General features: G+C 41.4%; 2 protein-coding genes across 3 annotated transcripts; both read left to right on the top strand.

The window, feature by feature from the left end:
• The first annotated feature begins 35,656 nt into the window (after positions 1–35,656).
• Positions 35,657–86,553, top strand: LOC137340741 (SUN domain-containing protein 1-like). 2 transcript variants are annotated; one of them, XM_068003474.1, is made up of 23 exons: positions 35,657–35,899; positions 41,429–41,520; positions 50,573–50,773; positions 51,718–51,923; positions 54,530–54,559; positions 54,677–54,871; positions 56,206–56,328; positions 56,944–57,027; positions 57,159–57,275; positions 57,487–57,585; positions 57,953–58,046; positions 58,191–58,249; positions 60,193–60,341; positions 60,427–60,687; positions 64,643–64,729; positions 68,531–68,574; positions 68,661–68,802; positions 68,987–69,241; positions 71,201–71,285; positions 76,545–76,660; positions 80,910–81,077; positions 81,452–81,544; positions 82,413–86,553. In XM_068003474.1, exons 2-23 carry the CDS (start codon positions 41,444–41,446, stop codon positions 82,527–82,529), a joined length of 2,802 nt encoding a protein of 933 aa, XP_067859575.1. In that variant the 5' UTR covers positions 35,657–35,899; positions 41,429–41,443; the 3' UTR covers positions 82,530–86,553. The 2 variants fall into 2 exon arrangements, with proteins under 2 accessions (XP_067859575.1, XP_067859574.1); XM_068003473.1 differs by having other exon boundaries at positions 56,890–57,027.
• Positions 86,554–91,450: 4,897 nt separating this feature from the next.
• get4 (guided entry of tail-anchored proteins factor 4) lies at positions 91,451–123,595 on the top strand. Its single transcript, XM_068003472.1, has 9 exons — positions 91,451–91,610; positions 100,419–100,497; positions 100,891–100,972; positions 105,442–105,591; positions 106,711–106,849; positions 109,047–109,187; positions 109,284–109,359; positions 114,264–114,336; positions 122,869–123,595. Exons 1-9 carry the CDS (start codon positions 91,477–91,479, stop codon positions 122,958–122,960), a joined length of 966 nt encoding a protein of 321 aa, XP_067859573.1. The 5' UTR covers positions 91,451–91,476; the 3' UTR covers positions 122,961–123,595.
• The last annotated feature ends 357 nt before the right edge of the window (positions 123,596–123,952 follow it).

The following is a 123,952-nucleotide window of genomic DNA, read 5'->3' as shown; positions in this document are numbered from 1 at the left end:
CTTAATACCTGAAGCGATGCCAGCAGAATGCCTTGGGTAGAGCTGAATGCTGATGTTACCCCACTGTGTCTGTCCCATCAACATGATACCAACAGTGCATCATAAGAGGAGGATAATTCTGTCCAATGTGAGCTCAAAGGGCTAAATAATCATTTCTTGTTCTGACCTGCATGTTGTCTTTCAAATATTTTAATATCTGGAGCATTGAATGTTCACAATATGGGTTATCGAGGTTGTTTTTCACCTTGTCTCAATACTTCACAAAGTTATCTCTGTGAAAATCTAAAATCAGAATAAGGAATGGATTCGAAAGAAAATGAAATTGTTTCACAATAGTTTCAGCTCAATCCTCATAATATCGCCCACTTCAGCCCCTACCTCATAATATCGCCCACTTCAGCCCCTACCTCATAATATCGCCCACTTCAGCCCCTACCTCATAATATCGCCCACCTCTGCCCCTACCTCAGTCCATCATGGCGCCTACGTCCCTGCCTTTCTCAGTTCCAAACTTGACATTTTCAATGGTCTCTTGGCTGACCCCCCCCCCCCCATATCCTCCACCCTCTGTAAACTTCAGCTCATCCAAAACTCTGGCTCATATCCTGTCCAGGCCAGGTTCCCCAATGCCTCAAATTTAAATTCCTCCATGGCCTTGCTCCTCCCTATCTCTGTCGTATTCTCCAGCCCTTGCAGCCCCTCTCCATTCTTGTGCATCCTCCCACCCCTATCTGCTCCTTTTAAATGTAAGGAATCTTACAACACCAGGTTATAGTCCAAAAGTTTTATTTGAAAATCACAAGCTTTCGGAGGCTTTCTCCTTCGTCAGGTGAGTGTGTGATTCCTTGAAGCTTTTAACACCCTCCTTAAAACCCACCTCTTTAACCATCCCTCCTAATAGCTCATTTGCCTTAGTCTTAGTTTTTCCTTAAGCCTCTCTGAAGTACCTTGGAACGTTTGTCTATGTTAGAGTGAACAAGATTCTTGTGCCTTTAATATGTCACTAATTGTGGCAGTGGTCACCCAAATCTTTCACTTGTAATACTGATTTTTGTCACTTGGTGTCAGTGGAGAGTTGAAATTAGCTCTTTGTGCAAATTAACAAGAAAGTTGTTTTTATTTTACTCCATCCTTCACCCCCTACCCAACCACCTTACTTTGAACGTTAGGATATTTCTTCTGTATTTTTGTTTCCCCTAAACTTTTCTCTTTCTTTTATCAAGTTTCTGTAGTCAGTTTTAGTTTTACTCTCTTAGATTAATGTGTCTGTACTAAATTTCACTGATGTCGATATCTCTGGTACATCCTTCTTGATCCCTGCCCCTCCAGTATCGCCCAATATATTTCTTAAGACTGTGCCTCATCATAAATGATCACAAAATATAGACCCATCCAACGAGCGCACTGCATCAGTCTCCCCTGAATGTTCGCATTACTTCTTTATGGTGTTGGCTGTGGTTCAGTGATGGCCCTTTTTCCTGTGAGGCAGAAGGTCATGGGTTCGAATCTCACTGTGGAGACTCGAGCACATAATCTAGGCTGACGTTCCAAAGCAGTACTTGAGGGAGTGCTGCACAGTCAGAGGTGCCGTCCTTTGGAAGAGAAGTTAAACTGAGGCCCCGTCTATCCTCTCGGGTGGATGTAAAAGATCCCAAGGTACTATTTAGAAGAAGAGCAGGGACGTGTACTGGCCAATATTTTTCTTTCAACCAACATCACCATGAACAGGTTATCTGGTCATTATCACATTGCTGTTTGTGGGAGCGTGCTGTGCGTAGATTGGCTGCCGTGTTTCCTATATTACAACAGTGACTAAACTTCAAAAGTGCTGTAAAGCACTTTGCAACGGCCTGAGCTCGAGAAAGGTGCTATATAAATGAAAGTTGTTCTTTTCTGTAGACGTTTGAACAGGATACAAACTCAGGATAGCAAATCTCCCAGTCTTTGTGCAAGGGGAGTCAAGAATTATGCTGTTTGCAAGGGGGAGGGTGACACATTATCATGAAAGAATTTAGGACAAAGTTTGTAAGACAGAAACCGTGAAGCAAGTGTCTTTGATTTGGTTACTGGAGCATAAAGTTTCTTTGCTCGCTGTAGGTAGATAATAAATAACCAAACAAGAAGAAAATATACATAACACTTCTATAGTGTTCCTTGCATGCAGGATAGTGGGTAATGAGTGGCACAGAAGAGAGCAGGTGAAAAAAGTATGATTGCAGAGAAGGAGTATTGGGAGGCTATTGAAGGCAGGGAGGGAGCTGCAGAGGAATAGGCATTGTGGTATTGTTGGTGGAACTGAGGACGTGAAGTAAGCCAGTGCCAGATGAGTGGAGAAGATTGTGAAGATAAGGAGGGGCAATGGCCACATAGGGATTTAAAGATGAGAACTAGGATCTCGAACTCAATTCTCAGGAACATGAGGAATAATTGGGTGTATGGGAAATAAAGTAGGAGAAAGAGGAGGAGGATGGATGCTCGGGGGACACGGGAGATGACTGAAGCCTTTGCTAGAGATGCCCTGGCTACAATCAAATAGGTAAATGCCCTAACCAAAGTCACAAAGGCATTCTCTGTGATTGTGACCATGGTGCATTATACCTGCTCGTCCTCGGTCTCTCTGCAGCCTTCAATACGGTTGATCATAGATCCATCTCCATCACCTCTCCTCCTCTGTCTAGCTCGATGACTCTGCCCTCACTTGCTTCCACTCTTCCCTATCCAATCGTAGCCAGAGCATCTCCAGTAGTGGCTTCTCTTTCAGTCCCCGAACTATTCCTCAGCACCACCCAAACACGCGAACTCTTACCACTGAGAGGGTCAAGGCAGCAGGCACATTCCCCTCCAAGTCATACACCATTCTGACTTGGAAATATATCGCTGTTCCTTCATCGTCACTGGCTCAAAATCCTGGAACTCCCTTCCTAACAGCACTGTGGGTGAACCTTCACCACACGGACTGCAGCGGTTCAAGAAGGCGGCTCACCACCACCTTCTCAAGGACAATTAGGGATGGGCAATAAATGCTGGCCTTGCCAGCGATGCCCACATCCCATGCATGAATAATTAAAAAATTACCTCTGGAGTGCCCCACGGATCTATCCTTGGCCCCCTCCTCTTCCTCACGTACATGCTACTTCTTGGCAATGTTATCTGGAGATGTGGAGTCAGCTTTCACAAGCACGCTGACGACACCCAGCTCGACCTCTCCTTTGCCCCTTCCACAACCTGTGCGCTGTCAGACTGTTTTGTTTGACATCCAGTCTTAGATGAGGCACAGTTTCCTCCAGTTAAACATTGGGAGGACAGAAGCCATCATCTTCGGGCCCTGCCACAAACTCTGCACCCTCGCCACCGATTCCATCCCCCTCCCCGGCCACAATCTAGGGTTGAAACAGACTGTTCACAACCTCAGCATCCTAGGTGACCCTGAGCTGAGTGTCCGACCTCATATCCTCTCCATCACAAAGACTGCCTACTTCCACCTCCCTAACATCACCCGTCTCCACCTCTGCTTTGGCACATCTGCTGCTGAAGCACTCACCCGTGCCTTTGTCACCTCCTGACGAGACGATTGCTCTCCTGGCCGGCCTCTCATCCTCCACCTTCAGCAAATCCAAAACTCTGCTGCCCATATCCTATCTTGCACTGAGTCCCACCCACTCACCCATCACTCCTGTCCTCACTGACTTTAAACACTTCTGTCATTAAAGATCTACGTGCCATGTGAGAATGATCACAAGGTGCTGCTGATGTGGATTCTCACTGAAAATACCAGCTGCTGCTGTAGTTCATCTACAGAGGCTAAGATCCCCAAGTGACCTTTTGACTCTGTGACATTTATTACATAGAATTTGCAGCACAGAAACGGGCCATTCAGACCAACTGGTCCAGGCCGGAGTTTATGCTCCGCACGAGTCTCCTCCCACCCCTCTTCATCCAACTCTATCTGCATACCTTTCTCCCTCATGTGTTTATCTAGCTTCCCCTTAAATGCATCTATGCTATTCGCCTCAGCTACTCCTTGTGGTAGCGAGTTCCACATTCTCACCACTCTCTGGGTAAAAAAGTTTCTCCTGAATTCCCTATTTGGATTTATTGGTGACTATCTTATATTTATTGCCCTTATATTATGACACTTATTTATCAGAACAAATCAGCTACAACTTTCCAGAGACCAGGTATTCGTGTACTATTTTAGTGCATTTCCTTATATACCCTCGTTTTTTTTTCTCTATACTGCGGAATCGTGTTACCCATACCAGCTAACGGGCACTCTGTTGATGGGAATATTGAGCGGTTGTTTAAACGGCCATTAATTCTCCTTGTATTCCAATGGGAAAAGCGCTGGGTTAGAAGAACATGCAGGACTGGATTATGTTTTATGGCCACACACCCTCGTTAGTCAGTGTTGCTGCTGATCCGTTATTGGATTAGTGGCTGTGTGTACCTATAAGAAAATCAGAGGCTAAATTTGCATATGTCGTTAGCCAGGTGTCGTGACCTAGTTCGATGAGAGCTGGTTAGATTGATCATGAGATATGCCGACTGTGATAGTTTGAGTAGGTTTTTAAAAATGTTTGGAGGCCATTTTTCTTAAAGTTGGAGGGGGGGGGGGGAATTGCCACCAGAATTGGGTCAGTTTTGCCTGCCGTTCTGACTTGGGCTATTTAGTTGAGTCGGGTTCAATTTAGTTTACAGGGTGGACTCCCTGTGGCCTTGAGTGGGAGTCCGCCAGAGTGGGGAAGGGAAATGATACGGTGCCTTAGCACCTGAATGGGGCACATTCCATGGCCAGTCTGAAAAGGGGGGGCAGGGGCAGGGGAAGAAGCCCCCCTCAATTTCTGAATTGGCTCCAGCAGCCAAGGAACAGGCATGTCCAAGGATTGGTAGAGGGCGAAGTGCTTAGCTCTCCCACCCAGCAGCCAACAAAAACTCTTCCCCCTTGCGGCCTGATACCACCTCCCTTCTGCTCTTCCCTTCAATTGATGGTTGCCCCACAGACTTGCTGTCATTTTCAGGCGATGTGGTAGGCAATGGATGGGTAGCCAACATCTGAAACAGTCGGCGGGGGGGGGGGCCAAAGGAAGCCCTTGGCGAACAATTTCATGGGCAGAATTTCGGTGGGAGACACCTCCAGGCCCCATTTCTCCGCCTCCCAGGACCACCTGTTTTCTCAATCACCCTTTGGTTGTCGTTGGTACTTTGCATTCATTGGCGTTATCCTTTGCCACATAATGCCATTTCCTCCAATCACTTACCAATTAGGTGTGACATACTTTCTTAATGTTTGCTGAACGTAGATTAGGAACATAGGAGCAGAAGGAAGCCATTCAGCCCCTCGAGCCTGTTCCGCCATTCAATTGGATCATGGCTGATCTGTTCCTCAAAATCTTTCAGTGTGCAATCTTGTTTTTTTACACTCACAGAATCATAGAAAGTTACAGCACAGAAGGAGGCCATTCAGCCCATCGTGTCCGTGCCGGCCGAAGAAGAGCTATCCAGCTTAATCCCACTTTCCAGAACTTGATCCGTAGCCCTGTAGGTTACAGCACTTCAAGTGTACATCCGAGTACTTCATAAATGAGTTGCCTCTACCACCCTTTCAGGCAGTGAGTTCTAGACTCCCCACCACCCTCCTGGTGAAAAAATTTCCCCTCAGCTCCCCTCTAATCCTTCTACCAATTGCTTTAAATCTCTGCCCCCTGGTCACTGACCCCTCTGCTAAGGGAAATAGGTCCTCCCTATCCACTCTATCTAGTCCCGTCATAATTTTATATCTCGTCATGTTCTGGGTCTCCAGATAATCCCTGCAATGTTTTGCTAAATTCTGGAGCCATAAAGTGCTTGGAATACCTGTATTATAATAAACCCTGACCGTGCAATCAGGTAGTAGTACATTATTCGAGCTCTCATCCTCAGAACAAAGAGACAGTTGCTAGGCAGCAGCGACAGTAACAGTCTGGGAGAACATGAAGTTGACAAATTATTCCCAACTTGAAGGACATTAACAAAACGCAATTACTCTTCCCTTTACTGACTGTATCAGTAACGCGTTTACAAGTTTAACAGTGGGAGCCCTTTCCACTGAATAATTGGCAGGACCGTTAAACTTTCACCAAGTGTGTCTTGTGTAGATTGGTTGCTAAGTGTCAAACAAAAAATCTCTACCTTTATGCAATTTTGAAGCTCTGGCACTCACTCCAAAATTGCAGAGGATTCACATGGTAAAAAGATCACCTGATCGCCATATTAAATAATCAGGATAGTAATGAACCTCGACCTTTCCTGGCGGTATAGTTGGGTCACCGTTTTTACTATTGGAAACACAATGAGTAAGATAAGATCACTGTTCTGCTTTAATCATGTGGCGTAATTGGGTTAACCCCAGCAGACTCGTATCTGGTGGCTCACATCTAATCAGTGCTGTTTCATTTCTTTTATCATAATTACTTATTTTTGTCCTGCAAAACTCTGCTGCCGGTATCCTAACTCACACCAAGTCCCGTTCACCCATCCCCCCTGTGCTCGCTGACCTACATCGGCTCCTGGTTCACCAACGCCTGGATTTTAAAATTCTCATCCTTGTTTTCAAATCCCTCCATGGCCTCGCCCCCTCCCTATCTCTGTAACCTCCTCCAGCCCTACAACCCTCGGAGATCTCTGCGCTCCTCCAATTCTGGCCTCTTATGCAACCTCCAATTTTTGTTGTCCCACCATTGGTGGCCGTGCCTTCAGCTGTCTAGGCTCTAATCTCTGTGATTCCCTCCCTAAACCTCTCCACTTCTCTCTCCTCCTTTAAGACGCTCCTTAAAACCTATCTCTTTGTCCAAGCTTTGTCCAAGATATTCTGTCCTAATATCTCTTTATGTGGCTCGGTGTCAAATTTTGTTCGATAATCGCTCCTGTGAAACGCCTTGGGATGTTTTACTACATTAAAGAACATAAGAGCATAAGAAATAAGAGCAGGAGTAGGCCAATCGGCCCCTCGAGCCTGCTCCGCCATTCAATAAGATCATGGCTGATCTGATCCTAACCTCAAATCTAAATTCATGTCCAATTTCCTGCCCGCTCCCCGTAACCCCTAATTCCCTTTACTTCTAGGAAACTGTCTATTTCTGTTTTAAATTTATTTAATGATGTAGCTCCCACAGCTTCCTGGGGCAGCAAATTCCACAGACCCACCACCCTCTGAGTGAAGAAGTTTCTCCTCATCTCAGTTTTGAAGGAGCAGCCCCTTATTCTAAGATTATGCCCCCTAGTTCTAGTTTCACCCATCCTTGGGAACATCCTTACCGCATCCACCCGATCAAGCCCCTTCACAATCTTATATGTTTCAATAAGATCGCCTCTCATTCTTCTGAACTCCAATGAGTAGAGTCCCAATCTACTCAACCTCTCATCATATGTCCGCCCCCTCAGCCCCGGGATTAACCGAGTGAACCTTCTTAGGCGCTATATAAATGCAAGTTATTGTTGTTGCATTGTGTTATGTTTGGAATCTCTCACATTTATTACTGTAGAGAAATCTAACAATAAAAAAAAGAAATGTGATTCAAACTGCAAGGGAAATTCAGCGAAGAATTATTCTCTCTGATCTGATCCATGACACATAAATATTTCAAGTGGTTCAGGTTTTCATTCTTATCAGCAAATGGGTCAGTCTGACAAAGACTGCCACCTGCAACACCACTGAATACCAGCGAGGGTGGCGACACCTCGAAGGAGTGCAGTCCTGGGCATGGCACCGTGGGGCAAAGGACTGCACAGGGGGGGCACAGTGAAGTGTAGAAACGCAGTAGTCAAAGGGGATTCGATAGTCAGGGGGACAGACAGGTGTTTCTGTGACCGCCAACGTGAGTCCGACATGGTGTGTTGCCACCCTGGTGCCGGGGTAAAGGACATCACGGAGAGGGTGCAGGGCATTCTGGAGGGGGAGGGTGAACAGCCAGTAGACGTGGTCCATATTGGTACCAACGACATAGGTAAAAAAAAGGGATGAGGTCCTGCAAGGTGAATTTAAGGAGTTAGGAGATAAATTAAAAAGCAGGACTTCAAAGGTAGTGATCTCAGGATTACTACCGGTGCCACGTGCTAGTGAGTATAGGAACAGGAGAATAGACAGGATGAATGCGTGGCTGCAGGGATGGTGTAGGAGGGAGGGATTTAGATTCCTGGGACATTGGGACCGGTTCTGGGGAAGGTGGGACCTGTACAAGCGTGACGGGTTACACCCGAGCAGGACCGGGACCAATGTCCTCGCGGGGGGTGTTTGCTAGTGCTGTTGGGGAAGGTTTAAACTAGAGTGGCAGGGGGATGGGAACCTGAGCGGGGAGTCAGAAGGGAGTAAAGTTGAGAGCAGCAAGAGAGGGGAAGACCCAGGGGAAATCTATAATACAAATAGTACAAACAGTTGTTCAAGAACAAGTGAAAGGGAAAAGCGTAGAGCAGCGGAAAGAAAGTGTACTTTAGGCACGACAGAAAAAATAAAAACTAGAAGGCGTAAGGCGATTAACCCAGCATCAAAGCTGTGGCAGGGGGTTGGGAACCTGAGCAGGGAGACAGAGGAAAGCGAGTCAGGAAGGGACAGAAGGTATGGAGTAAAAGGTAAAGTATTAAAAAAGGAAAAAGCAGGAACTAAGTGTCACAAAGCATATTTGAAAGTTCTTTATCTGAATGCACGTAGCATTCGTAACAAAATGGATGAGTTAACGGCACAAATAACTACGTATGGGTATGATCTTGTGGCCATTACAGAAACATGGCTGCAGGGTGACAACAACTGGGAATTAAATATGCCAGTGTATTTAACAATCAGGAAGGACAGGCAGGAAGGAAGGGGAGGTGGGGTGGCTATGTTAATAAGGGAAGGAATCACTGAAATACAGAGAAATTATATTGGGACAAAGGATCAGGATAATGAAACAGTTTGGGTAGAGATAAGGAATAATAAGGGGAAAAAAACAGTAGTGGGCATAGTATATAGGCCTCCTAATAGTTGCAACTCTGCTGAAAGAAGTATTAATCAGGAAATAGTCGGGGCATGTAATAAGGGAACAGCTATAATTATGGGGGATTTTAACTATCATATTAACTGGACAAATCAAATTGGGCAGGGCAGCCTTGAGGAAGAGTTTATTGAGTGTATTAGGGATGGAATTCGTGAGCAGTATGTAACTGATCCTACAAGGGGGCAAGCAACCTTGGACCTGGTCCTGTGTAATGAGCCAGGATTAATTAATAATGTCCTAGTTAAGGATCCCCTTGGAATGAGTGACCATAACATGGTTACATTCCATATCCAATTAGAGGGTGAGAAGGTTGGTTCTCAAACAAGCGTACTGAGCTTGAATAAAGGAGACTATAATGGTATGAGAGCGGAATTGATTAAAGTGGACTGGGAAAATAGATTAAAGGGTAAGACGGTACATGAACAGCGGTGTTCATTTAAGGAGTTATTTTACATCTTTCAAAAAATATATATTCCACTGAGGAAAAAAGGGTGTAAAAGAAATGACAGCCATCCGTGGCTAAGTAAAGAAATTAAGGACAGTATCCGACTAAAAACAAGGACATATAAGGTAGCCAAACTTAGTGGGAGGGTAGAAGATTGGGAAGTCTTCAAAAGACAGCAAAAAGTAACTAAAGGATTGAAAATAAATTAGCAAAAAATATAAAAAAGGGTGTAAAAGAAATGACAGCCATCCGTGGCAAGAGTTTCTATAGTTATACAAAAAGAAAAAGGGTGGCTAAGGCAAACGTAGGTCCCTTAGAGGATGAGACCGGGAAATTAATGGTGGGAAACATGGAGATGGCAAAAATGCTGAACAAATATTTTGTTTCAGTCTTTACGGTAGAGGACACGAAGAATATCCCAACACTGGACAAACAGGGGGCTCGAGGGGGGGAGGAGCTAAATACGATTAAAATCACTAAGGAATTGGTACTCAGTAAAATAATGGGACTCAAGGCGGATAAATCCCCTGGACCTGATGGCTTACATCCTAGGGTCTTGAGGGAAGTGGCAGTAGGGATTGTGGATGCTTTGGTAATAATTTTCCAAAATTCTCTGGACTCGGCAAAGGTCCCAGCAGATTGGAAAACTGCTAATGTAACACCCTTATTTAAAAAGGGTAGTAGGCAGAAGGCTGGAAATTATAGACCAGTTAGCCTAACATCTGTGGTGGGTAAAATTTTGGAATCTATTATCAAGGAGACAGTAGCAGAACATTTGGATAAACATAATTTAATAGGACAAAGTCAGCATGGCTTTACGAAGGGGAAGTCATGTCTGACAAATTTGCTTGAGTTCTTTGAGGACATAACGTGCAGGGTGGATAAAGGGGAACCAGTGGACGTAGTGTATTTAGACTTCCAGAAGGCATTCGACAAGGTGCCACATAAAAGATTATTGCTCAAGATAAAGAATCACTGGATTGGGGGTAATATTCTGGCATGGGTGGAGGATTGGTTATCTAACAGGAAGCAGAGAGTTGGGATAAACGGTTCATTCTCGGACTGGCAACCTGTAGCCAGTGGTGTTCCACAGGGGTCGTTGCTGGGTCCCCAACTCTTTACAATCTATATTAACGATTTGGAGGAGGGGACCAAGTGTAACATATCAAAGTTTGCAGATGATACAAAGATGGGAGGGAAAGTGGAGAGTGAGGAGGACATAAAAAACCTACAGGGGGATATAGACAGGCTGGGTGAGTGGGCGGAGATTTGGCAGATGCAATACAATATTGGAAAATGTGAGGTTATGCACTTTGGCAGGAAAAATCAGAGAGCAAGTTATTATCTTAATGGCGAGAAACTGGAAAGTACTGCAGTACAAAGGGATCTGGGGGTCCTAGTGCAAGAAAATCAAAAAGTTAGTATGCAGGTGCAGCAGGTGATCAAGAAGGCCAACGGAATGTTGGCTTTTATTGCTCGGGGGATAGAATATAAAAACAGGGAGGTATTGCTGCAGTTATATAAGGTATTGGTGAGACCGCACCTGGAATACTGCATACAGTTTTGGTGTCCATACTTAAGAAAAGACATACTTGCTCTCGAGGCAGTACAAAGAAGGTTCACTCGGTTAATCCCGGGGATGAGGGGGCGGACATATGAGGAGAGGTTGAGTTGATTGGGACTCTACTCATTGGAGTTCAGAAGAATGAGAGGCGATCTTATTGAAACATATAAGATTGTGAAGGGGCTTGATCGGGTGGATGCGGTAAGGATGTTCCCAAGGATGGGTGAAACTAGAACTAGGGGGCATAATCTTAGAATAAGGGCTGCTCTTTCAAAACTGAGATGAGGAGAAACTTCTTCACTCAGAGGGTGGTGGGTCTGTGGAATTTGCTGCCCCAGGAAGCTGTGGAAGCTACATCATTAAATAAATTTAAAACAGAAATAGACAGTTTCCCAGAAGTAAAGGGAATTAGGGGTTACGGGGAGCGGGCAGGAAATTGGACATGAATTTAGATTTGAGGTTAGGATCAGATCAGCCATGATCTTATTGAATGGCGGAGCAGGCTCGAGGGGCCGATTGGCCTACTCCTGCTCCTATTTCTTATGTTCTTATGTTCTTATCACGGAGAGGGTGCAGAACATTCTGCGGGTGGAAGGGGAACAGCCAGAAGTCGTGGCCCATGTGGGAACCAACGACACAGGAAAGGGATGAGGTCCTGCAGTCAGAGTTTCAGGAACTAGGGAGGAAGTTAAAAAGCAGGACCTCAAAGGTAGTAATCTCCGGATTACTCCCAGCGTACAGAAATAGAAAGATAAGGCAGGTTAATGCGTGGCTAGAGACATGGTGCAAGAGGGTGGGCTTCAGATTCTTGGGGCATTGGGACTAGTTCTGGGACAGGAGGGACCTGTTCAAGACGGCTGGGTTTTACCTCAACAGAGCTGGGACCAATGTGCTCGCGGGGAGGTTCACTAGTGCTGTAGGGACACGTTTAAACTAATTTGGCAGGGGGATGAGCACCAGGATGTGGCATTAGAAAGGAGAAACAAGGTGCACAAAGGATTGGGAGAAGCAGATAGCACTGGAATAAGTATGGTATTAGGTGGGATCAGACTAAGAGAATACAAGAAGGACTAAGATAGATTTACAGCGCATGTGCGTAAACACATGAAGGGTGGGAAATGATGTTGGTGAGCTGCAGATGCAAATAACCACATTGGAATATGATGTTGTGGCGATAACAGAGACCTGGCTCAAAAAAGGACAGGATTGGATACTAAATATTCCTGGATAAAAGGTGTTCAGGAAAGATAGGGAAGGAAAAAATGGTGGGGGGGTGTGGCAGTATTGATTAAGGAGAATATTGCCGTGCTGGAGAGAGAGGATGTCCTGGAGGGGTCAAAGACAGAATCTATTTGGTTGGAGTCAAGAAACAATAGAGGTGCCATGACACTACTGGGTGTATTCTATAGGCCACCAACTAGTGAGAAGGATATAGAGGAGCAAATTTGCAGGGAAATTACAGAGAGGTGCAAGAACTATAGAGTAGTGATAATGGAGGACTTCAATTAGCCTAATATAGACTGGGATAATAATATTGTAAAGGCCAGAGAGGGGGAGGAATTTCTGAAGTGTGTCCAGGAGAACTTTCTTGATCAGTACATTTCTGGCCCAATGAGGAAGGAGGCATTGCTGGATCTGGTTCTGGGGAATGAAGTGGGTCAAGTGGAGCAAGTGTCAGTGGGGAAACATTCAGGGAACAGTGATCATAGTATCATAAGGTTTAGATTAATTATGGAAAAGGACAAGGAGCAATCTAGAGTAAAAATACTTAACTGGAGGAGGGCCAATTTCAGTGGGTTGAGAACGGATCTGGCCCGGGTAAATTGGAATCAAAGATTGGCAGGCAAAACTGTAATCTAAGAATGGACGGCCTTTGAAGAGGAGATGGTTCGGGTACAGTCTGGGTACATTCCCACTAAGGGGAAAAGTAGGGCAACCAAAGCCAGAGCTCCCTGGATGACGAAAGAGATAGACAATAAGATGAAGCAGAAAAGGGGGGGCGTATGACATGACAGGTTGATAACACCAGTGAGAACCAGGCTGAATATAGAAAGTTCAGAGGAAATGTGAAAAAGAAAAAAGAGGGGCAAAGAGAGAGCCTGAGAATAGACTGGCGGCCAACATAAAAGGGAATCCAAAAGTCTTCTATAGGCATATAAATAGTAAACGGGTAGTAAGAGGAGGGGTGGAGCCGATTAGGGACCAAAATGGAGACCTACGCATGGAGGCAGAGGGCATGGCTGAGGTACTAAATGAGTACTTTGTATCTGTCTTTACCAAGGAAGAAGATGCTGCCAAAGTCACAATAAAAGAGGAGGCAATTGAGATATTGGATGGGCTAAAAATTGATAAAGAGGAGGTACTAGAAAGGCTGGCTGTACTTAAAGTAGATAAGTCACCAGGTCCAGATGGGATGCATCCTAGGTTGCTGAGGGAAGTAAGGGTGGAAATTGCAGAGGTACTGGCCATAATCTTTCAATCCTCCTTAGATACGGGGGGTGGTGCCAGGGGACTGGAGAATTGCAAATGTTACACCCTTGTTCAAAAAAGGGTGTAAGGATAAACCCAGCAATTACAGGCCAGTCAGTTTAACCTCGGTGGTGAGGAGGCTTTTAGAAACGATAATCCGGGACAAAATTAACAGTCACTTGGACAAGTGTGGATTAATTAAGGAAAGCCAGCACGGATTTGTTAAAGGCAAATCGTGTTTAACTAACCTGATTGAGTTTTTGATGAGGTAACAGAGAGGGTTGATGAGGGTAATGCAGTTGATGTGGTGTATATAGACTTCCAAAAGGCGTTTGATAAAGTGCCACATAACAGGCTTGTCAGGAAAATTGAAGCCCATGGAATAAAAGGGGCAGTGGCAGCATGGATACAAAAGTGACTAAGTGACAGGAAACGGAGAGTAGTGGTGAACAGTTGTTTTTCGGACTGGAGAGAGGTATACAGTGGTGTTCCCCAGGGGTCGGTACTAGGACCACTGCTTTTCTTGATATATATTAATGACTTGGACTTGGGTGTACAGGGCACAATTTCAAAATCTGCAGATGGCACAAAACTTGGAAGGGTAGTGAACAGTGAGGAGGATAGTGTTAGACTTCAAAAGGACGTAGACAGGCTGGTGGAATGGACGGACACGTGGCAGATGAAATTTAATGCAGAGAAGTGCGAAGTGATACATTTTGGCAGGAAGAATGAGGAGAGGCAATATAAACTAAATGATACAATTCTAAAAGGGGTGCAGGAACAGAGAGACCTAGGGCTATATATGCACAAACCTTTGAAAGTTGCATGACAGATTGAGAAAGCAGTTAAAAAAGCATACGGGATCCTGGGCTTTATAAATTGAGGCATAGAGTATAAAAGCAAGGACGTTATGTTGAACCTTTATAAAACACTGGTTCGGCTAAAGCTGGAGTATTGTGTCCAATTCTGGGCACCGCACTTTAGGAAGGATGTGAAGCCTTAGAGAGGATGCAGAAAAGATTTACTGGAATGGTTCCAGGGATGAGGGACTTCAGTTACGGGGATAGATTGGGATTGTTCTCCTTAGAGCAGAAAAGGTTAAGAGGAGATTTGATACAAGTGTTCAAAATCTTGAAGGGTTTGGACAAAGTAAATAAAGAGAAACTGTTCCCATTGGCGGAAGGGTCGAGAACCAGAAGACACAGATTTAAGGTGATTGGCAAAAGAACCAAAGGCGACATGAGGAAAAGCTTTTTTACACAGCAAGTAGTTATGATCTGGAATGCACTGCCCGAGGGGGTGGTGGAGGCAGATTCAATCGTGGCTTTCAAAAAGGAATTGGATAAATATTTGAAGGTAAAAAATTTGCAGGACTACGGGGAATGAGCGGGGGAATGGGACTAACTGGATTGCTCTTACAAAGAACCGGCATGGGCTGGAAGGGCTGAATGGCCTCCTTCTGTGCAGTAACCATTCTATGATTCTATGATTCTATAAAACATGCACCCATGTATTTTATGTATCAGTATATGAGGGTACAAGACATAGATATAAAATACATGCACTCTTATCTTTTAAATATCCATGTATACATACAGGAAAGCATCAGCTGTGGCTCAGTCGTAACACTCTGCCCTCTGAATCATAAGGTCGTGGGCTCAAGCCCTCTCTCCATTGACTTGAATACCTAAGCCAGGCTGACACTTCAGTGCAGGATTGAGAGAATGCTGCACTGTCGGAGGTGCTGCTTTTTGGAGCAGATGTTAAACTAAATGCGCCCTCCCAGGTGGATATTTGAAGAAGGGCAGGGGGTTTCTCTCAATGTCCTGTCCAACATTTATCCCTCAACCAACATCACTAAAACTGATTACCTGGTCATTTGCTGTTTGTGGGATCTTGCTGTGCGTAAATTGGATGCTGTGTTTTCCTACATTACAACAGTGCCAGCACTTCAAAATTAATTCATTGGCTGTGAAGCCCTTTGCGATGTCCTGAGGTTGTGAAAGGCGATATAAAAACGCAAGTTCTTTCTTCTAAAATACATGCATCTGTGCACTTTATGTAGCAGCATATTAGGGTACATGTAAAATTTCTTTACCCAGAGAGTGGTTACAATGCGGAACTTGTTACCAAATGGAATAGTTGAGGCGAATAGCATAGATATAAAGAAGAAAGGAATAGAAGGATATGCTGATAGGATTAGATGAAGAGGGGAGGGAGGAGGCTCGTGTGGAGCATAAACACCGGCATAGTCCAGTTGGGCCGAATGGCCTGTTTCTGTGCTGTAGATTCTATGCAATTCTATGTAAAATAGAACCATAGAAACATAGAAAAGACACAGCACAGAATGGGGCCATTCAGCCCATCGTGTCTGCGCCGGCTTGAAGAACAACCATGTGCCCATTCTGATCCCACCTTCCCGCACCCAGTCACTAGCCCTGCAGCTTACAGCACTTTAGGTGCGGGTCCAGGTACTTTTTAAAAAGAGTTGAGGGTCCCTGCCTCTACCACCAATTCGGGCTGCAAATTCCATATACCCACCACCCTCTGGGTAAAAAAGTTTTTCCTCATGTCCCCTCTAATCCTTCCGCCAATCAGCTTAAATCTGTGTCCTCCAGTTCTTGAACTCTCCGCTAGGGGAAACAGGTACTTTCTGTCTACTCTATCTGGGCCCCTCATAATTTTGTACACCTCAATCAAGTCTACCCTCAGCCTCCTCTGCTCCAAGGAAAACAACCCCAGCCTATCCAATCTCTCCTCGTACCTGCAATTTTCAAGCCCTGGCAACATTCTTGTAAATCTTCTCTGCACTCTCTCCAGAGCAATTACGTCCTTCCTGTAATGTGGTCACCAGAATTGCGCACAATACTCCAGCTGTGGCCTTACCAGCGTTTTATACAGTTCCATCATTACATCTCTGCTTTTGTATTCTATACCTCGGCTAATAACGGAGAGGATTCCATATGCCTTCTTCAAAACTTTATCTACCTGTACTGCCACCTTCAGGGACCTGTGCACGTGCACTCCAAGGTCTCTCACTTCCTCTATCCCTCGCAATGTATTCCTGTTTACTGCGTATTCCCTTTTACTGTTTGCCCTTCCTAAGTGCATTACCTCACACTTCTCCGGATTAAACTCCATTTGCCACTTTTCTGCCCACTCCACCAACCCATTGATATCTTCTTGGAGTCTACAGCTATCCTCTTCACTATCAACTACATGGCCAATTTTTGTGTCATCTGCAAATTTGCCAATCATGCCCCCTACATTCAAGTCCAAATCATTAATATATACCACAAACAGCAAGGGACCCAACATTGAGCCCTGTGGCACACCACTGGAAACGGATTTCCATTCGCAAAGACATCCATCGACTTTTACCCTTTGTTTCCTGTTACTGAGCCAATTTTGGATCCAATTCACCACATTTCCCGGTATCCCATGGGCTTTTACCTTTCTGACGAGTCTGCCATGTGGGACCTTGTCAAATGCCTTACTAAAATCCAGGTGGACAACATCCACTGCATTACCCTCATCAATCCTCCTTGTCACTTCCTTAAAGAATTCAATCAGATTTGTAAGGCATGACCTTCCCGAACAAATCCATGCTGCCTATCCCTGATTAAACCATTCCTTTCCAAGTGACAGTTTATCCTATCTCTCAGTATTGATTCTAATAGTTTGCCCACCACCGAGGTAAGACTGACCGACCTATAATTGTTAGGCCTTTCCCTCGTACCCTTTTTAAACAATGGTACTACGTTTGCAGTCTTCCAGTCGTCCGGTGCCTCCCCTGCGTGCGCCTATGTATTTTACATATCAGCTTATGAGGGCACATTGAAGACATGAAGCTAAAATGTTCATGACAATGTCAAAGAACTTAAATAGTCCTTTAGCTGTATACGAAGGTTTAGTATGTTTAAGGGACGTAAAGTTACTTGATAGTCCAACAATAGCTTCTTTTTGGGTAAAGAAAATTTGTGCTTTCTCTTTCCAGTTTTCTCCCTTCCCTTCTACAGGTGCTGACTGAAGGTGGAGTCAATGTCACGGCCACTGGCTGCTCCCCAATACCTCCCCTCCAGTGGTCTTTCTCCTGTTACGTGGAGAGACTGGAGAAGCTGGGATTGTTCTCCTTAGAGCAGAGAAGGTTAAGGGGAGATTTAATAGAGGGGTTCAAAATTATGAAGGGTTTTGATAGAAACTGTTTCCACTGGCAGGAGGGTCGGTAACCAGAGGACACAGATTTAAAATAATTGGCAAAAAAGCCAGGGGGGAGATGAGGAGAATTTTTCTTTACTCAGCGAGTTGTTATGATCTGGAGTGTGCTGCCTGAAAGGGCAGTGGAAGCAGATTCAATCGTAACTTTCAAAAGGGAATCGGATAAATACTTAAAAAGGAAACATCTGCGGGGCTATGGGGAGTGGGACTAATTGGATAGCTCTTTCAGAGAGCCGGCACAGGCATGATGGGCCGAATGGCCTCCTTCTGTTCTGTACGATTCTATGTTTGAATCTCTACGGTGACAAACTGGTTCAGCCATGGGGACACCTTAGCTGAGCTCAATCCTGTTCTCGCCCATCCAATTCTCAGTCAATAGATAGCCATCAGCGGCGGGAACTCTGCCCATTTTTTCCCCCCCTCCCAGCCCAGGCCGATTTTGGCTTCCCTATTGCCGCCCTAACTGAGATCAGACCAGTAATCAAAAACTGCAGCTTTCCTGCTGCTTATGGCTCAGTTCCACTCTAAGCAGTGGATTCAACAACTGAGCCAGTGGGGATGTGAAAACGTTTAACTTGACTGGGCTTCGAAACTGCGAGGGATGTAATGGGATTACTAATATAGATTGGAATATCCAACAGGTTGCTCTTAAAATGATCTTGTTTAATCAGAAATAGGTGCCATTTATCAAGTAATTGGAATTTTTTTTTTTACATATGCAATTTCCACTGCATACCCAATGATATAAAAGGTTCATTGCTCATATGTAAGGTTAAGTTTTGACTTGCAATGGCAGCTGAATTGTACTTTGACCATGAGTAAAGACTACTGGAAGATAGCCCAGATCACAGCAGCCTTGTCTGAAGGACAATGGAACAATTTATTCAATTTTTGGCAAGTTTCTCTCTTTTTTTTTTGCCAGTGGCAGGTTCCGAGTGGATCTGGGTTTTTTGTGTGGTAGAATAGTTTAACTCGAAATAAAGTGCTATTTTACCATGTAATTTGAACAGTGGCACCTTTTGTTTCACTGCACGTTGCAGGGATACTGTATCACGTGTATAAAGCAGTAAAGCATCAAGGAGTTCAGTAACATCAAGAACTGTTACCGATATGTAATTAAGTTGCTTTAGCCTGTGTGCTGCCACACCCCATTCTCTGACAAGCTGCTTCCGACTCGGTATGAAATATCTGACAGCAGCCCAGGATGACTCAACATCTAACTGACTCTGCCATTCAATGAGAAAGTGCCTTCTATATTTTTGGCAGCTTCTCCTGGTGGCACTGTGGGATCAGGGACTCACAGTGTGAGTAATCACAAGCCCAGTACCGCAGCGTATCAGCAGTCGCCTGTTTTGAAAGACACATTGCCTGGGCCTTGTCTCATTGTCCCTCCCAGATGGTGGTGGGGGTCTGGAACTCACTGCCTGAAAGGGTGGTAGAGGCAGGAGCCCTCATCGCATTTAAAAGGTGCTTGGATATGCACCTGAAGTGCCGTGGCCTACAGGGCTACGGACCAAGAGCTGGAAAGTGGGATTAGGCTGGGTGGCTCTTTTCTCGGCCGGCACAGACACGATGGGCCGAATGGCCTCCTTCTGTGCCGTAAATTTCTAAGATTCTATCATTTTAACCCTTCAGTCTAATTTCTTGCTGCATGTAACTTTCTTCTGACTGCTGAAGATTCATTTCCCCAGACTGAAATTGATTGTTTCTGTGCTTTTGGCCCAGATAGAAAACTACAGCTTTTAATTTCAAAGCTAGCGATAGTTTTGATGAAGGATCCACAGCTGCTGCCTGACCTGCTGAGGGTTTCCAGAATGTTCTCTTTCTGCTACCGATCCAATCGCGTAATCAAAAAAAAGGTGTTCACCACCCCCACCCAATCTTTGGCTACCCAGATAATTATCCAATGAGTTTTTTTCCTGTTTATCTTTATCTACTTGTATTTTCATCTCTCTAGGATAATCCAGGCCGACACTCCCAGTGCTGTACTGAGGGAGTGCTGCACTGTCGGAGGTGCCGTCTTTCGGATGAGACGTTAAACTGAGGCCCCGTCTGCCCTCTCAGGTGGACGGAAAAGATCCCACGGCCACTATTTTGAAGAGCAGGGGAGTTCTCCCCGGTGTCCTGGGCCAATATTTAACCCTCAACCAACATCACTAAAACAGATCATCTGGTCATTATCACATTGCTGTTTGTGGGATCCTGCTGTGCGCAAAGTAGCTGCCATGTTTCCCTACATTACAACGGTGACTACACTTCAAATGCACTTCATTGGCTGTAAAACGCTTTGGGAGGTCCTGAGGTTGTGAAAGGCGCTATATAAATGCAAGTCTTTCTTTCTCCAAAACTGCCTCCTCTCCTGAAGGTGTTGACTCCAATGGTGAGATGTGGTCCCACAGGCAGCCTCACTCAAGTTCCACATAACACTTAGCACTGGCAAAGAAAAATATCAAAACTTTTTGTGTAAGAGGCGCAGTCCTTCAGAGGAAACATGAAACTGAGGTCCAGTCTCCCTGTCCCAGTGGTTCATGTTTACGATCCCATGGTACTCCTCGGGAAGAGCAAGCAGGCATCCCTCATATTCATTGTGGAAACTTTGAGGTTAGGTATTGGCCTGCTATTTGACTGTGGAGGACTTCACAGTTGTGCTGAAACCTACCTTTGCTTAATGTCCACACACACCTGCTTCCGTTCACTGAACAGCGATCCGGAGCAAGTCCCCCCCTCTCCGATCTTCCCTTCTTTATTCAGGCTCTACCCTGCCTCAGGACCACCTAATTATTATTTTATCTCTTTTTTTTTACATTTTTCATTTCTTTAAATCATCAATTTTTTGTCACAAATTAAAAAGATTTATGGCCATCCTCCACCCCACCTCAGTCAGCGCCTGCACTGGCCCATCTGACTCGTACGGAATATGTGCCCTAACCGCAGACCAAAGAAACCTCCAACACTTGACCTGAACTCAGCAGCCTGACGGTTCTATTTTAGGGGAGAGAATCTCAGGACCGCAGAGTCACAAAGAAAACAAAGTTCCTCAGTAAATGTTACGATGTTTTCTTTTTTTAGAAATCTCCACTTTTAGAAAAAGGGAACTCTCTTAACGTCCAGCACAGTGACTTAAAACATTTGCAAATGAACCATTTTGAAACAGTGGCCACCGAACTGGTGTCTGCAGGTTGCTGGGCAACAGAATGTTTAGCCAATGAGTCTGAGGCTGTGTTTGGGTTTTGCTGACTGATTTGATTCAGTTGGAAGTGATTTAAGATGTGATTCTCCTGCTGTTGGTGCTTCTGATTGATAACCTATAACTAGGGCACGTGGTTTGCTCTCAGTCAGAAACCAGTACCTTCACTGCTTCCCCAACTTTTTAATGCAACATTGCATCAAATTGCGCTACATACAGTAAGTATAGAAATTTGCAGCTTATTGTGCTGTGTCAAATCAGCTCCCTAAGTATTATGATTAGCTTTTTCCTATTTCCGAATGTTCTATTTTATTTAAAGACATCGATGAACTGCAGGAAATGTAGCAATTAAAAACTACCCCCTAAAAGGAATAAATATTGCTGAATTCTGTCTTTATTTGTCTCTGAAGCTGACAGCCCTATTCCAGTATGTAGCTAAATGTCATGCTAGAAGTGTTACCGCAAATCGCTTTTAACTTCTTGTACACTGACGATGAAAAGATGGCAGCAAACATTCCTTTTTAAATGTGACCTTTTTGTCTAATCTTTAATATCGAAGGTTTTGTACAGATTGATCCCTGCCCCCAACCCACCCGTTTTACAGAGTTAAAATGATGCCCTTAATATTTGTGCAAATTCACCCCGTGTTACCTTTTTATTAGCACAGCAAAAGTCAATCTCTAGTCTACCCTGCATCATGATTATATATTTTTAATAAATGTGTTACCTGTTATGTCTGCGAGTGGCCCTTTTCTCTTTCAATGCTTTTTTTTATTCACAAGATGTGGGCAAGGCTGGCAGCTCCTTATGTTTGCCCACCCCTAGTTTCCCTGTGAAGGTGGCGGGGGGGGGCCTTTTTCTTGAGAGTCATAGCAGTCCCTGTGATGATGGTGCCCCCCTCCCCATATTAGGTAGGGAATGTCGGCCTAGCAATGAGGGAACAGGGTTATGTGACTAAATCAGGATGGTGTGTGACTTGGAGGTGATGGCGTGCCCATGATATTGCTGCTCTTGTCCTTTTTGGTAGTAGAGATCATGGGGGGGTGGCGGTACTCGGTGTCGAAGTAGCTTTGGTGGTGGCACATGCTGAGTCCAATAGTTGGGGCGCTGATCAGGCTTCTGTTCCCCTATTCGCAAACGTTGCTGTAGGGAGTTGCAGCACCTGATTTTCCACTGGTGTCTGCAGATGTTGCCGTGGGGCGCTGCACCTCCCGGTTTGCCCCTGGTGTTTGCAGATGTTGCTGTGGGGAATTGCAGCTCCTTCTGTTTGCAGGTGTTGCTGTGGGAAGTTGCAGCTCCTTATGTTTGCAGATGTTGCTGCAGGGAGTTGCAGCTCCTTATGTTTGCAGATGTTACTGTGGGGAGTTGCAGCTCCTTATGTTTGCAGATGTTGCTGTGGGGAGTTGCACCTCCTTATGTTTGCAGATGTTGCTGTGGGGGAGTTGCAGCTCCTTATGTTTGCAGATGTTGCTGTGGGGAGTTGCAACTCCCGGTTTGCCCCTGGTGTTTGCAGATGTTACCGTGGGGAGTTGCAGCTCCTTATGTTTTCAGATGTTGCTGTGGGGAGTTGCAACTCCCGGTTTGCCCCTGGTGTTTGCAGATGTTACCGTGGGGAGTTGCAGCTCCTTATGTTTGCAGATGTTGCTGTGGGGAGTTGCAACTCCCGGTTTGCCCCTGGTGTTTGCAGATGTTACCGTGGGGAGTTGCAGCTCCTTATGTTTGCAGATGTTGCTGTGGGGGAGTTGCAGCTCCTTATGTTTGCAGATGTTGCTGTGGGGGAGTTGCAGCTCCTTATGTTTGCAGATGTTGCTGTGGGGGAGTTGCAGCTCCTTATGTTTGCAGATGTTGCTGTGGGGGAGTTGCAAGTCCCGGTTTGCCCCTGGTGTTTGCAGATGTTGCTGTGGGGGAGTTGCAAGTCCCGGTTTGCCCCTGGTGTTTGCAGATGTTGCTGTGGGGGAGTTGCAAGTCCCGGTTTGCCCCTGGCGTTTGCAGATGTTGCTGTGGGGGAGTTGCAAGTCCCGGTTTGCCCCTGGCATTTGCAGATGTTGCTGTGGGGGAGTTGCAAGTCCCGGTTTGCCCCTGGTGTTTGCAGATGTTGCTGTGGGGGAGTTGCAAGTCCCGGTTTGCCCCTGGTGTTTGCAGATGTTGCTGTGGGGGAGTTGCAAGTCCCGGTTTGCCCCTGGCGTTTGCAGATGTTGCTGTGGGGGAGTTGCAAGTCCCGGTTTGCCCCTGGTGTTTGCAGATGTTGCTGTGGGGGAGTTGCAAGTCCCGGTTTGCCCCTGGTGTTTGCAGATGTTGCTGTGGGGGAGTTGCAAGTCCCGGTTTGCCCCTGGTGTTTGCAGATGTTGCTGTGGGGGAGTTGCAAGTCCCGGTTTGCCCCTGGTGTTTGCAGATGTTGCTGTGGGGGAGTTGCAAGTCCCGGTTTGCCCCTGGTGTTTGCAGATGTTGCTGTGGGGGAGTTGCAAGTCCCGGTTTGCAGATGCTGCTACTCCAAGCGCCTGGGCTGTTCGTTATTGCCGCACATTCCCACCCACCCACTCCCCCGCGCGCCATTCCCAGGGACCGATGACTGACAGGTCCCCTCCCCTTGGCACGAGCCGCTCGCGCAACCACGTGAGTGAACGTCAGGGGCGCGCGGGAACTTTTCAAACGGGGCGACCGGTCTGGCGGGGCAGGGGCCGGACCGACCGACCGACGGACAGAGACCGCCGCCGCCGCCTGAGGCAGGTACTGCGGGGCAGGAGGGGCAGCGTTAACGGTCACTCGCAGCCGGGACCGATCTCCGCCGTGATGGGCCTTAACGGTCGCCGGTGTGAGGCGGGAGGCCCCTTCCCGGTCTGGGAGGGGTGGGAGTCGTCGAGGCGGAGCGGCAGCCCGGGTCAGTGGGTCCCGCTCCGCCCGGGTCCCTCTCTGTCCTGCCGGTCTCGGGGCCGGCCGGTCTGTCTCCCACCGCCCGCCCGCGGTCACCAGATCCTGGGAGCGTCGTAGCCGCAGCCGCAGCCGCAGCCGCAACCGCCCAGAGCGGGGCCGCGGCTTCCAACGGGCTCGGGGTGTGAGGGCTGGAAGCGCGGCGCTCGCTCCCGGTAACTGACCCCCGTCCCCATCGCCCTTTCAACGGGAAGCCGGCCTGGGGGAAGCCGCTGAGTTTAGCCTGAATCCCCGGCAGCTTCCCCCTCTTTCCGCGCCCTGTTGCTGCGGCTATTTGAAATGTTGCTGTCAGTGAAGTATTTGACAGTCCGTGTTATAATGTGTGAAACCTTTTCACAATTCAGAGATTAGCAGCCCATGCCTTGTTTTAAAATGTTATTCAAAGTGTTGTTTCATTTAAGTCGTGCTCATTTCTAAATATTTACTTTTGCTCCGTTAATGGTTTTTAGTTGTATCTTTCTTTTTCCAACCGTGGTTGTATGTATCACTGTCAGTGAGAGAATCCTTCGTAGATGGGTACTGCCAGGTACTGTGTATACAAACTAAATCAGCAAGAAGTAGTTGCCAAAAGAGCTATTTTGCAAGACAAGTAAAGAAAGACTTGCATTTATATAAAATAAAAAGTGTGCTGGCAAAACTTAGCATCTGTTTATTTCAGATTTCCAACATCTACAGTATTTTGCTCTTGCATTTATGGAACACCGTTCATAACCTCAGGACATCCCACAGAGCTTCACAGCCAATGAAGTACTTTTTGAAGTGTTGTAATGTAGAACTTTGAAATACTTGGCTTCAAGTATTGCTTGTAGATTCTTGGAATAGAGCTCAAACTTGCCACTTGTTCCATGTTTCTCCATTGCTCTTAACTATTTTCCTGCACACTCTGCTGTTTAAGCATGCAGATTAAATTGTGGCTTAGCGGAAAGTATGGGCTTTTTGTCTTTCCTGCCACTGCGTTTTGCAGCATCTGCCATGAGGGCCAATGAATAGCTAGTCCTTCATTTCCAAAGATGACTAGGAATGCAAGTGTTGGCAAATATATTTCTTCCCCCAGGAAGCTGTGGAAGCTACATCATTAAATAAATTTAAAACAGAAATAGACAGTTTCCTAGAAGTAAAGGGAATTAGGGGTTACGGGGAGCGGGCAGGAAATTGGACATGAATTTAGATTTGAGGTTAGGATCAGATCAGCCATGATCTTATTGAATGGCGGAGCAGGCTCGAGGGGCCGATTGGCCTACTCCTGCTCCTATTTCTTATGTTCTTATGCATATGGTTGCAAAGACCAGTATAAGACAGGCAGTGTCTTCTGATGAATAATTAAATCTACATTTAAAAGGAGTGGATAGAAATGACAGATTAGCATCTTTGTGTATAATTTTTGATCAATACCTAAGATCAATACTGGGAACTGCACTGAGGAGACCACCGCTATTGTAGTTCCTTCTTGAGGGATGATATCGCTAGCTGTGGACTGGAAGTTCTGTTTTATGTACCTACTATTAAGGAGCAAGGTTGTAACTACTGTTTAAAAGTGTTTCAAATTTGTGAATATTCTTTGGAATGACCTATGTAAAGCTACTCAAAAACTACAGGGAAAATGTTGGTATGGTATTTTGCCAGTGCTCTGTTACGCAGCCCCCAGAACAAACGCACACTATGGGAAGCTAGTAGAATTTAGGATTGTAATCTTGCGTGCTCTGTTATCATTTTTAAAATTAATTCACGGGATGTGGGTGTCGCTGGCAAGGCCAGCATTTATTGCCCATCCCTAATTGTCCTTGGAAGGTGGTGTTGAGCTGCCGCCTTGAATCGCTGCAGTCCTTGGGGTGAAGGTATTCCCACAGTGCTTTTAGGTAGGGAGTTCCAGGATTTTGACCCAGCAAGGAAGGAAAGGTGATATATTTCCAAGTCAGGATGGTGTGTGACTTGGAGGTGAACATGCAGGTTGTGGTGGTCCCATGGACCTGCTGCCTTTGCCCTTTAAGGTGGTAGAGTTCACAGGTTTGGGAGGTGCTGTCGAAGAAACCTTGGTGAGTTGCTGCAGTACATCTTGTAGATGGTACACACTGCAGCCACGGTGGAGGGAGTGAATGTTTAAGGTGGCCAATCAAGCGGGCTGTTTTTTCCTGGATGGTGTCGAGCTTCTTGAGTGTTGTAGCTGCTCTCATCCAGGCAAGTGGAGAGTATTCCATCACACTCCTGACTTGCGCCTTGTAGATGGCGGAAAGGCTTTGGGGAGTCGGGGTGAGTCACTCGCCGCAGGATACCCAGCCTCTGACCTGCTCTTGTAGCCACAGTATTTCTATGGCTGGTCCAGTTAAGTTTCTGGTCAATGGTGGCCCCCCCCCCCCCCCCCCCCGGATGTTGATGGTGGGGGATTCAGCGATGGTAATGCCATTGAATGCCAAGGGGCGGTGGTTAGACTCTCTTGTTGAAGATGGTCATTGCCTGACACTTGTGAGGTGCGAATGTTACTTGCCACTTATCAGGCCAAGCCTAGATGTTGTCCAGGTCTTGCTGCATGCGGGCATGGACTGCTTCATTATTGCTTTGCGATAAACTAGTGGAATAATACCCATTGTTTTGGTGTACTGCAAGGATGGTTATGAGATAAATAAAGTGAAAAGAAATTTGTTTTAGTGAAATATACAGTATATAGTGAAGGGAGGGTAGTATAATGGATGAGGATAGCATATTGATATCGACAGATTGATTTCCCCATGGTTATTGTGTAGTGAAAACATGATGTGTTGTAGCCAGTGGAGAGTTATCAAAACCAAACAAAGCCATTCCTAGTGCTCGGAAGTACAGTATTGTAAGTAATCTATTTAGCTTAAGCCTTCCATATATTGTACATCCAATAAGGCTCAAGATTATTTTTTATTAAACTTGCAATCTATAAGGGGATTGGATATCACAATGGTGTAGCATGCTTTTCTTATGATTCCCAAAGGCTGTAGTTTGATTCCAGTCGAGACTGATAAGATGAACATCTCTCTGTACCCTCTGCCAGCGGTTACTGTCTTGAAAAAAATAATTTTAGAGCAGCCTGACCCAGTCCTCAGATCACAAGCTAGAAAGTCACTGAGATAATAAAGATATTTAATGTGGGAAATGAGATTCTAGCATTGGCAAGGTTGGGTTTAGCGCATATCGCAGCAACAAAAACTTGCATTTACATAGCACCCTTTTAAGGCAGAAAAAAAAGTCACAAAATGCTTTTTCAAAGATGTCATCCAAAAAATTAACACAGCCAAAGGAGGAGATATTCGGAGGGATAACCAAATACTTGGGCAAAGATGTTGGCTTTAAGGAGGAGAGGGAGGCGAAGAGGTTCAGAGAGGGAATTCTAGAGCCTGGGGCCTAGGCAGCTGAAGGCATGGCTGCCAATGGTGGGGCAAAGGGAGGGATTCACAAGAGGCCAAAGGAACATCTCAACATCAGTATCCTTTTTAATTATTTATTGATTTGTAAATAGAACCCAGAGTACATCACTGTCAGTTGTATGTTAATGTTGTTCCCTCACAATGTTTGAGTTAGTAAGGAAGTGGTCTGAGATGGTTAACTGCAGGGAGTACAATTAAAAAGGATTGTGGGGGGGTGGTGGGGTCTGGAAATGTTAGGAATCTGAAACAAAAACAATGCTAGAAATACATCTGGAAAGAGAAAAGACTGGTTAATAAGACCATAAGAGATAGGAGCAGGAGTAGACCATTCGGCCCCTCGAGCCTGCTCTGCCATTTAATGAGATCATGGCTGATCTGAATTTTACCTCAACTCCACTTTCCTGCCCTTTCCCCACATCCTTTCACTCCCTTGCTGATCAAAAATTTGTCTAACTCAGCCTTGAATGTATTCAATGACTCAGCCTCCACAGCTTTTTGGGGTAAAGAATTCCAAAGATTCATGACCCTCTGGGAGAAGAAATTTCTCCTAATTTCCATCTTAAACGGGCGACCCCTTAGTTTGATTCCCCCATGAGGGGTAACATCCTCTCAGCATCTACCCTATCGAGTCCCCTCAGAATCTTGTATGTTTCAATACGATCTCCTCTCATTCTTCTAAACTCCAATGAGTATAGACCCAACCTGTTCAATCTTTCCTCATAAGACAACCCTTCCATATCCAGAATCAACCTAGTGAACCTTCTCTGAACTGCCTCCAATGCAAATATGTCGTTCCTTAAATAAGGGCACCAGAACTGTACGCAGTACTCCAGGTGTGGTCTCACCAGCACCTTGTACAGTTGTAGCATGACTTCCCTGCTTTTATACTCCATCCCCCTAGAAATAAAGGCCAATATTCCATTTGCCTTCCGGATTACCTGCTGTACCTGTATGTTGACTTTTTGTGTTTCATGTACGAGGACACCCAGATCCCTCTGTACCACAGCAGTTTGTAGTATTTCTCCATTCAAATAATAATATTTTGCTTTTTTTTATTTTTCCTCCCAAAGTGGATGACTTCACATTTTCCCACATTATATTCCATCTGCCAAATTTTTGCCCATTCGCTTAACCTGTCGATATCCCTTTGCAGACACTTTGTGTTCTCATCGCAACTTGCTTTTCCACCTATCTTTGTATCATCAGCAAATTTGGCCACAAGACACTCTGTTTCTTCATCCAAGTCATTAATGATTTGAGTCCATGCCCTTCCTGAACACCTCAGAATGGGTCACGGTTGGCAAGGCTGCGGTTAAGCTGTGGGTTGCATGACTGTGAATCATGCTTTTGCAGTCCTGACAGCTCTGCTTGTGTGGTAATTTTTTTATGTTTTGAGAGCTCCTCCTCTGATTTTTTTTATATATGTTTCGAGAGTGCGGGCAGGAGTGTTCACGTGCTCAAAACGTTAAAAGAAAAGTTCTGCTTACATTTTATACAGACCCCCTGAGCAGTTTATAAACTCTGTGTAGTTCGATCTTTTTAAAAAGGAGTTCTGATGGTGAGACTCCAGCTTTAACCAGTCCTGATGGTGTTATCGGGGCACTAGTTTGGATGATTTCCCAATTGAAACGGTGTAGTGAGGTGAATAAACATCAGTTGATAACATCTGTAACCCAAGTTGCTTCACCTACACTTGCAACGTACACAAACAATCTTCCAGGCAGTGTAGTTTAGATGGTGGGTCAAATGATAATTGATTAGAAATAGCAGACATGAATCGAAGCATTTGGCTTGTTTGCAACAGAAGTATTTGGCTTGTCTGCAACAAAACCCTGGTCCCTGAATGCCAGCAACATTTGTGATAAATGTTATTTTTAATTTCTACTTGCATTAATGCTTTTTCTAAATATTTGAATAAATTCCTAAGATTGTTTTTGGGATAATAGCAACAAAAGTCAAGCCCTTCAGAAGCCAGAACAGTTTTACATGGGCGTTGCCACTCTCTGGGGTTGTTAACAATGGGGAGGAGAGCTACTCTATGAATCATTCTTGCTGTAGAATAAAAAAATAGTTTTAACCGCTCCATTGCTGGAGGAGGCATACAGTCCCCACCTAGGAATTCAAACATCAAATTGAGAGCCGTACAAATTTTAGTAGCTGAAGGACCTGTGAAATGCAGTCACACCTCTATCCGTAGAAATAAGGATCAGTCCTCTGATTTCTATGACTTTAAACTATGAACCCTTATGTGGGTCGGTGTGAGAGGAGTTACTGTATTGCTTTCTTTTTTGCTTGTCATGTGGAGGCTGCTGTTGTGAATATGATATATTGACTGTCAGCTGGTTTGCTCAATGGATTCTTTAACTTTCTGATTAAATTCCTTTTAAAACTCGCCGACCAAAGGAAAGCTTTTTTTTGGGGGGGGGAGGAACATTCATTACCGGCAATATTTTTCGTAAAAATAGTATGCTTGGCAATAGTGAACATTTCTGAAAAAGTGTTCCTTTTGGTAAATTTGAGTATGACACAAATTCACAAATTTTGCAGTTTATTTCACATTTTCACTTTGCTTCCTCCACCCCTCCACACCCCCCCCCCCCCCCCCACCCCCGCCAAACTAGAAGGGAACTGAAGCTGGAATGTGCAGTTTTGCGTGTACTTAAGAAGGATAAGGACTCATTAAAATACCATCAACCGTTTAGTGTTGGTGAATAGAGTAATAGTGTCAACCAGACGTTTGTTTGAAAGCAAGAGAAGATCTAAGAGCTGTCTTGGAGTAGACACTGGCATCTGTTGCAATTGGAAGTTTTCAGTTGTGCCTGGCACGTCGTCTTTAGTTTTGGCTACTGCTCACTCATGGATATAGTTTTACAGTACTACAGTGAAAAACAGTATGCTTGCCAAAAGGTGAACCTAGATTGTGGCTGAGGCATTCATTTTAGTACACACATTCTATTTGACTAGAGTGAAAATTAAATTACCCACCACCTCAGTCAGTATTTGGTTTACAACGTGTGCAGTTGTCAGCATCTTACTTAACATACTATGCATGTATTGAGGGATTCAGTAGCCACTGAAGATTCATTTTGGCAGAAAAGCTTGAAACAATCCCCTTGGAGGGTCTGATGCATAATTATTTTAACTTTCCATAAGCAGCAAACTTGTAAAGTACTGATCTGGGTGTAGGATGAAAAATCAAACTAAATTGAGCAGCATCGGCTGGCTGAAAGACCAGTTACATTTCTGAATGCGGAATTATTAAAATAAAGTTCTATGGAACCACAAAATGCTCAGATCTCTGTGACAGATTCAGTATATTGGTGGAATCACAGAAACCTGATTGTTTACCTGAGACAGATAGGCCATTGATCTCTATGTGCTGAGAACAATGTCAGAAGTTCAGTTCTGTAATTTCTGAAAAACAAAGTTTCTGGTTTGAAAATCTGATTGAATTGGAGAGTTTTGTGTGGCACACAGCTGGTTGGCTGCAAGGGATCTGGAACGAAGTCTCGTCACTGCCAGGAGGCATCTGCTCTCCAGTTCCATAATGAGTCCAGCGCCAGAGAGAGGGCACCAGTTGTCTGTTCCGTTCTAGGCTCCAGAGCACTGATTTTTTTTAAATGATGTAACTTCTGGGGCTCTGCTGATGCTATGCATAAAATAAAGTGTTAAAAATAGACAAAAGCATTGCGATGTCGTACCTCAGGATGGTGATTCCCTGCAAAGGGAGTTACTATTACTAGTCCCATGAAGCGGAGGTGAGCTATTTCTTCAAGGTTAGAGCAGCATTAGTCGGCTCTTGTGCAACTCCTTGTCGTTTGCTGAAGAAGCACTGATAGGGGCCCTTGGTAAAATTACTTCCACATGCTTTCAGTTAGGGAATGGTATGTGGGGCGCGAGAAAAATCCAGCACAAATCAAAACACGGATAATTTTCAATGATCACCGAAGGAGAGTTAACAAAATTCAGTCTACATTGCAAGGACTCCATTAAAGTAGGAGTTTTGAGAAACTGGAGCGATAGTCTGAAATTTGTTACCGATGCAAAATGGTGAATCATCTTTGAAACCTGGGAGGACTTTGACTATGATACTGATCAACTCTCTGTTGATTTGAGTTGATCACTGCTGCACTCTTGTTTTCTCATGTCCAGTTGAGTAAAAAAAATTACAATGAGGCACATTTCTTCACTGCTTCAAGCAATACTTTTTGCAGGCCTATATTCTCAAAGTGCAGATTTCAACTAAGAATTTGACATTGCATATTATGAATTGCTTATAAATTAAATGAGAGCATGTTGACTTATCAGCTTGCCACGCTCTAATGAAAATACACGAGGCCCAAGTTAAATTCCTAATTTACAATTTCAAATACAGGAGATTGTTCTGTTTTTTTTCAGCTACTGACTAACGCTGACCTGAAGTAAGCTTTTAAAAGTTGTGAAGTGTGTTTATCAATCAATAGCAAAGTATTCAAAAAGAGGCCTTGTCTCCAAAACCAGGAGTCCCTAATTTGATCTGTTACACCCACTACATACTATTTGTGTCGGCAGGGAAAACCTCTAAATCTGTTGGCTGCCATTCAAATCTGACTGACTAGAAATCACTTAACTCTTACTGTCCACTGAAGTTCAAAGTGCTTTCTGTTGCAGGAAGATTTCTAATTTTTGCTGTTTATATGTCTTTATATCCTCATAAGAGGGCTAGTGGCTGGTAACTAGTATGCAATTTTCATTTCACAAATGAGCATGAGTTAATAAGCAATGGCAAAGTCACAAATGAGTTTGAGGTCATCTGTATAAATAGTGTTGACCTGCTTTAGAAGATAGTGTTTTTTTTGCAGCAACCTTTCTCTTAACAAGCTAAAGCAATTTGCAACTACCTCCTTGTTATGGTTAGAGTTAAAGCAGTCTGAGAAGTCAAGGCAGATCTTAGTGCTCTGGATAGAAGATAAGACAAGATTCATTACATGAACAAGCATGACCAGTGTAACTCGCCTTACTTGAGTTCTTGGATCATTTTTGTTCTTTTTAGTTCAAATTACATCAGTGATCTTACCAACATCCCCTGTGTCTCTGTTAAAATAGTAGTTCAGTAGAAGTAACAGAAAAAGAAATCCTTACTAGGTACTGCTACCCCTATGTCCCATTCAGAAATGCATGACAAACTAAAGATCAATGAATGCAATTTTTAGCCACTGACTATGTAATCTAAACACTTTTTATAATTATGTTTGGTAAGTATTCAATGTGTGAATCTCGTTGAATGGGATAAACATGCTTGGTGAATGATGTGATTTTAAAAAATCATGTCTCTCAATGGCTCCAGCTGGTTAAGACTGTGAGCAGCTAAGCCAGGGAGGTGCTGTGGAATTGTATTCCAAAAAGGAGCTGATACCTCTTAAGTACTTTTAGAGAAGTGTTGGGTGGTAAGTTTTAGACCCTTGTCATTTAGAGTGGATGTACCTTTATAATATGCAAACTCTAATGTGGTTTGAGGGAATTTAATATAATGTTAAGGTCAGTGGAGCTCGTAATAAGATCACAAATTTTAAATTATAAAGAGTTGAGTAAACAGTGCTGTGTACAAGTATAGATAATCATTCCACCCTTTTTTCAAGACTTATGTTTACAACAGCAATTTAGAGAAGGCCTTGATAAAATGAAGTAATTTAATGTAATTTATTGTATGTGAATCTATTCAGCATTATTACATTTTGTTTTCCAGTGTTGTGAATTGCTTGGGGACATATCATTTGTGGCTGCTGTCTTGTTTGAAAGGAATAATTGTTCATGTTTCTCTTCTCTTTGTCTTTCTCTGTGCTGTACAGCATTCCTAGGCCAAGAGGGCAAGCAGGTAACCTACTCCCTGGCTGCTGCCACTCTTGGCACTGGGAGGTATGCAGGTTTGTTTTTTTTTCCTCTCTTTGCTGTTCTCCACTGCTTGCCTCCCCATAGCAGAGCTAATAAGCATTATCGTGCTGGGTACCAGTACAGTGCCTAGGTTTGGAAATTGTTGGTGGAATTGAAATTATTATGAAACTGCAAGCTACAAAAGCGAGTGTTTATATAGCAGGGGTAAAAAAAAGTTTTGATCCAGGATCAGTATGTGTAGAAAATAAACAGCCTTGACTCACTGTTGTGAACGTTGTAATCTCAAGGAAAACATTGATTTTCTTTCTTGCAGCTCTATGAATCACTTACTTTTGCATAAATGTGCATTTCACTTTGAAAATGGGTCAAACCTGATGCTATTATAAGTGAATGCACCCAAGTGAAAACTTGTACTGTTTTTTTAATTTTACCCTCTCGGGGCATTATATAACATTCTGTTAATTGAGGTGGCAGATGGCCTGCACTTGGGCTCTGCCAGTCAGTTACCTTGAGGTGCACAGAATGGCCAACAGCGACCTCCCCAGAGTAGCGTTTATCAGGTACATGGAACTTTGTCGTCATGGCACTTCCTGTAATCTGCATCATGAGAGCAACAGCTCCAGGTGCAGTTGAAAATTGAAATGGCAAGTCGTCTCGACACAGCAGCAGAACTTCCTGATTCTGCACTGACTTCGTATTGGGAGGTTTCTACTATTTATTTCTCAGCACTTTTTCTCCCCTCTTCTGGAAAGTGTTGACTCCTTGCTAGGGCTGCTGAGCACTGGCTGGTAATTTGGTCAGGTGGTCATTCTTCAGTGATCATTCGTTTCTTGACAGTGTTGGTAGGCTAGCTGACTGGGGGATGTGGTGGGGCCATCACAGCTGAACCCGATCATGTCCTCACTCAGTGTATGTGCTCCTTTCTAGCAGGGATTTGCAGTGAGCAACAGGGAACCTTGGCTGGCTTTTTTTTCCCCTCCTGGGCACTAAGGCCAATTGCAGCTGCCCCCACCACTGCCTGAATGAGCTCAGCTAAGTTCGGGAATTGAACCAGGAACCTTCCTGGTTGGTATGGCTCAGCTACTCATTGGATAAGCTCACTCGAGCCATCAATGGTTGGGGGAACCCTTTAATTTCTTGCGAGATGTGAGTGGCACCAAGTAGCAGACAGCAGACATTTTAAGAATTTAAAGCAACATCAACATACAATCGAGGAATGCAAACAATTTACACAGAGTAACTCCTACACAAAGTCATGGCTTTGTATGTAATGTGGAGAGATTGGTTGGATGGTAATCTTGAATCCCTTTCTTAACATGATCCACAATCTCCTTTTGAAAATAAGTTAATTAACATACAATAATGAACTGCCTTTAACAGGGTTATTTCACATAAATGCTACTTGGTAGAAAGGGGGAACTTCTTATCTCCGTTTTCAGCCGAGGATTGTTAGTTTTGCTCTTGTGACCTCAAGTTACACGATCAGAGTTAATTAGCTTGTTTACATTTACATTACTTATACTGTTCAGCATTATAAATACCTGGATCATGGCTTACTGAATTGTTGGTGGGAAAAGTGGGGAATAGGTTTAGAAGAAAGAAACTATGTTTTTCAACCTCCAGAATTTTTAGATAAGTTGAAGATCCCAGGAAATTTAAATTGCACGTGGTCCGTTACAAGGATCTGGTCTGGTGGTCTAGCCTTTCCTGATGCCGTTATTGGTGGCAAAACCTTTGAATGTCTCAACCCTACTTAAATTCCCTGTCTAAAGCTCGTCACTTTTAAAATAAACTTCTCAAACCCCACATTTTAGACCAACCTTTGTCAGCTCTTCCAATTCTCACACCATGGCTTATTGTCAATTGCTTTATTCTGTTTATCCTTGCTCCCCATAAAGCTGTTTAGGATATTTTCTATGTTAAAGCTGCTATATAAATGCAAGTTAATTTTGCTGTAATTTTATTTGAATTGTGAAACCTTCGTACTTTTTTTGCATTCATCCTAAATGGTTACGGACATCTCAATGAACTGAATGTACCTTTTTTAAAATTGTAAATTTAAAAAAAAAATGTAGTGGAAATGAAAATAATTATACTGTTATGAGAAGATTCCAGCATGTAGGTGAGAATACCTTAATACCATCTCAAAATTGGAAGAAAGAAGGCTATAGCATTGCCAATGCTATTAAATAGTAGTAAACAATTTTACAACACCAAGTTATAGTCCAGCAATTTTATTTTAAATTCACAAGCTTTCGGAGGTTTCCTCCTTCCTCAGGTGAACGTTTGTTGGAAGTATTGGGTCTCTAATACAAAGCTTTCGCTACTAATCCATGCAATAAAACAGTTAAGTGGTTAACATTCTCAACGCAGTAGGTAGTTCGTTCTTTTCCTCCCTCCCTTTCTCTTATTCGGATCAGTCTCTTGCAATAGGTTGGGATCCTAAAGAGTTAATTGCCTTCTCAGTTGGCTGAAATGGAGCTGCAGTGGCCAATAGTTTTAAAGGTTGTTCCTGACTGACAGCATTAATTGGTAGTGGGTGGACCAGATTCATAATCCTTCATGCTTTGTGGAAACAGGGAGGCCATTTTGGAATACTGTGTTGTTGACTAAGAAATACGTCGGCAAGTTGTGAAAGTTTGCCTTCTGTCAGCATTAAACACTGTTTAAAACAGTGGAGTACCAGGATGTGTTCAATGGGAAGACTCCCCTATGTCTAAAGATGTAAATCAGATCAGTGAACGTAGGATACTTGGATTTGCTGCCTTGGTGGATTTGCATCAGGAGGTTTTTCAGACAGATTCTGTGACTGCTGCATGGGCAAGTCGTTCGGATAAAAGCTGACTTACTATAATTTACATAGTGCTTAAATGTTCTTAGCATGTCCAGTATTCAATAAGTTAATGACAAATATAATGTGATTTGTAATTTGCCTGTGTGTTGTAGGCCTAAACTGACTGATACTTGCTATGTGGTGCTTGATGTGGACAAATGTGCCTAACTGTATAAAGTTCTTGCTCTGCATGAGCAAATAATTTTAATTTGTCTTGTCACTGTTAATGTTTAGCTTCAATCTAGATGATTTGTTGTGCATGTTTTGTTTTCTCACTGCATGCTGATGTACTGTGTTCAGCCTGTTAACTTGCTTTTAAATGTCTTAACATTCGACCTCACTAGATTATTCGGATGAAAACGGGGTTAAAATTTGTTTTTAATTTGTATAACTGGTTAGAGAAGCCTTGAAACGATTGAGGGATATAAGGAAATGGTGTACAACCTGTATTAAATAGCATCTGGAATTTTCAGACATTTTACAGACCTTGGGAATATGGTGAAGGATGCTGCTGAGGGTCATTGTCAGTATAGATCATTTAAAGCATTCGATGTTAGGCTTGCGATGGTTTTCCCCTTTGACTCGGTTAATTGGGTACAAATTTTTCCATTCTAATATTTTCAAAATGGATGTTAATGTCAGAAGATTATTTTTAAGGACAGTAATATTACATTTTTCAGAACTTCCAGCAAGTTTAATTTCTGAAAGTATCTGCAAGTGGCCCATTTTATTTCTGTTGTAAGCTTGCTCAAGATACTTTTTTTGACATTTTATTTAACACTAAACAGGGGAAGTGTAGAGAGAGCTAACATATAACGCGACTATCGCATTTTATAAATGTTTATCGGCTGCCCCAGCTTTCCTGTCCAGTGCTCATAAATCAACATTGGGTTTTGATCGAGTACTAACATGTGCTGGTGATAGTTTATCAGAACTATTTTCTGCCATCAATACCACTGAAATTTAGTCGGAAGGAGAAATTTGATTAGGTTAACAATGGAAAAATAGTGAAATTGTCCTCTAAGATGTATCAAACGTTGGATACTCGAAGTGCTGATAACCGTTTTATAAATAGGGTTCTAATGTTGTAAATAGATGTTTTTCAAAAGAGAATGTCTTGAAGTACAGCTATGCTGAGCTCGGACTGTTGCCAAATGCAAGCAATTAATAGTATACACAGTATTATAAGCAGTAAAAGATGCATTTATAGCTATGCGCAATTAGAATAATTGGACTGGAATGACATCAGTGGGATAGAACACCAAATTAGGATAAGAGTCCCAACTGTTTGTGGCACTGGCAGCATACTTAATATTGATAATCGCTCTCACTCTAGTTTGCTCTCTTGTTCTGTCCAGAGACAGACAGACAGTCTCTCTACTTCCTGCTTGTGCTCTTGCTCCAGTTCTCAAGACATTGCGAAAGTGGGTTAAAATGACACTTCCGTCTGACATCTCCCTCTTTGGGGAAACCATGCTAGTAAATGGAGCATCATAGATGGAATGTACCTCTATCCCACTATGGCACTGTGTGGTGCTTCACTCTGTTGCTCTGCTCTAGGTTTGCCAAACTTCCCAGATTAATTCCTTGAGATTCCAGGTAAAAGATTAATCTCCAGGACACTGATGCAAGCAACCTGGGAGAAATAACATAGGGGCAATACATTTTTTTTTGATTTTCTTTGAACATTTTTGTTTATTAGTTATATTTTTAAAAAAATTGGAATTGGGGAGAGAAAGGCTGTTTGACTGACAGTCACGAATCATCCAATCTGGTAATAAATCTGTTTGCTTTCCAATTGACATGGGAAGGCGAGAATAGATGTGTCAGACAACCAATGGCAGCAGCATAGGGGTAGGTTGGTTAGAGGTGGGAGGTCATGCGATGAAACCTCTTGAAATACGTTTAACCAGAGTTGACAACCCTCCTCTGCTGAGCACTGCCCACTTTTTAAAATTTCCTTCCTTCTGTTTGAGTAGGACATTACTAACTGAAGTAAGTGCCTGCTTTTTTTTTAAACTTAAAAAAACATGAACAATCGGTTGTAAACTACACTGTTGCATGGGACGCGGCTTCATGCCTGTGATTTGGCCAAATGATAAGTTCCTGGATCATCTGGGCTGCTGTGGAAGGGCCTTTTCCCCAGATCTGAAGTAAATCGCAGTAAGAGCACCGGTCGGTGCCCCATTGGTATGAACCTGAAATCTGGCTGCATGTTTAACTTCTTGGCTGAGGAATAGTATGAGCTAGGGGCAGGGAAAGAATCTTAAAACAAAAGAAAGAATAGTTTAGGGTTCCCTTCACCACGTTTTGAAATTCTTAAACTATATTTAAAAAAAAGTACTTGCATTCACAGGTATTTGGTACATAGAGTACGCCCATGTCATTGACATAGTAAATTAAACTTTGTGATGTGATATATATTTCCAGTGACCGGTTTCTATTACTCATGATCCATACCTAGGCATACTATATGCAAGCTATGGTTTATATTTTTGACTTTACAAATATTTGTTTGCTCATTGAAGAGATTTTTGATTCTTCTGAAATTGGGGGAAAAATTGTTAATTCTAACTAATCCTTGATGAGAATCTGAAACCAAAATTATAAAAACCTGCAGTGGAACTGATGTATGACTTTTCTTAACTTGTAATGAAAATTGGGTGTTCTAAGGTAGAAGTTTGGTAGGTTTTGTTTTAATCCCAAGTGCAACGTAACAAGATAGTGAGTGTTAAACCTTTTTCGCTTTAGACTCTTAAACCCAAATGTAAATTACCCTTGTGATTAGTGCTTTCAGTCAAGATTCTAATTCAGCTCAATAAATTTGGCGTAAATATACGATTTCTAGTAGGAGTGGAAGTTTGTACATTTTCTGCCTTTTTAGAAACCAGATTCTAAAAGAAGATTGAAAAGAAGCTGCATCTGACAGTTTGGTTTCGCTTTAAATGTGATGGGGATTCCTGATAAATTTAATTTGAACATAAACAAGCGCAGCTGGCCAATGAAACCATGCGATGCAGCTAGAGTATAGTGTTACAGCAATGTGTTGTTTGGGTGTGTTTGATTTGAAAACACATCCTCAGTGGAGGCCATACTGGCTCAATTGTCTTGTATAGTGGGTTCATATTATTCAGTTTAATAAAAGTAGCTGGAGAGGACGACAAATATCACAATGGGTGCTGTTTATTGAAATCTGGGGCCATTCTTCTGAAGGCTAAATTCCTGATTCTGTCAACTATTTGAGTGAGACTGGAAATTCTTGATCCTGGTCCTAATACGATTTCTGTCAACATTACATCAAAATGAAGATTATTTTCTAGTACTTAAAGCAATGTTGTGCTTATTAGTGGGGAAATATTGATCTATGGTATTTTCAGACTGAATGCAGTAAAATTCCAAATTAAAGTTGGTAACTTAGCACCCTTGGGGATAGGTAGAATGTTGCAAGTCCTAATCTAGGACATAATTCTCTGCCTCCTTTGCTATTTTTTTTGAGTCTTTACCAAGTTTAATGTTCAATAAGACATGACTTTAGAAAGTGCAACATCCAAAGCCAGATGCACAAGAGAACACGAGCACAGGACGCTACTCTGCAGCAACACAAGGTCAGCTCAACCACTCACTGTACTTCCCCACAGCCAGCCCCTGTACATACTAGTCCCTGACCTCAACACATGTATCCATCTCTGCTCTGATGGATATATTTCCTGCTACTTCTATTCAGAATTATTGGTTGTAGCCTTTTCTAACCTATTGCAGGTTTATGGTAGCTGATTCAATTACAACTTTAATTGCAGTAAACCGAAAGTCAGAAACACTGATCATTTTGGGGCTTTTATAATAGAATGGGAAGCTTTTTAGGAAAAAAAAATTGAGTTATGCCAGTGCTCACAAACTAAATATTTTCAGTACTGGTGTTCCATTTAAGTCCACTTCTCACTTCAGAAATATTTGGTAATTTGCATTGTGGAAGATCGAGATTTTATCTTTAGATGGGCAGGTAACTCCTTCAATGTTGGGTCATGCGGCTACATGCAGGATTCAGGATTACAACAACTTGTGTTTAGACAACGCTTTAATATAGAAATACGCCGCAAGGTGCTTCACGGGGGTGTAATCAGACATAAAAATGGACACCGAGCTAAATACGAACATATTAGGAGGAAGTAACGGTGCGGAGAGTTTTTTTTAAATGGTGAAAAGCTAAGAACAGTGTTGACCAAAGAGATTTAGGGGTCCATGTACATAGATCACTAAAATGTAGTGGTCAGGTATAAAAAATAATCAAAAAGGATAATGGAATGTTAGCCTTTATATCTAGAGGGCTAGATTATTAAGGGGAGGAAGTTTTGCCACAGATATACAAAGCCCTGGTTAGATCAAATCTGTCTGGAGTGCTGTGTACAGTTCTGGGCACTGCACCTCAGAAAGGATATATTGGCCTTGGAAGGAGTGCAGCGCAGATTCACCAGAATGTTACCAAGTATCCATGGGTTAAATTATGAGGAGAGATTAGGCTTGTAGTCTCTAGAATATAGGAGGTTAAGGGGTGATTTGATAGATTTTTAGAATTTTGAAAGGAATTGATAGGGCAGTTAGAAACAAACTTTTTCCGCTGGTGCAAGAGTCTAGGACGAGGGGACAAAACCTTAAAATCAGAGTCAGGCCATTCAGGAGAAGTTAGGAAACTCTTCACACACAGGATGATAGAAGTGTGGAACTCTCAAAAAGCATTAGATGCTAGCTCAATTAATCATTTTAAATCTGAGATCGATAGAATTTTGCTAGCCAAGGGTGTTAAGGGATATGGAGTTAGGATACTGATCAGCCATGATCTCATTGAATGGCGGAACAGGCTCGCGGGGCTGAGTCTCCTACTCTTGTTCCTTTGTCCACTTCCCTCAACATGACCTGTTTTTCTACCTCCAAATTAAACATTTCCTCCAGGATGTGGAAATAGCATCATCTACATAAAGGAACGATAACTATGCTATCATTGCAGAGTTGCTTTTATTCGCGTGTATATAGTATCAGAAATATATTGCTCATAAGTTAAATACAGATGGACAGAAATCTTAGGAGCTTGGTAACTCCCTGGGCTCCTTCTCAGGTAGTTCCTAGGGTCCTTGGACAACCGTTTTTCAAACTGTGATGCAGGGTGATATACGAAATGTATGCTTTGTTGAGGTGCAATATCCTTTACATTGTATAAGAAGTGAACTCTTCAATTGTCAAGATTCCCCTGTATCTTTAACTTTTTGGGGGGTTACCTGAGACAAAAGATGTATAACACTCTTAAATCTTTCAACTATCCAGACCCCAACTTATCCACACAGATATTCCCAATGTATACATGTAATAATTCAACTTTATTTTGTGAATTGTTACTATTTTTGTATCTTGCATCAGGCAAACAGGTTGAACACAAAAGTGGATTGTTATGTTTTGATAAACTGAAATATTCATGGTCTTGTATTGCGTGGAAGTATTGCATCATGTTATTTTTCACCTTGCAGTAAAACAGTTTGAGCATGGATTTTTCCCGACTACACACATATACTCCTCCTCAATATGTGCCAGAGAACACTGGCTATACCTATGCACTCAGGTGAGATTCTCCCAGCTAAGGTGCATGGTGTTTATTGTAAAAAGTCAGGAGCAATGATTCATTTGACTTTAATGTTTAATGGTTATTTACAACTACCACGTGTTCCAGAGAATGAGTGTGAAACACTGACTTGTGTTTGGAGCATCCTATCAGCAAACTGGAATGTCCTAAATTGTTGACTGTTATGAATATTTTCCTTACTAGACAACAGATTTATACTTATTCTGCAATCTAAACTTGTTTTCTGTGTAAAGAGCTTGTTTTAATCTTGGTGGAATTACTGCCTTGCTGCAGAAGGAAAATTTCCTGAAATAGATTGAAAATTGGGATTGTAATAGAGCTGTGCAATGAAGCTGATGTGTCCAAATTCAACTTAATTTGGTAAATGTAGGACCATGCATTGAATGCCTTTATAATAGAAAGAGGAATATCCTAATGCTAGTCTAAATGCATATGTTTTGGAGTGTACTTGCTGCTTATATTACACCGTTAACATCTTGTCGTCTTATGCTGTTTCTGCTCTTACTAGCCTGCAAGATCTGTTTCTGGTAACCATTTTTCTGAAAAAAGTGTGCCTGAACCAGTGCATGCATGATTTTCCAGTGTTCCTCAAATGAACTGACCTTGAGTTCATTCTTGAGATCTTCATTAATCTTATTTATCATTGTTCTTACAAAGGGATTTGCAAAAAAAAAGTCAGGTAACATTTGCCTGTTTCTGAAAGAATTGGACTCATAAGTTTGTAATTTATGTTTGTGCAACAAAAGTTGGCATGTCATTGATGTGCTGCGTGGCCAGGTTTCCCTTGATTTTTGTGTTAACCTATTTCACGTGAGCAGGCTTCTGAGAATTATGTCTGTAAAAATATAAGTTAACTTGTCTTCCGCACAATGAGAAAGCTATTTTATCTGCTTTTTTGAGATTCAGATTTCATATTGTTCATATTCATTTCCATACCATACTGACCTACTTTAATCCTTTTTCAAGATCACTCGGCCGACAAGAGTTTCAGTAACTGACATTATATCTGTGTAAGGGTTCTCTACCCTGATTACAGTATCTTAAACTTCACCAGTTATTTGTTCAGTCTCCTATTTCTGCATTTGTTGACTTGAGTAATGCAAGTTATAGAATTTGGGATGGGTAAGCACACTCAGAAACAAATGCTAAAGTTTGTTAAAACAAACACTGCTTTATGTTTCTGGTTATTGAATTTGGTCAAGAATGAAGAGACCTGGCAAGAGTGTCCCAGTTGTCTTCAGAGCGCTTGTGGTGTGCATGTTTAGAAGAAGATTACAGCTGTCATTTCTTCTTTGGATTTGTGCTTCTAATGTTGCAACTAACACTGCCAATATTTGATTAGTATCTGGAGAATGAAGACAGACAGATGCACATCACAAGTATGTGGAGAGTTAATGTAGAAAGCAGGCTGTCATGTGTTCCGAAAAGCCTTAGAGCTGATAATTGGCTTTTGAAATACAGTAATCCTACCGGGTGAAACTAGGGTTTACGGCACCTCAAAGGTTTACACAAGGGCCACTGTCAGCCAGGGTTCAAAATTTGAAGAGTGAATTGCCTTGTGTCTGATTGCATCATCATGGTAAAACTCTAAAACATGATAACATCCATAGAAAGCAGATTCTAATACGATCTCTACTCTTTGTTTTTACTAAAATGATTGAAGTGGCATTTTAGTTTGACACAGAAAAAGTAAAAGGCAAGATTAGATTATCATTGTGTGTGGGAAGGGGGTGCAGAGAAAGAAGTAGTTTGATGATTCTAGTAGTATGCAACAGTTACTTGAAAATATTTCATCTGGTTTCTTTTGAAAACATGCATTTTTAATCACTTTCTTAAGCTACTTTAGGATTCTTTGAACACAGCAAAATTTCCCAGTACATGTGGTATGTAGGAACACCAATACCAATACTGTGTTCTCTAATGGTAGGGAATTAATTATTTCCCTTTTACTTCAAGGTTTGGAAAATGTCCTCTCCCTTGCATAGAAATCTGGCACCATAAGGACAAAATCTTCTTCAATGAGCAAGTAAACCTAAGCTCATTTAGTTGTTCATTGAGGAGGAGGAGGATTTTGTGCTTAATCTCCTGGGTTAGCAGTGAAGGAGCTGTTCTGTTAGCAACGGTATATTCTGTAGCAAAAATGAAAATGGTTTATTCATTGGATTCCTTGTTAGTGATAGTGATAGTACACGCAGGGTTAAAACTAGGGTTCATTTGAAGAAAGATCAGCCAAGGTTTATTGATAGCCAGACTCTTGTTTCCATGACATCTATATCAGACGTACTTTGGTAAATTGGATTTCTGAACTTAATTGCCAGGCCCATCATGGTCAGTGCAAGGTGCTAATTGGATTCATCCTGCTAGCATTCAGGTGGGATAGGGTACTTTGTTTACAGGTAGGTGGGGAAGCCATTCAATTCAAACATCCCATGTGATTAACATCCTGAGGATCCTTTTACAGTAATAGGTTTGTTTGACAGCACTGAGAGGGACAAGGCTAGCTCTATAACTGAGCTTCTGATTTGTGGGCTTTTATTTGTCTGGCTACCCACCAGTCTGAAGCCAGCAAAGATGCAGGACTAATCAGAAGACTCCTTGGTAACTGAGGTCCCTGGTCTTATCCTGAATTTTAAAAGTCTCATCTTGTTTAGATCCACCCAATCTCTGTGACTTCCTCCAGTGCCACAACACCCTCTCTTTCTCCCCCCCACCCCCCGGCAAAAAACCTTGTTCCTCTGACCCCTTGCGCGCACCCCCCACCACACCACCACCACCACCACCATTGGCGGCTCTGCCTTCAGCTGTGTTCTGGAATTCCCTCCATAAAGCCCTTTGCCTCACCACCTGATTTCTCCTTTAAGATCCTCAAAATCCACGTCACTGGTGTTCTCCCAATCCCCCTAGCCAATTATCATCCTCCATTATGGAAGACTGCAAACATAGTACCATTATTTAAAAAGGGTACGTGGGAAAGGCCGAACAATTATAGGGCGATCAGTCTTACCTTGGTGGTGGGCAAACTATTAGTTTATCCTATCTCAGTATTGATTCTGTCACTTGGCAAGGCATTGTTTAATCAGGGATAGTCAGCATGTTCAGGGAAGGTCATGCCTTACAAATCTGATTGAATTCTTTGAGGAAGTGACTAGGAGGATTGATGAGGGTAATGCAGTGGATGTTGTCTACATGGATTTTAGTAAGGCATTTGACAAGGTCCCACATGGCAGACTCGTCAGAAAGGTAAAAGCCCATGGGATACAGGGAAATGTGGCGAATTGGATCCAAAATTGGCTCAGTAACAGGAAACCAAAGGTAAAAGTCGATGGCTGTCTTTGCGAATGGAAATCTGTTTCCATTGGTGTGCCACAGGGCTCAATGTTGGGTCCCTTGCTGTTTGTGGTATATATTAATGATTTGGACTTGAATGTAGGGGGCATGATTGGCAAATTTGCAGATGACACAAAAATTGGCCATGTAGTTGATAGTGAAGAGGATAGCTGTAGACTCCAAGAAGATATCAATGGGTTGGTGGAGTGGGCAGAAAAGTGGCAAATGGAGTTTAATCCGGAGAAGTGTGAGGTAATGCACTTAGGAAGGGCAAACAGTAAAAGGGAATACGCAGTAAACAGGAATATATTGAGAGGGATAGAGGAAGTGAGAGACCTTGGAGTGCACATGCACAGGTCCCTGAAGGTGGCAGTACAGGTAGATAAAGTTTTGAAGAAGGCATATGGAATGCTGTCCGTTATTAGATAAGGTATAGAATACAAAAGCAGAGATGTAATGATGGAACTGTATAAAACGCTGGTAAGGCCACAGCTGGAGTATTGTGCGCAGTTCTGGTGACCACATTACAGGAAGGACGTAATTGCTCTGGAGAGAGTGCAGAGAAGATTTACAAGAATGTTGCCAGGGCTTAAAAATTGCAGGTATGAGGAGAGATTGGATAGGCTGGGGTTGTTTTCCTTGGAGCAGAGGAGGCTGAGGGGTTGGGGGGGGGCTTGATTGAGGTGTACAAAATTATGAGGGGCCCAGATAGAGTAGACAGGAAGTACCTGTTTCCCCTAGCGGAGAGTTCAAGAACTAGAGGACGTAGATTTAAGCTGATTGGCGGAAGGATTAGAGGGGACATGAGGGAAAACGTTTTTACCCAGAGGGTGGTGGGTGTATGGAATTCGCTGCCCGAATTGGTGGTAGAGGCAGGGACCCTCAACTCTTTTTAAAAAGTACCTGGACCCGCACCTAAAGTGTTGTAAGCTGCAGGGCTAGTGACTGGGTGCTGGAAGGTAGGATTAGAATGTGCACCTGGTTGTTCTTCGAGCCAGCGGGGACACGATGGGCTGAATGGCCTCCTTCTGTGCTGTATCTTTTCTATGGTTCTAACCAACACAATTTAAAAAAAAAAATCAAGGTTATTTATCTCATTGCTGCAAGCCCCACTTCTACGCTTGAACACATCATTCAGGCTGACATATCAGTGTAATACTGAGGTGGCCATACATGATCCCATGGCCCTATTCAAAGATGAGTGGGAAGTCCTTCCAGCGTCCTGGCTAACATTTATCCTGTAACCAACACCACCAAATCAGATTAAGTGAAATAAATTAATCATTTATTCTATTATCGTTGGTGGAACCTTGCTGTGTGCAAATTAGCTTCTGCGTTTGGGTACAAAACAACCTTGACTACACTTCAAAAAATAATTCAGTGGCTTTCAAGTGCTTTGGGGTATCCTGAGGACATGAAAGGTGCTCTATATTTGCAAGTCTTTTGCGTCATAAATTGTTACTGCAGGCTGCCATGAAGTGGTTAGTGACAACCAGTTTGAGAACCTGTATGAATGACTAGATAAGTTACACTTTTCTAGTTTCCACAGTTAAATTATAATATGCATTTTGTTAGTACACAGGCCACTTCCTGTTGCTATTTTGATTCTCACTTTCTTAATCCATTGTAAAGGAGTGAGAAATTGGAGTATGCCATATGGAGAACTGTATTAAGTGCAGGAACAGTGCAACACAGTCGTTGAAATTCTAGCAAAGTGTACATGATAAAGAATTCTTCCAGGAATGTTTTTGTGTTGGCTCTGGGATGCTGAGTAGTCTTCAGTATTGAAGCAAAATTCGATTCAACACTCCAGGATTATGCAGAGAAATTGTGCGATTTGCAGGATTTAGGTTCATGTAGAATTCAGGTTAATACAGGATCACATCAGGCATTTTTTCGATTGGTAACTGCCTGTTGGCTGAGATTCCTTCTTATTCAGAGTACTGCATATTCATTAATACAATGAATGGATACACAACTTGTTCATTAAATAGTATTTTAATTTGCTGGCATTACTTGCTACTTTGTCTTCCTCCTTCCCAGCTCTGAGGTTGGTTGGCCGAGCCTTCCATTGAGATGCTGTCGGCGGAAATCTGTAGATTTTCTTGTGAAAGACTTGGCTGGTAGATGGACCAGCAGTTGGCTTCTCTGGTATGGTTCATGTTGCTGTGAAAAAGGTGATGAGTCTCATGCCTTTATAGTTGTAAGGATTCTTAGAGCATGTATTGGATATCACCACTAAGCTGTAGGAAAATGGCATTTGTACAGCCTGCTTGTTCCTTTGAATACTGCAACTGTATGATCTAAATCTTCCCTCCCAGCTCTGCACAGCCCTGGTTTTGTTGGGCTTTATTTCTTTATTTGGTTTCTGCCTTTCTGATTCTGCAGACAGTTTTCTTGCATCCCTCAACTTATTCACCAGTGACACGTCTTCCAAACTTTTTGTTCCTGTACTTTCTGTGCTTTGATTTGCTGTCTTGTAGAAAAGAGCATGGCCCAGAAACTACAGGAAGTGAGAGATTCAGAGAAAGATTACAAAAGTAAATAAAAATAATGAAAATTGGGAATTAAAGAATAGAACAAGATTGTTAGGTAGTAAGGAAAGAAAGGAGGGAGGCAGAAGACTGAAGGAAAATATTGAATGAAACTTTACCATCTTGGACTGTAAAGGGAAAAGCAATAGGACACAGACTGTATCTGGAATTTATGCCGCTTACTTACAAAAGCAACATATAATGTATCTTTTTGCTTTAGTCTGATCTGAGTGAATTGGTGTTGCAGTATCTGCTTATTCTGTTTTTAGTTCAAGATCTTCAATGGAATACTCCACACATCTTAGTTCCCCTGAGGATAGTAGAATCCCTTATGTGAAGTGACATTTAAATAACTTGTGGACCTGACAGAACAAAACAAGGCTACAGCAACTTGTATGTTATATGTCTGAATGGGCTTGAGCTTTTATTGGTTCACAACAAAACCCATGTGGTCTGTTAGTTTGTATAATGGTGAAGTAACATTAAAAAGGGGTGGTGGGGGGGAAATAGACAACCTACTTGATATTTGTGTGGTTTTTCAGGTTTTTGTGGATATTGCAGAAGTTGTGTAGTAGAATGAGCTCTTGGGTTTTGGGTTGAGTTTTGATGTTTCAGATGGTCTGTTGGCAGTCAGTTATGCTGTTGAAATATGGTGGACAGTGCAAACAGTTTAATTGTAACACCACGAACAATTCAGTTTTTTTCTGCCAAAAGAGAAGAGATTCTTTAATTATTTGCTGGAGGAATGTCAAATCATATCCCTTGAATAATCTGACTTCTGCATGACTAAATTTATTCAAATTTTGCTGTGCTTATGTTTTGTAACTTAACAAACTTAAAAAAAAATGAAATTCCAACTAGTGCCACAGCAGTGTGGAAGCTTTTCACATACTGCAGTTTGTGATGGTGAAAAATAGTTGTGCGCAGAATTGTTGCTGTGTTTATATTATTAGTCTCGAGGCCATAGCCATATGTAAAGCCAAAAGGCGGTTCTCCACTAACGATTTGATTACACGCATGCACAGAACCAATTTTCCCAGCTAGTACATTTTGAATGTTTTCAGCATGCAGCTGAGAGCTTTCTCAAAATACTTCAAAAAGGCTCTACTTCAGTTTTTAAAAATCCAGGGGAACCAACATTGCACGGAGTAAATCTAGTAGAGTGTCAAGCTGGTTTTTTTTAAAAAAAAGGCATTCTAAGACTGTGTCTAGTGAAGTAAGGGGATCTCCCAGCACCTGGGGAATTCTGGAACATTTTTTTTCCCCCACCCACCCCCAAAAAGCTGTTGGGGTAATTTGAAAATTTCAAAACTGAGATTGATAGATTTTTGTTAGGTAAGGATATTAAAGGTTATGGAACCAAGGCGGGTAGATGGAGTTAAGATACAGATCAGCCATGATCTATTGAATGAAGGAACAAGCATGCTGGGCTGAAGGGCCTACTCCTGTTCCTATATTCTACCTGTGTTCAGGTCAGTTCAGGACCTGACTTTCATGGAATCCTGTCATGTTTGCATTCCTGCGAAGTGGAAACAGATGACTGTATAACTGCAAAAGATTAAATTCTTAAACACTTACTTTATCAAATTTCATAAGCGAGCTCTTAAACACTATTGTTCCTCAGCTGTTCTAACCAGTTGGTGTTCAGTTCAGTAAATGCTGATGGCTCAATTCAGTACATTGTACTCTTGTTTATACTGTTTGACACAAGCGCAAATCTGCCCTTCCCCTCCCCACCAACAGTATGAATACAATTAATACCGCCTTCCGTAGTCTCCAAGCATGAAGGGACATCTTGTTATGGTTAAGTTTCATTTATGGGATGAATTTGGAGGCAGGGCTAATAAAACCTGCTGTTAATTTTCCTCAAGGCTGCCTCCTTGTTTCCATAAGTGTTGTTGGCTATTTATAATCTGTCCGGCATTATTTATATATGCACAAAACAATCGTAAACAACAGAGCTCTTAAATCTCCCTACAGGTGTACGCTGCTGAATTTGGAATGTTGGACACGGACACTAGAAGATCCAATACTTTTTTTAAAAAGTGCACTGTTTTTCCATAGAATATGTTTTGTGTAATTCTCTTGCTGCTTTCAATATTAACTGTCAACTAGAACCTGCTGCTTTATATAAATTTGCCTTGCAGTGAAATGGTACAGCCTTTGGTATTTTGAATGTTACTTTTTAATGTAAAACACATCGTTTGCTTACCGATCCTCCATTTTCCTCTTTCTCTTACTACTCCCCCTCAAAAGTGACTTGAAACCAGACACATTCATTGACATTTACAATGATTTTGAATGTTTTTACCTCTTGCTTCTGGGCACGGAAAGGTTATAAGTTATGTGCTTTATCCCCTATACTGTTCTATATGTCTCTTGGGCTGCCCCTGAGTGAAATCAAGATGCTTCCCCAGAAAGAGGAACCAAAAATTAGTCAACCTGCATGACTCTCGAGCCCTGCACAACAGTGTTGGGAAAGGCTTGGGAATAGATTACCTGCTTGCCCGTCAGTTGACGAGTGGTGGCAGGAATGTGGTGGAGGTAGAAAAAATTAATTGAAGTAACTCTGTTCTGTGCTAAATTATTTGAAATTGTTTGTATTTTTAATGCAAAAGGCATTTGTTGCAATAACATGCAAGTTCATAACTTCTCTGGATTTAAGAATTTTAAAAGACGAACATTACTTCTCTGTTGAAGTTTGTTTTAAGATGTCGAAATCCATGACTTTATAAAAGTTGAGTTTTCGTGACTGTTAATCTTTGCTAATCTAACCACTATCTTAATAATTGTATAATTTTGGTGATAGTGATATAACACTGAATCTTTGCATAATCTTGGAATTGGAATTTTTCCATCAATAATTTTGATCATCTATAAAATGTGAGAATTAAAAATCTAGAATAGCAGCCACTGGGTTACGTTTAAAACTCCTTTTGGTAGTTGAATTTATGATAAAAGATAATGTCTAAATTGCATTATCTTGCATGTTTTTAATGGAAAATGCATTAATTATTGTTTTGACAACAGTTGACCAATGTGCAGATTCTTTAAAGCTGAAACCAGTGAGTGGCCAATTCAGTGCATTAATATTCTTGTACCGTATTAACGTTTAATCGGTTTCTGAAGTGCATGAGTGAAATGTTCATGTACAGTATGTTTTATTACAGTTCCAGCTATTCTACAGAAGCAGTGGATTTTGAAAGAACGCATCAGTTGTGTCCAGTATACGATTCACCAAGAATGTCTCGACGCAGGTTACGCCCTGTCAGCAATGAATATTATTCAGCAGAAAGTGTGCACAATGAGAGCATTGGCAGCAACCACTCTTTCACTGGAAGCGTCTTGTCCTATAAAGAATCTTCATCCAGGTGAGCCTGTTCATTTATTGGGAGAAGGGGCTAAAACTATTCATAGTGTTTTCTTTAATGTACTTTTGCACCCATAAGACTGTGGATGACTTTTTTTTACAGAAAATGTTATCCAATCGTTTTTGTCTTCACGTTGACTTTTCACAGTGGCATGTTCAAGTCTTTATCCTATACATATTATGCTCATGGAACAGCAGAATCGCCAACTCCACTAAGGAGCGCGTAGCTAGTAACTGATGAGTAATGATATTTTGAGTAAGTTATGAAAGTTTTGCTTGCGAGCAGGGTCTGTAGACAATGGATGTAGAATTTCCTTGAAATTTGGCTTCTTTATGAATTGGGCATTCGTATCCCATTTTCCTCAGCTGTCAGAAAAATACAGATTTATCGACTTCAAACTTATTGGAGTTTGGCCTGATTACATCTGATTGCAGCCATTAGCCAATTAGTTCAAAATTTTAAAGAATGGTCATTGTTGCTGACAGCACGGCAATAGCTGCTTTTAATTTTTTTTTTGCCCACAGTCTGTGCAAGTTTGTGGCAAGATTAAATGAAGCATTTTGGGGCTATGCAGACACTTTGTCAATGCATTATATGTACTATTTAATCATACAGCTGAAATGTATTTAGAATTATACTAAGATCATTACCTACAGCAGTATGTTTGCATAACACCAAATCATGAAGTTTCATGTGGACCACCGAGATAGACAGTAAATCTGCTTCCAGACCTCTGCTCTTTCTACTGTTCAGTTGGCTGCCAGATGTGTGAAGGCAGCCTGGGTTGACCATTCTCCTTTGCTTGGTGTTTCCCTCAGTGTCATAATTGGGATCTTGCATGTGCTGCTGTGTGCCTGAGCTCTAATGTACTACATGACACCATGCTATTATGGAAAACATATTAACATTTCTTGAAGATCTTTTAACCTAGCTTTCTTTTCCAGAAGTACAAAACAACAGCAACAGCAGAAACACAGAAGTGCAAGCAAACAGACTGCTTCTGTGTCACACACTCCAAGGAAAGCCATAATTGATTCCTCAGTTACCAGTCAGAGCAGTATCCTCAGCTATGGGAGTGACACATCAATGATGTCCACAGTACTGGATGAGTCTTCAATTCGAGAAAAAACAGAAGTAGGCCACTTCTGGGGTAAGCAAGATGAAGTGCAAGCTTTCAAACTAGTTGTAAATATTAGCTTGTTCTGATTATTACTTTAACTTTTTACGATTTAGAAGTTTAAAGAACTGAATAACCTCAATTTAATTTGGACAACTTAATTTTTTTTCTGGAGACTATCTAGGGTTGAGTTAGAGACTGTAAGAAAAGAACGTTTGGAAACTATTCTGATCCACTTGCGACACTGCTTAATATTTTTTAGATTTATCTAACTTCATTTGAATTTTTCTGTCAGAAGATCCTGGGTTCCTTCCACAAATAGGCATTCTTCCTTTGAAAGATCATTAAAAGAAGACTTCACATATGGCTCACAAACTTTTCTTGAGGCCAACTGTAGTATCTCCTATTCCTTTAGCCAGAAGTTATTTTTCATGTTTCAGAAGCTACCTCTATACTATCTCAACCCCCATTAGTTGCTTTCTGCGCTTGTTTTTGCAACGCTGTAGTACTCTTAAAATAATGAATGCTTAACGCAACATTCAACACTTCACATGCTTTATTACTGCCTTGAAATAGAATTTCATGATATTGATGCACTTTGCCCTTTGTCCCTTGTGGGCAGTGCTTTTATACTTCATCTTATGGAATCTCTGCATCCAGCATTCCTGCAACATTTTTGAGTATTGTAGTGCTCCAGCAATCGGCTTGGGAATTGTCTAATGGTTGTAGTATGGGTATGCCAGGTGACAGACTGTTTTGAGAACTGATTTCCGTGAGCCTTGCTTATTTTTAAGCTTTTTTTGAATTGGAACTTGGTGTGTTGAAAATCCATTTCAGGACTGTAAGGAAGTTGTATTTTTGGCTTTATTGGCTGTAAATGATCACTGGCTTAGCAGATAGAATGTGTTTAAATTTTTTCTCTAAATACATTTATTCATTTTTACATTCTAGGTGAGCAAAGCTTCTTTCTAATCTGGGGAAAGTACTCCCTTTAGGTTTCATTTTAAGTATGAATTTGGTGTTTACCAAGGTCAGGGAGTGAGTTGGGATACTGGTCCAGGTGCATCAGAAATTAGCTAATGCATATGTAAAACAATGGAAATTTCTCAATCTTAACTGAAACACACACACACAAATGTGTGCGCCATAAAAGAATGAAAACAAAAAGCTCATATACTTTTACTACCAGGGAGTATCTCAGACATTAATATCAAACGAAACTCTTGATCCTGAGTGGTGATTGATGATGTTATCTTAAAACCACCAGCACGTTTTTGTTTTAGGAAACCACTTTAACCGCACAAAGGGAAGTGAGGGCAAAAGAATATAGCCTGAACACTGCTGAATAGTGCTTGGTGTGCTGTACAAATAAATGATTTCAGCAGACATGTGCTTCTAACACTAGTATATCGGAGTCTGCACGAAGAGACCTACATTTGAATCCATTCCAGAAAATTCTCACATTTTGAGGTGCAGGAGCTGCATAGACAACCGCAGAGGTGTATAGTGCTGCCTTTCCAAAGAGGAATACAAGTGGAGGGAGGGGGGGTTTGGAGGAAGAGATGGGGAAGTAATTTGAAACCCAACTCTGTTCTAGAGTGTGGGGACAATCCTTTTTTTTTATTGTCTGCTCCAAAATGTGGTCTAATGCACTTGAGGTCAAAATACTTTTGAGCATTATCAGAAAATTGAACTTGTATCATTGTGAATCAGTCAACAGCACTTCATTCAGTACTTACAAAAAAAGAGCATTTTAAGATTTGCATTTTATGTAGGTAAATGCATGTCCAGTGTAAAATTGAGTTATACAGACTAAGAAAGTCCCACGTTAGGTCCTTTGTCTATACTGAGTTAACAATGGGGTGCTACAACTGATTTCAACACATTTTGGGTGAAGGGTGTAAAATGAGCTATGATTTTGCCTGCTGGTAGCTATGTGCTTTGAGCTCTGCTGGAAGGTGTGTATGTGGATGGTGGGTGAGAACTGGTTAGGACTCAGCTATGATGCGCTATGGGTGAATAGCCTGCTGACACTCGCTGTCTGAGCTCACATTAAGGCAACTTGGGAAGAAGTATTGAAAGGTTGATGGTGCCCAGTGTAAACTCAGGAAATGATGGGAGAAAATGGTGGTGTGGGGTATAATTTGTCAGTCTACATGGCAATATCTACCCAAAGAACAGCTGACATCCGGATTTCCATTATTAACATGTTACTTGCGGAGGAGATTTATTCAGTGATTTGTTAGTTACTTGCTTAATGATGCAGTAAAAGAAAGAACGTGCATTTATATAGCGCCTTTCATGACCTCAGGAAGTCCCAAAGTGCTTCACAGCCATTGAAGTTCCATTTGAAGTGTAGTCACTGCTGTAATGTAGGTAGTTGCTTTTTAGTATTGATGGTTTTTATAGCTATTTGAATTGAATATTTTGTTCAGCATAAACCGACACCAAAACTTTCTAGTTGCGGTTAATACTAGTGAGACCTACTTTTGTTTCTAGTATTTGACCGTAAAAGTATCTGCGCTGAGGGGCATTTGTTTTGCTCGATTGCACTGAAGCTGAAGTTGCTCGAGATAATTTAGCTAATTACTGTTGAGCGATTTTAAAAAAATATATATTTGTTTTGCATGTTTTGGCAGGGCTAGATGACGAGGATGGCGATAGTAAAGGTAAAGAAATCTTCAGCTGTTAGTCTTATTTGACACGTTTTTTGAAGTACTGCATCTAATTTGTTTGGATAGTGATGGTGTCAAAAGTCTAATTTTCCTCTGTTCTTTGTCATTTAGGAGGAAATGCAACTTTAATCCAACTAAATGGGGACATAGTAACAGGTGAAATGCAGACAGCCATGTTTAATGGTTACACCTGTACTGACTGCAGCATTCTTTCTGAACGAAAAGATGTTCTGACTGCATATTGCGCCTCTCATGCAGCTGCCTCAACTGTGTACTCCAGGAGCAGAAACAAAAAAGACAAGTCAAGTAAGTGACTGGCAAATAGAAGGCTCCCTTTGTATCATGACTGGATAAATGAATGGCCTGGGTGACACTAAGCCACAAGGACCAGTGGCTGCAGAACCCCATGGTTATTGAGAGAATGGGGTGGGGGTGACAATCAGTTGGGGATCTCACTTCTACTCGCTATGTAGTGACTACTGTTCACACTTACTTATGGACGTCTGACGTGGATAGGTCTGGCTTGCCTGTGATTATCACTACCTCACACGTGGTAAAATAGACTGTTGACACTTAGTCAAGACTCGTACATGAATGCTTACGTGAGTGAGGTGCTAACCACAGACTCAGTGGTCATTCTTCATCTGTATCATGAGCATGAGTCGGTGCTTTCATTGGTGATAAAAAGGGGGACAATATGTGAAAGTGAAATCTCAGTGGGGGAGTTAATATTTTTTGCACAAGGTGATTTTTACAGATGTGCCATCCAGGGGAGATGACAATCTGAAGCATGTGTCTACCTGGAGGGAGGGGGAAATCGTAAGTTCAATTACCCTAAGCTGTGCGCACTTGTCTTTTGTTGGACACATGGCACTGTCAAAGGCCTAGGAACAGGTTTCCTTGGTCAAAGAATTGTGCTTTGCATGAGCAGGGAGAAGGTGAAATTGAAGGAAGGGAATAAACTCATTCCTGGTTTTATTTAGGTTCAGCAATAAAACATGTACAATTTATTTCTTTGTGGACCTAGTGAGCCAGACGTAGCGGTTTATATAAAAGTCTAGATGCTGCATCTCATCACTTACACTGAATCATTGCTTTGAAAATGCAATGTAACCTAAAATACCTGAATTTTAAATGTTTAGAATCCTGGACTTGTGCTGATTAAATTTAGTTTACAAGCTTGTTGGCTGTTACTGTAATGCAGGAGGCAATCCTTAATTTTGTTTTTTTACCACTTGGGAGGAGCGAGCTTGATTGAACAGTAATCAATCTGCAGTTCAATAAAACCAAAGTAAGCAAATTCATGAAAAGCATTGATTTGTAGACTGTTGGATTAGTTGACATGAGAAACTATACCTGAGCATAGACTATACTGTAAAACTCTTGATTTTGTGAGATTAAAATTTTGTTACTGAAATAATTAGATTTTTTTTGGTTAATGCTAATAAGTTTTAATGGCTTGTATTCATTTTTATTGCAATTTAATTTTCATGGATTAAATCCCTCCAAAAACACCTGATTTTTACAATAGGATCAGTTCCTGGATGTAATGTACCACCAGTCCCACATAAGTGTCATGAATGTAATGATGCCCAGGGACTTTTAAAATCGGTTGCATCTGATTTTTTTTTTATGTTTAGGAGGAGTTCAGTTATTCATGAGCCATACACTTCAATTGGCAAAGTATTCTGTATCAACTGCAGCCGCATGGTTTTTACAACTTTATCAAACAATTTTGTTGAAGACTGGCTTTTGCTCCAAAGGTACCTAACTGTGGGGTGGGGTGGGGGGTGAAACATATGCTTTTGCATGTTCTTAAGTCTGCTTGTTGCTACCTAGATGACCCGATTACTTTTTTTTGTATTCCCCTGTTGTAGAAAGTTTTGCCACTTTATTCTTAATTCTCATTGTAAGCTGCTGGTTGTGGTCTCTTCAGGTGCTTCTCCTAAAATGCATGCATGAAACATTTAGAATTTTTCAAATCATTGTGTTGGAATGTGAACAGCATGGAATTTCTTTTTTCACAACAATAGGGGTGTCTGTCTTGTGCTGTTGCCTGTAGTTCACTCTCGCTTGTTTGAATTTAAGCAGCATATCACTATTTACACTTTGTTTTGGAGAGCTGACCAAAACCAGCTTGTAGTTGAGCTGCAAATGGGTTTCTAAAATTTTAAATAGCCTGTATCTTTAGCTTTGTGCTCGTTTATTTAGGTGAACTCATAATAGCTAGCTCATTTGCATGCATGAGCAGCGTAGTCCTGGCTACATGCAAATGCAGTGACTTCACTACTCATTGGTTTGACGGTCAAGATTTTTCTCTACAGAATATTTTTCCCATCTCAGAGACAGACAGCTAAGGATCAGTTTCTGTGTTGCAGCCCATTCAAGTTACTGTGGAAGAATGAATGTAAAAGAGTTGATTACTGGGGATGGACACCTGAATATAAATGGGGAATCTTTGTGTAAGTATTTTGGTTTGCTACCTGCTGTCGCTGCATCGTTCCACAGTTTCTTGTGGGGCAAAATACACTTGGCCACAAATTGGGTTCACTTTGTTCACTGCACTAATGTATTGTACTGCCACAACCAACAGGTGATGACTGTAAGGGGATGAAACACGATACATATAAATCCACTGAGGTGGGGTCCACAAAGTACACGAAGTTTACACAAGTCACACGGACTACCTGGCTGGTTTTTGCTTATGCAGGTTGATTTTTAGACTTCTATTTTGTCCTTACATTTTGTCAATGTAACTTTTTGAAAAATGGTAATACTTGTTGATATTACATCATGTTTGGGATATTTGATGCATTAACTTTTGTGCAGTATATTTAGTAAAATTGAAATTTACACCAAAAAAAGATTGCCTGAACATGCGATGTTGATATCTTGCAGATTGATCTGTTTTGTATTTGTAGGCTCTTTGTTGCTGCAAGTGATGCAGGCTGCTGGTGCTGTTGCCTGGTTTGTATCCAGGAAGGTCTTGTCTATTCTGTGGTTGGCCATTGTATCTCCAGGTTATTTAATTTTTATTTTTCATTTTTGTTCTGCATCTGTTCCACCTATTCATTTTTGCACGCCTGGTCCTCTAGAGATGGTGTTTATTGTGCATATATATTAAGTGGTAGAGCATTGCAAGCTTTGATTTCACCCAAATCTTCTGCATATATTGATGGCTTCAGTAGTACTGACCCCTGGCTTAATTTTCTGCAATCTAGTGTACTTGCACTCTTGATTCATGCATTTGTTCCTATTTTCTCAGATTATAGCTGGGCTGGTTCACACAGCATCTTTGTTGCAGGATTTGCACATACATAGGAATGCTTCCCAGGGTGCGCACCTGATTACTTAATCATATATCATTGTTTCGCATTTTTTTTTTAGGAAAAGCAGCTTCTGGAGCTTTCTGGTGGCTTGGGACTGGATGGTACCAGTTGATTACTTTAATATCCCTTCTTGATGTGTTTTTGCTCACCAGGTATGTTGAGCTGATGTGCATCAGCACATGATTTCAATTTGTTTGGCAATGGAAGGAGAGTGTTAATGCTTATAATTTATTATAGATTTTAGAACTCTTTGGATGTAATCCAGTTTGGGGATTATTGCTTGTCTTTACATCCAGGTGTCTTCCCAGATTGCTCAGATGGTTGTTCTTGTTGATCCCATTTCTTCTTTTATTTGGTAAGCGAACACCTACAAGTTTGATGAGCTGTAGTACTGATAGTAAGTGTAATGTGATGCCAAAAGTTTGAACATGCTGGAGCACGGTGAAGAAACCATATACCTGTTTGCTGGATTAACAAACTGTCAAAGCAACATTGTACATGAAAGCTGATTTGTGATTTGGAGAGACTTGAAAGCATTCCTCTCGTGTGTAATATTTTCGGGTCACCGTTGCCTGCTGAGAGACGAACTGCAGATACCCAAGTACGCCACTCTCATTCCCTCTGTCCAAGCTAAAGTATACACCAACCTAAATGAGCTATCTGCTGAAATCATTATTGAGGCAGCCATATACATCAATGAATATGCTGCCCCAACTCTCTCTTCCAAATGCCAGCTATCTGTGTGAAGGCCCCAGAACTGCTTGCTGTCAGCAGATTTAGAATGTGGCATAAGGAAGACATGGCCAGGCCTCCAAGTGGGGTAAACCTTGGACCTGTCCTGGTACCTCCCAAATTAAGATCCAGTGGCACTCCGAAAACTCCCAACGTGAGCCAACCCCTTAACAGCAGCACCCACCTCCTCCATCCCAAAGAGACCCATAAGCAGATATATGCCCTGGTATGCCATGCTCGTGTTTGACTCGATAGAGTCCACAGAAGGCCTGAAAGTGGACATGAGGTAAAACAGGAATATGTTGTTTGTTCATGTACCACTGGAACAGCATCTCAAACTGATTGCATCCCATGACCAGAAAGGAGCTGTCTAGAGTGTCCCTGCCCGGTTAGCCCCTCCTCTTCCAGGTTACCAAAACATCCTGATTGTGAAGTATATAACACTGCTAGTGTATGCAACTATACCAACAGACTCACTTTATCAATATTTGTTCATGCAAATATCATGCAAGCAAACTGTACGATGGCATCGGTATGTATTTAGTATAAAGTTCTCAATTTTTGTTTTAAAAAGAAGCAAATTTAGGCAAATAAAATACATGATATAAATGGATAGAGACCAAGCACAAAATTCAAACCAAAACAGAACTGAGTACATGGAGGGGGGGCGCGGGAGGGAGGGGTAGGTAGGTAATGTGGTCTTTGTGGGTCAACTAAGTCAGAAGTAAAGTCTGCTTACGGGTTGAAAAACTAGAACTTTGATCTTCGCACTTCTATTTAAATAATAACCTCTAACCCTACATGTACATTCCTTTCCATTGCCTTTATTTAATTTGCAAAGCAATGTTTAAATATATTGAATTATAATTGACAAATGAACCATTTGGATACCAATGTCCTGAAAGGAAAATACCTTTTTATTACGGGGTCTTGAAGCATCTGAAAACTGTTAGCCAGACTCCCAAATGGTTTTTTTTAATCGATTCTCTTATGTCCTCCCATATCACAACTTGCATTTATATAGTGCCTTTAACATAGGTAAGCATAGATGTCATTATCAGTGTGAAGAAAGGTATGACTGCATATATCCCATTAAATATACCAGTTGAAGCGGCTACTTTTATAGGTAGAACTGTCATTTAGTGGGTTGTATAAAAATGTGTTCTGTAGATAACCTGGTAATTCACTGAAGAAAGATAGGAAAAATATTTCCGTTAAACTCCTGTTAAGTACTTAATGACTAAACTGTATTTTTAAACATCTCTTAAAAGTATAAGATTTAAAATATGCAGCCTAGATGTGTCAGAATTTGTCCTGATTTGTTGCAGTGTATTTTTTTTTTAAATTAGTGATTTATAAAAGGGCCAGCAGAACATGTGAAATCAGCAAGCAGAAAAACTTGACTGTTTAATGCATTTAGCAGTCCTAAAGATCTAGACAGAAACTACAGCTTTCCCAATTTCTATGTGTAGCAAATCCTCACTTATCAAATTTATTGCGAATAAGCTGATCGTAGTATTAAATGTCATGATTTTTCCATAAAAGTAACCCTTTTTCTTTTTTCAGTTGGTCTATGGTACTTTGGTCTGGCAGGCTTGTGGTCATTGTTGCCAGTCTTTAATGGGACAGCAGTACCGACAACGCAGCGCTCAAAAGAAATTGTACCAACTATCCAGACAAATGAGGCGATTCCTGGTTCTCTGCCACTTCCACTGGTAATGCTTCCAGCATAAATATCTTTGCACAGTATTCATTGAGGCCTAAAGTGCAGCTTTGTCACTGTACAACTATTTGTTTCAGAATACTGGGCACTCGTTTGATTGGAGTCGTGTGGTGGAGTTAGAAAAGCAGATTGCTGTACTAAATGACCGATGTGTTCAGAGTTCCCACACTTCAGATGATCGTTACAGTCAGCTTGCTAGTTTGTTACAGAAACTACAAGAGCAGATCGGGGAGATGAGCGATAAAGAACAAATCTTGGTCCTTATCAGAAACTCGATCAGCCAGCACTCAAATGTGCTGCGGGAAGAAATGAAGCAGGAAAGAACTGATCTTTCACAGGTAAGATGCTAGAGTCAAAAATTCTGATGAGGGAAAGCAAAAGCTGAGGTGACAAAATACATCTTCAGCTGCGCAGACGTTGGGCACGTCGCCAGTGTGCAGTAGTTTTGGAATACTGGCTTTTCATTTCTGTGGTAGATTTTAATGTGCTAAACATTTTAGTTTTTTTTATTTGTTCATGGGATGTGGGCGTCGCTGGCGAGGCCGGCATTTATTTGCCAATCCCTAATTGCCCTTGAGAAGGTGGTGGTGAGCCACCTTCTTGAACCGCTGCAGTCCTTGTAGTGAAGGTTCTCCCACAGTGCTGTTAGGAAGGGAGTTCCAGGATTTTGACCCAGCGACGATGAAGGAACGGCGATATATTTCCAAGTCGAGATAGTTTGTGACTTGGAGGGGAACGTGCAGGTGGTGTTGTTCCCATGTGCCTGTTGCTCTTGACCTTCTAGGTGGTAGAGGTCGCGGGTTTGGGAGGGGCTGTCGAAGAAGCCTTGGCGAGTTGCTGCAGTGCATCCTGTGGATGGTACATACTGCAGCCACTGGCGCTGGTGGTGAAGGGAGTGAATGTTTAGGGTGGTGGATGGGGTGCCAATCAAACGGGCTGCTTTGTCCTGGATGGTGTTGAGCTTGTGTTGTAGGAGCTGCACTCATCCAGGCAAGTGGAGAGTATTCCATCACACTCCTGACTTGTGCCTTGCAGATGGTGGAAAGGCTTTGGGGAGTCGAGGTGAGTCACTTGCCGCAGAATACCCAGCCTCTGACCTGCTCTTGAAGCCACAGTATTTATAAGGCTAGTCGAGTTAAGTTTCTGGTCAATGGTGACCCCCAGGGTATTGATGGTGGGGGATTCGGCGATGGTAATGCCGTTGAATGTCATGGGGAGGTGGTTAGACTCTGTCTTGCTGGAGATGGTCATTGCCTGGCACTTATCTGGTGCGAATGTTACTTGCCACTTATGAGCGCAAGCCTGGATGTTGTCCAGGTCTTGCTGCATGCGGGCTCGGACTGCTTCATTATCTGAAGGGTTGCGAATGGAACTGAACACTGTGCAATCATCAGCGAACATCCCCATTTTTGACCCGATGATGGAAGGAAGATCATTGATGAAGCAGCTGAAGATGGTTGGGCCTAGGACACTGCCTTGAGGAACTACTGCAGCAATGTCCTGGGGCTGAGATGATTGGCCACCAACAACCACTACCATCTTCCTTTGTGCTAGGTATGACTCCAGCCACTGGAGAGTTTTCCCCCTGATTCCCATTGACTTCAATTTTACTAGGGCTCCTTGGTGCCACACTCGGTCAAATGCTGCCTTGATGTCAAGGGCAGTCACTCTCACCTCACCTCTGGAATTCAGCTCTTTTATCCATGTTTGGACCAAGGCTGTAATGAGGTCTGGAGCCGAGTGGTCCTGGCGGAATCCAAACTGAGCATCAGTGAGCAGGTTATTGGTGAGTAAGTGCCGCTTGATAGCACTGTCGACGACCCCTTCCATCACTTTGCTGATGATTGAGAGTAGACTGATGGGGTGGTAATTGGCCGGATTGGATTTGTCCTGCTTTTTGTGGACAGGACATACCTGGGCAATTTTCCACATTGTCGGGTAGATGCCGGTGTTGTAGCTGTACTGGAACAGCTTCGCTAGAGGCGCGGCTAGTTCTAGGGCACAAGCCTTCAGCACTACAGCCGGGATGTTGTCGGGGCCTGTAGCCTTTGTTGTACTCAGCCATTTCTTGATGTCACGTGGAGTGAATCGAATTGGCTGAAGACTGGCTTCCGTGATGGTGGGGATATCGGGAGGAGGCCGAGATGGATTATCCACTCAGCACTTCTGGCTGAAGATGGTTGCAAACGCTTCAGCCTTGTCTTTTGCACTCGTGTGCTGGACTCCGCCATCATTGAGAATTGGGGATGTTTACAGAGCCTCCTCCTCCCGTTAGTTGTTTAATTGTCCACCACCATTCACGACTGGATGTGGCAGGACTGCAGAGCTTTGATCTGATCCGTTGATTGTGGAATCGCTTAGCTCTGTCTATAGCATGTTGCTTCCGCTGTTTAGCATGCATGTAGTCCTGAGTTGTAGCTTCACCAGGTTGGCACCACATTTTTAGGTACGCCTGGTGCTGCTCCTGGCATGCTGTTCTACACTTCTCATAGTTATTGTTTGAGTTGGCAACATGCCTGCAACAAGCTTTAGTGCTGTATGTTCTAATTGTAACTCTTCCTACAGGACCTCAACTATGGATTTATGGATCTGTCTCTGGTAGCAGTTTTCTCCTACTGCCATGTTTCAACATGTAAAACTTGAATTGAACCAATTACCGTATGGGTTATTTTTAGCTGCAGCTTTGATTTTAACTGCTTTGCATGCTTCAGTGTGCACCTGGACTTGAGGTTCAGTGATTGAGCTAATTTGTTATTTTACGGGGCGGTCTTTTATTTTTGCATTGTTGAACAGTCATATACGTCACTATTCACGCTTAGTGTCACCTTGCAGGTTTGAGTACTAAGTGCAGCTACCTCACTTGCTCTTATAACTCTTGGGAGGGCAGCTCTGCATTTGAGGTGTTTATACATGCATGCACGTTTTGTATCTCTTTAGAAACCTTTCAGTGGTGGTGAGTTGTGGGTTTTGAGTGGTGGAGAAAACATTATTAACAGGTGGCAGTCTGGCAGTCCAGTGATTAATATTATATTCAGATGACCCTGTTAAATAAGAACAAAAACAGAGCATTTTGGAAATACACTCAATTGTTTGTCACGGCTATGGGTAGAGACAACAAGGGGATTCTTTAGTTAGCAACGGTGGAGGTGCATTCAAAGTAATTCCAACATTGAAGCCCGGCAGCTCTGGAAATGTCAAAACTAATTTCCATAAATGTTGCTACTACCCCCAGGGACCACACCAAAGCTTTGACATATTGAAATACTCAAAACTTTGCAATCGGGACTGTACTCGCTGCCAGAGCCAAAACACACATGATTTGTTGAGGCCTATTTTAGCTACCAAGGCACCAAAAACTTCAAAAGATGCATTTGTCACTGTAGTGTTTAATGAAGGTCACTCAATATGGTCACAGTGCAAATGGACTCCATAGCAGCTGTTTTGGCATTTGCCCATGACTTGACTATAGCTCAGTTCAAATTGCCTTTTACTATCTGCTAGCTCAGAACCTGAAGATAGATGTTTAACAACCCAACATGGGCTACTTAAACATTTTCACCAATGAAACAAACTACCACCTAGATTTATGCAGATATTAAATCCAAGTGCAATGATACTTAAACAGTGATGATCTCTGTTTGATCGCAGAGGGATGTGGTGATGCAGAGAAGCTTGCCTGCCTTTTGTAGTTTCTCCGACCATTTTCTCCCCCGCCCCACAACTAAAGCAGTGCCCTCTTGCCATATACGGGTAAACAAATCAAGCTTGGCCAGCTGGTAATTTGCTTAAGTTTGGCAATGGAAGAATAAAACCTTCCATTCTGGTTCATTTTGCATTAATAAGTAATACCCAAATATCTTAGCTGTGTGTATGTGCTGCCCATTTATCAAACAAACAGATATATGTGTGACTGACCACAAGATCACAAGATTGGCTTGGGTGAAGAGCGACTTGGACCTGCTTGATGTCATTCCTTCAGGTTACCCAACCCTACCATCTTTCCTCTACAGCTGTGATAACTTATTGTGCTGTTTGCATTTGTAGTCATGAGATTAACAGTTGAGTTTTTCTCTCCCAGAGAATTTTTGCGGAACTTCTGGCAAAGCTGCTTCAGCCATTAAAATTGTTGTTTTACAGTGTATGATGCCAATTCCTTATGTTGCCACACCTTCCACAGAGGTTGAAAAGTTTTGGGAATACTTTGTTTACGTATGTTTATCTACACCTACAGCTGACATTTAAGTGCTTTAGAAAGACAAATTTTGAAAATATTTCTTTTCCTTCCCTCACTAGAACCAGTTTATGGCATTACATCAGAAGCACGAGTTACAAATTGCTGAACTGGAGTTTCTGCTTCAAAGTTTGTCAAACAGATCAGAGGTACCGTAATACTTTAATTATGCATCTGTCGTATTAATATTAGATGCAACTGACAATTGTAGAATATTTTGTTACTTAATATTGGAAAGACTCTAGTAGATGTTGGTGCATAGAATTATTACAATAATGTGAAAATGCAGAAAAAGAACAGAAGCTGTGATATTACTGTGTCTGAGCCAGCCAACAAAAAAAAAACCTGAAAATGTGTGGCAAGATAAGTAGAAAATCTCAAATTGAAGATGTTATTAAATCACTTAAGCTGCACTCTGGTGGTTCATGTCAACCCCTTTGTTAATGCAGTGCAGGTTCTGCAAAATAGTTGATGCAAAGATATATGCCAGTTTTATTAACTTTGCTAATTTTCAGCTCTCCTGTTGACTAGATGTGTATTTACCCACTGAGCTAACTGTTATTGACCGGGCAGGTATTGGGTTCAATCCAGAGTTTGATCTCAGTACAAGGGTGACTGTAAAACGTAAAAAAATCAGCCGGATTTCCCATTTGTGATGGCTGGAAAGTCCTGTGGACATCTGTTCACGAGTGGGTCAGGCTTAGCTCTGATGCATCTATGGTCAATTCGCCTATGCTTACGTCTGAATGACCACTTGGGCAAGGTGCAGTTGGTATGGAGCAGTACCCCATCGTGAGTTACTGTCTTGAGGAAAGGATCAAAATTGGAGAAATCTCATTTTCTTTGGACTCGTATCTATCTGATTTATGTGATTAATCTTGTAATTAGCTATAGTTTTGGTACTGCAGTGGGTGATCCTTACTCATTTAGGTGAATGAAGGTTTCACTGTTGAGCGAGAAATTAAGTTGATTGTAGTGAATGAAATACAAATTAATGGCACTGCATCACACTATCTTCGAATAGCAGGGCACACATTTGCAGTAAGGGCACATTTCCCTGCAAGAGTTGGGAAAACTCATGCATTAGATACCTATATCTGCTTTTAGGCACTGCCTAGAGGCCAGCACAGGAGTCACGTAATAAAAAGGGGCTGTGCATGCCCATTAATGACATTACTTGGTGCACTGCTTGTTGTATACAGTGACGGTTGTTATGACAGAAGAGATTGACTTGTTTAATTATGCAGCAGCACTGAAGAAAGATTCTGACTATTGAAATGAAGCGTTTACAATGATTTTCAAAAACAGCATTCATTGAGAAATTGGGAGCAGCATAGGTTCGTTTTGAAACTGGAGGATGGATGTTTGACTGAGAAGTTAGCTGACATTGAAAATCCAAATGCTTTGTTAAAGTCAACTTTATTTTCACCATTTACAGTGCAGAAATGGGGTGCATGTTCTATTGGATGCAGTTTGGAGAAAACTATTCTGTACTTGTATTACTGAGAGTCAACCCAGTCTGGGCAACTTCATCCTGTCAAAACACTCTGTCCTGAGGTTTGGGAAAAAGAAAAGAGACTCAAAAAAAAAAAAAAAGAAATCCCCATTTTTCAAATGGTGCCCACTGACATGATCTTGGCTGGGCCTGTTGATGAATATAGAGAAGATGCAAATGTGTAAAGTTCATATCTAAAAGGCATGCTATTTGCAAAAACCAATGCTGATACCAGTGCGAAAATTGTGGTTAATTGTACTTTTGATCAAGGCACTACACTAGAGCTGAGAGAAATCGCTGGCGTTCTGTTACCAGTAACAAAGCCACATGTAGGGTATAATTATCTTGTATAATTTCCTGCAGTGTGATGCTTTAACTATTTGAGCATTGAGACTTTATATCTTTCAAAATACACACCTGTTCACACTCAATCTCTGAGCAACAACTGTAAAATTGTTTTCCTGTTCTGGAAATGTTTCATGAAATCAACTATATATGATGCTTTGGTGCAGAGATACCAATGCAATTGTGACCGTTAAACGCCAAATTCTTAAGTTATCAAACAAACAAAGGAACGCCGAGTGCAGATACATTATGTATTGATTTACTCTTCGGTTTTCTTTCCATGTATTTAAAAGTCATTGCTGGAAATACTTTTTACTCATTTAAAGGAATTTTCTTCATAAAAATAATTTTATTGCAAAAGTAGTAAAGTTGTGTTGTGCACAATGCATCGTACTGTATACTCTTGGAAACGAATATGTGATTAATATTACAAAGATGTTTTTGACAGTGTCTCTGTAAACTTTATGACCCCAACATATTTACAGTGTGGAATGGTTTCACCCAATAAGAGGGAGAAAGTAATGACTTTGAAAAAGGCCATTAACCCCATGCCTTCCCATTGCCTCCTCGCACTAATGTGATTTTTAAACACCATTTGCTGGAACTGTGGCTCCTCCACTAAACCTGGGGTGTGGGGCAGGGAGGGACATTTAAATGAAGTGCATGGTTTAGTTGCTGTGCCTGCTGCTGGCTCATCTTTAAACATGTCAAAGGTGGTTCTTGTTCTCTTTTCTCCCTCTCTTCTCTCTTTTTCTCTCCCTTCCCCCTCCCCAAACAAATTTGAGTAATTATTCTACCAAATCCTTCGTATTCCAATGACTCCGTTTTGACATAATCTGATGTGTCTGGTGACACCTTATTTGCTCAGTAATTGCTGGCTTCCAATGTTGCTGAAGCATTGCCGACCTGGAGTTTTATTGTTATGCATGATGGAAAAGCTTGTGTGTCTGGCTCGCCATCTGCTGTGACCATAATTTAAATAACTTGCATCAGATTTCAGTGGATAATAAAGGGACGGTGAAAAAGAAAATTGTAATTATTCAGACCATTGCAGCAGGTTAGTGGTAAGGTGCTGGTTTGTAACCATGATTCCCTGAACATCAGGCAGTTTCCCCAACCATTTCATGGGCATAGTGAACTGCAGCTAGAATCGGCAGCTGTGCTTCTGTAATTCTCCAGGTGGAAAAGTGAACTTGGCAGAGTGTCATTGAGAAGCTTGTATCTCACAGCCACATAAAAGTGCCTAAAGAATTTGTAAATGAAGCCATCCTGGTGCATTCATGGAAGGGCTGATTGGATATGTGCCTAGCCTGACTACCAAACAGCAGTGTGCAGCTTTGTGGAGTTCTTGGGAAGGGATTTCTTTTTTGTTTTTTGAACATTATCATGCATGTGCAATGTTGGCCATCGTTTGGTGTGGATAGAACATGTTTTTATATAGAACCATAGAATCGTACAGCACAGAAGGAGGCCATTTGGCGCATCGTGTCTGTGCCAGCTCTTAGAGCTATCCAATTAGTCCCACTCCCCTCCTGTTTTCCCCATAGCCCTGCAATTTTCTCCCCTTTAAGTATTTATCCAATTCCCTGTGGAAAGGGTTACTATTGAATCTGTTACTGCGATCACCATTTCACACAGTGCATTCCAGATCATCATAACTCACCATGTTTATATAAAAAAAATTCTCATCTCTGGTTCTTTTGCCAATTATCTTAAATCTGTGTTCCCTGGTTACCAACCTTTCTGCCAGTGGAAACAGTTTCTCATTTTCTCTCATCAAAACCCTTCATGATTTTGAACGCCACTATTAAATCTCCCTTTAACCTTCTCTGCTCTAAGGGGAACAAACCCAGCTTCTCTCGTCTCTCCACGTAACTGAAGTCCCTCATCCCTGTAGCATTCTAGTAAATCTCCTCTGTAAAAGCCTCAAATCCTAGTCCTCTGAATTTTATTATGTCCCAGTACAATGGACAAATTGGACTTTACTCAGAAGGTAAACTGGAATTGGCTATATTTTTGACACTTGATGGTCCATTAAGAACATTCTTTATGATTGAAAGCAGTTTCTTTACACGGAATTAATCTTTATTTTCCTTTTTAAAACCTACAGGAAGTTTACAAAGAGGTGGAAACTGCAAAATCCAGCACTGTGAGGTATGATGCACCACATTGCTCTTATCAAGTGTGCTGTGATTTCTCATTAGATACTACTTCCAGTTTTCTTATTTTTCTTTTTCAAGCAATGAGAATGGGGAACAGTACCAACACCTTGTGTCTGAACTTAAGAGACTGGATGTAGAATTATCCACAGTCAAGTCAGAACTGTCAAATATGCAAGAGTTAAAGGCATCCTGTGCAAAGATAAATGGAATACAAGGAAGTGTAAGCATGAAATTTTCTGTCTTATTGCAAAAATGTTTGAATATTTTTGTATTGCACTCCAAAGCTGCTGCTCACTATTGGATAAGCACTTTTTTTATTGATAGTGACCGTAAGCGCAATCACCCCAGCAAAATCTACACAGTTTCTGTACATACAATTATCATGTGTTGTCCTGGTTTTCCAGGTAGATAGTCAGGTCAGGGAATTGGTCAACTTGCTGGTTTTTGGAAACAAACAAGAAACTTCACCCGAGTCATTCAGGGAATGGCTGTCCTCGCAGTTTGCAAGCCAAACCGAACTCCAGGTCCTCTTGAAAAATTTGGAAATGAAAATCCTGAAAAATCTCACGCAACATTGGATTGAAACAAAAAAACTGCCAGATGCACAGGTAGCTGCATGTGCGGTTACTAATGCCGGGATAAGTGGCATTTCGGAGGAGGTGAGTACAGTTATGTGTGTGTGTGTGTGTGTGAGATATTTTTATTTATATTATATTTCTCATTATGTACAGAGACTAGGCACTCCCCAGTCCATGTTGAAAGATGTTTTCTTCCACACTCTGTCTCTCCTCCTCCCCGCCCCCAAGTATTGAGACGCTATCAAAGTCTGGAGAAATTAATGATTTCTTGGGAAGCATTAAAAGGTCGTGTGTAATGCCTGACCCTTCAACTCCCCCCCCCCCCCCACCACCACACACACATCTGTTGCCAAAACTGCTTTCTTTCACTTCCAAGACACTAGCTGTGTTTCTCCTGCCAAAACTCCACTCCTTTGTTACTCGGGGGCTTGATTTTTCTCCAACGCTCTTCTTGCTGGCCTCCCCTGCGCAAACTCAATGATCCAAAACACTGTGGCCTATATCTTCACTCGTGTCCCCATCACCTCTGTCCCTTCCAAGTAGCAATGGCTCTCAATGTCCAAACAAATTGACCTCAAGATCCTCATCTTCACCTTCAAATCCTTCCATAGCCTTGCCCCCATCTGTGATCACCAGCTGTATGTCCCTCCACTCTGACACTGACCTACTCCTTGATCCCCACTCCCTTCACTCCACTGTCTGTGGTCACTCCTTCAGCCACTATGCCCCTGCCCTTTGGAATTTCTTCCAGCACCTTTGCCGTATCAGAATTTCACCTCAGCTGATGGAGTTTTGTATTAAGCTTTTTTTTAAAAAATCAAGCGTTCTGCAAATCTTGCATCCTTAAAACACTGACTTCCCAATTTTTGACGTTACTGCCATATGAGAGTTTTTTGTTAGACACTGGGTTTATATTTAAGATATTAACATTGTGGATTGTGTGTGTAATTGCTAACAAAACTCTCAGTGTTGCTTAGTGTACACTAAGCCATCATTGAATCTTGTGTTGAAGATATTGCTCTAAAATGTGCTTGTGATAGAACAAGTTGTTTAGAAAGGTTAATAAGGCCATAAAAAAGTCAAGCACAGGTTCATTTCTGGAGGGTTAAAATTGAAAAGCAGAGCAGTTATATTAAACTTGTCTAGAACCTTGGTTAGACCATACTTGGAGCACTGTGCACAGTTCTGGTCTCCATATTATAGAATGGAAATAGATGCATTGGAGAGGGTGCAAAAAAGATTCACAAGGATGATACAAGAACGGAGAGGATATCCTTATCAAGAAAGGCTGAATAGGCTGGGACTTTTCTCTCTAGAAAAGAAAAGGCTCTGAGGGGTGACCTGATAGAGGCCTTTAAGATAATGAAAGGGTTTGATAGGGTAGACGTAGAGAAGATGTTTCCACTTGTGGGGGAGTCCAAAACTAGAGGTCATAAATATAAAGTAGTTGCCAATAAATCCAATAGGGAATTCAGGAGAATCTTCTTTACCCAAAGCGTGGTAATAATGTGGAACTCGCTACCACATGGAGTAGTTGAGGCAAATGGCATAGATGCATTTAAGGGGAAGCTAGATAAGCACTTGAGGGAGAAAGGAATAGAACTGTATGCTGATAGGGTTAGATAAAGTAGGGAGGGAGGAGGCTCGTGTGGAGCATAAATGCCGGCGTGGACCAGTTGGGCCGAATGGCCTGTTTCTGTGATGTAGTTTTGATGTAACGCGATGTAATTTGTATTCATGTAGTTTACATTGACATTTGTGTGCATGTCCTTGTGTACTTGGAACATTTTGACTGCTTCTGGGAATATTTCCCTCCAGCACTTTTCAGGTTTTTTGGGGGGGTTGGTGGAGGGGGGGGGGGGGGGAAGGAGTAGATGCGTTTGTGTATAGTTTTGATTACTTTGACTTTGTTAGAAACTTTCATTAACATATTTGGTGAAAAAAAAATCTGTGTAGCTTCATAATGTTATAAAATTTGCCAGTTTTTCAGGATACAAGTTACTTGTTTTTCTTTTCTTTCCTGGATTACTTGCTGTCCAGCAAGTGCATATCATAGTGAGCAATGCTTTGAAACTGTACAGTGAAGATAAGACTGGAATGGTGGATTTTGCTTTGGAATCTGGAGGTAAGTAGCTGTAGTTTTTCTTTGGAGAAATATGAAAATGGCTAAGTTCATACAGACAAAAATATATATTGAAGCGCTTGATACTGACTTCTTTGTCAGACAGCAAGGATGGGACCTATGAAGGGTCAGGCTTTGGTTCATTGAGGAATGTACTATCTGTGATGCAAAATGGTGTTTAGTTTGTGTATTTTTCTCTAATGCTAATGAATTTTGGGTCTATACTAGAAAACACTGTATTGCGTTTTATAGACACTTGCGTTCTTGCGGAACAATGTGCTAAAGGTTCCTGTAAATAAACCTTGATATGATCTGGATGCTATCTACCTCTTTCGTAATCTGCCTTTGCGGAGGTGTGTATTCCAGGAATGCAGTAATCTGTTTACTGGATTTAACACAGGAGGAGTCGGAGTCGGCTGTTCAGCCATTCAATTAGATTATGATTGATCTGTATCGTAACTCCATTTACCTGCCTTGGTTCCATATCCCTTAAAAACCACGCCATCAAAAATCTATCAATCTGAATTTTGGAATTTTCAATTGACCCCCAGCCTCAACAGATTTTTGGGGGAGAGTTCCAGATTTCCACTCCCCATTGTGTGAAGCAGTGCTTCCTGACATCACCCCTGAATGGCCTAGCTCTAATTTTAAGCTTATGCCTCCTTATTCTGGACTCCTCCATCAACATAGTCTCGATATGCTACTAAACACTATGTTAAACATGGACCAGCGTTTTTACAGACTTGGGCAACTACTTATTTATTTGTAATTTATTAAATAGTGATCACGCAAAGAAATTCTTCAATTATTGAACTACAAACTATCTGAACTTGCATATGAGAAGGTCTGACTGATCTATTACTCTCCATAACAACGTAATGGTTTCTGGATGCTGAATCAAATTGTGTATCTGAATGGCAAATTCTGTATGCCTTGTCTCTGACCTTGTGCCTAAGCAGTAAATTGCACAGTTACAGAAGGTATCAAGACAAGGAGTTGCTTTCACCTGGTTACACACCAGAATTTTTGATATGTGTAATAATAAAATCTCACTTTTCTGGGAAATCTCAACCTCCACCTTTCCAGGTCAGACAGACAATACTTACAACTTAAATTCGGTTATAGATTATAGTGACATATAGAACTGAACATTTCTCTCTTCAGAAATCCATACAAATCACATTTTCCAGACTTGCACACACTTTATACATATTTATGATGAGGGAGATGGTGAATCAGTATGCAAAGGCTCAAAATGGCATAGCTGTGACCAATTTGCATGATTGTCACCTACAAAATCTTCACAAAGTGTGGACCATTTCTTTCTGATCAAAGGTTCTGTACTGTTAGTTCCTGTCATGAAACAACCCTGTTTGAGCAATTTTTGTCAAGCTATAATTGAAAATTAAACCAGTAAATCCACACATTTGTGATGGACTCCTTGGGTAAGGCTTGCTGTGCATATGTAGTGATTTGAAACAGGCAAAAGATTAAATTGCTTTCTTTGGTTTGAGTTTTTAAATTATTTAAGAGTAACTTTTCTGGAAAGATGACCTCTTGGCAAAAGGAAGTGATGCATCACTTTGCTTCAATTTGGATTCCTTTCAATCTCCACAATCATACAAATGATTTGCCATCAGATGTAATTCAACTTGTGCAGAGGATGGGGCAGGAGCTTTGCTGGTGACCAGATTGCATGTGTAGTATTTCGTACTCTATTTTGGAGAAGCACCGATCATAAATAGCCACAGCAGCGATAAGTTAAGAATGTTGCAGGTATTTGCTGTGGTGTCCGTTAACCTGTCACACTGTCATTTGACACCTGTGCAGCAGGTGTAACTTCCCCGATCGTTACATTCAGATCTGTTTAAAATTTGGATGTTTTGAATAGGGAAACCATGATGCAAAAGGCTACAAATAAATGGCTTCAACAGGAAACGGAAGTAGCTACAAATTTATTCAGCTGGAAACTTTTTAAAAAAAAACTTTAGGACGAGTTATCTTTTGTTGTGGCTGTTCAGCAAAGATCAGGTGACTGAATTTTGCACGCTGTTGGGGACAAATGTATTCGGAAGTGATTGTTTGAGCCAGTAACTCAATTGCACAATATGGGATCCTCCACAATCTGCCTGAGCTCTCAAAATGTCAAACATTGTATGATAAATGTGTTGGCTATCTGACTAACTAGCAGTGCACCAGGTATAGACTTGTACCTGTACATATTGAGTCACACAGTCAAACCACTGATTACTTGTGTACCATCCATCTGGAAAATGTTTTAATAAAATAGGCATTTAACTATATCGTGAGTGAACCATAAAAATCCTTCATGCTGTTCTTTTTTTTACATTTTTAAAAAAAAATATTGAATCAATGTCAATTTGTCAGTGCTTGTTTAAATTGCAGTGCTGCCTAAATAAATATCTACATGCACTGCTTGCAGCCTTATGTGCTAGCTGCATTAGCCTTGTGTGCTAGCTATATTAACTCTGCCAACAGCTACAGGGAATTCTGTGCCCTACAGCCAGTCATTTTTCAAAAATATTTTCACTTTTATACACAGTGATGCAGAAGAATCATCAAATATTGAAGCTTCTTCTGACATCTCCGTAACATTGTTGCTGCAGTATAGTAATTATAATGTGTGTGTACATATAATTAACATTGGCTATTTGACTGTAATGGCATTGCAAGTTTGCACCTGTTAAACTGGAGAGAGAACCTGACTGTTGACCAGCCCCGTCCCTTTCCCTTGGGCAGACATATTAGGCCGGATTTTGCTGTTAGACATACACTTGCAAAACCCCATAGAAAGTCTATAGGCATGGCAAGTTACTGTAAGTTATAGATCCAAACAGTGCGGAGCCCTCTACAGGGCATCTGGGACCTGTGTGGACAGGGTAAGCAGCTGTGTATCTCCTTAACCAATTAGATTGAAAAATCATTGATGCGCAGCGTACAGTCTGAACCAGGAAGTGTAAGTTAGAAAAGTGAATTCGATGTCAAATCAGGTACAGAAAACGAAATAGAGAGGGAAAGAAACATTGGATTGAGAGAGAGATAAGTCAAATAAAAAGTTTTAAAAAATTATTTAAATTTAAAAAAAAAACTCCCAACAATAATTAAAAGATGAAGTAATGGGACTCCGCACTTGTAAAAGTTAATTTTCAATGCTAGAGAGGTCGTTTGGCAGAAATTAAGACTTACTACGTCATTTAAAAAGGTACTTAGACTGGAATGGACAAGCCTTTACTTTTTGTGGCGATTTTAGTCTGTATCTACGACTTCAGTATAGGAACTAAACTTTTTTTATTCGTTTATGGGATGTGGGCGTCGCTGGCAAGGCCAGCATTTATTGCCCATCTCTCATTGCTCTTGAGAAGGTGGTGGTGAGCCGCCTTCTTGAACCACTGCAGTCTGTGGTGAAGGTTCTCCCACAGTGCTGTTAGGTAGGTAGATCCAGGATTTTGACCTAGCGACAATGAAGGAACGACGATATATTTCCAAGTTGGGATGGTGTGTGACTTGGAGGGTAACGTGCAGGTGGTGGTGTTCCCATGTGCCTGCTGCCCTTGTCCTTCTAGATGGAAGAGGTTGCGGGTTTGGGAGGTGCTGTCGAAGAAGCCTTGGCGAGTTGCTGCGGTGCGTTCTGTAGATGGTACACACTGCAGCCACGGTGTGCCAATATATTTGAACGGGGAGCCAGATGGCGAGATGCCGTTTTTTCGCAGCTTATGGAGGGGTAGCGCATCTCTGACAGCAATTTCCAGATTTTCGCGTTTAACTGCGCACGTGTGCTTGCCAGAAGTTGCTTTCTGATTTGTGCATAAATAACGGTGAGCGCTGTTAGCCTTAATGTTATTTTCACAGCAAAATCCGGCCCAGAATAAAGCTGTCACTGCCACCCCAGCTGAGGTTAGCTAACTGAAACCAGGGATTAAGCTTCGTCGTTCTGTGATTCATTACACAGTGCCTTTTATTCACTGAGCTATTGGAGAAGCTCTTAAAAAGACACCCTCCTTGTTTGTGATACCGTGGTGCATTTTCCTACCTCGACCTTAATAGAAGGGTATACTGATAGGGGTAAATGAAGTAGGGAGGGAGGAGGCTCGTGCGGAGCATAAACGCTGCATATACCAGTTGGGCCGAATGGCCTCTTTCTGTGCTGTAGACTCAATGTAACTCAATGCAATGTGACCTCTCTGCCGCCTTTGATACAGTTGGCCTAGCCAACCTTCTCCAGTGCCTCTCCTCCATTGTTCATCTATGACTGACTGACTGCCTTTGTTTGGTTCCACTTATCTATCCAATTGTAGCCAGAATATCTCCAGCAATAGTTTCTCTTCCTGCATCTGTACCGTTACCTCCAAAGTCCCCCACGGATTTTTCCATGCCCCCCCCTCCTCCTCCTCGTCATCTAGATGCTGCCCTTACTCCTATCATCTGCAGAAATAGGGTCAGCTACCACATATTTGCTGACAACACCCAGCTCTATCTCTCCAACACCTTTTTCAACCTCTCCACTGCCTCTATTATCAGTCTCTATTGTCCGACATGAGCTGCAATTCCCATAAGTTAAACATTGGGAAGACGGAAACCATCGTCTTAAGCCCCTGCCACAATCTCCATGCTCTCGTCACTGATCCCATTCCTCTCCCACTCGCTACACCGTATCAGGCTGAACCAAACTGCAATTTCGGAGTCCTATTTGACCCTGATCTGAACTTCCGACCCCATGTTGTCCACGTCCGCCCCTACCTTGGCCCATCTGCTGCTGAAACCCTTGTCCATGCCTTTGTCACCTCCTGACTCGACTATTCCAAAGCTCTCCTGGCCGGCCTGCCATCCTTCACCCTCCGTAAACTTCAGCTCATCCAAAACTCTGCTGCCCGTATTCAATTCTGCACATAGTCCCATTGACCCATGACCCCGTCCTTGCTGATCTACATTAGCTCCTGGTTCCCTAATGCCTCCAATTTAAAATTCTCATCTTTTATTTATATCCCTTTATGGCTTGCCTCCAGCCCTACAGTTCCACCTGTTCCTCCGACTGAAGCTGAATTATACATAGTACTTCAAATCTGTGCTGGCAAACTGGGTGTGATGAGGCGGCAGGTGGCTACCTCAGTTGGCTTATTTGAGGTCTTTAGGGCTTCTTGGACAAGAAGTTGTCATGGTGGGTTGGACCCTTCAAAACCGTCTCAAAAAATCACTTGTACTGCATCAGTACATCAAGTACTGCATCTGCCTTCATCTTTCCAGGTGGCAGCATCTTGAGCACTCGTTGTTCTGAAACCTATGAGACTGCAACCGCTGTGATGAGCCTTTTTGGAGTTCCACTTTGGTATTTCTCTCAGTCTCCTAGAGTGGTGATTCAGGTAGGTAGATTGGAAAATAATTCATAAGTTTTTCTTTGTAATGGTGATTAATTTGTGCAGGATATGATAACTTGCCTTTATACAGCACCTTATTTCTTGACTACTTTAATGTACCAATGCGTAGTGTAGTTCAGGCAGTGTAATGTGGTTTACAAGCTGAGTATCAGGTGAGGGTTCAGGGGGCTAACTTCGAAAAGGAATAAAAGCATTGGAAGGAAATATTATACAAATACAGCTCATAAATGTGGGAACTTGACCATCTGAATGTGGAACTTGCTACCACAAGGAGCAGTTGCGGCAAATAACATGAGGCCTTTAAGGGGAAGCTAGATAAGTACATGAGGGAGAAAGGAATAGAAGGATATGCAGATAGGGTTAGATGAAGAGGGGTGGGAGGAGGCTCGTGTGGAACGTAAACACTGGCATAGACAAGTTGGGCCAAGTGGCCTGTTCCTATGCTGTAAATTTTATGTAACGTAACTTGTGTATTACATTGAGGGTGCACTTTTAATCTCTAGAAACATTGTTCATTGCAAGAATTCTGCCAAATGAGATCTTACCTCAACCGATCAGCAACAGTGTTTATAAATACAAAGCGGAGTGGCTCCTAATGTGTACATACATGGGGCCTTGATGTTGTAACTAATATTTTTTGCTTAATCTTTATCTACATGAAGCACATTTTGCAAAGGTTTCAAAAGAATGAAAAACCATCCTCCTTCTGGAGTTTTGACTCAGCTTGCACAGGATTCCTTTCGGGGGTGTAATTTCCCACGATCTCTTGCAAACACCAACCAAAAAAATTGCTCTGTGCTGTAACGTCTATAGTTCAAGAACAACTGCAGCTCTTGACTGCCAACATCTATCGCTACTGGATCAAATAGAACAAAGAGCCAATTGGTAGGAAAGCTTAATTGTTGAACCACAAGCAAAATTGATCCTGTCACAGTTGTAATAAAAATTTCTGCTCCAAAAGAAGGCTTTTTAAAAAAAAAAGTTGCAACATGCACATGAAAAATTCTCAGAGCCCATTATTTTCTATGGATTTGGTAACGTACAAGTCAAAAATTGAATTCCATGACTTTTTTTTGTATTGGAGATCTTTCCAGTTAAAGGTAGGTTAGGCCCCCAAGTTATTTTCATTTGCAGATATCAGTACGTTTATTTACTCAACTACGTGAAAGTTTCCTGGTTGAAGCCCCTTCAGTGTTGTGTGGACAATCGTTCAAAATATTTGAACTCACTGCTTTTGGTTTGACTTAACTTCTTGTGTATTTTAGTGGTCTTGCCTTATTTTGCTAACTGTTCAATCACATGCTTTGCAAAGGATAGTTAAATTGCAGCAATTCAGTGGAGGTTGAAAAGACCGTTTTGTGATTTGGTCTGAAAATGAACCAAGTCCACTGACACCAATGGTAGGAAGCAAGCACCAGAGCAGGCTCACTGTACTCTTTCAGGATGACCTTCATTCTGAGGTTAATTACTTACCATTCATAACACTTAGACCTAGAATTATATTGTCCTTTTAATATAGGCTGGATTCTAGGTGGTAATTGCATAGTCTACAGCACAGAAACAGGCCATTCGGCCCAACTGCTCCACATGAGCCTCCTACCACCCCTCTTCATCTCACCTGATCAGCATAACTTTCTATTCCTTTCTCCTTCATGCTTATCTAGCTTCCCCTTAAATGCATCTATGCTATTCGCCTCCAAGTACATTCACAATTATTAGGTGGAAGTATTTTTATATGACGCCCCATTCCATGAGAGAAAGACTGTTGAGAGTGCAGGACTAATCACAGAGCTATAAACTTGTTCAGGATTTCACCACCCCGCTTTGGAGGAATAACTTGCAATTTATCACTGGGAAATTCCATGCTTGGGATATAACTCTGTTAATGCAGTTCAGTGGAGTCTGACGTGCCACTGTATCTCTGTTACCCCTCGGAGTAATGAACTACTTCATTTCACATCTGCAAAACTGGCTTTTTATAGATTCCTCAAGATGGGGTTTAGAAATGAAATTAGAAAAATACAGATCCAGAGAAGATTTTGAATATCCCCTCAAAAGTCTGCCTGAAATTTGGACTGCAGTGTGAAGGAATAGTGGATAACAAATCAGCATCCTAAAGAATCTTCAGATGGGCTGGATTTTGCTCTTTTTGATGGGTGATTCTTCACTCGCTTGAGGCTTTCTCACCTATTGCATTCTTTTTCTCTTGTGCGCTCTGTCTCTTGGCTCACTTTGTCAATATTATGATCATTGTTCCCCATAACATTCCTCCCCAGACCAGCAACATCCTCTCTGGGATATTATTTGTGCAGTTGCTCCCTCTGCTGGTGGAATCCTCAAATACATTTCATTTTTTTTCTCTCCACAGCCTGCGACTGTTTATTTCAAGCCATACTTACATGCAGCTCTGCACTGTGGGAAACTGGGTCCTGCATAGGCGGGACGTCGTGGTCTCAAGAAATGTGGTTTTGAAATTATTATTGTGCTGTATATTTAGACAGGAAAAAATTAAAACCCACTATGAATAATAAGCCAGTGTAAGACTGGGCTCTGGCTGGACGCCTACTGTGACTATTAACGCCACAGTAAAGGAACCAATGAGTGTGTGTGTGCTTGCTCTTACGTCACAGCCACTGAGGTCTTTTTTGCTTCCAGCTGATGCCTTGCTGCTGTTCCTTCGGTTACTGTTTAGAATAATGAAGTGTGTGTGTGTCTGGTGACCAATTTACTTCTCGAATTCACATTTCAAATGGTGCATCTTGGTCGGTGGCCCCATGGACTCCAGTTTGAAAACCACAGCAGTGCAGCCCCGTGGGGTATTTGCTGTTCTGTATTTCCCAACCACACACGCACTTATGCTCTCATGTTTATTGAACTGCATCAATAACTGATTAGTGCTCACCTCTAGAGTGATGACGATCTCGGGCCTGACTACAACTGTATCCTTCCAAAAGCTATATCTCAAATGCTGTGCAAAGCATTTTTATAACAAAACCTGTTTGTTTTTCACATTGCATACATGAAAGTACAGCAGTTCAATTTTAAGTACATTTTGCTCAAGGCAATCAAGTTCTGTTGCTGCTATGTTTCTGATTTTCAATGCAACTACATGTTGTGCAATGATTATAAATGTTGTCAGGTGACTTGTACCTTTTTTAAGGTTTTGTGTAGTTTACTGCAAAGCCTCATAATCCTAAATGCTGTTAAATCTGTAGACGTACCAGTGTCACTATCACCGGTTTCCTATTTAGCACTCCAGAATTGCAGCCTGGGAGTAAGCATTTTGTGTAGAAATCTTTGCGCTGTGACCCAAAATTCAGCTCCAATGATATGACAAAGAAATACTGGGCACAATCCACTATCCTTGCTAATTAACCCTCCCCACCCAATTTTCTCCCCGCTTCATCCTTCTCCCCTAGAGGCTCGAACTAATTCCATAGGTGTAAACAGTTTTCCGGTACTTCACTCAAGTGGCCTTCCACTTTTGAATCTAGGCAGAGACCATCAATGGTCTGTCTGACTGTGCAGGCATTAGAATCTAGTCTAGCCCAGTCCTGTCCTGGCCCAAAATAAATACACACACTTGCCAGCTAGGTTAACTGCATAGCAATTGGAAGTGGAATTCTTGGCCGATTCTTTCACCTCCTGGGCACTGAGCCCAGTGGTACTGCCTCCAGTGCTGCCCCAGCTGAGATCAGCTAACTTGGCGTAGACCTGTGTCTTTCCTGGTCTGTACATCTCAGTACCACACAGGTGGTGGCTTTACTGACTGACCCATCTGGGGAACAACTGTCTCCATTCATGAATGTGCCACAGGATTGGAACCTTTACGATGTTGCAGCAGGAGGAATGCTACACAAAACATGCTCCCAGACAGTTTTGTGTAACAAGACTCTTCAATTAACCATTCCAAAGCATAAAACAGAGTAACGAGGGGTGACTGAGACGCTCCAATAAATGTAAGGCATCTCCCTATATAGTAATTCAGCAGATTATGCTCAGCTAAAATATTCTAGTGCAAAACCAGATTTTGTCACTCAAACTGGAAACTAGAAGTTGAGATGTTTGTTATGACCCGTGATAGGAAAATTAGCGGTCATGTCCCAACTCGAGAATCAAAACTTAGGATCACTTGAAGGCTGAAAATGAAATTTTGAATCTAAAGTTTACAGTAGTTTTGAAGGAAGTGTGGATTGGAATGTTTTGAATATTTCTTGCTCCCATTCTTTTACAGCCTGATGTTTACCCTGGAAACTGCTGGGCATTCAAAGGATCCCAGGGGTATCTGGTTATTCGCCTTTCTGTGGAGATCAGTCCTTCTGCTTTTACTCTGGAGCACGCACCAAAGTCTCTCTCACCGGCAGGCAATATCAGCAGTGCGCCCAAGGACTTCAGTGTTTATGTAAGTGTAACTAACCAATGTATGTTAAAGAACAAAAGGCTGGAAAGCATCGCTTATCTAAAGCAGCCTGTAGTCTCAATTCATCTACGCCAATGGTGAAGAGTGACCAAGCAGAAGGTTGGTAATTGGAGAGGTGTCCAAGTCTGTTGAAGGCACACGTGCACCCAGTGTTAGTTCTGCATTTTGGTTTTAAGTAGCTTACGTGCTGACTGCTTAAAATCCACTTGGGAAAAAAAGATACATTATAGAATGTTCTTTTTAAGATAAAAAGTTACACTGAAGAATATCAGCCTTAGTAGCGGCATTTTAAGAGGCTTTTTACATATTGCTACTTCTGAGTAATCTGAAATCCTGTCTTGTGTGTTCCTGTTCAGGGTCTTGATGATGAGTACCAAGAGGAAGGCACAATTCTTGGAAAATACACATATAACCAAGATGGAGAGGCGATACAGAATTTCTCCGTCAGGGTAACTTAGTTTCAAATTCTATCTTTTATTTTAATTGCAGGTTTAATACTTTTTAATTTTGGTTTTCATATTTAAGGATGTGTAATTCAGATTTTGTAAGATAGTTTTGCCGTTGCATTTTGTGTTTTCAGTTTATGATTACCCCAGTGACTTGGTGTGTGAAAACAATAGCAAGTACATTACTGATCTTTGGGATCCTTTTTTATCCTGCCCAGTGCTGACTGACAGTTATGGAATATTGTTTGAGTGCAGGTATAAAATTATAAGATCTAAAAAGGTTTAATCAGATAATTACTCGCAAGACTAAGACACACAAATTAATTTTGTCTGTTTAAGTCTCCAGCTGTCTAGCCCCTAAGCACTGGAATTCCCTTCCCATAACTTCTCCACCTCTCCCTCCTCAAAACCTACTTCTTTGACCAAGCTTTTGGTCACCTGTTCTAATATCTCCTTATGTGGCTCAGTGTCAAATTTTGTTTGATCGCTCCTGTGAAGTGCCTTGGGACGTTTCGCTACATTAAAGGCGGTATGTAAATGCAAAAAAAAAAAGTTCAGAAAATGCTGGAAATACTCAACAGGTCAAGCAGCATCTGTGGAGAAACAGAGTTAACATTTCAGTTGATGACCGTTCATCATATTTAGGGATGTGTAATTCAGATTTTGTAAAATAGTTTTTGCAGTTGCATTTTGTGTTTTTCAATTTATCCTTCTATAAATGCAAGTTGCTGTTGTTAATTCATAAGTAAAATGATTCGAGGCCATGCAGTCAGATGGTCTTTAGGATATTGAGTATGTAATTGTTCATTTATTTTGTTCTACCCTTCCTTCCTCCCCGCACCCCCACCGCCCCCCAAAATCCCAATATTAGGAGGAAAGTTTGAAGAGCTACCAAATAGTTGAACTCCGAATAGTCTCCAACTGGGGCCATCCGGAGTACACGTGTCTCTACCGGTTCAGAGTGCACGGTAACCCTGTGAAGCAATGAAACGTGAACTGCACTAATATTGTAAAAATTGTAAATACTGGAGAAACTGGGAATAATTCTGGACACTGGAATTTGTTCTTGGGGACTGTGGCATGAATAACGTGTACTGCTGGATCGCCTGCTACCAGATGCTTTAAGAACACTGCCAGCTGAACGGTTAATGGCTTTGTCACCTTTTTAGAGAACGTTTCTTTGTCTTGTTTTTATTTTGGTGAATGTCTGATGTGTTTGTGTCGCGCAACAAGAATATCGAATGCCTTTCCATTTGTAGAAGTGGAAGGAAATTGATGTACAGAGCATTTTATTGGATAATGTTTATTTGTATATTGCACAACAGTCCTTGTATTTGTAAAGAGAATACTTCAAAAATATAAACTTATATTAATCAATATAATCCATATATTTAACTATTGACAAAACCTGTGGCCTATATAGAAAGACTTGGAATATGAAATGCACTCGTATATTTCATAAACTATGATATGAAACCAGGCATATTTCCTCCTGTAAAGCAAAAATTAGGGAATTTGGGGAAGGGACTTTGTGAATAACTATATTTATTTTTCAAGAGCAACACAGGACTTTGTGCAATGTATTTTTGTAAATTTTTTCACACTTTGTCTTGGTGTTTTTATTTCCTTGGCTGTTGCAGAACTGACGATGCCATTCAGATGTTTAAATAAAGAATTTAATTTTTTGAGAGGCTGCATGTAATTGAGATACGTAATAAAGGGTAAACTTTCTTTCGTGTAAAATTTGTATTTAGATATGATAAATTTCCAATAGTTCAAGCTTCTTAGATGCTGCACTGTATAAATTGGGGTCCAGATTGAGGGTAAACTAATCAGTAAACATCTCGAGTTATGATCTGGAATGCACTGTATGAAAGGATGGTGGAAGCAGATTCAATAGTAACTTTCAATAGGGAATTGGATAAATATTTGAAAAGGAAAAATTTGCAGGGCTATGGGGAAAGAGTGGGGGGGGGGGGGAGGAGTGGGACTAATTGGATAGCTCTTTCAAAGAGCTGGCACAGGCACGCTGGGCCAAATGGCCACCTTCCGTGCTGTATGATTCTATAATTGTCACGTTATCTTCTGGCCCTTCATGCACAAGAAAGGTTAGGGTTCAGGAGAGCAAACATTGGTGGGCATCTGTACTGAACTATGGTACAGAAATTCTTTCTGGGATCACAATTCCATGTGTACATCAAAAATGACACTCCATTTGATCAATTTTGTTAGGGTTTATGCAGTCGGCCATATTGGGACAAAGGACTGTGGTTGTGTAGTACAAATGGGGCATGACCTGAGTGGGAATGTGGCATGTGATGGGCACAGGGAAAAAATAACTGGGTAAATGTTGGGGTTCACAGGGGAAAAAGTTACTATCTGGCCCTCTTCAAATTGGAAATATGATTTCCACATCCTGAGATGATGTGCCTTAAAAAGCTATGTACCTGTATATGATGACCAAAGTATCTATTGGCTGTAGTGATTGGTTATTTATCCACTGCTGAAAGCACTGTGAAAACTGCATGTGCAGAGTGGCTAACACCAGTGACCATACTCCAGTCAAAACCTCACTGTAACAAAGTACGATAGAACTCAATTTAGAAAAAAAACATATAATGTTCACCTCTCAAGGCACTACCTGATGATGAGGTCTGGTTCCATGGGCACTGGCAGTCCCCTGATACTTCACCCAAGAGGCCATTCTTAGTGTGGAGGGACTAGAGGTGCTAGGATTTTTTTTTTCCCCTTTTAAAGCAGAGAAGGTTATGGGGCGATTTTAATAGGGGTGCTCAAAATTCTGAGGGGTTTCGAAAGAGTACATAAGGAGTAACTGTTTCCGTTGGCAGGACGGAAGGTAACCAGAGGACGCAGATGAATAATTGGCAAAAGAACCAGAGGGGAGATGAAATTTTTCTTTACAGAGTTTGCGGGTTATGATCTGGAATGTGCTGCCTGAAAGGGTGGTGGAAGCAGATTAAACGGTAACTTTCAAAAGGGAATTGGATATATACTTGAAAAGGAAAAATTCGCAGGGCTGTGGGGAAAGAGCAGGGGGAGTGGGACTAATTGGATAGCTCTTTGAAAGAACTGGCACAGGCACGATGGGCCAAATGGCCTCGTCCTGTGTCGTAAGATTCTGTGTATCAGCCAGAATGGGGGATGGGACTGCGGTAATGCAGTCTTTCCAGCTGAGAGTTAGGAGCAGGAACCCTGACTGACTGATTTTTCTCTTCTGTCCCGCCACCCGCACTAAGGCTAACTGCTGCTCTCGCTGAGATGAACAACTCAGCACAGCCTCGGGATTGAACCTGGGACCTCCTTGTGTGGCTTAGTGCTACACCAGTTGGTGCCTTTACTCAAACAGCCATCAGTGGAGTTCAATTTTAATCATAGTATTAAATTAATTGTGTTGGTCAGTGCTAAAACCAGCCAGATGGACAGCAGTTATTTCGGGACCTGTACATTCCTATGTTGCTGAAACCTACTTTTACTGAAATTTGATGTTTTAGATTTTGCAGCAACTCCTATGAGGAGATTTGCTTTATTAAGATACAAACTCTTCTCTCCATTTCTATCGAACTTCACTGGGACCTTATTAAAAGGTTTGAGACTAAAGCTTTGACTGTAGTTTTGCTTTATTGCATACTGTTGATATTTAAATGTTATCACTGTTAAACTTTACCATCCATTTTAATGTGTGACTATTACAGATCATTGAATTTACAGATAAAGATCTCATTTATTTCAATGAACCGGATCCTTTTTACATAAAACTTGTACAAGAATATGCAAAACAAAGTTCCAAATAAGCTATAATTTCTGATCTGTTGGCTGCAAACATTCTTGCTGATATGCATTTGAATACTTTTCGGATAAATATTGCTTGCTCCCAGCAAAAGTATGGAGCAGCGAAAGGGACGCAGCATTTTGGGTATTTCTCTCTTCCTGGGCCTTCACTGACCATTTGGAGTAATGGTTTAAAAAGGTGATGTTCCTGCTGGAGAGAAGTGGACAGCTGTAAACGGGCTAGCTGACCTGACAAACCTTTCCTGCCGGATCTGCAATATGCTTGTAAAATCTCCACACGAGAAAAAAAAAAGTAACCATTCCAATTGCTTCTGCACGTGGGAGGGGCAGCATTTGTGCATTCCCCCATTTTAGAATGCACCACGTTTGTGCCATGCCACGTTGTGGAGATGCCACACAGAAATCGGGGCCTTCCAAGAAAGGGACAGAAATCAGAGGGTCAGACATCCTTGTTTGTTCAGATGTGCTTCCCAGCCTCTGGATGGAGCAGTGTTTTGGTGGTTTTTGAGCATCTGGCAAGGAACAATGCATGGCATCTTGGGGGTTGCTGAGACTATGGTGAGCAGCATGCTCTCCAATTCTGAATCTAGTTAATTGCAAGTCCAAGAGCACGTGTGTGTCTCCATTTTCCAGTTTGTGAAAGTTGATGGAGACGAAGTAATCCTGGTTTTGGATGCAACCAGATACCATGTTTGGGATAACATGTTGCCCGAAGAAAATAGTGCAGTGGAAATTTCCCCCGTTAACGCAACTCTTGTAAATCAACCTTGTAGAACTGGCTGTTATGATTAGTTCTTTGTACTTCTGCTGAGCTCCTCCCTTTTGTAAAAGTGGTGGTTATTGCCGGTGTCAGAGTAAACCTGGACTTCTATGTCCTGCCACCTACTGGACTATCATAGTATCTCTCCCAGAGATGAGCACTTCGAAACCAGAGACTTAAAATATTGACAGTACACAAACTTTCAACTTGCTCCATAAAAAGCCACTGCAGGAGGGGAAAAAAACTGAAGGAAGATAACAATCGAATCATCTTCTGTCATGTTGAGTGCCAGAGCATTGTGCTGAAATTTAATAGTTTGAAAAATCTTCATAAATAATGCAAGCTACAATCTACTATTGCCTGACCGTTTCTGTTATGTTTGATCTCTTTTATTTCTACTTTCAATTTTTTTTTAAATAAAAAAAGCAGCTATGAATAAAAATTTCTTTCAGTTTTCCAATTAGTCATTCTCCAACTGTTTAATCTTTCTCTTGCACCCTTCATGTTTACGTCTGCAATTGTGCTACTTTTGGAATGTGGCACAGTTCAATCCCAATAAATCTCCTGCTATCTTTCAGGCAGTACGGTTTGCACTGATTTTTGGCTTCACGTCAACGCAACCTTAGTCCAAAGTTGTCAATTGCATTTAAGGAATCAATGCTGCGACCAACTGCAGAAGGTTGGATATGCATGCTCTGATGTGAAGCAAAGTTTAACTTCCCCAGCCAGTCCGCTGGAGTGTCTGGAAATGTTTTAAGACTTTTCAAGATTCACAGCCCTGTCTGCTCTTTTACTAATAAAATAAACCAGTACTGGTGAGATCAAGTTTTTTTTTGTCAGCGAGGGATGGGCATTTTGGAGTAGAACTCAGTTCTGTCGGACCTGTTTTACACTCCGCATTGCACTAGAATAACACCCAAAAGTGTTGAGCTTTTGATAATGAAGAGAGATGGTCTTTATTGATAGATTGCAGCATGTCCCTTCCCCTGTCTTTCCCTCCCCAGGCAACTGACTTAAGATAACAGTTTGAAAAAATCTGGTGTACAAGTTGCATCTTCATATTCATGCCCTCTCAGAATACAATTGAAAATTACGGGGATTTCACTGAAAGGCCAATCATGAAATTGAGGTCCACCTTATACAGTGCATCTCACTGCAGTCCAATTCAGTGAAACCTGAATTTATTTGTATAATCTCCATATGTAATAGATCATTGACCATCAAACATGTGTGGGGAAGGGGGGAGGGAAATCTCCTGGGAGCAGTTCTCTTGAACAACTTCCCCTTACTAAGACTCCCCCTCATTTCTTCTATTACGAACAGCAACTTTCTGCTGTTCTCCACTGAGAAAGTTAATTCTACCTCCCCCCACCCCCACCCCCCCCCCCCCCAGTTATTCTTTACAATTCAGCTTTGTTGCATTTGCAAGTATAATTGAGAATGATGTAAGCAATTTAGGGTTTTATTTTTCCAGTATTTCAAGTCAGGTTTCACTACTGTGGTTCCAAACCCTCCTTTCCCCTGGGTTAAGGCACCGATATATGAGCTTGATCTGATGCTCTGGAAATTATAGCACAAATTGCCTTACGGATAAATCTAATAGTATTTTCTTTTAACGTTCATTTTTCTTGCCAAATTTATCCTGTTCCTTCCCTGAAGGTTGAGGTTCTGCAAATGCTGGGAATTGTGCTCTTGCCATTACTCACTTGTGAACCTTGGCGGTGAGTGTTAGCAGACAATTTAACCATAGGGGCGGCTGAATCTGTGCGGTAGCTGAGCCTAACCCTTTCCACATCTGCTGTCCATATATGTATATTTCCAGTGTGAGCTGTGCTGGATAAGGATCAGCTGACCCTGATTGGTCCTGAGACCAATAGTAGACCCCCCTTATCTTTGTTCTGGCTCACATCAGCTAACTCGGCACAGATTGTGTATTATCCTCTCAAATAAATTTGCTGAGCATTGAGATTTAGCAGAAGGCTTATGTCAAAAAAAAAAGGCAATTTCAGCTACAAGATACTTGATTCCTGCAGATTCCCAGGTTTAAGCTTGGTGCAAAACCTATTGCCTACCCCAGGTCTGAAAGGAAATCATGTCTACACAGGGACTAATCGTAAGAGCACTATTAAAGATGCCTTCCGAGAGCGGTGTTCTGCATTTGCTGAGAAGAAGGCAGCAGGAGTCCTCAGTATCTTACTCAACCACCTCTAGATTTGACTGAGAGAGACATCTGTTCAATTCAAGTGGCTACAGCATCAGAGTTATTGATTGGAGCTAGAGTCTTTTCAGTAACATTGATGCAGTCCATGTACCTCGATTCAGGAGTTGTCGTGTGCCTCAGCACCAACATTCAAAAAACGTTCTCCAGGCTCGCTGCGACGGGCACCAATGAGAACCTAGCTTTTCAAAACTTGTTCCCAGCTCCAAAATGGAGGGACACCTGTAACATAACCTCAGATCTATCAAGCTTTATCTTAGAGCCTGGGTCTATCACTCGGTGCCTGGGGATATGCTGTATCATCCAGTGATCCTGCCTTTATATTCATGCCTTTTAAAAGATCTCTTAATGTGAAACTTTTTATCACTACAGTTTATGTGAAGCTGAAAAGGAGCCAGTGCTTTTTGGCTCTAAGGCAGTTTGCTTGTTTTCACACACACTACAGACATCAGTATCTTCAAGCAAAACGTTTTTTGTGGTCCCTGCAATGGTGACAAAGACTGTTTTTCTTAGCTTCACCAGTTCTTGGCAAAACCACTAGATGGAGCAATCTGTGGTATTTCCAATTTTGATGGAGGTAAAAGCTTGCAGGATTTGCATTCTAGGATAAAATCATATTTCCCACTGATCTGTTGAGAGCTTTAGATAAAGTGAGGACTCTGCGTCTTTATAAAACCCTAATACGGCTGCCCCACTGATGTTCAGGTCGCAGGTGGTGAGAACACTGACTGTCACTTCATCAGCAGACAGAGGTCCAGGTATCAGTGACTGAGTTTGAGGCTAGCCTGCTTCATACAAACTTTAATTCTACACTTTCATTTATGCAATCAGTCTGCATTTTAGATCAGTTTTTTTGATGTCCATTTTACCAATAAAATTCATCATGGATTCAACAACAACTTGCATTTATATAGCACCTTTAACGTAGTAAAACATCTCGTGATTCATAGGAGCGTTATCAAACAAAATTTGACACCGAGCCACATAGAGATATTGGGACAGGTAATCAAAAGCTTGGTCAAAGAGGTGGGTTTTAAGGAGAGAGGTGGAGAGGTTTAGGGAGGGAGTTCCAGAGCTTAGGAGCTGGACAGCTGAAGGCACGGCCGCCAATGGTGGGACAAAGGACATTGGGGATGCTCAAGAGGCCAGAATTGGAGGAATGCAGAGTTCTCAGAGGGTTGTAGGACTGGAGGAGGTTACATAAGCAAGTGTGGCTCTGTTCTCTTGTGCATGCTACACGAGGCAGTGTGCCTCTTGTGTTTGGTGGGACAGATGTTTATTGGTAGGAACAGGAGTACGGCATGGGCTTGATCGGCCAAATGGCGGCCTCTGGTGCTGTGACCATTCTATGATTCTATGAGTAGGCCGTTCAGCCCCTCGAGCCTGTTACGCCATTCAATGAGACCGTGGATGATCGGTTCCTAACTCCATCCACCCGCTTTGGCTCCATATCCCTTAACACCCTTGGCTAGCAAAAATCTATCGATCTCAGATTTAAAATTATTAATTGAGCTATCTTCTGCTTTTTGTGGGAGAGTATTCAGCACCTAACCACCCTTTGCATGAAGAAGTGTTTCTTAACTTCTTTCCGGGAATGGCCTGGCTCTGATTTTAAGGTTGTATCCCCTTATCCAACACTCTCCCCACCAGCAAAAAAAAAGGTTTCTCTCTATCCTATCAATTCCTTTCAAAATCCTATAATCTTATCACCCCTTAACCTACATTCCAGGGAATACAAGCATAGGTCATGTAATCTCTCCTCATAATCCATCCCTTGGAGCCCTGGTAACATTCTGGTGAATCTGCACCGCACTCCTCCCAAGGCCACTACATCCTTTCTAAGGTGCGGCGGCCAGAATTGTACACAGTACTCCAGATGTGGTCGAACCAGGGCTTTGTATAGCTGTAACAAAACATCCTCCCCTTTATACTCTAGCCCTCCGGGCTAACACTCCATTCGCCCTTTTTGATTGATTTTTGGAACCTGACAACTACAAATGGAGAGGGAGTAGCAGGGATTCGACTGGACTCGGACTGTATCAGAAACTTTTAGAAGGGTAAAGCACTTGAGCTGCTCAAGAAAAAACTATTATGTATCATTGGATGTAATTGTATCAACAATGATTCAGATGAAAGTATCCATCGCAGACTTTATTAAGTAAAGCCACTTTAAAGGTGTGAGGGCTCCTTGCAGTGCAAACTCCTTTGAATGAGAGGCGATCTTATTGAAACATATAAGATTGTGAAGGGGCTTGATCGGGTGGATGCGGTGAGGATGTTCCCAAGGATGGGTGAAACTAGAACTAGGGGGCATAATCTTAGAATAAGGGGCTGCTCTTTCAAAACTGAGATGAGGAGAAACTTCTTCACTCAGAGGGTAGTAGGTCTGTGGAATTTGCTGCCCCAGGAAGCTGTGGAAGCTACATCATTAGATAAATTTAAAACAGAAATAGACAGTTTCCTAGAAGTAAAGGGAATTAGGGGTTACGGGGAGCGGGCAGGAAATTGGACATGAATTTACATTTGAGGTTAGGATCAGATCAGCCATGATCTTATTGAATGGCGGAGCAGGCTCGAGGGGCCGATTGGCCTACTCCTGCTCCTATTTCTTATGTTCTTATAAGTACTTGGTCAGCTGTTGGTACTTTCTAGGTTGATGTGGAGATGCCGGTGATGGACTGGGGTTGACAATTGTAAACAATTTCACAACACCAAGTTATAGTCCTGCAATTTTATTTTAAACACCTTCTGATTTTCCACATCGTTCACCTGAGGAAGGAGGAAGCCTCCGAAAGCTTGTGGATTTAAAATAAAATTGCTGGACTATAACTTGGTGTTGTAAAATTGTTTACAACTTTCTAGGTTGGCATGGATGCAAAAAAAACATCCAAAGGTGGTGCTTCAGCATCAATCAGAAAAGGAGAAAGTTGAAAGCAAAAAAAAAAAGTGTTTGTTTTGAACAATTAAAACTCTTGGAAATAAGTTTACCCTTTCACCGCAAATAACTGCACACACGTCAAGAATGGGAGGTGGGCGTTTCGAATCTGGGTCCGGAGCGCGTTGCGAGCACCGAGGGACGCCGTAGCGATGACGTCACCGCGGTGATCAGCGGCCGCTCGCCCCTTGACCTTTTGGTTGAGAACAGCAATGGCGGACGGGGAGCTCCCGAAGTGCTGCAGGAACCGGGGCGGGGTCCAGCGGGTGGAGAGTAAGCTCCGGGCCAGCGTGGAGAAGGGGGATTATTATGAAGCCCACCAGATGTACAGGACGCTTTTCTTCCGGTGAGGAGCTGCCGAGGGACGGGCGGGGGTTGCGTGTGTGGCGGTGCGGCTCGGGCAGCCAAGAAAGCTCCGCGGCTTCCAGATCCTTCGCTGTGTATCCAGGCCCCGCGAGCGGCCGGGGGGGGGGGGGGGGCGACAACCTAACCTGTTGGGTCGCCGGGGCCCGCCCCCTTCCCGCGCGTTGATTGGTCTGGAAGGGGCGGTGGTGGTGGGGTGGCCGTCGATTGTGACGAGCGCTCTGTGATTGGTCGGTCGGCCTGCCAGTCAGGGTTTTGGTAGCATGCTGAGTTGATCGGTGCAGGCGGAGCTTATGAACAGGTAACGGCCGGGGGCGAATCATTGAGAGCCCTGTGGGGAGGGGGGTAGCACAGACACGATGGGCCGAAAGGCCTCCTTCTGCGCTGTATCATACTGTGAACTGCTTTGAAATAAACCCCCCCCCTCCCCTCCCCACAAACGGCAGTTTGAAAGGAATTTCATCTCCAAAAAGTTTTTATTCTAATTTAAGAGGAGAAACCCGAGATAAGATTACATAGAATTTATAGCATAGAAACCAACTGGCCTCTTCCGGTGTTTATGCTCCACATGAGCGTCCTCCCAACCTACTTCATCTCACATTATCAGCATATCCTTCTAATCCTTTCTCCCTCATGTTTATCTAGCTTCCCCTTAAATGCATCTATACACCGCAACTACTCCTTGTGGTAGCGAGTTCCACATTCTCACCACTCTCTGGGTAAAGAAGTTTTTCCTGAATTCCCATTTGGAATTATTAGTGATTATCATATATTTATGGCCCTTAGTTTTGGCCTCCCTCCCCCCCCCCCCCCCCACAAGTGGAAACATCTCCTCTATGCTTACCCTATCAAACCCTTTCATGATCTTAAAGATCTCTATCAGGTCACCCCTGAGCCTTCCCTTTTCTAGAGAAAAGAGCCCCAGCCTGTTCAATATTATATAGGATGCAGAGCTGAGCATCCAAATCCCCATTAAAAAGCCACCTGAGTGGACCCAGCGACAACTACAGTGTGAAAGGAATCTGCTGCTTGTCAACATAGCAGCAAACGCACCAACACCAACATTTATTTACAGGTACTTCTGTGTGGCTGTGAAGTTTGAGGTCCATCTCTGGGGCTTCAAGTGTCAAACGTTTCTCTGGTGTTTCCTATATATTTCACAGACTGATTAGAAAAGATCAGCCAGATTTGAACTTCCAATCAGTTCACTTTATGATCAATAATCAAACAAATCCATTTCTGCCCTTTAAACCCGACAAGTTTGGGGACTGTTTGGCGTGCCCTGTGGAGGTTAGACGTTTTCCTGGAGGGAAGGAAAAATAGGACGCTGGGATCACCTTACACTAGTCTTGTGATCGAGATTTATTTAAGAACAGCAAAGGTCAAGGAGTAGTGTACCTATCAGTAAATGGCACATAACTATGAGTGCCTGAAGAGAGAATGTTTCATGTTTTGTGGGGTGTGGCAGTAATGTGCCGTTTAAGCTTTTGAAAATAGCTCTCGCACACATAATCAATGTTCTGGGATGAATTTATATCAGTCCAGCAGTTGCCCCAACAAAGTATTCCATGCATAATGTTGTGGCTCTTTCCAACACTGTCTTCTCATGCAAATGTCTGACGACTGTCTCCCTAAACAGGCTACAACCCTTATGATCTGAACCATGTGATTTTCCTTCTCTGCCATAGAGTTAGTGCAGCCTACTGCTACCCTACTTAGTGATAATAATGATTATTGAAATTTTAGTAAGATTTCCATTACATAGGTCAATCATTAAAATATCAAATATTATAACTGCTTCATACAGGCTAAAACTACTGATAGATTTATTGATAATTCGATGATTTACAGAAACAAATATACAGTATAAACATTTATACTCCTAGAATAAAGGCTTAAATAATCCATTGTTCTCAGTTTCTTGCAGCAACTCTTGAAATGACACAGTATCATGCCCTAATGCTTAAGTCGCTTGTGTATGGAGTTCTTGCGTCTGAATGTTTATTAGCCACTGCCATATCTGCTGACCACTGAATCATAGAATGGTTACAGCACAGAAGAAGGCCATTCGGCCCACCGTGCCCATGCTGGCATTCTTAGTGTTTTATATCTTATGATTACTTTGAAGACAGGGCTGGAACAATAGCACTGATATCTCCAATATTAAATCACAATATCATGTTGACAATCCCATACAATGTCCAGGACAAGGTAAACACACAAGGTTAGGAATCTGAAATGTTTTCACAGATCGCAAAAGAGCAATGAGAACAAATTTATGTTTGGCATCAAACCATTATAAACTTTTTGTAAACAATTGTTAGTTGTTAAAGAAGCTTTCATACCAATCAGGGCAAGTTAACTAATTAAGAACCTTTTCTGAGGAAATGAAATGGAAGGGTAAATAAAGTCTGTGATAAAGTAGATAGTACATGGTTTTGATTAAATAACTGGCTTAATGAGCAAAATGAACTTTCCTATGTTTTATGCATTAATGTTAATTAGGAAGGAGAAGTTGCAACCCTTTGAAATGTCACCTCAACAATCCTTGCCAGGGCAAAATAGATATATTTCTTTTATACTTTAAAAATGAACCATCACAAATGTGATTCATGAAACACCAAATTTGTAGCCAGGTAACAAAGTTCAACTTTGTGAGTCGTGGAGCTAACAGCAAGTACCTGCGTGTTTAAGAGGAGAGGGTTACTGAGAAGCAGGCCATGGACTTCATGTCAATTGATGGATCATTTTAAGACAGCAGTTGTATACCAAGATTTAGGAACATTGGTGACCAAATTTTTAAGCATACTTCAGGCCATTGTGGTTCTCGTGATATGTCATTCACTATATTACTATATCATACATTTGGCATATATTCAATGCAATATTTTATTGTAAAGCTACATTAATTTGAATATAAATAGAATACAATTAGCTTGGGAGTGGTGCAAAATGCGAGTATACTCTCAGCCCATAACAAAGAAGTATGGACGGTATTCTCCCCTTTTGTGCTTATGAGTTATGGCTGCACTTTACAGCAGTTTACCAAAGTTCCCTGGCATATATTTTAATATATAGCCTTATTATTAGATTGAAACATAATTTGAGAGATAGATGTGTCACATGCAGTTGAAAGGAGAGGGATGTGTGAGGATTACAGGTAAACTGCATTTAAATAATAGAACATAAACTACAAGCTTTTTCAAAGATTTTTAATTTGATAGTGAAAATAATAGCTCCAATTTAAATAATCTGTTGCCTTTGCAAATTCATTGTATTTACTCCATTACTGTAATAATACATATATTTTGAATGATTAGAATGTATATATGTCTACAGTGTTTATTGCAGGTTTTTTTTGATGTAGCATATCTTTTTATTAAACATACTGGTTGTGTCCTATTTGGAATAGATATCTTTTATAGTTATGAAATATATAGAGGGTGCTTAATAGAAAGCATTACATTTTCTTCAATGCAGAAGACCTTACAATTCAAGAGTTATAAATGTCTTCATTAGTAGGTGAATAAATTCCATATTCTTGTAATTAAGTTTAGCTTTATGCATGTATTTTTATAAAACAAGTTTAAAAAAAATGAAGTATCTTAAAATGTATGAAGTCCTTGAGTAAGTGAAACTATTTGAGGGCTACAAATATCAGGTTTTGTTGAGCTGAGATTCAGTACTGTTCTGATTAAATCCTGGGATTGCAAGTCGCTTTGCACTGTAGAAATGGTTAAATGTTTTTTCACATAAAATGTCTACAGCCTTACAGGGCTTTTGGTGAGACCTCACCTGGTGTATTACGTACAGTTTTGGTCTCCTTATCTGAGGAAGGATATACTTGCCTTGGAGACGGTGTAACAAAGGTTCAGTAGATTAATTCTTGGGATGAGAGGGTTGTCCTATGAAGAGAGGTTGAGTAGAATGAGCCTATACTCTCTGGAGTTTAGAAGAATGAGAGGTGATCTCATTGAAACATTGAAGATTATGAGGAGGCTTGACCAGGTAGATGCTGAGAGATTGTTTCCCCAGGCTAGAGAGTTTAGAACCAGGGGGCACAGTCACAGTCCTAAGGGGTCAGTCATTCAAGACTGAGATGAGGAGGAATTTCTTCAAGCGGAGGGTTGTGAATCTTTGGAATTCTCTACCCCAGAAGGCTGTGGATGCTGAGTCATTGAATATGTTCAGGGCTGAGATAGATATATTTTTGGACTCAAGGGAAATGGGGATCGGGTGGGAAAGTGGAGTTGAGGTCGAAGATCAGCCATGATCTGACTGAATGGTGGAGCAGGCTCGAGGGGCCGTATTGCCTACTCCTGCTTCTATTTCTTATGTTCTTATAAGCAATCTGGTGCATCATTTTCTTTTTCCATTATTTAAACTGTGACCTTTATTATCTAAGCAATTGTTACAGTATTTGGCTGATTATTTCCTGTGTAAGTTTGTTCAGCTGAGATTCAGTACTGTTCTGATTAAATCCTGGGATTGCGAGTCGCTTTGCACTGTAGAAATGGTTAAATGTTTTTTCACACAAAATGTCAGAGGTTTACTGTTTAGGGAAATAAAACTCCATAGTCAGCAGCAAATATTCATTCAGTACAGAAAAAACACTGCTATGTACCAATTATAATTTATGCGAATAACCTAAGCCAGCAGTTACACATCAAAGAGTTAAAATCAGGAAAACAATAAATGGCAAAATGCTGTGCTAGTAGATTAGGATTTCTTCATTATGTAATGTATAAAAAATGTGTGTTTGCTGTTTTGAAGATGATGGGTTGAGAAATGGAATTTGGCTGTATCCACCACTTTACTAGAGTACTCCATGTCTGTTATTAATGTTTCTACTGCATCCTTTGGTTTGGTGCAGTATAAAACCAAAATGCTTGTACCCACAGTTGAGGGAGAATCACTGGATACCAATACTGAAAAATCATTAGATTTATTTCACAAGTGTGAATTCTTGGCTGTATGATTGAATTTAGTGTTAATCACAAATGAAATAAACCTACTAATTGATGTACACCTATTTTATTATATATGTGTTGCTGTTTCATTGTGAATAGTAGTGGAATTTTAAAAATAGAAAATTCTGTGTAATAATGATGGTGGTTACCATAGTGACAAGGCTTCAGGATCTGTTGTGACGTATGTGCACAGGAGGATATTCAGCTTTGTCAGGAGTGTGTGGCAAGGAGTGTGAGTGATATTTTCAGATATATGAAATATTTTTAACTTCACTGTTGTGAAGCATCATTCGTAGGGTCTGTGAAAGTGACTAATGCATGTAATTAGAAAAAAGAAACACTTTTCCTTGAATTGTAACTCATAGTTGTATATAAGTTACACAATATCTGATCTTGTCTGGTTGCTTTTGTGCCTTGTGAAATGCAAAGTAAATTCAATAGATAAAGATTTAAGTAGGTCACTTGCTTACCTTTAATCCAGATGGTGTGTGTGGGTTGCATGTATGTTACAACATATGCATGCTTTAAAAGATTTATGACATTAAGTTGTACAAAGAGGTTTTAGTGACTCTAACTGGTTTTGTACAATCTTACTAAGCATAGCTTGGACAGTGACCTTCCATCTGTGGGGATGGGCTTGGGTTTGTGGTGTCAAAGCTGAAAGGTCACTGCGTATGGTTTTGTGGAGAATAATAAATGACTCAGAATATGTTCCAACCTGTAACACATTTCAGTGGCTCAGATGATGTTTATAAACCACTACGGTCCAGGCTTACCCAGCCCTCCCTACCACACCTCACCTCGCCAGAAGTGTAGGTAAGTTAATTTGCCCCAGGTCTTTGCCAGTATCACTTGTAGTTCAGTGCAAAGGGGTTGGGTTGCTCTGGGCACTGATTAATTATTTTGTCAGTGCTGTAAACTTTAGAAACAGTCTCATTTGAATATTGACTTGGCTGTTTATAATCACTCAGTAGTGTTGCCAGTTTTCTCCTTTGCTGCTAACTTGTTAATATGCTTATCTGGTTACACTTGTGGTCTTGCATTTGATGACCGGAATTAAAAGCACCTACGAAATTATGCAACTAGACCATGAGTGTTAATGGTGTCATCTAACAAGAAAATCATTTTACTAAAGGGATTTTTAAAATTGGGTTACAAAGGGGTCAAAAATTACTTTTCAATTGAATGGCCTTAGATCGGTGTAGAAAAACTGATTTTTGTTAGTATCTCATTCAGTCCCCTTTCCAGTTCTTTAAGCCTTCTATTTTGGTTCATTTTGAACAGATACATATTAGCCAAGGTTAAATCTCCACAGGATCAATGAGAAATAATTTCTAATGGTCCTGGATTTTGAGACCTTTTTTGACTCCTGTTATAACTCTTATTCAGAGACGTAAATCTCTTGGAACGGATTTGCAAAGAAAAAATTGTAAAAACAAAAGATGATTGGGAGTAGGAAGCATGCTCAAGGCTTTGACAATCTCTTGGATTGCTGTCGAACCCAGCTTTGCTCTAATAGATTATGCCTTATTCAGGCTGCACCTCCAATCCACTGGCAGGCATCATTTATTCATGCTTTTATATCTGATCTAAAAATAATTCCCCCTCACTCGAGGTTCTTCCCATTACAGTCCGCTCCCAGCAACTCTACCAGAATCTTTTAGTGGTTATCAAAGTGAAAGATGTCAGTAACACGCAGCAAGTCAGGCACAAATTCTGTGGTGAGAAGCGAAGTTAATGTTTCAGGCATTGCCTTCTTCAGAACCAGTAAATAATACAGACGAGCAGCTTATAAGAAGGAACAGGGCGAGGGAAAGGGGAGTGGGGAGGAAAAAAAAATTACACAAGAAAAGAAAAAGATAAGCTGTAAAGTAATTCATGGCGACCAGGAGATGGCTAACTGATAGAAGTGATAGTAGCATGAGACAAAAGGATGAGAGAAATTAGAGAAATAAAAAACATATAGGAGACGCGGTGGGGAAAAAGGCAACTCACCACCAGGGGTGCAGACCACCCTGCCGGTGATGTACCAATGAGGGATCTTTCTCTCTCTGCTCTCCACGGATGCTGTGCCTGACTTGCTCCGAGTTTCCAGCATTTTCTGTTTTTGTTTCAGATATCCCACATCTATATTACTTTGGCCTTTGAGAGATGTTAGTGCTGGGGGGGCGAAACACTTCCACTTTTGGCCTGCAGTAAACACGTAATCATGGAGGTTAGAGCTCCCATTACCATTCTGCAGTACCTTGGGTTCTAATCTTCACCAAGCACTCTAACTGTACAGAGTGGGCTTTCTGTTCCTCACTCTAGGCATCGTTATCTTAAACTTGGGACACGAAGGAATGGTATTTTAATTTGTAGTGCTACCCAATCCTTACAACACAGGCAACCTTTAAACATCATGGTGTAAAGTAAGGCAGCTGTCCACCTTCACTTGGGAAATCAAATTTTCAAATGAAATTTCTGAGTTATTTTAAATCTCTTTTGTTGTGTGTAATCAGCACAGAATGGGGATCAAACCTTCCTGGTCTGTATTGCTCAGATAGTCACTGTCCTAAGCCAGTTGAGACAATGGCGGAGTTATATTTGGGCAGTCTCAATCCAGTTTCCAGTGACTCTGGACCCGGAACATAATATGGTATTATATTTCGGTACCAATTGATGCTGAATTGCACTTTCACTCAACCGAGGCTACCAAGAAAGCCACTGAGACAAATTGAAGAATTCACACTGATGTACTCAGTCAAACAGCCCACCAGCACTCACTTGATGTCAAGGCTCATAAATGAAGAATGATCACTTGGCTTGATGTACCTTTGATTGGGTGAGGTGTATTGGGCTAGTGTGAAGGGAGCTTTACTCTGACCCATTCAGTACTTGGCATAGGAGTGCTTAATACAGATACCTAATGACCAAAAGTGGAAAAGTGTTCCACCTCCCAGTACTGAGTGGAAACATTTACCCAATACAATGTGTCAAACCCAGCTCACCTATTTTAATAAATGGATGTGTGATCCAAGTAGTATTGGCCTTAAAATGACATTTCAAAGTTTTTTTCAAAGTAATGGTAAAGTTCAGACGTGCATTGTTGTCATCTACAGTATGTCAATTAGAAGTTGAACTTCAGCAGCCACTGGGTTTTTAAGTAAAGAAGAATTTTCAGTGACATATGCAATGAAACATTCCCTAATGCAGATAGTGCAATATGACCTTTTCCAAGATACGACCACAAATGATGAGGTTTTAAGGATATTTGCTTCTAATATGATATTACATTTCCAGGCATCCGTCACACGTCCCCCTCCTATTTTATTTGTATGAAGTTTTAAAATGGTTCTTGCTTTAAAATGTCTATCATGGAGGTTACATTTCATAAAGAAAAGGTAGTCTTGATTTGCATTTTGTTGCAGAGCCAATCCAATGTTGTGAAATTTTTGGATGACAGTTTTTTCCTGTTCTTTAAGTATAACTTGGACTACTTCTGCTTTATTGTGACAAATAATGAAAACTGATCTCTGAGCTAATTGCATCTTGATCTTAAAAAATGCAGGTTCCCCAATGATTACATTTCTGGTGATTCAAAAAGTTTTGATGCGTTCTAAATCTGAGAATAAGGATTATATCGTAATACCTCATTTACATTGTTAAATATTTTAAAGAACTCACAATTTAATGGAAGTGCAAGCATAGATGGAGATGATGTCCTGGGAGAATGTAGGTGCAGTTTTACAGCTCTCTTTGATGCCTTTGCTCCCAGAACATAAGTAGCATGTTAATTTCTACTTGGTTTCTTTTAAAAATAATGTTTGCTTTTTTTCCAGGTATATGTCACAAGGTAAACATGCTGAAGCTAGGGAGCTCATGTATTCTGGGGCGTTGCTCTTCTTCAGTTACAGTCAGGTAAAATCTGTTTTCAAAAATTACATAATTTCCAAATATGGACAACTTTGAGGGCTCTGCTAAAATATTCTAACAATTATCTAATCACTCAGTGTTCTTTTGGCATTGAAAATTATTGCAATTATTGAGGCAATGATAAGATGCTATGTAAACACAAGAACTTTCTTCCCTCCTTTCTTGCTTTGCTTCATTTAAGCTTTGCCAATGACCAAAAGTATTCAAATATATTGAGTCAGTTTAGTGAATAGGCTATTAGGCACGACACCCAAGATAATGCTGCAGCATACTTTTAGATGCCAGAAGTCTGTTTTATTGTCCATTGGTGTTTACTTTCTGAAGATGAGAGCTTTCTCCCTAGACATTAATTTATTTTTTTGTGTTTTCTTGGTACAGCTAAACAGTGCTGCTGATTTATCTATGCTAGTTTTAGAGTCCTTGGAAAAATCAGAAGCAAAGGTTACAGATGAACTCTTAGGTATGTAAAATGTTGACACTTTTTTTCCACTATTTCTACAGAGATTCCAATAATAAAATATATTAATGTTGATTTCATGACAGAAATAGAAATAAAGCAGAATGTTTCCCTCTTCCTACAAATTGCTTTGGGATATTGACATAGTCAGTCATTGAAGCTTAAAAATCCAAAATAAAATTATGCAAGTTGTTGCCTGTTTTAATATTTTCAATTACTTTTAGGATCTACGCGAGATATGGCATTGGAGGGAGATCCCGAACTTAAACATTTCAATAAACTCTGCTTCAGTTTATAAAGTGTCCGGGAAGCCCAGCAAAGTCTCTAAGCATTTTTTAACCTAAGCTTGGTGCTGTGCTGAAGTTATACCACTGCCGCACTCTGGAGTCGGGCCAGAACTTGACAGTGAAGTTATAATGCCACTTTTTGTCATTTCAGAGCAGAAACTGCTTCTCCCTACTGTGCAAAAGCAGCAGCATAACTCCACCCTTACTTAATACGGTTGCCTGAGATTTGTCCAGGCTTTTCTGAATAGATACACTTGTCTTTGAGATTTGGTTTCACTGATGTATTAAAATGTGTTTGGAATACTTGAGAGTTGGCGAACAAGCCCATGGGCACAAATGTAGGGATTTTGACTCCCTGTGTGCAATGCTACGGGAGGTAGACTAATGTATTTAAACTATTGGAATCCTAGTAATATAGTTCATATGTGTTTACAAATTCAGAAGAACTGCTAGTGAAGATCACTGCCATATGACAAAGGTTTTAAAATTTGAAATAATATATACATATAATGAGCCCTGAAGGAAGTTCTGTATTCCTCTGAGGCTTGCAAAATGAACTTGTTAATGCCATTTTCACAATGAGTTATTTTTATTTTCTATTTTGGAACCAGAGTTTTGGTCGGTTACCATTAGTTGAGCTCCTTAGTAGGTGAGGAAACAAGCACTTCTGCATGTGGAGAGACTGATGTAGCACAAGAAATATTTCAGAGGCAGATGGGTATTAATCAAGTTCCTTGCCAGTGGCTCAGTTAGTAATTCTAGTGCTTGGAATGTGGTGTTGAAGCATACGGGCCAAGAAGGTCCAAAGTTAAGTCCTTGATCTGTACTGAGCTTGTTGTTTGCAGCTAGCCTGTTAGTGGGGAACTATAATTGGTTGCTACAGGGGTTAAGGAGGGAAAAGTCAGCTTAGGGTCCCGATCACTGCTGCTAGAAAGTGAATGTATGTGGATGTCAGCTGGAACAGGTTTGGGTATGGCTGATTCCCTTCCACCTCTGTTAATAAGCTTTCTGTGCGGATTGAGGTTTTATCACACAGCTACGAAGCAAACAGATGAGAAAAATGATGTGGAAGAAATGAGAGATGTGAAGATGGAGGCAGATATTATGACATTTTTCCTGATGTTTTGTTTCAGTAATAAATGTCACATTGTTCAGAAATTACCAGACACTTTTTTTTTTGCTTAAGTAGAAATGCTCTTAATGGGATGAAATGGTTCAGATTCAGGTAGTGACTTGATGGATGTCAATTAGATACAGTGATTTATTTGTATTCCTTTTTTTCCACAAAGTTCAACCTGCAAGGCTGCGTCATTTGTGAGAAAGCATATGATAAATACGTACGGGTTGCTGTTGTGGCCTGTAGCTGTGTGCCATTTATCTCCCTAGTACTGGGCGATGAATTGGTGAGCCCTTGTTTTTGGTCTCTGCTGCTCCAAAAACCTGTCCGATTTGCATTTTTGGGATTGATGATTTTACAGGAGGCCATTCTTGCTTGTACTTTAAATGATTACCTTTCACAAAACAAGCCTTTGTTTTTTTCTCTTTTGACCTAATATGAAGACCAAATAGTGCAAAGTTATACTGTCACTTCAAAAGACTAATGTGAAGAAAAAAAAAGTACTTCAGAATATCAGACAATACAAGTTACAGGGTCTCTTCCCATATCCCACATCACTGCATTAGGTATCCAAATATACAAGTTTGGTCTAATATAACTAATGGGATTATTGATGGCTGTAATTCTTGATAAAGTGAAAAGCACTTCATTTAATTCAGAGGAAAGAAAAACAAAGCATGCAGCAACAGCACACACACACACACACACACACACACACACACACACACACACCTACACTCACAACAGAACTACAGAGAACTAGAAACACAGCTACAAGAGTGACCACCCTGCTGAACTCCAGTACCCTAGACATTTTTTCAAAAAGTTCAAAAAATTGATTTTTAAAAAAAATATATAGTTCCATAGTTCTTTCAGTGGCCATAGTTCTTTCAGATCTCAACATTGTTTCTCTTCTTGTACCACCCTGTCACGTTTTTGCCTGGTAGGATAACGTGTGAAGAAAAATTAGAAGATACTGGAAATACATTGCAAGTTTGTCAGCATCTGTGAAGAAAAAGGACAGGTTCACGTTTGAGGTGTAATTTTTTTTTAGGCAGGTCTGACGGAGGGTTACACTCAGAATGTTAACTTGTCTTTTCCCTTTACAGATGCTGATTGACCTGCTGAGTATTTCTAGCACGTTCATGTTTTTCTTCAGACTGCCAGCATTTGCAGTTTCTTAAGTTTTTAACTGTACTGCAGGATGTTTGTGGTGGCAAATAAAGATTGGATTTTTCCTGAAAATTGTCAGTCTGCCCATGTGAACTAGTCAAACAAGCATGAACCAGCTGTGCACCAGGTGCAGGTCGTGTGTTGGTGGCAGAAGACCTCTGACCTGAAACAACCACATCTTTCCCCTTTCCCTTTTCCCCTCATCAACTTTGAAGCTGTTTGCCCTTTTCCATGCTGCAGGTGACCCTGTTTGTTGCCTTGCAAGAAGTGAAAACAAATCTATTTCAGCATTCCCCCTGCCCTAGAGATAGAAATAGAAAATACTGCAAATGTATTGCAGGTTAATCAACATCTGAAAGAGAACTATAGTTTCATGTTCTGTGCTTTATCAAAAGTATCACAGATATTTAGTGGAGGTACAAGTCAGCATGAATGGGCAATTCTAAGTGGATTTGGTTGATGAACCTGGCTTTCATTGTAAACAAGGATAAAGGCAAGTTCTTAAGGTCACCTGACATTGGGGCTGGGCTGTATTTGTGTTTGCAATTCTGAATTCAGCAACAGCACATTGGCATGTTAGCAGCTTCCACGGGCTGATGCTGTGTAACATAAACCTGGTTTTAATGAGTGGCTTGTTAAATCACAGCTGATTTCATTCCAAGAATATACTGGTGACTCCTGAAGAACTGTATTACAGCTTCCATGCCTTCCTTTGGAAGCGCCACATTTTACTGAAACTGTTTGATTTTGTTGAGATCCTGTTTTGATGCTTGAAGCCCGACCGTTAAAATTCTTCTGTGTAGTAGAGTTTTTGGACCAGAGTAATTGGTATGTTCAGACTCCATTTATTCAAACATCACTTGTATGTACTGACCAGTTACAACAAACCAGTCACCCACCAGTACTTATTTACCAATAGACTCAGAGTTCAGCCTCTAATATTGCTGCCTGTAATATATGACTTCAATCTGATTTTTTTTTAAATTACAGTCCGAACAGTTTCAAAGGAGGTTTTGTATTTCAAAACTTCAGTGTTTTCACAAACTATCAATGCGTGACGTTCTGAAGGAACAGTTTACCGGCGCTGGGTTAGCTAATTTTAGCTAGGGCAGCAATTAGACTCAGCATGCATGGGTTCCTGTTGTTGTTTGCTATCCTGTGACCCCTACTATTTTAAAATGGGTTAAAGTTGAAGTCTAACAGGTAACCTCACTACTCCAGGCAGGTCTATGATGGTCTCTGCACCACATGCAGAGCCACCTTCATTACTGTTTCCAGTCTCTAGGCGATGAACACACAGGGCTTCTTTTACTCACAAATGTTTTTTGAATTATGTGAGTGCCTCAGATTTGTTCAGTTAGTTTAACTATCCAGAGATATTATGAATGTATTTGCCCACCAGCTAATACATAAATGATGTTGTAAAAAACATTTAGGCATCCTTTCACAGTGTTTTATTGCTTTCTCCAAACTGGATAATTGGTTTGGTACAATTCAAGTTAGTTTGGCCCTAGAAGCAAATAACTTACCACTTTCCAAACCTTAATCTTTGTGTTTAAATATCCTAATTTTTTGAGATTGCTTATTCGCACACTTTATGTGAGGATAATTAAAATGCTGCCAAGCCTCCACTGAAGCTGGAAGCAAATTTATTTCTTCCTTTATTTCACATTACACATTGATTTTTGAAAGTGTTCAGATACGGCCACATTTTGGATCCTTTACATAATTGCATTTCCTCCTTCATCTAGAAAGGTCGGACCATTTACTTGTTTCATGTATTTTGCCCAAGTACAGGTTTTGACATGGCGTAATATTATGTTACTTTATTTCCAGTCACCCTTCAGAATTGAGTAAAACAGTTGCAAAACATGTTAACATTTTATGTCTTTCAGAAAATCTTGGGAAACTTTTTAGTCTAATGGATCCAAACTCTCCTGAGAGAGCAGCATTTGTATCCAGAGCTTTGAAGTGGTCCAGTGGAGGTTCAGCAAAACTTGGCTACCCTAAACTACATCAGCTGCTAGCAGTCACACTGTGGAAAGGTAAGCCTAGGACAAGCAATATCAGTATCTAAGCTGCAGTTATTCTGCCATTTTTGTGTTGATCTGAAGTGGTTTCAAGTGACAGCATAACTCTGGCGTCAGGCTTTCATCTGACGCCCAAGTGCACTAAAGCCAAGCAATGTGACGGCCTCTCCAGGAGACATTGCACATTGCTCTCACTTTGTTCTTGATGGGGTATAACTCTGACTAAACCAATGTTTAGTTTAGAATGTGGAACTTGCTACCACAAGGAGTAGTTGAGGCGAATAGCATAGATACATTTAAGGGGAAGCTAGATAAGTATATGAGACAGAAAGGAATAGAAATTTACGCTGATAGGGTTAGATGACGTAGGGTGGGAGGAGGCTCGTTTGGATCATAAATGTCAGCCTGGACCAGTTGGGCCGAATGGTCTGTTTCTGTGCTGTAAATTGCTTGGAGTCCTATTTAAAACTAAACTAGAAAACAGATTATCTGTCATTATCACATTGCTATTTGTGGGAGTTTGCTGTGCGCAAATTGGCTGCTGTGTTTCCTACATTTCTACACTACAAAAGTACTTCATTGGCTGTGAAGCACTCTGGATGTCGTGAGATCATAAAAGGCGGGATATAAATACAAATTCTTTCTTTCTAACTGGTGTGAAGCTAGGTTTAAAAATTGTTTGTGTTCTGCTTGACCTCGGCACTTTATTGTAAATTTAAACTTGAGCCTTTTAATGTTTTGAGAAAGTGGGTGCTGCTATCCTTAATAAAAAACAACATATATATCCTGCATGAATGGTTTGGTTCACTTATACTGTACAATCATCAGCATTATATCATTGGAAAAATGCATGGATAGGATTTTTAGTATTTTGTTGCAATATAGAAATGCTTCTCAGATTCAATTTAAAAATATAATATTAGTACCAAAATAAGGATGAAATTGGCTACCATCCTTTTGGAAAAAAATAGTTCCATATAAGATTGAGCTGATTGACCAGATTCTAAGTGGGAAGTAATGCTCAATCTGTTTCCGTGTTTAGTTATAGTATACGTAGACAATCAACAGAACGTGCTTCAAATTATTTTGTCAGTTTCATTGGTTACATACAATGATTTTACATTCTCTTTCTAGAACAAAACTATAGTGAATCTCGGTATCACTTCCTGCATTCAGCAGATGGGGAGGGTTGTGCAAATATGTTAGTAGAATATTCAGCATCAAAGGGCTACCGGAATGAAGTGGACATGTTTGTGGCTCAGGCAGTCTTACAGTAAGTATTTTGTAAACAAGAAACAAATGTTTCTTCAAATGTGTAAAAAAAAAAATGTTTCTTCCAATTTTAATATGGTAGATTGTCCTCTTTATAGTTTAATATTAGCCCCATGTAATTGCATTTATATAATTGGATGATCCTAGCTGACTCTGACATCTCCAGCATTCTATTGTGTGTTGACAATTTTTTTGCATTAGGTCCATTTGGAGCTGTACATCAGGCTGGATGTACCAGTTTGGTCCAGATCCACATTGGAGAGTAACGTGAGAGATAATTGTACTGCAGTGCGTAAATGGACTAAATGCCTCGAGAGTTTTCTACTAGGCATTTGAAAACATACCAGCAGCAAAACAAAAGTGCATGGGAACTCTCATCTTTACACAGCCAGTGATCGTAATGCACTTTGGAAATTGAGTGTCTTGTGATTTTAAAAATAATTTCCTGAATGTGTTTAGACAGATTGATTCACTAAAAGCCTTTTAATGGGAAGGATGTGAAGGCCTTAGAGAGGGTGCAGAAAAGATGTACTAGAATGGTTCCAGGGATGAGAGACTTCAGTTACGTGGATAGACTGGAGAAGCTGGGGTTGTTCTCCTTAGAGCAGAGATGGTTAAGAGGAGATTTGATAGAAGTGTTCATAATCATGAAGGGTTTAGATAAAGTAAATAAAGAGAAACTGTTCCCATTGGTGGAAAGGTCGAGAACCAGAGGACACAGATTTAAGATGATTGGCAAAAGAAACCAAAGGCGATATGAGGAAAAGCTTTTTAATGCAACGAGCAGATATGATCTGGAATGCGATGTCTGAAAGGGAAGTGGAAGCAGATTCAATCGTGGCTTGCAAAAAGGAATTGGATAAATACTTGAAGGGAAAAAAATTGCAGGGCTACAGGGAAAGAGTGGGGGAATGGGACAAACTAGATTGCTCTTACAAAGAGCTGGCACAGGCTCGATGGGCTGAATGGCCTCCTTCTGTGCTGTAACCATTCTATGATTCTATGAATGGTGTTTCTGAATATATATTTATTTTGTTGTCATACTCATTTGAAATTCTCCACTCAGGGCTGCCTTTTTTAAATATCTTACATTTTTGGAAAAATATTTAGAAAAGTCCATGATAACCATGCCACAACTGTTTGTAGTTTTACTTGGGCTTTCACCTGTACAATTTATAAAACAACACAGCAATAAAGTAGACTGAGCTTCTGGTACAAAAAAGGTGAAGTACTCTGTGTTTTATATCAATGTTCTCAGATCAAAGGAGTAATTTGATTCCATTTTTTTTGTTAGTGCCCTTTGAACAGTATCCCAGTGAGAGTTGGTATGTTTAGGAGAGGAGCAGAAAAAATGGGGGAAATCTCTTTAAAATGTCATTTTCAGGATTCAAATGAATGGAGTTAACAATCTTCTATTACTTGTTTTTGGGTGCCACATGAAAAGCATACAATAGTTAATGGTCTTTTCTCTTAGTAGACTGAGTCACACAAAGGGCTATTGTGTGATTTCAGCATTGTTGCTGTATTTAGATTGGTATACTGACCATGTTATACATTGAATCATGGCCATGTCCCTACTGTTTATTCAGCATGTGATGCCATTCAGTGGAAGAACTCCGTTGAGATGTAACACTGTTTTCAAGAAAATTAAATGACGTAGATTCTAGATTTTACTTGACGCTTTCAAGTTAAAATATTGAAGTAGTCCCCTCCTCCATTCAAAGCTTCAGATTCATATGTAATCCTATGTAATATGCTGGTAGGTCAGATTTACTTGATCTCACAGAGTAGTAAATTTGACTGGTAACTATTTTTCAGAATGCTCATTTGGCTGTTGTTTACAGTGTTGATATTCTGAGACTTTGGAATGTAGAACATTTTTAAGTTATAAAAAGAAAAAAATATTTACATATTCACATATATCCCTAATCGAACCAAATGTTTACCTTTCTATTTTTGAGTTGAGTTGAAATTCTGCTCTTGCCATTAGAGTTAAAAGGTCTCTCGACTTGTGTACTATATATTTAAAACAGGTATGAAAGTGACGATATGCTGTATGTTCATTCAAACTTTAGTAAAACAGTATACGTATTGTACATTTGTGATTTCCTTTACATTTGTTGCAAAGTTTTTAGTAGTGTTAATGTTACAGATTAGTAGAAATGCTATTTCTGAATATGATTCTGATTTTTTTTCAGATTTCTTTGCTTAAAAAATAAAAACACTGCATCACTGGTCTTCACAACTTACACAGAGAAGCATCCCTCTATAGTAGAGGGACCTCCATTTGTACAGCCCTTGTTAAACTTTATTTGGTTCTTATTACTTGCTGTTGAAGGGTAGGTATTTTCTTTATATAAAACAATTTGGTACTTTAAAAAAAATGTTAAAGCTTGCCCAACGTTATAATCATTGAGCTTTGTTTTTCTCTGTAGGGGGAAGCTAACCGTTTTTACAGTGTTATGTGAACAGTATCAGCCATCTTTAAAGAGAGATCCAATGTACATTGAGGTGAGTTACTAACTATTCCCCTGCTGCATTTGTTTAAGTTGGGTGGAACCAAGGTTAACTTTTTAAATTGTTTCGTAGGAATCATGTGGATGTGAATGGAAAGCAAAACAAAAAGTCTGAGATATTCAGAACACTTCATGCAGTCTCATGTCTGAATGGCTATCAACGGTACCGTAAATAGGCACTTCTGAAAATATCCTAAGAGTTTAAGAAAATTTAGAGATTGGTTTGGAGGTTTTGTCTGAATTTAATTGGCTATGCACTTATCAGTTTCAGAGATCTTATCAAAATTATTTCCACACCCCTTCACACTCTTTCCCCCCCCCCCCCCACCCCTGTTAATCTCTGTCTGTGGAATGTGTTGCATCACACATTAAACAAAATTTGAAGAATTTACCAGTACGTTCACCATCATAAGGACTGCGGTGTGGTTGCTGAGTTCCACAACAAATTCAAGGCCAGTTTTTGTACAAGTTGCATATTCACAGGTATTAAAATGCAGATAACCATGTAGCTCATGTGTGTTCTTAGAACTGATGTTCTTATCTCCTTCTCAGGACTCGTCCCTTCCCAAATGGAAATCTGCCTCCTGCTGTATGCCTGAAGTGGAGAAAAGAGAAAATCAGGCATCCCTGATCCTCCTCATACTCTTAGCTTTTCCTTGAGATGTAGTGAGATCATGACCGTGTACAATATAATCTTTTTATTTTTGCTGCCCTGCAGCAGTTCATTTCCTGCGACACAACTTCTGCTTCATATTAGCACATAAGAATTTTTAAGGACAGATAAAGGTCCATTTCTTTATCAGAGATCTACCCCACCTTCTTAGAATAATCCTCCATCCCTTCTCTGGCCAGAAACACATTATAGTTTTGGAATTTCCAAACTAACACAGTGCAGAGCAAGGTTTCTTTCCAAAACACTGTGCGTAATGAATGACATGACCTCTAGTTTCCATTTTGGAATCTCAAGGTCAGTTGCTTTTACACATGCTTTTTAACTCTCATCACTCCCCCCTCCCCAAGAGACTTTTATTGGTGTTAATCTCACTCCTCAGAATGCATTGAGGTCATAACATAATAGGTGAGTGATCAACAGAGGGGCACATGGCACCAACTTTCCTGACCTTTGGCCCTGGCGGGGAGTGGGGGGTTTGGGTGGGGGGGGGGGGTTGCCTGTTTCCAGAGTGCAAAAATCAGAAAAAGGGGGACAGGAACCATTCTCGTTGGGGCAAAGGGCAGGGAAATGGCCCCATTTCCAACTAAGTCTATTAGCTGTTGCACTTCATAAACCATGTCATCAAAGGCATAGGCAAAGACCAAAGAGCAGATTGCTTCTGTGATTGGGCCTAATTCTTTTTAATCTTGCTGCCTCCACTGATTAGAGGCCAATACTCATCCAGCACCAGATACCAGAGTTTATTTGTTTCTGCACTCCCCTATTCCCCCTTACTGTTTCGTGGAGGATCTGCTTTCAGTATGAGTTATGTATTTGTGTTTGGAGACCTGAGATAGAAGTGAAAAAAGTGGATGGCTTACCTTGCAATGCAAAAATCTTCATACACATTGTTATGATCTGGAACGCGCTGCCTGAAAGGGTGGTGGAAGCAGATTCAGTAGTAACGTTCGAAAGGGAATTGGATAAATACTTGAAAAGGAAAAGTTTGCAGGGCCACTGGGAAAGAGCAGGAGAGTGGGACTAATTGAATAGCTCTTTCAAAGAGTCGGTACAGGCATGATGGTCTGAATGGCCTCCTGTGCTGTATGATTCTATGTACACAGCCAATTCCACCTATCTCTTGTTGCAAGCTATTTAAATTCCTAGAGCTGTTAAATTGAAAGTTGGGTCACAATATCAATGGGGAAAAGCATAATGAAGAGGATTAGGAAGCCCTTATTTCCTCTTTCTCCCATTCACACATTTCATGTTGCAACGGGAAGCAAATGCCCATTTGAGTATGGAGGAGTCACTCCATTTGAATGAGGATTATATGATAAGTAAGCTTTAATACAACTAGTGCATAACAATGTGCATTTCTGTTTATAGATCCATGGGAATTTTCATCATAAAACTGATAGAAACCTCTGGTACACTGGAAGTATTGCCCTAGGGTTGTCATTTTGCTAATGGTGTTGTGGTTAATAAGTGGTTTACATAAGAACATAAGAAATAGGAGCAGGAGTAGGCCAATCGGCCCCTCGAGCCTGCTCCGCCATTCAATAAGATCATGGCTGATCTGATCCTAACCTCAAATCTAAATTCATGTCCAATTTCCTGCCCGCTCCCCGTAACCCCTAATTCCCTTTACTTCTAGGAAACTGTCGATTTCTGTTTTAAATTTATTTAATGATGTAGCTTCCACAGCTTCCTGGGGCAGCAAATTCCACAGACCTACTACCCTCTGAGTGAAGAAGTTTCTCCTCATCTCAGTTTTGAAAGAGCAGCCCCTTATTCTAAGATTATGCCCCCTAGTTCTAGTTTCACCCATCCTTGGGAACATCCTTACCGCATCCACCCGATCAAGCCCCTTCACAATCTTATATGTTTCAATAAGATCGCCTCTCATTCTTCTGAACTCCAATGAGTAGAGTCCCAATCAACTCAACCTCTCCTCATATGTCCACCCCCTCATCCCCGGGATTAACCGAGTGAACCTTCTTTGTACTGCCTCGAGAGCAAGTATGTCTTTTCTTAAGTATGGAGACCAAAACTGTATGCAGTATTCCAGGTGCGGTCTCACCAATACCTTATATAACTGCAGCAGTACCTCCCTGTTTTTATATTCTATCCCCCGAGCAATAAAAGCCAACATTCCGTTGGCCTTCTTGATCACCTGCTGCACCTGCAAACTAACTTTTTGATTTTCTTGCACTAGGACCCCCAGATCCCTTTGTACTGCAGTACTTTCCAGTTTCTCGCCATTAAGATAATAACTTGCTCTCCGATTTTTCCTGCCAAGGTGCATAATCTCACATTTTCCAATATTGTATTGCATCTGCCAAATCTCCGCCCACTCACCCAGCCTGTCTATATCCCCTTGTAGGTTTTTTATGTCCTCCTCACTCTCTACTTTCCCTCCCATCTTTGTATCATCTGCAAACTTTGATATGTTACACTCGGTCCCCTCCTCCAAATCGTTAATTTGGATTGTAAAGAGTTGGGGACCCAGCACCGACCCCTGTGGAACACCACTGGCTACAGGTTGCCAGTCCGAGAATGAACCATTTATCCCAACTCTCTGCTTCCTGTTAGATAACCAATCCTCCACCCATGCCAGAATATTACCCCCAATCCAGTGATTCTTTATCTTGAGCAATAATCTTTTATGTGGCACCTTGTCGAATGCCTTCTGGAAGTCCAAATACACTACGTCCATTGGTTCACCTTTATCCACCCTGTACATTATATCCTCAAAGAACTCAAGCAAATTTGTCAGACATGACTTCCCCTTTGTAAAGCCATGCTGACTTTGTCCTATTAAATTATGTTTATCCAAATGTTCTGCTACTGTCTCCTTAATAATAGACTCCAAAATTTTACCCACCACAGATGTTAAGCTAACTGGTCTATGGAAACCTATTGGGAAGATTTCCTGTGCATTGTGTGTTTAAAATTTCATCACGCATTGCTCAAAGAGGAAATCTTCCCCCATAATTGTCTAATGAATAAATAAGATCACTGATGAGATAACCACATTAAACTTTTTTTTTATTGATTTGCTCCAACTAGAGAAGACTTTAATAAAACTTTTTTCCTAAGTTAAATTTTTTGTATCGTTGCTGCCTTAATAGATTAAGTTTCTGAATCTATAATTTGATAAGCTGAGAGATGGTGATTTTTGGTGACGTTATTTGAATAAATAATGCATAGGGAACAATCAAAAAATTGTGTTGCATAAGGCAAATATACATCACTTGACCATTAATTTATGGGGTCTATTATTGCAAAAATAGATAACAGTGAAATCATCTTATCGTACTCAACTTTTCAGTTGAATCTTAGGTTAAATAAAATTGTAGATGTAACTGAAGTGATGAAGTGAAAAATTGCATTTAGTGTTGTCTAATGAGTTATGATAAAATGTGTGAGGGAGCAAAGAGAGGCAGAAGTGAATTAACAAAAATTGCAAAACTGCTGGAAAGGAATTAAAAGCATTTTTGAGATACAGGATGGGTGTGAAAAGAATTAGGTATGGTTGCACATTAAGTTTGAATTACTTATTGCTAGGTGAGTTTCTTTAACCGTTGCGACATTCAAGGGGTCCTAAGACTGCATTAATTGTATCACAATAAAAGATGTTTTGGAACTCCGACAAACTAATATGTGGCCTTCGTTGTACTTTTATTGGAGCTATATATTATGCAACTTTCTTTTTATTCATGTAACATGCAAATTAAAAACAGTATATATTCAATTTTGTGCCAGACATGGCATATCTGCTGGGCTGCAATCCAGTGAACAGTAGCTGAAATGGACATGTCATTTCAACTGGTTAGATAATACTGTATGAATTATGTTGTTACACTAGGGTACCTATAATTATTCATTATTGTGTATTAAAAAGTAGTTATTTCCAGTAGAACAAAGCATAGTACTTTTAAAACACATAAAATCAGATTAAACTTAGTTTGTATAGTTTTTATTTTTTGCAGTGACAAAAGTTCCATACAGTGATGTGTGTGAAGTATTTTACACAGAATCAAATTGTATCTACAGTTTGTTAATCAAAACTAAACTTTTAACTATCAGGATTCTATTACAGTATTAAATTTGTGAAAGTGTTCACTTCAGGGAATGCCATCTGTCTGAGTAGCTACTGATTGCTTAATGTTCTTTGTTTTCTTTTCTTTCAGTTTAATAGATTTAGTCTTCAGATTTTAATTTTGTACTATTTTTAATTCTAGTATCTAGACCGAATAGGTCAGATCTTCTTTGGAGTTGCACCAAGACAGACTTCCTCATATGGAGGATTATTAGGTAAGTTAAGTATGAAGGCATTTACACTAAATTAAGTGATTCATTTCCTTAAGTGCTATTCAATCCACCTGCGTCCAACATGTATTTAGCAACTGGAACTCAAGTTTAGTGAGATGTAGACAGGGTGGTTAAAGAAATGAACCATATCTGCACACCTGTCATTAGGGTCACCTTACCTACAAACTGCAACCTGTGGAACAAGAAAAGGATGAATTTTGTGCTCATTAAAGCTGAAGGATATTACTGTCAATTTGCATTTCAGGGAACCAATGTCAGCATCAAGCACTAACAGGTCAGATGTAGCACAGTTAGATGGACTTGAGCTCTATCTACTTTCCCAACAATCTGTTCCAGTCCAACCTCAGTACTGCACCCTTCCCTAGTGTGACATTTTTTTGTTTCTTTCATCAACCATCCTATGGCACCCTGATGTCACTGAGTGTCATGAGGTTTTGAGTTATTAATCCCTGCCCAATTGGATTTGTATTCCCTTGAGTTTAGACGGTTGAGGGGTGACCTAATCAAGGTCTTTAAAACGATAAAGGGACTCAATAGGGGGCATAATCTTAAAATTAGAGCTGGGCCATTTAGAAGTTAAATCAGGAAGCCATTTTTCACTCAAAGGGTAGTGGAAATCTGGAACACTCTCCCCAAAATACTGTGCATGCTGAGTCAATTGAAATTTTCAAGACTGAGATTGACATTTTTTTTGGGTAAGGGTATCAAGGGATCTGGAAAAAGTCAGGTAAAGGGAGTTGAGGTACAGATCAGCCACGATCTAATTGAATGGCGGAACTGGCTCGAGGGGCTGAATGGCCTACTGCCAATAGAAGAGACTGTAATCGCATCAATTTAGGATGGATTTGAACAATTGGTGAAAGGCCACTGTATCACTTGTGCCCTCTCACATCCCCATGTGTATTTTTTAATTAGCCTTGAGAATATTATCTTTTATTTGTTCTTGAGGTGTGGGTGACGTTGGCAAGCCCAGGAATGAGAAGTGATCACATTGAAACATGTAAGATTCTGAGAGATCCTGACAGGGTAGATGCTAATAGGTTGTTTCCCCTGGCTGGAGAATCCAGAACTAGGGGGCATAGTCTCAGGATAAGAGGTCAGTCATTTAAGACTGAGATGAGGAGAAATTTCTTCACTCAGAGGATTGTGAATCTTTCGAATTCTCTACTGTTCAGTCGTTGAGTATATTCAAGATTGAGATCAATAGATTTTTGGACACTAAGGGAATCAAGGGATATGGGGATAGGGTGGGAAAGTGGAGTTGAGGTCGAAGATCAGACATGATCTATTTGAATGGCAGAGCACGCTTGAGGGCCGTATGGCCTACTCCTCTTATTTGTTATGTTCTTGAGCCCCGTTTATTGCCCACCCTAGTTGCCCTGAGCAGGTGATATTGGGCCGCCTTCTTGAACAGCAGCAGCCTTTATGGTGATGGTGCTTCTACAATCATGTTAGGTACGGAATATTAACCCAACAGTGATGATGAAACAGCGCTTTATGTCCAAGTCAGGATGGTGTGTGACTTGGAGATGATGGTGTTCTCAAAACATTGGTGCTCTTTTTCTTCTTGACAATAGAAGTCGCAGGGAAGAAAGGTGCTGTTGAAGTAGCCTTGGTGAGTTGCTGCAATGCATCTCGTAGATAGTACATACTGCAACAACAGTGCACTGGTAATAGAGGGGGTAGACATTGAGTCCAGTGTCTGGGGCACTGTTCAAGCGAACTGCTTTGTCCTGGATGGTGTTGAGCCTCTTGGGTTTTGAGGCTGCGAGTTGTTACTATTCCTCACATTCCTGACTTGAGCCTTGTAGATGTTGAAGAGGAGGTGAGCAACTCGTTGCAGAGTACCAGATGCACCCGCCATTCCAATTGAAATAAAGGGACCTCATGCTTTCCCGCAAACTTTGGTAAGGTCCTAGGCAGGCGCAGCCTAACACTTTTGCTGAGGTGTGCCCCCCTGGATCTGGGAGCATTGGTGGATGGCTCATCAAAACTGACAGCACGGTGTGCGGCAGCAATAGGGAAAGCTATCTGGATCATGGGAGATGTAGCTAGCTGGATAGAGTACAGATTCCATCAATCTGAACAAAGTACTGCCACGGCTACACCTGGAGGACTATATTACAGGAAGGATATTCCGGCATTGGAAGCCGTGTAGTTAGTAGCAAAAGAACTGAAAGCTGACTTACGGATATCTGGGCTGTGAGAAGAGTTTGATGAGCCTGGGATTGTTTAATCTGGAGAAGAGAAAGCTCAGTGGAAATATTATTCAAGCATTCCAGATTTTTGAGGGAATAGTTAAATTAAACCCTGATAATATGTTCAAGATTGCCACAAACAATGCTGGCGTTTTGCTGGCATTTTTGAGCAATAAATTAAGCAATCATGTATCTTATTTCCTTATCTCCGCATGTGAGTTTTGTAAAGCCAACAACAACTTACATTTATATAGCGCCTTTAACGTAGAAAAATATCCCACTGTGCATTACAGAAACATAATCAGACAAAAATCAACACTGAGCCAAAAGAAAGAGATATTAGGATGGGTGACTAAAAGCTCGGTCAAAGAGTTGAGTTTAAGTAGGGTTTTAAAGGAGGAGAGAGAGGTGGAGATGTATAGGGAGAGAATTCCGGAGCTTAGGGCCTAGACAGCCGAAGGCATGGCCGCCAGTGGTGGGGCGAAGGATTTCAGAATGCACAAGAGGCCAGAGTTGGAGGAACTCAAAGTTTTCAGAGGGTTGTCGGGCTGGAGAAGGTTACAGAGATAGAGAGAGGCGAGGCTATGAAGGGATTTAAACACAAGGATGAGAATTTTAAACTTGACGTTGGGGGAAGGGGAGCCAGTGTAGGTCAAGAGCACAGGAGTGATGGGTGAGCAAGACTTGGTGCGGGATAGAATACAGGCAGCAGAGTTTTGGATGAGCTGAAGATTATGGAGGGTGGAGGATGGGACGCCAGCCAGGTGAATATTGAAATAGTCGAGTCTAGTGGCAAAAGCTTGGATGAGGGTTTTAGCAGCAGATGGGCTGAGGCAGGGGCGAAGACGGGTGATGTTATGGAGGAGGAAGTAGGCAATCTTTGTGATTGAGATGATAAACTCAGCTCGAGATCCATTAAGACGCAGAAGTTGCAAACAGACTAGTTCAGCATGAAACAGTGCCCCGGGAGAGGGATATGGCTTTGGTCTTCCCAATATTTAACTGGAGGAATTTGCAGCTCATTTAGGACTGGATGATGGACAAGCAGTCTGACAACACTGAGGCAGTGATTTCAAAACTTAACATTTGGAAGATACACATTTTGTAACAAACAATATCAGATGTCAGATGTATTGGGCCTCTTATTACAGTGCAGTTTTTGATTGGATCCCAAACGTAGCATAATAACTAGTATTTCTGCGATTTAAAAAAAATCTACTATCAGTATACCATTTTCCTTTGTGATTGTGTTTTCATAGCTCAAATATGTTAGATTCCGTGGAGTTGACTGTTTTGTTTTTGGTGGGGGGGTGTTGGAGGTTAGCGGTTGGGGAGCAGATTTGTCCCAGTGCACTGAGATGATAATTGAACAATTCTGTAAGTGTTACGTTTGTTCTATTTTACATTTCATAGCTGCTGGAATTGCAACGGTCTTGCCCAGGCAAGAGTTGTATCCATATCAGGATACAGGCATGGGCCGAGCTCTCTTCCCGAGTTAAATGTTTAAAAACATCGAGAGGAGAATCTCCGCCAAATTGAGGTTTGGTGGGTTGACAGAGTTCCTGGAGGTCCAGTGGACCACTGAGCACTTTGTAAACCAGGTTTGACACTGCACTGAATTTACACTCCATGCAATGTCAAACAGGAGTGGTGTGAGACCACCCCCTGCAATAAGTCTCAGTCCTCTTCTCTCTTGAATCAGGTGGGGGCCTGAATCTTGGCTTACACTCCCAGTATAGCGTCATTTAAAAGCCCAAATTACTTTGTATCAATACTAAATTGGGAATCTGTATACATCCTTAGAGAGTGTTAAAAACTAGTTTAAACAATGGTCAAGGCATTCCAAAACTGAAAACTGACTGTATTTGTTTATAATAGGAATTAAAAGTATGGGCATTATCAATTTTTTTAATGTAATTTTATTTTTTGTTCTCTTTTCCCCTACCCTGCTTCTCCTCCTATCAGGATGTAGAAACTGGGTTTCATTTCAACTAGATTTAATAGGGGATGGGCAAACACTGTAAATGATTATTGCAAATGGAAATAACATTCAGGTTGGGTGAGAATGCAAATATAGAGTTCAAATAAAGATAAGGGTTTGAAGGACAAGCCGAGATACTTTTACTTTTATGCAAGGGACGTTGGGAATAGACTGCTGGGATTTGAGGTATACAGTGCTAGGTGAAAGTTATTGACACTGGTGTAACAGAAACCTGACTGTAAGCAGAAGATGGACAAGAAATTGACCAAAGATGCCGCAGAATAATGTGTAAAGATAGACCAGTCAAGCTAGCTGGAGGAATGACATTGGTAAGGGATGACATCATCTGTTAGAAAATAATAGTAAGGGGAGAGCTGGAAGAAACATCAAACAATTTGGTAATGATATGGGTAACAAAGTGATAACTGACTTGCTATTGATTCAGTTCAAGATGGGCAGATGAGTTTGGTTAATGACTGTGACAGCATTGATGCACCGATATGTGGCAGTGTGGTGGGACAAGATTTGTGCCCATGATTGCCCAACACTGCTAAGCTCTCTGCCTCAGCCACATCGCTGTGGGGAAATGTTGAGGGGCCAGGTGCTACTGCACCTAAAGGTACATAGAAACTTTTTCCGCTAGGGGAGTCTAAGACAAGGAAACATAACCTTAAAATCAGAGCCCAGGCCATTCAGGAGAGAAGTTAGGCAACACTTCTTCACGCAAAGGGTGGTAGAAGTTTGGAACTCTCCCACAAAAAGCAGTAGATGCTAGCCCAATTAGTAATTTTAAATCTGAGATTGATAGCTAAGGGTACTAAGGGATACAGAGCCATGGTGGGTAAATGGAGTTAGGATACAGATCAGCCATGATCTCATTGAATAGTAGAGCAGGCTCAAAGGGCTGAATGGCCCACTTCTGCTCCTGTGGACCAGGGAACCAGCCAACCCTTGCTATTTGTGTAGTGACAGCATTCAAAGGGATTTAGATAAAATTAAATGGCCTGTTGCGGGTAGATGACCTTTGACCAAAAAGGAAAAGAGATTTTGGTGTGACGTCAACCATATGCTGAAAATATTCAGCTAATGCAACACTGTTATTAGCAAAGCTAGTCAAATACAAGGATGCATTTCAAGGGCATTTGATTTCGTCAAAAAAGGTCACTTTAATCCAGTATAGCCGTTTAGTATTTCAAGTATTGAGTGCAGTTTTGGACAGCTGGGGAGGAAAATTGGATAAGGCCTATTATTGGGCATCGGTAGCGCGATCCGCTATTAAACCACGCCCAATGGCCCCTGCGCAGGCAGGACGAGAACTTCGTCCGGCCTCAGTACTCGCCGTCAATCTGTGTTGAAATCCAGGCCTTGCACTTCGATTCAGGTAAATGTGCACTTTCCACCAGCAGGGAAAGCCTCAATGTCCTAAAGGGAGGATGTCTCTTAAAATCTTTTAAAGATAGCCGGTACCTGTTGCCTGCTAAAAAAAAATATCAGTCTGCTGTCTGCACGGAGTCTGAACAGAGATCAGACTTCACACATGTAAAACAGAGATGCAGGTCCTCTCCGTTTGTTTACAAACTGATGAGTTATGTTAAAACATTGAATAAAGGTTGCGCACTACTAAATCCCACATCCTCCAATCTGCATGCCAGACCTCACCAATCTGCCGATCTGAGTTGGTACCAGGCCACTAGAGGCCATGGTGCAAGAGGTGAACAGAAGGAGGGACATCCTATATCCGTGGAGTGGGGGGGAGGGGGGTGCAAGAGGCCCTCCAGACATATGCCCAAAAGGCAGTGGGGGGACGAAGTCAATGCCAGGAGCACAGCACCACGAACATGGATGCAGTGCAGGAAGAAGTTCAGTGCTTTGACACAAGTGGTCAAACTCCTACTAACTGCACCACTAGCCGCTTCACACACTATACTCCTTCACACACTGCTTCACACACTATACTCCCCATCAACCACATACCAACAAATTCTCCATCAGTACTCAACTCTTCCAATCAGATGCTTCCTTTCAACCTTACACATTACCACTGTTGCAAGCCACCCACCCACAACTCACAGGCCACATACATTGGCAGCTATTCAACCATGACAGGCACATCACCCAGACACACGTCCCGCTTGCTTGCAGGAGAAGGTGGTGCATAACAGGAGGCAGCAAGCGGCAGTGGCATTTAGCCCTTTGAGCCTGTTCTGCCATTCAGTGAGATCTTGGTGGACCTGTGACCTAACTCCATATACCCGCCTTAGCCCCATATCCCTTAGTTCACAGAAATCTATCAATCTCAGATTTAGAATTCACAATGGAGCTACCATCAGCTGCCGTTTGCAGAAGAGAGTTCCAAACTTCTCCCACCGTTTACGTGTAGAAGCATTTCCTAACTTCACTCCTGCATGTCCTGGCTCTAAATGCTAGGTTATGTCCCTGCGTTCTAGTATTGAAGTCTAGGAGACCTCCAAAAACAGTTAAAATGCATCAGCAGCCAAAAGCAATAATCCAGCCACTAACCTGTAAATCCTGCATGGTCCCTTTAAATAGTGCTGGTGGGGGGTGGGGTCCTCTCGGCACTCTAAGACAGGCTCAGATGGTCGTGGTTAGCACTGTGTGTTGTGTTGAATGTTAAGTCCCAAAATGGTGTCTTTCACTTTAAATCAGCTTTGGACACTGATTGTATCCATTTTACATGCTGCCGGCGTTCGGTATTTGCGCATGTGCTAATACCTGTACCAAGATGGCGTCCGGCGCATGTCACGCTGGAAACGTGCGTGCGCAGCCAAGACGCCAGCTTGGATGTTCGGGAGGCCGCGTAGCGCCAAAACAACGGACGCTACACTGCCCAATTTCTAGCCCGCTATCTTCAAAGGAGACTGGGGCCATTGGTGAGGATTCCAAGGATGATTCCAGTACTTAAAGCTCTTAAAAGATGAGTAACTGATTTCAAACTTGTTTTTGATCGAGAAAAGATAAAGGAAGGCTGTGATCCAGTTCTTTAAAATGCAGAAAGGTGTGGATAAAACACTTAACATGTATCTGGTTGAAATTCTGCTGAAGGGTGTGACTGGTCGCCCTAGTAGAGTCATAGAGTTATACAGCACGGATAGAGGCCCTTCGGCCCATCGTGTCCGCGCCGGCCATCAGCCCTGTCTACTCTAATCCCATATTCCAGCATTTGGTCCGTAGCCTTGTATGCTATGGCATTTCAAGTGCTCATCCAAATGCTTCTTGAATGTTGTGAGGGTTCCTGCCTCCACAACCCTTTCAGACAGTGAGTTCCAGACTCCAACCACCCTCTGGGTGAAAAAGTTCTTTCTCAAATCCCCTCTAAACCTCCCGCCTTTTACCTTGAATCTATGTCCCCTTGTTATAGAACCCTCAACGAAGGGAAAAAGCTCCTTAGTATCCATCCTATCTGTGCCCCTCATAATTTTGTACACCTCAATCATGTCCCCCCTCAGCCTCCTTTAAGTATTCTTAAAGTACTTGGTTATCTGTGGATCCTGAGGGTTTAATGTTACCCGTGGAATGTGTAATGATGGATCGGCAATTTGGTGTTTTTGCGCAGTTACCTTTTAAAGCCTCTGAGTCATATTAAAACTTTATCTTGGAAGTTTTGCTTTTGATTATTCAACTTCAAGGAATTAAGTTTTGGGGTGGAGGATGGGGCTGACGACACTATAGATTGTACATGTTCTATAAGAAGAATTATGGTAAGTTGAATAGGCTTTTTGTTGTTCCATCTATCCCAGTTAGGAGGGTGACACAGTGCAGCCTTGCTATTTCTTGCCAGAATGTACATTTGGGCACTATACTAAAAGATTCCCCTCCCAAATCAGATATTCTGCCCCTCTTTCTAATGTCCTGAATGAGACTGGAAAAGCTTGTCCTCGGAGGACACACGCATACATGTATACACATGCACATGTATACACGCACATACATGTATACACATGCACATGTATACACGCACATACATGTAAACGCACACGTACACATTCTTTGCAGTGCAGAAGAGCTGGGAGTTACAAAATTGAGGTGTTACAGCGCCATCACTGGTGGGAGGGCATGATTATAAGACAAATTTACAGAGGCAGTTTCCATTATAAATGTGGAGGAGGAAAAAAAGTGACACAGGAAGTGCATGGAGGTGTAAGATTTTTGATACATCTATTAATATTACAGATGCTTTGCACCCTATGAATTTGAAGCAGTTTGTACAGTTTTGGCCATTAGGCAAAGTAAGTGTCTTTATCAAAACTTAGAGTCAGAAATATTAAATTTTCTCTGCAAAGTACTGAATGAATAGTTTTTATATTCCCTTTGCAGGAAATCTTTTGAACAGTCTGATGGGTGCAGGGGATGAAGATGAGGTGGATGGAGAAGGGCCAGAAGATGTCAATCCTATTGATCTTGACTAAGAAGAAAATTAACTTTCTGGTGTAAAGGTCTAAAGACAATATTCCACTGAGGTGTCTAAAGAATGATCTGCTTATACAAGAAATAGAAACAGCTATACTGTGGGACATTTTACATGACAGTTTCACATCTGAGCATCTGCAAAGGGCTCTCTTTCCCTTTCTACTGATGAAGGTGCATAGGTTGTTCCCTGTTACTGTCTATATTGGAAATGCTGTATTATTTATGTTCAGTAGATATTTCATGGTTTAAAGAACTGATTTCAATTGGCTGTGTGGTGACTGATGTAATAATAAGTTTTGTCTTTCTAGATTATTTTACATAAGATTTAAATACTTTACAGCTTTGTACTGGGCGCTGGTACACAGGGATGGCCTCGACTAAGTGATATAAAACCATGCACAAGATGCTCATTACATAGCAAGTTCTGCCAACAGGAGTCAAGGCGTCTCAAAGTGCTAAAACTAGCTCTCATTTAACACATCAGAATGTCGATAGGAACAAAAGGCAAGCTGTAAGGATCAGCAGCACTTGATTTAATTTTACACAATTGGTATAGCTGTTGCACACAGATTACAAAGGATCATGCACAAAAATGGGCTTAATTATTTCTGAACCAATAAACAACATTAAATAAGATTGTTGTCACCCTTCTTTTATTTGAGGTGGTTTCTTATATTCTAATATAAGTAAATTGCACACAGCTGCCACAAGAATACTGTAAATACTTTGTTGGGGCTGATGCTGCATGTTAAAGGTTTGCATGCCAGAAACTTGAATACTTTTTAAGCATTGAAATTTCATGTGCTGGAACTTGTTAAAAATGATTCCATAATCAGGAACTGGGTTTGTCATGTGGTGAAATGCTAAGACCTGATGAAATTGGAACCAGTAACACACAAACATTAGAGTAAATGTACATTATGCTTTATAGATCTGGTAACTGTATCTAATTGTTTTTCCACCAAGCTGACTCTGTAATTCATGGCCTATG

Source organism: Heptranchias perlo, chromosome 22 (assembly GCF_035084215.1).
Source record: "Heptranchias perlo isolate sHepPer1 chromosome 22, sHepPer1.hap1, whole genome shotgun sequence".
NCBI classification, from domain to species: Eukaryota; Metazoa; Chordata; class Chondrichthyes; order Hexanchiformes; family Hexanchidae; genus Heptranchias; species Heptranchias perlo.
This window is presented reverse-complemented; position numbering and strand designations above follow the sequence as displayed.

Excerpts from the sequence above, each read along its gene's own strand:
- LOC137340741 (XM_068003473.1), top strand. The coding sequence starts at position 41,444 with ATGGATTTTTCCCGACTACACACATATACTCCTCCTCAATATGTGCCA. Across the intron at positions 41,521-50,572 it reads GGCTATACCTATGCACTCAG|TTCCAGCTATTCTACAGAAG; the intron begins GTGAGATTCTCC and ends GTTTTATTACAG. Across the intron at positions 50,774-51,717 it reads TATAAAGAATCTTCATCCAG|AAGTACAAAACAACAGCAAC; the intron begins GTGAGCCTGTTC and ends TTTCTTTTCCAG.
- get4 (XM_068003472.1), top strand. The coding sequence starts at position 91,477 with ATGGCGGACGGGGAGCTCCCGAAGTGCTGCAGGAACCGGGGCGGGGTC. Across the intron at positions 100,498-100,890 it reads TCTTCTTCAGTTACAGTCAG|CTAAACAGTGCTGCTGATTT; the intron begins GTAAAATCTGTT and ends TTCTTGGTACAG. Across the intron at positions 109,360-114,263 it reads GAGATCCAATGTACATTGAG|TATCTAGACCGAATAGGTCA; the intron begins GTGAGTTACTAA and ends TTTTAATTCTAG.